Source organism: Uloborus diversus, chromosome 1 (genome assembly GCF_026930045.1).
Source record: "Uloborus diversus isolate 005 chromosome 1, Udiv.v.3.1, whole genome shotgun sequence".
In the NCBI taxonomy this organism is placed as follows: Eukaryota; Metazoa; Arthropoda; class Arachnida; order Araneae; family Uloboridae; genus Uloborus; species Uloborus diversus.
The window spans coordinates 49,515,247-49,622,346 of NC_072731.1; the positions used below are offsets into that span (position 1 = coordinate 49,515,247).

Sequence of the window (107,100 nt, forward strand, 5' to 3'; positions counted from 1 at the left end):
TAATATCACAATAAAGATTAAAGGGGACTCTAGTACGTGTTATTAAATTTGCGTTGCATTTTCCGACTGGAGCGTTACCTATTCAACAAATTTGCCACTTATAATAATCATAATAACACAATTAAGAGTATTACATTTAGTAGTTACTTTGCAAATGTGAACATGTTTAAATACAGAGACAAAATAGCTACATTCGGTTCACCTGATAGCCATTTTAAAAGTACAGTATAAACCAGATTTAATGATTGTCAAGGGACTGGAAAAAGCTATTGTTAAATCAAGGAGCATAGACATTCAATGCAGTCAAACCGGGATCAGTGAAATGTATCCCTAATTGAAGAAATCGTTGTAAACCCTTTCATCCTAAGCTTTTGTTTTGCCGAAGATGGTTCTCTTGCTGATCACTTTGGTTAACTAAAGATCTACTGGACAATTTTAGAAACAAAATTTTGGAGAAATCTTTTTCAGCTTTTGTAAAAATTCATAACAATACAAAAATTGTTGTTTCAGACAGCCTAGTGGCTTTGAAATTTTTTTTTTGCGAAAGAAGTTGCTTTTGAAGCTGTATTAGTACTAATGTGTTCTAGTTAAGGAAGAAATAAAATACGATAAACTCCCGATAATCTGCGGGGCGGATTATTAACAAACTTTCACACTAAAAAAAATAAATTGCCGATGATTAACTGAAAGTATATTGTGTGTACACATTTTAACTTAATGAGTGAAAAATTTATTTTTAGGCATTCCCTATTTCTTTCTTCTCCCTCGGAAATCAATGACATCAAACCTTCAAAGATCACCAAAATCTGACATGTTGAAAAATGATTTTTTTGATCTACACCAGTTACTGATGCATATCTACACTACTAACTGATTTTTTGATCTACCGTACTTGATATATGAAGTAAAAAAGGGGGCGCTTAAAATGAGCGCAAGCACCAAGACCACTTGTCTATTATACTGTCCCTGCTTTGACCACTATTAGAGACCAATAACCGAAACAAATTTCAGCAATTGCCTAATCGATATTTTAAGCAGTTCCCAGGAATCCACATACCGTAAAATCCCGAAAGTAACCCCCTATAGATCACAGCCCTCCCCCCAATTCAGTAACTTACCTTAGATTGGCTTGGCATTAAATAAAACACCATATTTTCTACTGTTTAGGTTTTAAAAGATGTAATATCTTTGAAAATTTCAAAAAAAAAAAATAAACAACCATTTTCTGCTGTGAAAAAATTCTTTGTTTAGATTTAGGGTGCAAAAAAAAAAAAAAAAAAATGTTTGGGTGTTTGGGTGGATGTTTCACAAAAAACGCACCAAATGCCGATCAATCAGCTGAAAATTACTTTTTTTAATGGTTGCACAAAATTATTTGATAGAATTTCAACATTTTAATGACATTTTGAAATTGATCTGCCTCTAATATCTCTAGAAACATGCAGCAAGGTAACGTTACAGTAACATTCCCAAATATGCTTTTTATGTTTTACAATGAGTTTATGACAACGGTTTTATACCATGGTAGTGGCGAGTTTTAAAAAATCATGTTGCCTTGGCCACTCTAAAATTTCCATTAATGTGTACTAATTCTAACAAAAAAAAAAAAAAAAAATCATAAAACCCACTAAGAGTTCAGTTAAAATTTAAAATATGTGATCAAAATAATAAATCATACAAGTCAATAAACAAAATTAAAAATTCGTCAAATTGTAAAATAATCCACATAATTCCATAACTTATCACTAATTTTGCTAAGCGATTATGTTATCATAATCCAAACAGATATTTGGCATTAAAAGTTTTCTTAAAATATAAAGCATTCCATCAAAACTACATGAAACAACCTTACATATATTTCCAATCTCGCCAAGCGACCCAACCAAAACATGTCATAAATAATTATTAAAGGCTGCATTAAATATGTAAAACAATTTGCCAACTAAATTAAACATCTATTTCCAATCTAACCAAGCGATCAAAAACTCAGCCAAAACAATTTAAATGCACAACAATTCACTATCTAAATAAATCGTTATTTTTTCGAATCTCGCCAAAAAGCCATATTTCCGTAACCCTGACAAATCTTAAATGAAATTATTAAAATCTAGTCACGAAATGAATTGTTGACATGATTACACATTTTGAACAAGTGGACTTTGGAAGCCTGAAGTAAAGCTTATTTTGGGCATTTCACCTGATTGCTGTTCACTCAACTACTTTCAATTGATTTTTATCATTAATTAACCGGTATCTTCTCTAAGTCTCTAATGAACATTTCCCAAATGCACCTTTATTCAGGCAGCATGCCAATGGTTGACCCCATCGCTAAATATGTTTACATTTGACGGGATTGGAAATAGTGAACTTCTATTAGTTATTGGATAACGTAAAAATCTGTCAAAAACATAATATAAGTTCATTATTTTTCAGCTCTTGATTAATCCGCATTTACGCTGTACAAAAAAAAAAAGACCCGGATGTGAGTAAGATTTTTCGTTTCTGTTGATTCTCTGCTAATGTTGTGCCTGCCGCTTACTGTTTCTCCCATGAAGCATGCCACACATACACACACACAAACATCTTACTTATATGTAAAAAATAAGGTGATCGGTACCTTTCAAATTGCCAGTTATTAAGTTGCATCATTATAAACATTGTGGCAAAGCAAAATAGAATATGAAAAAAACAATAGTTGTAGATCACTCCATCTTTCTCATTCCTTATCACTTTTTGTCCACCATCTTCAATCAGTCCAGAATCTAAAATTTGAATAGGCAAGATGTTAAATAAAACATTTTATTTCAATGTTACTTGACATTTATACTGCCTCAAAAGCAAGAGCTGGGCATAACAATTAATACTTTCCAATCCTCAATTTCTATGACATACACATTTTACATGACACAAAAAATTTAAATTATGAAAAAGCAAATTGATATTATTCACATGAAATAGTAATATTCAAAATACTCTAGTTCTAATAAAAAATGCTTATTAATTAATTAATTTATTTATTTTAACCTAAAGACTCTTTCTATGTGCATTAAAAAGTATGAAACAAAATTAGCATATGACTTCTTGTTTGCAGCACTTGAAAATAGCATTTAATCTTAATATCTTTATATTTGGGTTAATTAAAACGCAGACAATAAAATTCAAATTGAAAGAATCAAAGCAAGCTTCAAACAGCGGTAATATTTGAAACTAGTAAGCTCTGCCCCTGGAAGAGATAAGCTGCAGTCCCATAAAGATCGCAGCGCTCGCTCACTGGTCATTAAAGTTTTCAGTCCAGCCTCAATGACCGTTCTCAACTCAATAAAACAGGAATTATGAAATCGGATAGATGATTATCAAGTTAATCAATGGACCCTGAACAAAAGTATGTTACAGCTAATTAATAAAATTTAAATTTGTTGTAAAGAGGAAAAAATGTGAAATAAACAAACTAACATTTATACGTTTCTATCCTCTTATTTCTGCTCCGATCAAGCAATGTTCAATCAGTCTTTTTTTTTAACAATTAAAACATTGTGAAATTAAAAGTAATACATGAATTATGAAAGATACATTTACTTTTTAAAACTAAAATTTTAGATTTGATAGGTTTACTTTGAGGAAGTTATGTAGTGCACACATTAGACACATAAGAAGAGCAGTGAGGAATCATCTAAAATATTTATAACTGCTACAACAACCACTTTTCACTCACCTCACAGTTAGCACCAAATGAACAAATACATATTAGATTCTATCGATAAGCAAACAAAAATTAAATAATTGGACATACATTAACTTAGCGAACTTATTTCTCCTCTAATAGATATTCAGTAAGCAAAACTTATTTTCTGGTTTGACACATTTAGTCTTTATTCGGTTAGTATTCCTTGAGGCTACTTTGCACAGAGGCGCAAAAACCAATCCTACTCAAAACTCTTTAAACAATGTTATGCACAAGACAAGTTATACTGTGGCTAATATTACAAATACAAATGTGACGACCAGCAACAGGCTCTGGGCCCAGGTAGACTGGTCCTAGTCAATTTACAATCCCCAGCGAAGATCAATGGCCCTCTTAAAGCTATCTACTCCCTTGCTCATTACCACCTCTTCCGGTAAACTGTTCCACGGTTCCACTACCCTGCTATAATAATAATTATTCCTAATATCCATGATAGCCTGAGATTTAAATAGCTTAAAACAATGACCCCTTGTCCTGTTTTCAGTGCTAAACTTCAGCCCCGTAACATCTTTCATTTTAATAAATTTAAACAACTGAATCATGTCCCCTCCGTCTCTTCTTTGCTCAAGACTGTACATTTTTAACCTTCTAAGCCTGGAATCATCGTCTAAGTGAGAAAGTCCATTTATTAGCCTTATAGCTCGCCTTTGAACCCTTTCCAATACATTGTCTTTCTTAAGATAAGGAGACCAAAACTGAACAGCATACTCCAAATGAGGTCTTACCAAACTTCTATATAAGGGCAGAAGAACTTCTTTAGATTTGTTTGAAATAGATCTATTGATAAACCCAAGCATCTTATTGGCATTGTTACTAGCAATGCTGCACTGTTGGCTAAACTTTAAATCCTGACTTATTAAGACCCCCAGATCAGTGACTTTGTCTGCCTGACTAATGACTGAACCTTGCAAATAATAACTTGTACACTTATTTCCATGCCCTAAATGTAGCACTTGACATTTCCCAACATTAACAGCCATACCCCATTTATCAGCCCACTCCGTAATATGATCTAGATCCTCTTGCAGCTGTTTTGCTTGTTCTTCATTATCTACAGCTAACTTTGACATCATCAGCAAAACAATTCATGTTCCCAGAAATATTTTTGTGAATATCATTCATAAAAACAATGAACAAAACAGGCCCTAACACTGATCCTTGAGGAACCCCGCTTCAAACCTCACTCCAATTAGAATAATTTCCACTTACAACTACCCTTTGTTTCCTTCCGGTCAGCCATTTTTTTACCCAAATGAAAGTTTTCCCTCCTATTCCTATATCAGCTAATTTGCCAAGTAGAGCAACATGTGGTACCTTATCGAAAGCTTTTTGAAAATCAATGTAAACAACATCTACAGGCTTCTTATTGTCCAAAGCCATGGTAACTTTGTCATAGAAATGTAATAAATTAGCTGCACAAGATTTGCCTTTCCTGAAACCGCACTGAAAACTAGTCAATAGATTATTAGTTTCTAGAAAATTTACTATCTTAATTTTTATCAATGTTTCAAAAATTTTGCAAACCACCTAAGTTAGACTCACAGGTCTATAATTTCCCGCACTCCCTTTAGACCCTTTCTTGAAGAGCGGTGTAATGTTAGCCAGCTTCCAGTCCTCTGGCACTGTCCCCGAGTTATAAGAAGCATTGAAAATATTTACGATTACATCTGCTAATTCCTCCGCACATTCAACTAAAATTTTTGGATAAATATTATCAGGTCCCGGAGCCTTAGTCTCTTTAGTTTTTTTCAAATGAAGTAAAACGTCATCCCTGGAAAATACAAAGTCCTCAAGCTGAACTATAGCTTGTGTCTTGATGGTGTCAACTGTTGAGATATAGTTATCGTTAAAAACACTCGAAAAAACGTTATTAAGAACATTAGCAATATCACTATCGTCCTGAATTAAAATTTCATGCTCATCAACCAGTGGCTCAATATGACTATTTCGAACTTTCCCCGAATTAGCGTATGCAAAAAACCTCTTGGGATTCCTGTTTATGTTATCTGCCAGTCTTTGCTCCAACTCTCTTTTCTGAATCCGTACCAAATACTTAAATTTATGCCTTGCCTTACAATATTGGAGCCTATCTGCACTGTGACCAGTTTCTCTAAACATATGAAAAGCAGATTGCTTGTAATTCAGAGCGTCTTTAATTTCCCTGGAGAACCACATTGGCCATATTTTAGTGTTGACACCCTTTCTCCTAAAAAAAACATAATCCCCAACCGTTTTCGCTAGCTTTTCCTTAAACTCTGCCCACTGAAGATTCACATCGCTATTGTCCAATCCTGTACTCTGCTATTACTGCTTTCAAACTCTGCCTAAGTGCCACAAAATCAGTATTTCTGAAACTGGGCAAAAACCTAAAATTCTCTACTTTGTGTGTATCAAATTTAATCCTAAACCTAATACTGTTGTGGTCAGTCTCCAATGTGTTCCCCTACACATAACCCCTGAACAGAACCCTCCATATCACAGAAAACTAGATCCAAAATCACGTCCTGTCGAGTACCCTGAGTTACAATTTGATCTAAAAAACAGTCACCAATTACTTTCAAAAATTCCTCTTCTCTGCTATTACTATGATAAAAATTATTCCAATCAATTCCTGGAAAATTAAAATCTCCCATTATAACGACTGACCCCTTGCTTGAAATGTCACTAATAATATTAAACATCTGTTCATCTTGAACCTGGCTTAAGTTGGGTGGCCTATAAATGTTCCCTAAACATAGTTTATTTCCCTTATTGCTCATCAACTCCAGCCAAATCATATCAATCTCATTAGGTTTATCATTAATTACCAACTCATTGCAAGTTTAAGTGCCTCTGACATAAAATAAAACCCCACCACCTCTTTTACCTACTCTAGCTTGTCCAAACAAATTATACCTAGCAATAGATAATAAATCATCATCACTTTCAGTAGCTCATGTCTCGGTAACTCCAATAATATCCAACCTCTCATCTATAATTATGCTTTTCAATTCTTCCATCTTGTTCCTAATACTAGGAGCATTTATATGAAAAACCTTAAGTAAGCCCATCTTACTTTTATTTTATGCTGCACGATTATTTGAATCCCAACTGTTAAAATCTTTTCTCTTATTAGCCACCCTATTTCCGTTTCTACTAAAATCCAAATAGTTATTACCCTTTTGAATTCTGCTCCTTAAACCATGCCCCCCATTCCAACTTAGTTTTTTGATTCTGAAGCCTCTAAAACCAAACCCTAACCATTTTGACTCCTGTAGAGCTCAGATGCAGGCCATTCCTAACAATCCAATCGCATTTACATTTACTCCACACATCAATAAACCTGATACTACGCTTAACGCAAATTTCCTTGAGTACCAGGTTCATACACCTAGCCCGTTGGTTTAACCAACTCCTATGCACTCCATACCTGGGAAGCAAACCAACCACTTGGACATTTGCCGAACAGTTGGTTGCTTTGTCCAACAGGGAATCCCATTCCTTTGTAAACTCATCGTTGTTACTATGGCCTACATCGTTAGTTCCCACCCACAAAGTAACTACATCCTCTTTATTAAATATCCCCTTCTTTTCAGCAACCCTATTTACATCTCTCAAGCGAGCCCCTGACAAACAACATCTAGCCACCTTACGTCTAACTCTGCCTATTGAGTTTCCCACCTCACGCACCATTGAATCTCCCAAAATTATACCCTTAGTTTCCCGGTCTGTCACCTCAGCAATAGCTTTCCCCTTTACCTCTGGAATTTTCCCACTATCTAACACACAGCTAATGCCCACTTCCTTTTTACTAACTTCCTCCTTTACCTCTGGAATATTCCCACTATCTAACACACAGCTAATGCCCGCTCCTTTTTACTAACTTCCCTCTTTCCCTCTGGAGTGTTTACCCCATCTACACTCCTACAGCCTAATGCTAACGCACCCTCCAAAGTAAGCATTCTAACTCTGATTTCTGAGAGTTCAACACAGTTAGTGCAAATGAAATCCTTCTCAGACTCATCCTTCCCCTTAAACAAGCAGAACATCTGACATAGGTCACAAGAAATGCACTTGTCCCCTTTACCACTTTTAACCTCCTTCATTATGCATATAACCCCTATTCTAGCTCAAAATGATACACTTAAAAGTCAATACAAAAATGCAAAATTGAAGAAATAAAACTAATTATTAGAATTAGAAAGCATTGGAAGTAAAAGGTATAAAAATTACAAAATCCTAAGACAAGCAGTCAATTAAAATAAACAAGTTACACACTTAACAGAGCACTCATGCTTAACAACAAGAAATCAGCACATTTTAGGCTTAGCTACAAAGAATAGAAAAACACTTTAAGAAAGCAAGTAAATGAAAAATAAGACTTAAAAGCACAAAAATACTTAATTATATGATAAAATACAATGAAAATACTGAAATTAAAGCAGTAAAATAAACAATTACAGTAAAAAATCACTTGTCTCAGGAGCAGCAAAATATCACCCCAGCAACACTAGCGCCCTCTATCGGCAAAAAGCCTATTATCATATTATTATCACTTAAATATTAATATTATCACTTAAGATTGAAAAAAAAAATCACAGCAAATGTAATGCATAAAAATGTTTAGCAGGGCTAGAAAAATAGTTTTGAACACCGCCATTCAGTTAAACAATGAAATAAATAAAAGCAGGTTATACTTTTTTCCTTAAAATAGAACTTTAAATTTGAAACTGATCTCTTACCTTCTAAATTGCCACAACAATCCATACAATCCTAGAAGTAAAAAATAATAAGTTTTCAACTCAGAATTTTAATAAGCACTAATGACACAAAATACAGCTCTTTTAGCCAAATGAGGGGGGAAAAGCAAGGAATGAAATTTATGTCGAGTATATATTTCCACTTGGACAATTTTCATGGTGGAATTTTGTCATGAATCCAGCCCCTGCCTTGAATTTTAGCCTCTGTTCTGGCCAGGCTATGGTACTGGTGAGTGATTCATTGACATTGTAAGGAATGTTATTCTAAGTGATGTTGTTGTAAATGAGAGTAATTATTTTCAGTATCCTAAATCAGTTTTCATATGTTTACTTTTTTTCAATCATACTTAATAACACTTAGTCAAATAAAATATCTCATAATTATCTTAATATCACATAATCTTATTTACTAGTTACTTAAAACCATAATTTCTAAATCCTAAAACAACTGACATAAAAACATGAGCATTGTTCTGGCAATAAAAAGTACATTAAAGTCACTTCATGAGTATGTAACTGAAAGCAAAGATCTAATTCAAGAAAACTTACTGATGAAGGGGGTTTGAGGCCAATTTTATAAGCCGAATTTGAGGCAGAAAATCTAAAAGGTAAAAAAAATCACATCACACGAGTTGTAAACAACAGGACTTATTTACAAAGAAAATATAACAGATAGAATCTAACTCATTTGGTTTGCACTAGGGAACATTTAAAAAGAACCGACTTCAAGACGGCAGATCATTCTTTTCTAAAAAGTGAAAAATAATTGTCGTAAATGTATAATGTATGCAAGTAATATTAAAGCACCCATGTCAGTTAAAATTTATAATTGTAGCAGAACTATGTAACTAATAAATTTATCTATTGTTTTAGCACCAACTTCAAAAATTATGTTTTAAAAGTATTGTTACGTGTTCGAAGCAACTTCAAACTTTCTTTAAATGATGACACAGTTCTTGAGGAAACATGGGAGATTTATTTACAGCTATGTACAGGAAATGTAGTTACAACTGCTAAATCAATCATCAGCAATTAAGCAAATAACAATTAAACACCGTAAATTCAATGGTCACACACTTATTTACTTCAAAATACGCAAAAATACAGCGAAGGGCAAATATATGCTCTCAGAGCAACGGCTCAGACCAGTCTGATTTTTTATCACGCGCGGAGACTATTTATAAATCCTAGAGAATTTTCGACAAAATTCGAAATGCTTCTCATATTTTCTTTTTATACCCCTCACAAATCTTATCATTCAGAAATGTGGGGAATCGTATACTTCATTCGAATGTTAGGGGGTTGTACGTACATTACAAGAAACTATTTACAGGTTATGTTACTAAGATAATTTTAGATGAAAGATAATGGAATAGCCAAATTTAGCTAGATTACAACAAATTAATCATAAAAATAATTACTATTTACAGAATTTGTAACATTGCCCCCTTCCTAAGGACTGCATGTCCCGGCCAATACAACCCCGAAAAGGATGCCAAACTTAGTTTACAAATACACACATCAAAAAAAAATAACTAATCAGACACAGAAAACACAATAACAAGAAATCAGGGTTGGCCGGATTGGGCCCAATTGGGTTGGACCCAATGGGTTTTTTTTCGAAAAAATCAGTTTAAAAAAAGGCATTATTCAGCTCACTTTTGGGTTTTTTAAAATTTTCTGAGAAGTTTTTTAAAAAATTGATTAATTTAAATACTTTCACAATTTAAACTTATTTTTTATTTGTTCTTTTCCACAAACAATGGACATAAAAAATGAATTTTGAACTTTAATAGTATTTTTTAACTCTTGACGGCATTACAAAAATACTTCAAAGATTTTAAATAAATATATTTAACTTTTTTCTTTGACTGGCCAATCAATAACTGTTAGACAACCCTTCTCGATGCTTGATCTCCATATCATATTCCTGTGGCCGCTGTATCCACCTGGCTATCTGGCCTTCCGGATTTTTGAAGTTCAAAAGCCAAGTTAACGAGGTATGATCTGTCCGAAGCAGAAATTTTCGGCCGTAGTAATGATGGAAGTGTTCTACAGCTTTAACTATGGCCAGCAACTCCTTTCTGGTGACGCAGTAATTTCGCTCCGACTTTGATAAGCATTTGCTCCAGTAAGCTATGACATGTTCATTGCCACCTGTTTCTTGAAATAAAACAGTTTTGATGCCCTCGTGGCTTGCATCAGTATCGAGGATGAAAGATTTTCCAGGCTGAGGGTATGAGAGAATAGGCGTCCATGTTCAAGTCTCCTTCAGTTGTAGAAATGCGTCTTCGCATTCTTTGAACCATTCAAACTTTTGCTTGCTCTCTGTCAGCTTATGCAAAGGTTGTGCAATGTTGGAAAAACCCTTCACAAACTTCCTGTGGTTCATGCAGAGCTCCAGGAAACTTCGCAGCCTATGGACGTTTTGCAGACGACTCCAACTCTGGATCGCAGACACCTTTACATCCTTAAAAAGGTCCACAAGCGTAGATGCTACCAGCACTCCTTTTGGGTTACTGCTTAGGTTAGGGTATTCAATGAGGCCGAATCGAAAACTATTGCTTTCTTCAATGGAGCCAGGTATTAATGATTATTTTCTATAGGGATTCTTTTCTTCTCTCATCGAGTGCAACTCATTAGTCTTGAAGTCAAGGGTGATGTCATATTTATTTAAAAAGTCCAATCCGAGAATGAAGGGGTCTGTGATATCAGTTACGAATGACGTATGATGGCAGGTGGTATTCTCAAACACTATTTCCAAGTCCACTTTACCTTCAATCTCGATTTTGTCACCTGTCACAGTTTGGAGACTTACGCATGGCGATGTCACAACAGTTTCAATCCAAATTCACGAGCCACATCGGTGCTAATAATTGTCACATTGGCCCCTAAGATTATTTTAGATAAAAGATAATGGAATAACAACCAATTTTATCAAGATTACAAGAAATTAATCATAAAAATAATTACTACAGTCGAATCCCGATTTACGCAAGGGATGCGTTCCAAGACTCCACGCGTAAGTTGAAATTTCGCGTTGTGGAAAAGTGTTGTGTCATATGATTTTTTTATTAACATACCCAATCATTTTAGACATTCAAACATGTTTTAAACTGTTTTTGACCATTTTTTAACTATGTATTACCGTTTCTTACATAAAGAGCTGAATTTTACCGAATTATTTCAAAAGTTGCATTATTCAACATTAAATACTGTTACGATGCACAAAATCAGTGATCAATGGGAGAGAGATATATAAGAATAAAACAGTACGGAATGTACTGTATGTAGTAATAATAAAGCACCGCACTGTAATAATACTATACAGTAGATACAATAAGTTACATTTATAACTTAAAAATTGAAGATGATTTAATCTGCACAATCTGATCGTCATTCTAATAAATTTTTAAATACAGTAGCTTTGCAATTGCTTTTATAACATTGACATCTATGGTAATACCCCTCTCGGACCCCCTGGGCTTATACAGATTGCCTTCTCTTGACTTTTAATTATATGTGTGAAAGATTCACCTATCTACCTAATTGTCGTGCTACCTTCGACCAACTTTCTAGTTGTTCAAGCTTATCAAAAGCTTTACCTTCTCTTAAATTGTCGCTAATTTTTGGTTTTTGTTTCCATCTTCAAACTTTACGTGAAACAGCGTGCCTGGGTGCCACAATATTTCATCACCTTTCATATTTAGAATAAATAAATGAAAAATGAGGAGTGGTGATACATACACACTAACAATGCTATGTTTATAGTGTGGTATGTGGGAACTTGAGCAGTAAGTGATGCTGAAAGAATGAAAGTACATTCAGGAATTATTGTTTAGTAGTCAATAACAAAACCAAAACTTAGCATCACAACTCCTTTCCAAATATTTTCGAGTTGAGAGCTAAAAATTCGCTTTATCTCTAAAATTCGTTGCTCCGGAAAAACTCACGTTGTAGCCATTTCGCGTAAGTTGGATCGCGTTGTAGCGGAAGTCGACTTTATTTACAGAATTTGTAACAGTATTATTGATAACAGTATTATGGTGTTCAAAAAATAAAATAACTTTCACTTCAAGGCAACTTTGATCTGTAGTTTCGAAATCTTTTATTAGGGTTCTGGATTAAATTTGATATGAGCAAAGATGAAAATTTTAGGTTTGTGCCCAATTTCAGAAATACTGATTTTGTTACACTTTGGCAGAACTTCAAAGAGGTGTTTCTGTCAGTATTGGATAATAGCAATATAAATCTGCAGTGAACAGAATTTGAGAAAAACTAGCAAAAACGGTTGGGGATTATGTTCCTTTTAGGAGAAAATGTGTTAATACTAAAATTTGGCCTAAAGGGAGATTAAAGAAGTTCTAAATTAAAAGCAAGCCACTTTTCAGCAATTTAAAGAAACTGGTCAATGTGCAGCTAGGCTCCAGAATTGTAAGGCAATGCCTCAATTTAAGTACAGTAGACCCTTGTTTTACGCGGGGGTTATGTTCCACGGAAATGCCATGTAAATCAAAACCGCGTAAATTGAGACCTAATATTAGTGTTAAAATAGGGGTTAGATTCCGTAGATAAAAAAATACTTCATTCTAGTAATGATTTAATGTATAAGTTTAATGTGTACTTATATCGATTTCTATGCACAACATGCATAAAAAACACAAATTAATTTAGTGTTTATGAAAAAGAGCTGGCTATGATAGTCTTTTGGCAGTCAAGAAGTTTTCTCTGTAGCTCTTTGCAGAGCATTAACACATTCATGATCATTTCCATGGTAGAATCTTCCTTCCATGATAGAATCTTCCTTCACTAACAAATCAGAAAGATCATTTCTATTGTCAAGGAATGGCTCAAAACTTTCAATGTGAACGTTCTTGGTTGTGTGCCATCGATATTGGTATCCTCTCGTTGGGTTTGTCCTCCTTTATCACTCCTAAAAGTCCTTCTTCCAGTGAGTTCTGAACTATGTGAGCTTGAAACCTTTACTTCTGGAAAGAGCTCTGGAACCAACTGCATTAATATGTCTCCAGTGGCCCAAGCTCGATTATCAGCATGCCAAAATGCAGTTTATTATGTGTAATATATAATCTTGAGGAGTTTCGATTTTGAAAGAGGGGAAAATTTAATCTGTTTGCATTCGACTTTTGTCGGACGTCTTTTCATCCATAAGCTCATTACCTTTTGCATTGAAAAAGGCGTTCCCTGTAATGCCGAAAGACGTGTCTGCTGTAATTGGCAAATTTGTGCTTTTTTAACGTTGTTTTTCTTACTTTGCTGTTCAGCACAAAGGTATTTATTTATTACAATATTTTATTGTTCGTTGCAGTTCTTTTTTGTCTTTGACATTGGTAGTTTCATCAAGGCTCAAAGTATAATAGGATAAACATGCTTCTTTTAACATACATTCCCGAAAATAAGGAGCAAGTCCATCTGTAGAAGGGATAGAAAGACTGGTTCTGCTCATAGGGTGCAATTGCAAGCGATTAAAAAAATTCCCTGATTTCCCGGTAGCATAGCTATTTTTATTAAACAACAACAAGGGCATATTTAAGGCTATTTTTTAATTAATTTCACTGTTAAAGCTATCATTCAGATACTTTTCAAAGATTTAGTTTAAAAAAAAACACAAAGACGCGTTTCAAGAAAGGTGAGAAAGGTGACAAAAATTGCAAAAGGTGACTAAGAGTAACCAAATTTTCAAAAGGTGACTAAAGGTGAGAAACATGACTGACTCCTCAGCCTGTGCTTCTAAGTTAGACGCAAAAAAAAAAAAAATCTACAATTTTGAAAGAAAGAGTAATCACAAATTTCAGCAAGAGAAGATTTGTACCATATTTTCTGGGATATAATCTATAGACACCAAGTACTTGAATTTTTTTATTTAGCTTTTTTACCTTTTAAGCATTTCTAGGTGCTCATTTGAATTTTATGATCAATCTAATGGTTTACCTTGAAGACTATTTTTGATGTATTAAATTTGTCACAGAATGCTGAAAGAAATTCTGCAGTTGGGATAACATTACATGATTGATAAAGTGTGTCCAAGTTTTTCATTTAACTTTTTATGGAAATTTTTCTATAACCCAATGGAGATGCTAGTGACACACAGTGATAACTTTATTAACTTTATTGAGATTAACCAGCAATGCTCATGACATTGAAGTTGTTAAATGCTGGAACTTCTAAGCAACTAAGTTTTTCTCCCTTATATGAAAAGTATAAAGCAATACAGTAATCAATTTGCATCTTATTTGCACAAGCATAAAATGAAAAATAATGTTTCATATAAAGAAATTCAACTCTTACGTTTCTTTAATAACCGCCGCAAAGGCCATAAAGATACCAACATAACAGATAATAGCATTGTTTGATACAGTTGTACTAAGAGATGGACCACAATATTGCTCCACAACTTTATCATCAGAAGATCCATCATTAGCTAAAAATTATAAAACAATGTTTAAATTATTAATATTTTTCTAAATGGATTATATAAATAAGGGATGATACTGCATGCAATACAAAGGAATAACTAAATTGTGAAAGAATTGAATATTAAAAGAATTTATTCTCTTATGCTTCTTAAGTTCATTTTTATTCAAATAACTTTACATTCAACAATGAGTGCTCCACTACAATCATTTATTGCTTGCTCCCTTTAGGATGAAATTTCTCTTAACCACTAGTGCAGCTAGAATTTACCTTCAATTTGGTCAGGTCAAAATTAGGGGAGCACACCTTTTCATAGGGTAGATGTTCTGGTGCACGAATTCTGTTAAGCCATAAAAAGGTAAGTACAGATTACTTATGCCTGCTTTCATTCAAAATGTAGACGTTAATTTTAATTTAAAAACCTGGCTTAAAACCAAGTTACATAACAATTGCTTTTGTCATAATTATAAACCAAATGTGGCAGACCCCCCCCCCCCCCGCGCCTCCCAGGGGGCCGTCGAGGCTCTCGGTGGTCTTCCCTCAATGACCCAACTACAGCATTAGAACACTGATAAAGATCCTACTACATACCAAAAATTCTTACCTATGTATGAATATTCACTCGCAATGATAGACCATGTCTTATAACACACATAAGCTGACATAAGAGCGGTTTGAAATAACACAGCAGCTGGATGTTCTTCAACTCCTCTGTTGGCAGCTAGAATCATGAATGAAAAAATAAAGTGAATTTTTTTTAAAAATCACATCTAGAATATATTTTTTTTAAAACCTGCTAAAGTGACCTTCAAATAAATCCTTTATTAATGAATTTTTAAAATACAACTGTTTGTGAGTTTCAGTAACACATCACCAGTTATGAATGACCCACACAATCTCGCTAATACTTCTTGTACTGGCTATAACAATTTAGCACAATATTCTACATTTGGTGAACGGAATTCGAGAAAACTACTAATTCAAGTATCAATAGCAGTTCTTCTTAAAAAGCAGAACTTTTTCTATTTGGCATTAAAATCAAACTTTTTGAAGAATAAAGTCAATGCCGCTGGATCCTGGGATCCTGCAGAACTTGAAAAGCCTAGTTTTTTTATGATAATAATCATTCTGTATAATAGCAAACTGTTACCATATGCATTTTACACTAATATTCTAAAACTCTGATTTTAAATAAGAGATTTAAAAAACTAATAATAGTTTAGTTTTGCATCATGTGGTTTGCTGAAAACAATTTGGTGTATTTAAATTTAAAACAATATTCGATAATGTCATAGTATGCCGGGGACAAACTGTGTTTTTATCAGAAAGATTGGCCTTCAAATTTGGCGCGTTCCAATTAATATCTGTACCTCAAAGTCAGACTAAAATAAGTCACATTTTCACTACTTTTCAGGAGAGTGTAAAAACCTTTGTTTACTGTATATGAAGTTTGGGACTTGCACTCTTATAAATAAAGGTAACTCTGGTAAATAAATAAAGGGTTTTTTTTAAACAAAAAAACTTGTTATGGCTTTATGTAGATTTATAGTTAGTACAATACACTTCTGGTGGCAGAGTGCTACGCTCAACTGAGCCCTCCCTCCTTCTCCATCATTTCATTTCCTGTGGATTTATACAGTCTGACCACTGAGGAGATTGAAAGGGTAACATCTGGTTCACAGGCGGAAATGGGTGTATTTATTAGTCTTCAAGAATATTACTTTTTGAAATGAAATTACCAAATTTTAGGTGCGTCAACAAAGAAATAATGATTGTTTTGTACTAAGGTAGGGAGTGACAGACTTAAGTACTTCCATTTTATTGCAAGTTTCATTGTTGGTGACGTCAGAGTGTTACTTGATCAGTGATTTTTGCTATTATATGGATTGCTATTGGAAATAATGTTTAATTTCATGCGTAAAAAAATAAGTGATAAAATTCAACACCCGTAAAGTGCAGTACTGTAAAAACATTGCATATACGTAACTTCTTTTCTGATGCATGCAAAGTTTTAAGCCTATGATGACTAAGCAGCAATCACAAGAAAGGCTGCTTAGCAACAGAAGCTCAAAACATTTTCTGCATTAAATAAGATTTATCTTTTTACACTCTAAATCTTATGTATGCAATATTTTCGCAGTATCTTGTGTAATTTAAGGCTTTTTTTTCTTTCATTAAAGTGGTTTAATAAAAGAAATTTAGCGTCTCAATTATACATTTAAAAAATTCATGCGTCAATTAACAACAGCAATTTACTGGGGCATGCGACCAGGCCCTTAATTCCAAATTTTTTCACGAGGGCAAAGTGCCTGTTCTCATTGCAAACTATATGGAAAAATATAAAAAACCAGAGGTGCCCACCTGAGGGAGAGGTCATGGAGCAGTTTGCGCCATTGAAATTTTTAGGGGGTGTTCTCTTTTATGAGAAGCTTCCAATTTGGGGGGGGGGGTCTGCAGTATTGGGGGGCGATGCGCCCTTCTTCTTAGGTGGGGTGAACACCCTTGAAAAAACAATGCCTATTTTTGAGTAAATACACTGGCCTCAAAAAGTTAAGGTGCAACCAGTTGTTTGCGTCTAATTAGCAAGTGAATGAAAGTGGAAACAAAAAATTTGGAGGATATGTGCACTAAATAGTTTTTTACTAAATGTGTCATAGAAATTTGTATGAGTGTATTGCAAAAATGATTTATATATAACAAAAAAAAAATCTTGGCAGTCAAGTCCATTCTTGGAGAAAACAGCACATCACAATTTATATAGTAAAATGTCATAGAACCAATACAAAAACGGGTTCTAAGAAAGAATGTGTGTCCCTCTAACTTGAATGCATTGGCAGCATCAATTTTCCATGCTGTTGATTCATTTGTCGGTCACCGGAATAGGAAGTGAAGACCAGACACAGAGTAAGCCTTGTTCCAGCTCATGTAACAACCTTGGAAGAGGATTTAAAGCAACAACCTGTCTGCCAAGATAATCCCAAAGACGTTCTATCGGATCCTGGTCTGGAGATCAAGCTGGCCATTCTATTCTTTCCAAACCATGATCCTCAAGATACTCCTCAACAATCCGGGCTCGGTAAGGTCGGGCATTATCATCCATCAGAATGAAGTCATTACCAATAGCACCAGCATATGGGCAGACATATGGATCAAGGATCTCATGCTGACATCTCAAACCAGTCCAAGTTCTTCGATGAAACACATGCAGGTCAGTGTGACCACCGAGCAAGATCCCTGCCAAAACCATGTGTGTGATTCCACCATCTCTATAACTGTGTCTTTCAACAGTGTTGGATTGATGGTATCTAGTGCGCTATTCCCTCCAGATCAGTAGACGTCCTGAATCACTCTCCAATGTAAATCTGGACTCATCTGTGAGCAGCACAAAAGCTTCAAAAAACATGTCGTACTCGAACTTTTTGAGACCAATGTAAATTAATTTCTCAAAACGGGGGGAGTGGAAATGCTTCTTAAGCGCTCTAAAATGATGGGCGTGAATGCAGCATTCCACTAGAACATTAATAATGTGAGTGGCTCTTTACTGAAAAAGGTTGTGCACCACTGTACTAAGATACAAAGGATTTTTTTTTTAATGGCTAGTTTTTAGATTTCAGATTATATCCCCTTAACTGCTTAAAAACAGCTAAATTTTAAAAGAAGAATCACTTACTAATTGATACTATCACAAGAAAGAGGCATAAAACTCCATTGGCAATGATTACGGGCAGATTGTAAGAGCACCATTCATGCCTGTTGTAGTTTTCATACACAAACTTGAAACCAAAGCCAACAGCAATTAGGATACCAAGGGAAGTCAAAAACATAGCTAAAAATAAAAATAATAATAAAATCATACTAAAACACACACACACACACACATAGGGGAGAAAAAACTTTTGTAACCCAAACTAAAACTTTGACCAATAAAGCATGTTTGTTTGTAAAAACTTAGATTATAATACAGTTGAACTCGAAACTGAAATGGAAAAAATTTATGCTTTTTTTGTCTTAGCCTTTTTTGGTACAACAACTGTAAGACTATTTTTAACATGCTTTCATTAGCTTCAGCTATAAGTATGTATCGATCTATGTATGAAATGGAATCTTGCAATTCAATTTTCATTTATTTCATGTGATTGGATGCTTTTGAAATGTGGTATGTGGCCTCAGACCTGATGACAACGCAATATTCCATAGTCAAATTAATTAATTAACAATTAGTTATTAGTTTATTCTAGTTTTAAGTAACAATTTGCAAACGCACACAGTTTAGCATTATATACAGATTAGTGATGTTCCGGATATCTGTATCCGCGGATATCCAAGGGAAAATCAAGATCTGTATCCCTATCCGTAACTTTTTTGACGGATCTTAAATGGATCATTTCTATTCTAAAAACTTTTAGATATTTGAATAAAAGACCTTAAATTCCGTTTAAATTAGGTTTTATTCCCTATTTAAATTATAAGGTATCATTTCAAAAGGCAATTTGTACCCCCGCCCCCCTGTTGCAAAAAGGAAGGGGAAATAAGTTTTAAAAGTGTGTATCAGTGTGTCTTTTTGTATCATTGTAGCTCCTAAACAGATCAACCAATTTTGATAATTCATCTGAAATTCAAAAGGTGACTTGATCGAAAGTGCTCTTTGCTTGGCCTCGTTTTTGTAGAACTTTAATTACCGGAGATATTAATTAAAAACCGACCTAACGTTTTCACAATTATGGTAGTAAAAATTATTATACCCGTACGTTAAAAATGTTGGCCCTAATTGAAAGAACGAAGTTTTCTGCGTTTGATATTTATTTGAAACTTCCAATTTATGTACAGTAGGAACTATAATCTTATTAAGTACATTTTAAATTCAATTCTAAGCCTTCATACGCGTGATTGGTAACGATTTCATAGTCGGAAGATAAGGAGAAAAAGCTCAATGATTTAAAATTTTTACTTGCTGTCAGTTCATATTTGTTAACAAATGTGTGTTCTGATCCGCGAAATTCATCTTAATATGAAGTCAACTCTCTAAGACATTTTTTTTCTTTAAATTTTTAATTTAATATTAGTTTTTGTTATTGATTTGTGGTTTCTGTAATTCTACATTTTTGTTTTTCTCGGCATCCTTCAAAAAAAGTGAGACTAAACTCTCTATTTACTGTTTGTAATGGTGTTCCGTGTTATTCCGTTGGTCGGAGTAATTTGGGTGGAATGGGTCAGCGCTGCATTTATGCTGAAATAAAATGCGAAAAATGATTTCGAGCCTGTCCAGTAACAGCTTTACACTCTTGCTCCTGTATCCCACATCTATTGAGTAAGCTGGAAATAATTTCTCACATTCCATCTAAGCATTTATGCAGCGCTGGCCCATTCCTTCCAACTCTCCCTCAATTTTAACAGAGAATTCTTTAAAGAGAAAATCATAGTCTTGATTATATTTTTGCCGCAGTTGACATTTTTTGAAGAAATTGCCATTATTCTGACGGGAGTACCTTCCGTAACAAATTTTACACTTGGATAGTTAGTTGAATTGGGTAAAAAAAATTTTGAGATCCGTATCTGCGGATCTACTTTTTTAACGATCCGGCACATCACTAATATAGATAGAAATTCGATTTTTCTACTTCACATAACATTTGTTTGAATCTTCTAATGTAATTAGAACGTGAATTATAATTGTTTTTAACTAATTTCATGCTAAAATATAGTTGAGCCTTCAGTTGAAATTTCATTGTTGATGAGAAGTCCCCCCAATTTTGTTGCTTACACACATATTGATGACTGGAATGGACTAGCTGGACTAGAAAATTGCTCGACAGGCAATCTATTGGAGCAATTGAACATTTTTCAGAGCTCGACTGTTATATCTTAAGGAGTATAACTATTCTTTATGGAGTTCGAGAGTTCTCCATTTCGAATATTGCTCGAGTCCTTTAGTTGTTTTTTGGTAAATTTCATGAGCATAAAAATCTTGAATTATGTTGAAATAATTTTTTTCTTTTTCTTTTTTTTTTGCAAAACAAGTAAAACTAAAATAAGAAAAAGAAATTAATAATTTAAAAAATAAAAAAATCAGCCTTTGTAACAATATGAACTAAAAAGAAAGAACTATCTTTGAATGTTAAGTATGATAAAATAATTGACCAAACAATTAACTTCAATGTAAAAAAGCATGGAAGCTTCGTATCAGTTATGTTAAATTTCTTCCATTTGTTGTCCCAGCATGTAAATAGATAGCACCCCCACACATTTCTTTTTTACATTAAAGGTAACTGCTTGGTCAAATATTCCATTATCCCAATTTATCTAATCAATCACCATTTTATGATACCTTAACATCTGAAGATTGTTTTTACTTTTTACTTTATATTACCACAAAAGCGTGTTTTATTAGTTTTACAAACTATTGTTTATTTTTAAGGCATATTTTTATTATTTTTAATAATATACAAGAAAATCAAACTACTAGTAGTGGCCACTGCTTATTAAAATAACTCCTTCAGAAGACATTTGATTTTATAAAAAGGCCTGATTTCATAAGTAGGCATACTTACACTAAAAAAAAAACATTTTAAAGTTTAAATGCTCAAACAAAGAAATGTATTACTATTTACTATATTGTTGCCTCAGAGCAACACTAAGACATCTAATTCCAGAAATAACACTAAGATATCTACCGTAAAACGGTACAACTTTGTACCAAGGGGGCAACAATGGGCCACTGTTGCCATGGTGATGATTTTGCTCTCGGGTGGCCTCTTTTTCGAACTTATGAGCCCCCCAAAAAATCACCAGATAGTGTAACCATTTATTAGTTAAAGACGATATATCAGAGATTGCCATTGTTTTTGTGTGCCTTAGATAACTTAGTCGTTCTTAGAGCGTGTTTTGACTCAATCGTGGAAGAGCCAAAAGTCTCCTTTGGGCAGACAACTTCTACTGTTTTCCAAGGTCTGGTAAGTTCAGATTTGCTTTACTAATTTCTCAGTTATGAATTAAGCCGCTTGTTGACTCAAAATGTTTCATAGTTTTCAGAAGCTCTCAACATTTATTAAAAATGGAAATGTTGGGGAACAACAATGAGGCCACCTATTTTTCAAGGTTTTTAGTGGCTTGGAACTTCATTTCATTCTCTGCAGGGATGCTTTCGTCATATTTTGTGTTCTTTACTGTGAATGATGGCAAGAAAAGCCAGAAGAAAGCTTGGGGGTTTCTCTATCGCCCGTACTCATACAGGGTGGCGACAGGAACTGGAAAAAAAAGTTCCCTGACTTTTCCCTGATCAAGTTCACCAAATTCCCCTGATTTACCTTACCAATGATAATGGTTGAATAAAATGCAGTGTTTAAAACGGTTTAGTTTAAGCTGTTAATTAAAAATATATACTGAAAAGATGTTCCTTTTTTTTTTGGTAAAAATAGTATATTAAATAATCGACAAAGAAATATTGTAGGAAATCTAAAACAAATATTTGACTTCCAGGAACCAGTTAACATAAGAATCCTAAGAAATTATTAAAACCACTCTTAAAGACATATCTAATCATGATAAAACTAAAAAATTTAAATGGAAATAATATCTTGAACTGAATTTTCAAGCAGTATAATTGTTGCTGCAAGAATAACAAGTGATAGTTAAAGTTTTGAAGTAATGTAGTTTTACTTACGTAAAAAATACTGCCGTGTGCAGGTAAATGACAGTATCTGCAGAAATTAGTTTTCGAGACATTTGAAGAAATGTGTGTTGAATTAAGTACTAACAATAGGAAAATTTGGAATTAGACATTTTTTTCGCGCCTCTTTTTCAGCGTAAACCAAATAAGCAAGTATGTACAATAAAGATCAAGTACAATATGACAAAAATGCAAAAAAAAAAAAATAACAAATATGCAGTTACTGCCCTTTACCTGCACAGGGCAGAATAGACATATTTGTGAAAACAAATTAAAAACTTTCAACAACCAGTCTCATTGAGCTATTTATTCTCAAATCAAGATCTTAGGTTTTAATGAATGAATACAGCATTTTAACTATTAAAAAATAACAAAAATATTTAATTATGTACACAACTCAATTTCAAATGATTTCGTTAATTGTCGGAAAAAACATTCCCTTAGATTACCTTAGTAACAAACAACATTGAAATGCAAAAACAATTATTAATTTCAAACTGTATGTGTATATGGTTTTAAAATAAAAGAGTTTTAAAGTCTGAAAAAAAAACCCTTCATGTAATCTGAAATGACAGCGAATAATAACATAGCAAAAAAACAAATTTGATTTTCAGTCAAAATTCAATGTTAGTAATTAAATGAAAAACGCCAAAGTGATAACTTTAAAGATTTTTCAGCATTAATTTAAAAAGATTTTTCTTGAAACCGTGATAACAGTATGCTAATTACTTCAAGACAATGAGTAAAGGCAAGGAAGCAAAGTCATTAATGACAGCTTCCTCTTTGCCTGTAGGGTTGTTTATTTTACATAGCATGGAATGGGTGGAAGGAAAATTCAAGCTAGGTAAAATAAACAACTTCACAGACACAGAAGAAATCTTAGGAAGCTCATCCTAAGATTGAATACTTTGATCTTGAGGGAAAAAGATGCACAAATATGCGGCACTGTATAATCATACCTCATTAATTTTACTTTTTTAAAACAAATAATTGGCGGAAAATTTGCAGGGAATCAAAATACTTCATTATGCAAGGGAATTTTTTTTTTCTTCATTTGATCAATTTTCCCTGAATTTTTATTATTTTTTCAAAATTCCCAGATTTTTCCCTGAGTGATAAAGTTCCCTGACTTTTCCCTGATCTCCTTGATTTCTCTAATCTGTGGAAACCCTGTCATAGGAGTATTTGAAGAAGGTGCTGACTGAAATTCAAACCAAATAGAAACTGAGATAATTTTTAAAAATTATTTATTTTGATGAGATTTTGAATAAGAAATGTGATTTTGCATTTCAGTTTTCAAAACTTTTTTTGATCTCATTTAAAATTAGCCAGACCTACATATTTTCTGACCTAAGCATAGGTACCTTTTCTCCGCACACACTCCATCTCTTAGCTATCAGACTTAGCTTTAAGTATAGGTTCCTAGCCTTTAGTTGGTGAGATTTTTCTAGTTTTCAAATGTTTCTATGTGAAAACCTAGACAGATAATGAAGAACGTTACCTACGTTTACCATGTTGAACTTTATTAATCACTCAAGACGACAAGTGATGATTTAGTCTTAAAAATCTGAAGGAAAAAAAGGTAAATGATGGACTAAAAAAATTTTTTATGCAGTTTCAAGCATAGGACAACATGCAGTCTCAAACAACAACAGGCCAAATCAAGGGGTACAACTATGGCCCACGGGGAAAAAATTCCCCTTCCTCTTCTTTCGAACTTAGATTATTTTTTAACATTTCATTCGAAAGACGAGATGTATAGCTACCATTCCTAGAGTCCTCAAATTTCTAAATCAAAGATGTACACGAAATTTTCATTGAAAACATCGAAAAGTAGCCCATAGTTCAACCATTTTATGGTACTGTTGCTCTGAGGCAACAATATGCATTTTTAAGTTTCACAATACAGTTCACATTTTAAATACACACGATTTTACATTTTCATTAGCACAAAAGTCTAAAAAAATTGCTGTTTCATTAACAAAACTTAGAAGTGAAAATTCAATACTTTAAAAGTTTTAAAGTTCTTGCAATTTTGAACATTTGGGGGCTAACATTAAAGTCCATCGTGTGACATTAAATGCTTTTTTTCTGACATACACTCCTGTTTGTGAAAATTGCAACACCAGGAAGGAAGCCTCATAGTTGAATGAAATTTAATACACAGTTGAGTGGTAATGGTACAAATAAATGATTACATTTTCAAACCAAACAAACAATAAAAAGAGATAGAAATTAGTATTTTGTGTGGCCACCACGAGTCGCAATAAGAGCTGCTACAAGACTCGGCATGGAGTGAAACAAAGTTTGAATATCTGCCTGCGGAAGAGTATTCCATATTGTTTGTATGCACAATCAAAGTTTGTCTGTCAAAGCAACAGGACGAGGATTACAAGCAAGATGCCGCCCAATGAAATCCCACATATGTTCAATGGGTGACATATCCAGGAAATATGCAGGCCAAAGATGAAGCTGTACATGCTGCAAATCAAGGTAGGATTTAACAGTCCTGGCGACATGTGGACGGGCATTATCCTGCTGGAATACAGCCCCTGGCAATCCTTGCAGGAAAGGAATAGCTTGGGGCTGTAAAACTTAGTTTATGTATCGGGTACTGTTCAAATTGCCCACAATTTCTAGCAATTGTGATCGTTTATGATATGCTATGGCACCCAAGACCATAACTCTGGGTGTTCGTTATCTGTGGTGTTCGATAATGCACTCCGGAATGTGCCATTCACCGGCATAGCGCCTGACACGAATTCGGCCATCATGGTGCCACAAATTGAAGCAGGAGCCATCAGAAAAGACTGGCCAATGTGCCAGTTCCTATGCACATTGGCCCATTGTAGCCGCAGGCGGTGATGGTTTTGAGTGAGAATAATCCTGTATAAAGAAATACTTGCTCGCAGCCCACGCTGCAGCAGACGTCTCCGAATTGATGAAGCACACAATGAAACACCTGTAACTGTTGACCACTGTGCTGTCAATTTTCTAGAAGCTGTGCGATCCGTCAGCACCATACGCACCAGGTGTCTGTCATTGCGAGCTGACGTCACATTTCGGGGTCCACTCCCAGATTTCCGAGCAGTCCAACCCTCGTCCGCCCGCTGCTTTCAAACACGCATGATTGTGCTGCTGTTACGCTGCACACGAGCGGCTACTGCACGATAAGACAATCCAGTTTCACGAAGGCCGACGATTCTGCCCCGTTCAAACTCCGAAATTTGCTCAAATTTCGCTTTCTTTTGTCAAAGAGACATAGTAAAGATTCAGTTAACGTTTACCTCTAGCATATAACCACCAATAATCTTACACGCCTCGCAATTTTCACAAACAGAAGTGTATATTGAAAACGGCAAATTTGCCATTGACTTCATTTTCCGAGATACTTTTAGTAGAGGAGTCCATAATGCTAAATGAGGATTTACTCGAGCATCTTGGGGTGGGGACCTATTAGATTTCGTAGTTCAGATTATAAGAATAACTAGCTCCGTTGCCCGACTTTACACGGTCTACCTTGAAAAAAAGTTATGTCAAGTGACGCGTGTTCAACAATTCAGCTTGACCAAAATAAAATTTTATAAAAAAGTCAGTAAAATTTTGCGACAGATTGTGGAACAATAACCAGAAAGGAAACATTTTAAATCCCCTCATTACACAGAGTTGATTGTGAGTTCATCAAAAAATACCTGAAAGTTTCAAAGCGAGAACAGGGGGGGGGCAATCTTTGGGCCCTATTACTTAAGTGCACATTGTCATAGTTTTAAAAGTTCTGAGTCAAAATATTATGTGTACATTTAATTAAATTTTTAATTGATTACAAAGTTACTTTTGAGCTGCTGTTATACAAATTATCTTTACATTTGTCCATCTAATAATTCCGGTATTTTCGGACATGAAAATACAGGAAATACATCTGAAAATACCGGAAATTCGGTAAAATACAGGAACACAATCACCCCTGATTACAGGAAAAGCCTCAACACAAAATCCGGAATTTTATTTGTTCATATTCAAGAAAAAAAAGCGTCACAGATCTTTCTTCTTAATGATTTTCTTCATTGCTACAAATTTTAATAAAAGCCGTGTTACAGAAAGTTGAGTTGAAGCACTAAATAATAAACTGAATGGATGAAAGCCTTCGAAAATTAGGGTTTTTTTGTCGAAATCTAAGTATCATAGGGCCCTTACACTTCCTGTTTTATGATAAAAGATAATCTAAAGTGTGTATTTCGGACATCAACTTTGAACTTTGAAATCCCCATCTCATCCAATGTTTCCAAAAATAGCTTCAAGTTGGGTTTTTGAAACTTAAACTTCAGAAAAATTCTAAGGTAAGGACCCCAGAAGTGCATGAAATCACCTAACCTCATCACAGTTGGCTCCAAATTTTGTTTTTAGACATTTCTGAGGGGAGACTGTAAATCCTTTTCTTCTCAGTAGTGTAGAGCTTAAAATGAGCAACAGTTTCGAAAAAGACTTCGGGTGGGAAACCCCCCTCCGAACTGTTGGCATAAAATATTATTTTATTTTATTTATTCTCGGTCCACAGCCGATAATTTAAAGAAAAATATTTTAAAGTTAATTGTTACCTACTTTAAGCCCAGTCTGGTAAAAGTAGAATTCAACTAGTTGGTGCTAACACTTCAATCGACATTTCCCCCACGCCATAATTAATGGTGACTGTTTACTAAAACCATCGAAGTTTGCATGTCTCGATGTGTCGATTCAGAAAAAGTTCAGTTGTCACTTGATTGATTTGAATTAATTCCACTTGTTTAAGACCGCACATACCATGGAGGGAGTACAAAAATTCGCGGCAGTGGAATAAACAAATGAGTTGTAGTTAGTATTGTGACGTCATCGAAGCATGCAATCTCATTGGCTGATAGAATATATATATTGAGGTGAGTGGCAACAATCTCTCGCTCTTCTCATCAATCCCCAGTTTTGTTTTGATCGTGAGGCCTAGTTCGGCTCACGTGTGAGGGGTTTTTCCCCCGCTATGCTAGCGGGATTTAGTGGCGTGTAACCGGTGATGAATTAATCACCTCGCATTTCAAGTTTTGGAATTCCAAGTCCTGGAAATGAAATGAGTCCAGGTGAAGAAACACTTGTTTTGTGTCCGGCAAATTGATATTGCCGGGGAAGTGTGTTCCATAAATTCTGCTGGATATGTTCGCTGAATCTTTGAACTTTCCAATGTGGTCTACCTGTCAAGTGCGCTCCTGAAGTGTAATCCGAACGACTTTGTGTGCTCCTGGAATTGACTACTTCGGACTGGCCAGTGACTTTATCAACAGATTGGTGACATTTTATCCTTTATTTATTGGAACTTATTTTGTTGTGATATTTTGGGGGTGTTCTTTTTATGGGGATGTTTTACTATATTTACTAGTCATATTTAATAAATGAATTTTTTTTTCAGAAACATGCTTTTTGCTTGTCTCCAACTAGACATTTCACGGCCATTTAATGTTGGCTTAGTTTAAATTTCTGAAACAAAATATTGGATTTTTAAACTTAACTCTAATTATGCCAACACGAACTCTCTCTCATAACGTTGTCTGTCAAACAACAGCTGAAACCGCGTTTTTAGGACGTTAATTTCAAAACGTTTCAAGGGAAGGCGGAAAAACTATCTGACTTCCCAACATTTTTGGAAACATTTGGAAACCTATGTGGTCGCCTACAATTGCATTTTTGAAACTTCGGCATTGAAAAATTTCCAGAGAGCTCCTAAATGTTCCCTATTCTCTTCAACGTCATCAAAGATAGACTAAAATTGATTTCAACTTCGAAAATATTTCGGAAAATCTTTGTCTTTGTTGGAGTTAGGGGAAACCCTTATGTCACTAGATACAGCCTGCATATACAGTGGCTCCCAAAAGTGTTCGTACACTTTGAAATTTTTTAGTAAAACCAAAATAACTCGAAACTGAATTCGAATATAAAGTCCAATATTTTTTTACATCATTCCTATGTCATTCTAAATACCACCCATTGGTTTTTTCAAAATATTGACGGATCTTCTTTTTGAAATGGGTCAGAAAAGGAAGAGACAGAAATAACACGGCACAAAAGTCATCGTACACTCAAATATTTTCGAATAAATTCATGATTAAAATTATCATATGCCGTTTTATTCATATTTTTGCATTGTGTTGACCCTTATAAGTAATTTGGCTTTAATTTTTTGTTTATGTATTCCTTAATATTGTGCTTATTACTGTAAAATGGCTGGTATTCGTAAAAAACCGCAAATACAATCCAAATTTTAATTTTTTTCTCACAGTAGTTTTAAATTGGTTTGAAATGTTTCTAAATTAGTTAATTTATTTGTTTGTATAGTAAATTGCTTGATAAAATGCTTTAAAGAAAGGAATCGGACCGAAAACAAGGTAAGAAAAGGTCAACCGGCAAAGTTGACAAAACGTGATCGTAGATTTAAAGTTAAAAAATTTATGAAAAATACACATTTGAGTACTGTAAAAGTTTCTGCAGAGTTAAATGAAACATTTAACATTTAATTTTCACCTAAAATTGTTCGCCAAGTTCTCTGATTAGCTGTATTAAATGGGATCTCTTCCCGCAGAAATTTTCTTGGTCGTGCGAAAAACAGAAAGCTTCCGCTTTTCGTCGCAAAACCAATGATAAATAAGCTAAAAACGTTTTGGAATCACGTCTTACTTACAGATAAAAATTAATTCAAACTTTTTGGTTAAATTGTTGTATAACTGTAAGTAGAAGAAAAAAATAGGAACTTAATCTTAAGAACTTATTTATATCAGTTAATCAGGACGGTGGAGGTGTTTTAGTGTGAGGGTGCATATCAGCATCAGGACTTGGTAGTTTTTAATTTTTTGATGAAATAATAAATCATGCTGTTCCTTTAAATATTTTAAAAACCAATTTTGAACTCTTAGCCAAAAATTTGGTTATTGGAAACAACTTTGTTTTTTATCAAAATAACGATAAGAAGTACTCGGTTTTCAACGTTTGCGTCTAGTGCCTCGAAAATTGTCCTAAAAATCAGAAAATACCCCCTCAAACTTCAGATTTTAAATTAATGTGTAATGTATTTAGAGATATCTGGAGGCTAGATTACGAAAATAAGGCTTTAAAACAAAAATAGAGCTACAAACAGTAAGACTCGAAGTGTGGTAGAACACTTACTCAGAAATTACGCAAAAAAAAAGAAAGAAAAAGAATGAAATCTATTCCCAGACGTTTAAAAGGTGTTATGAATACTGTATGATATTCTACCAATTAATAACTTAATCAAAAGTTAAATTATTAAATAATATATATACATTTTAAAAAGTGTACGAAGACTTTTGTGAGATAAAATTTCCGGCACTTTTTGGTTTTTGATTTTTAAAAAATTAAGTTTTAATATTTTTTCAAAAAATTTCATGTAATTTTGTTAAAAATTGATCACAGATCTTATAATTAAATACCTATTCCGAAATATTAATTCTAACCAATGGATTGGGACCTATTTCGTTGAAAGTCGTAGGTGTACGAAGACTTTTGGGAGCCACTGTACGTGTTTTTCAATTTTGTTGAAAAGCTTTCCAGACAGCGCCCCCGAACCTTCCCCAATGTCTTCACACATCCAAAGATAGCCTAAAATTGCCTTTTTAACACTTCAGTTTCGGAAAATTTCCTTCAGAAGTCCCAACCCCTAACGTCACCAAAGAATGCATAAAACTAATTTTTAAAAAATAAAATGGAGGGAACTCCAAGCATTTTTTCTATAAGCGTTACTAGAAATTGCTTAAAATTCCGAATTTTGACCAACTATTGGAATGTTTTGGTAGGGCTTTGAATTATTTTTTTTTTCTTTCTGCAAGAAAAATAAGGAAAAAAAGTTTCTTTTCTTGTTTATTAAAATATCATTTAAATACATTTGACTCTTTAATGTGTCAACTATTTCCGATCAAAAAGGGCGGCAAATTGAGGTACCGCACCGGGCGGCAGAAAGTGTAGCTACGCCACGCCTTGGTTTCAAGTTAAAAAAACTTTTGTCTTTTTAAATTACGGGTTGGATCCATCTCGAATCTTGTTGCTAGAAACAGCATTGGGAAATTACTTACTTAAATTGCTTTTAAGAGCCATTACGTGATTAACTAAAACCGTTGATTGTGTTGACCTTTTTTAATAATACCATGCATTGTGATCTTTCACATTGTATTTGGATTTGAAACGAATTCTAGTTTTTTGATTACAAAAAAGCTGCTAGAACAACTACTGTGTTTGTCCACTGTGTTAATTCAACTAACCAAATGATCCCAAACAAAGTTCGAGTATGTGTTGGATATATTTAGATCTTATTGAGTTAGTAGCTTACAGCTAAGCTGAGAATTAGGCAACTCATTACCAACTGAATTTTGAGGAAGTGGTCTGCCCGAAGAAAATAAAACATGAATCATTTTAACATTGGAAAACATTTATTTAAACATGCATTAGTAAAAACAGTTACAACACAATAGTTTAGTCCTCAAAAATGTTAGGTATGCTAAGTCAAAAAAAAGTCTTACAGTAAGTCCAAGTTGAATCAAGATGAACACGCAGGATGTAAAAGTTCTATCGGCTTATTACCGTGAATTCCGCATAGGCAGAAGGACAACACCGCAATTCGTCATAATCGATCGGTAATCAGTTCATGCCTCGGACACCAATTCACCACATCCAGGTAAGCCATGTAGATAGACTCGCTCCTTCCCTTAGCACTGAAGACTAAACAACTGGCTTAACTTGAACAATAATAACTTTTCATTGTGATGAACATCACCACAGCACGCGCTTCCAAAGTGGGGGCAACAACGAGGAAGCAATCCAAATACTCGACCTCACCAGCGAGGCCGGCAGCCAAAACGTTATCAAAACATATGGACGAACACAAACACCAAACAGCACAAGCGAGAGGATGAGTGAGAGAGTGAGCTACGATCGGTCCGCATATTTATTGCCAGATCCAACTGTGCTCGTAGTAATGTGACGTTACCTCATTTGCATCTTGCAAGAGCAGCTCAACTCCGGAAACACACAGCTTGCAGGTTGCTCAATCCTTATCTTATTCAATATTCGGCACCTAACACCTCAACAGGTTATCTTACGTAATTAACACGTGCTCTGTCGGAAGTTTGCCGACTTCTGCCGAATGGCTGCAACCAATCATAGCGTGCCACTAATTTTCCCGATCACTTCCGATTCAAACTTAAACATTTGAGTGTCGGTGGCAGGTGGATGGGATTCCCCGTGCAAGGTTTTTCCGAAATGGCAAAAGGTAAATTACAAAACTTTTTTTTTTTCTCTTTTTAACAATATTGATGAAATCCTTCAAGAAACAAAAATAAAGGCATTTAGCCCAACCGGTTCCCTCCTCTTGAAGGAATTTCATCAAAAACCACATTATATACACTAAAAACACTTAACTACATTCACATCATATTTACAAAAATACATTTGAAAAACAGTTCAAAAATTTGATACGCCCCCCTTTTCTCTTAAGTTAATCCCAATTAAATATAATTTTACAAAGCTTGTTTAAACAATTCTTAGATAGGGGTTTAGTGAAAATGTCCGTGATGTTTACATTTGTCCTCGCATATTTAATCAAAAAAATCTTTTGCTCAATTAAATTTCTTAAAAAATGGTACCTTACATCAATGTGTTTTGTACGGGAATTCCCAATGGGAGACTTAGAAAAATCAATTGTTGCAGTGTTATCACAATAAATGACTAAGCTGGAGGTTTTCAATATTTAATTCACTTATTTCTGCAATTATCCTCTTCAGCCAGACCATTTCTTTTGCAGTTTCACCAAGTGAAATATATTCTGCTTCCATTGTAGATAATGCAACACATTTATGTTTAAATGTTCTCCAATTAATTGGGACCCAATCAATACACAAAATTGATCCCCCCATTGAGACTCTATCCTCTCGATTAGGGGCGTAATCAGAGTCGGAAAAACCCCGTAGGTCTACACTACTGATTGAGCTTAAATTTAGTTTGTATGATATTGTGTACTTTAAATATCCTAGCAATCTTAATAGAAAATCCCAATGCTTCCTTCCGGGATTTGCTTTAAATTGCGAAAAAATGTTCACCGCATAAGAGATGTCAGGCCGGGTCTTTCCTGCTATATATGCCAAACAACCCAACAAATTTCTGTATGGGAGCTTTTCTACTTCCCTTTTTTCCTCCTCAGTTTTCGGGCAGTCGTCTTTTGACAAAACTGTACCCTTTGAGATTGGGAGGGTTGAATATGGCACACATAGTAATCTGAGAATAACCCTAAGACCTTCGAAATGTAAGAGCTTTGGTGAATAAAAAGGTTATTTTTATCTTCCACAAATTTAATCCCCAGTAGCTTTCTGGTTTTCCCCATTTCTTTTATATCATACATACTTTAAATTTCATTAATTACCTTTTTAATTTAATTTTCATTTTTTGCTAGAATTATTATGTCATCTACATAAATAAGAAGAAAAGTCTCTTTGTCTCTGTGATATACACAATTACATCCTTTTCATTTTTGAAAACAAAAACCACGAAGAACACTGTCTATTTCAAAAAACCAGTTTCTTCCGGACTGGTGTAGTCCATAGAGAGACTTCTTCAATTTACAGACAAAATTAGGGTGACTTTTACTGACGAAACCCTCGTTGTCTCATGAAGATTTGTTCCTCTAAATCAGCATATAGGTAAGCATTTTTTACATCAATTTGTGAGTGACACCATTTTAAAAGACATAAATAAATAGAAAAGAAAACTCTCACAAGCAAAAACTCAATTACCGGGCTAAAAACTTCGGAACATGATTCAATTGACTGACGGTCCCCCCTCACAAACAACCTGACCTTGTATCAAACAATTTCATCCCTGTCATTTACCTTGAGGTCATAGACCCACCTATTTCCCAAAATTGGTTTCCCCTCTGGTGGAGGTACGAGGTCCCACACCTCTTTTTGCTGAATGACATCTAATTCAGATTCCATGGCCAGTTTCCAGTAGTTCACCTCGGGGGGGGGGGGGGGTCGATACATTGCCTATAAGAATTCGGTATAGAAATTTCCACTAAACTTGCTTCAGGAGCTTCTTCACCTTCTTCCAAATTTTCATTCTCGTCACAGAACTACTATTGGATTTTTAGTTGAAAAGTCAAAAAGTTTTGGTTTATATTCTATTTTATTTTCACTACAATATTTTAAAACCTGTTTTAGTGAATTTAATCTTACTTTATTTTTACCGGCGATTGTATAATAAATATCAGTCCTATCTCCTGTCTTTCTCTTTTTGGCTTCCCTAACCCATTTAATTTTCTCACAAGGAGTCTCCTCAATGCTCTCCTGGATTTCCTGTTCAAGTTGAACTTCACTCATAGGCCTGATAAAATTAAATTTTCTCTCATTTTTATTTTGAACTTTTAATTCCCCCCATTTTTCATTTTCATTGAAATTTACATTAATAGTCTCTGTGACTGTTCTGGTTTCAGGATTCCAGATTCTGTACCCTTTGGTACGTAAGGCGTATCCGACCATGATCCCCTTGGTAGCCCTCATATCTAACTTTTTTAGTTTAGACTTAGGCTGACCTACATAGGCAGTACACCCAAAAATACGTAGGTGTCTAACTGAAGGTTTACGACCAGAAAACAGTTCAAAAGGGGTTTTGTCCATATTTCCTATTACTGTCCGATTCCTTACATAATTAAAACAAAGAGCGGCTTCAGCCCAAAACTCATCCCCCAATCCAGAATCATTGAGCATAGACCTCACACCATTCATTATGGTTAAATTATATCTTTCTACAACCCTGTTCATTTGTGGGGTGTAGGGGTTGGTCCGCTCTATCTTTATTCCCTGATTGGTGAGATAGTCCTCAAAATATTTGTTAACAAATTCTTTTCCGTTATCGGAACAGATAGCCAAAATTTTTGAGTTCAGGAATCTTTCAGTTCTTTTTTGAAAATTGACAAAAACATTAAATGCCTCACTTTTTGCTTTTAAAAAGAAAACATATGATTTTCTAGAGAAATCATCTATAATTCTAAAAATATTTTCTTCCCCCCCAAGGACTCAGTCTGAAGGGGTCCCATGAGATCCATGTAGGGCAATTGAAGTGCAGAATTAGTACGCCTTTCTGGCATAGATTTACAAATACAAATACAAAAGTGACGACCATCAACAGGCTCTGGGCCCAGCTAGACTGGTCCTAGTCAATTTACAATCCCAGTGAAGATCAATGGCCCTCTTAAAACCGTCTACTCCTTTGCTCATTACCACCTCTTCCGGTAAGCTGTTCCAAGGTTCCACTACCCTGCTAAAATAATAATTTTTCCTAATATCCATGTTAGCCTGAGATTTAAATAGCTTAAAACAATGACCCCTTGTCCTGTTTTCAGTGCTAAACTTCAGCCCTGTAACATCTTTCGTTTTAATAAATTTAAACAGCTGAATCATGTCCCCTCGGTCTCTTCTTTGCTCAAGACTGTACATTTTTATCCTTCTAAGCCTGGAATCATAATCTAAGTGGGAAAGTCCACTTATTAGCCTTGTAGCCCGCCTTTGAACCCTTTCCAATACATTAATGTCTTTCTTAAGATAAGGAGACCAAAACTGAACAGCATACTCCAAATGGGGTCTTACCAAACTTCTATATAAGGGCAGAAGAACTTCTTTAGATTTATTTGAAATAGATCTATTGATAAACCCAAGTATCTTATTGGCTTTGTTGCTAGCAATGCTGCACTGTTGGCTAAACTTTAAATCCTGACTTATTAGGACCCCCAGATCAGTAACTTTGTCTGCCTGACTAATGACTGAACCTTACAAATAATAACTTGTACACTTATTTCCATGCCCTAAATGTAGCACTTGACATTTCCCAACATTAACAGCCATACCCCATTTATCAGTCCACTTCGTAATATGATCTAGATCCTCTTGCAGCTGATTTGCTTGTTCTTCATTTTCTACAGTCCCCATAACTTTGACATCATCAGCAAAACAATTCATGTTCCCAGAAATATTTTTGTGAATATCGTTCATAAAGACAATGAACAAAACAGGCCCTAACACTGATCCTTGAGGAACCCCGCTTAAGACCTCACTCCAATTAGAATAATTTCCCCTTACAACTACTCTTTGCTTCCTTCCGGTCTGCCAATTTTTTACCCAAATGAAAGTTTTCCCTCCTATTCCTATATCAGCTAATTTGCTAAGTAGAGCAACATGCGGTACCTTATCGAAAGCTTTTTGAAAATCAATGTAAACAACATCTACAGGCTTCTTATTGTCCAAAGCCATGGAAACTTTGTCATAGAAATGTAATAAATTAGTTGCACAAGATTTACCTTTCCTAAAACCGTACTGAAAACTAGTCTATAGATTATTCGTCTCTAGAAAATTTACTATCTTAATTTTCATCAATGTTTCAAAAATTTTGCAAACCACCGAAGTTAGACTCACAGGTCTATAATTTCCCGCACTCCCTTTACACCCTTTCTTGAAGAGCGGTGTAATGTTAGCCAGCTTCCAGTCCTCTGGCACTGTCCCCGAATTATAAGAAGCATTGAAAATGTTTGCGATTACATCTGCTAATTCCTCTGCACATTCAACTAAAATTTTCGGATAAATATTATCTGGCCCCGGAGCCTTGGTCTCTTTAATTTTTTTCAAATGAAGGAAAACGTCATCCCTGGAAAATACAAAGTCCTCAAGCTGTACTATAGCTTGTGTCTTGTTGGTGTCAACTGTTGAGATACAGTTATCGTTAAAAACACTCGAAAAAAAGTTATTAAGAACATTAGCAATATCACTATCATCCTGAATTAAAATTCCGTGCTCATCAACCAGTGGCCCAATATGACTATTTCGAACTTTCCCCGAATTAGCGTATGCAAAAAACCTCTTGGGATTCCTGTTTATGTTATCTGCCAGTCTTTGCTCCAACTCTCTTTTCTGAATCCGTACCAAATACTTAAATTTACGCCTTGCCTTACAATATTGGAGCCTATCTGCACTGTGACCTGTTTCTCTAAACCTATGAAAAGCAGCTCGCTTGTAATTTAGAGCGTCTTTAGTTTCCCTGGAGAACCACATTGGCCAAATTTTAGTGTTGACACCCTTTCTCCTAAAAGGAACATGATCCCTAACTGTATTCGCTAGCTTTTCCTTAAACTCTGCCCACTGAAGATTCACATCGCTATTGTCCAATCCAGGAGAAAAAACTGCTTTCAAACTCTGCCGAAGTGCCACAAAGTCAGTATTTCTGAAATTGGGCACAAACCTAAAATTCTCTACTTTGTGCATATCAAATTTAATCCCAAACCTGATACTGTTGTGGTCACTATCTCCAATGTGTTCCCCCACACATAACCCCTGAACAGAGCCTTCCATGTCGCAGAAAACTAGATCTAAAATCGCGTCCTGTTGAGTACCCTGAGTTACAATTTGATCTAAGAAACAGTCACCAATTACTTTCAAAAAATCCTCTTCTCTGCTATTACTATGGTAAAAATTATTCCAATCAATTCCTGGAAAATTAAAATCTCCCATTATGATGACTGACCCCTTGCTAGAAATGTCACTAATAATACTAAACATCTGTTCGTCTTGACCCTGGCTTAAGTTGGGTGGCCTATAAATATTCCCCAAACGTAGTTTTTTGCCCTTATTACTAATCAACTCCAGCCAAATCATATCAATCTCATTAGGTTTATCATTAATTACCAATTCATTGCAAATTAAAGTGTCTCTGACATAAAATAAAACCCCACCACCTCTTTTACCTACTCTATCTTGTCTAAACAAATTATACCCAGCAATAGATAATAAATCATCATCACTTTCGGTAGCCCATGTCTCGGTAACTGCAATAATATCCAACCTCTCGTCTATAATTATGCTTTTTAATTCTTCCATCTTGTTCCTAATACTACGAGCATTTGTATAAAAAACCTTAAGTAAGCCCATCTTACTTTTATTTAATGCTGCACGATTGTTTGAATCCCAAGTGTTAAAATCTTTTCTCTTATTAGCCACCCTATTTCCGTTTCTACTAAAATCTTGATAGTTAGTACCCTTTTGAATTCCTTAAACCATGCCCCCCATTCCAACTTAGTTTTTTGATTCTGAAGCCTCTAAAACCAAACCACTAACCATTTTGACCCCTGTAGAACTCAGATGTAGGCCATCCCTAGCAATCCAATCTCGTTTACATCTACTCCACACATCAATAAACCTGATACTACGCTTAACGCAAATTTCCTTGAGTACCAGGTTCATACACCTAGCCCGTTGGTTTAACCAACTCCTATGCACTCCATACCTGGGAAGCAAACCAACCACTAGGACATTTGCCGAACAGTTGGTTGCTTTGTCCAACAGGGGCATTTAAAAGAGCACTTCCTCATTTTTCCCAATTGAGAAGGGTCACAATTGGGTTTTTGCTCCTTCTTAATTTCTAGTCCCTGGCCTGCACCGAGTTTACTTGTCTCGGTGATACTCTCCATATTTATATGGCAAAACCTTCTATGCCATTTCTCCATGTCAACACTGACCATGTTGGCCCCTTCAGACGGGCCCTTGGTCTTAAAAACTTTTGTATGATTAACATTTTCACAATCAATATAAAAATTTGGTTTGACATGATAAAGTTTATTTATTAAATTAGGCTGTAAATAGTTTAACATTCTCTTGATTAAAAATGCAGTTCTTTCCGGGCAACCATTTAAGCTTATAGCCCTGTCTGTCGATACACAAACCAGAAATTAGGTTGCGTCGCAGTGTTGGAGCATAGAAAACATTATTGAGGGTGATGGTAACTAATTTTCCATCTGATTCAATTTTAAAAATTACTTTCCCAATGCCCTCTACCTGACTCTTCACGTTTCCTACAGCTACCTCCATTTGTGTGTTTTGAACAGGCTCTAATTCTGCAAACAATGACTTATCTCGACAAAAATGAGATGTACTGCCACTGTCCAATAGCCATGTATCCTCACATTTTGGGTAGGTAATATTTGCAGAAATTTCGTTTTCATTTACAGAACAAAACATTCCTGTCTGAGGGTCTTCTTTGGTTTTGAATTTAAAACTCTTAACCTGTTTTACTTTGCTTCGGCTCCAACACCTCGACGCAATATGCCCCTTCTTTTTACAAATGTAACAAAACTTTATTCTTAAAAAGGAATTTACTCCTACAATTTGCCATTCCGGAGTTTCCGGGTTTTGAAAACATTGCCGAATTTTCTACATTAGGCTCTTCGGCCAAATACCTAATACTGCCTTCCTCAGCCAGTAGTTCGTCTTTTACTTTAGAGAAAGTAAATCTCTCTTTTTCCCATCTGCAAATGGCTTGAACAATACTGCTGAAATTTGAAGGTAAATGTCGTATCAATTGGAAGGTTCTGATTTTTTCTTCCATGATATATCCATTTTCGACTAATTGGTTAAAAATTCCCCCCATCCTTGCAGCGAATAATCCCACCATTTAACCTTCTTGCATTTTGCAAGAGAAGTAGGATTCCCATAGCACGGCCACTCTGGCCAAAGATGGGGGTTCACAATTTGTCTTAAGGGCTTTCCAAGCTTCACTAGGATCTTCCAAATCATCAATTAGCCTTTTTAGGTCTTTTTCTAAATTTAAATAGAGATGATGGCTAAAGCTTGGCCACATCTTTTTCTGTCAGCACTAGTTAATTCCCCTTCTTGTTTCTTTTGGGTAACCTCCCATAAATCCCTTTCTATGAGCACCATTTTTATGTCTTTTGACCAGGTAGCCCAATTATGGAAACCCAACTTTTAGACATTTCGATAATCCTTCTCCATAATAAAAAAAAATGATTCAATTTTCTCCGGGCAGATCAACCACACGACTCTGCTACCACCTGTTGGATATATTTATATCTTATTGAGTTAGTAGCCTACAGCTAAGCTGAGAATTAGGCAACTCAGTGGTCTGCCCGAAGAAAATAAAACATGAATCATTTTAACAGTGGAAAACATTTATTTAAACATGCATTAGTAAAAACAGTTACAACACAATAGTTTAGGCCTCAAAAATGTTAGGTATGCTAAGTCAAAAAAAAGTCTTACAGTAAGTCCAAGTTGAATCAAGATGAACACGCAGGATGTAAAAGTTCTATCGGCTTATTACCGTGAATTCCGCATAGGCAGAAGGACAACACCAGTGGGGGCATCAACGAGGAAGCAATCCAAATACCTGACCTCACCAGAGAGGCCGGCAGCCAAAACGTTATCAAAACATATGGACGAACACAAACACCAAACAGCACAAGCGAGAGGATGAGTGAGAGAGTGAGCTACGATCGGTCCGCATATTTATTGCCAGATCCGACTGCGCTCGTAGTAATGTGACGTTACCTCATTTGCATCTTGCAAGAGCAGCTCAACTCCGGAAACACACAGCTTGCAGGTTGCTCAATCCTTATCTTATTCGATATTCGGCACCTAACACCTCAACAGGTTATCTCACGTAATTAACACGTGCTCTGTCGGAAGTTTGCTGACTTCTGCCGAATTACGGCAACCAATCATAGCGTGCCACTAATTTTCCCGATCACTTCCGATTCAAACTTAAACATTTGAGTGTCGGTGGCAGGTGGATGGGATTCCCCGTGCAAGGTTTTTCCGGAATGGCAAAAGGTAAGTTACAAATCTTTTTTTTTCTCTTTTTAACAATATTGATGAAATCCTTCAAGAAACAAAAATAAAGGCATTTAGCCCAACAGTATGAAAGGTTTGCTCATTAGCTGGTATTTATATTCTCCTGTTTCTGTTTTATTTTTAAGATTGATACTTCGTTCATTTTATGCATTCAAAGCAAATTTTCATGGAATAAATGAGCTTTGCTTCGCTCGAGTCACCAATCTATTTAATGATGCGTCTTCCCACATTGTCCGGTATCTTTCTTATATTTTTGTATGCAATGTCCCAAATTTCTTCCCATGTTTTGTGAAATTAAAAAAGGCGAATTCCATTTTAAATCCAAAGACCTTCTATTCATTTCAAAATAAACCAGTAACATAGGTGCAATACATTTATCAAACATTTTACATAAGTTCCATTACTTTCAATTAGTCATTATTTGATTTATTAAACAACTATCTATGCAAGGGACCAGCCAGACCCCATCCGTCTTTCTAAGGTTAATCCAGATAGACAAAAATCAGTAAATATTTTAACTGTTTAACATTATTATCGTATCTGACTTAAAGTATTTAATTTCATGCAGTTTAAAAACAAAAAATCTCACCCCAAGTCACACATTTCTTCGCTGCTTTTGATAAAGTCTTCAACCTAATATGGGGAGATAGATTTATTTTTAAACAGTAATAACAAGAAATTGTTTATATAAGAAGAAACATAAAGCAGATCGAACTTGGAAACAGTTTAAGATGCAATATTAATATGGTATTATGATTGATCAACAATATCGGATCCAGAGATCAAATTAGCAACTCAGCATTAACAAAATAACATCCCAATGAGACTCTGGTGTGGATCAACAGCAGTTTAAATAAGTTTTGAAATTTTTTTCAAAGTGTGAAAGGTGGTGGATAATCCGCCCTGCGAATAATCGGGACTTTACTGTATTACTTATTAACAAATCACTCTATACTTTTCACTGACAATCATGTAAAAGTGAAAAAACCTGATTCATGTTAACATATTTTAAAACTTAAAATGCAAAAAAAAAGACTTAAAAGGAATAAATTAAAAAATAATTATCACACCATTTGTAACACCACTCCCGAATCACTGCAATAATCAAAACCATCTTGATAATTATGAACGCCAAGGCTGCCAAGACAGCAACAAGAGTAACCACTAACAGGAAAAAAAAAGAAAAATAGGATTCATTGCTTTTTGCATAAAATTTCAAAACTATTAGAGATATTAGAAAAATAAAGGAAATTCTTTCAAATGAAAAAAGATGTACTTACCGAATATAGTCCGTGCATCGCTATTATTATCTCGGACTGGAATGAGAAATGTGGCCAAAAAAATTAGGCACAATGCACAGAATTTCAGGCCCCACATCCTAAATGAATAATAGACAACTGAAAAAAATTGGACACACATAAAAGTTGTTTTACAAATTAAAGTTATTTTTAAACCAATACCAGAAATTTGATTAATATTTTAGACAACAAATTGCAAGACAGAAACAATAGCCATCTGAAGTTAATTCATGAAAATGGCACAGTACTAAAGCACCCAACATTACAAGAAATTTTATCATTTTGTCAATTTTGTATTTTGTTCTAAAAAAGAATTTAATTTAGGACGATGTTTTTTTTTAAGCAGTACTTTTCCGCCTGTCCAGTCTAGTGGTTAGAGGAGTCTGAGTGCGATCGGGGAGGTCCCCAGTTCAAATGCCGGCTCAGGCATGGATGTACTTTCTCTCTCCTTCATTTACCACAAAGTGATACATAAAAAGTTCAAACAATGTATTAAAATACTTTGTGGCAGTTTTTGAAAAAAATCACATTCATTTTTGCAATGATTGAAACTATGTGCCCAAGTTCAAGGTTCTTCGCTGGTTGGTTGGTTTGGTTTGTTTATTTTTTATGGCACAAGAGCCCTTGAGGGCTATACTGTGCCAAACGATTTTTTGGAATAAATTATATAGATAAATATAAAAGTAAGCCTGTTTTCAGGTGAAAGGTACAACCTGGGTGGTTTAAAATAAGTAATAAAAAACATGTAGACATTAAAAACATTTAAATACTGTATGAAATAACATGTTGACAAAAAACCTTGAATAACAAGAAAAACACAAAATCACATTTTGACGGTACAAACACTAAATTAAAAGGGAGAATCCAATCTCCTGGAGGAAGGAGTATAAATTGCGATGGGGTGGGTCCCCAAGCAACTCCTTCAAAGAGGAGTTAAAATTAAAATATTTAAAACGTATTTAGTTAAAATTTGGGCAGTTACTTAAAATATGTAACACTGTCTAATTCACATTACATGTAATGCACGTTGGAGCTGGTTCGCGACATAAGAGGTATTTATGAGTGAACCTTGTATGACCAATGCGAAGTTGAGCTAATAATACTTGTTCTCTCCTGGTAAGTTGTAAAGATTTGAAACCTTTAGCCGAGGGCTGGATGAAATGCAATTTATTTTGTGTTTCAAGATTCCAGGTCTGCTGTCAATGCATGTTAAGACATTCAGAAATGACCTTTTTAACATCATCAAAATGGACAGTATCATCAACCAGGATACTTGCTGCTCTAGCAGCTGAATCGGCTGCTTCATTGCCTCAAGGTTCTTCGAGTTAAAGTGTCATTATTTGATTATTTTTCAAAAATTATGGAAATTCCATCATGATGAAATGAAATATCAGCTGGTCATCTGAGATATTTTTACAATCTTTTTTTTTTTTTTTTTTTTTTGTGGAAAACTAATTGAACTTTGTCGCTTAGTGAATTTTGTGATAATAAGTTTCAGGATAAAAGTTCTAGTTTTAGAGTAAAATTCAGCTATTTTTACCAATTATTATTCTTGTAAAAATCTAAAGGATTTTTTAAATTATTTATTTACTTATTTTTACAACCTAGAGTTTTATGCCTTCATCAAATGAGAATTTTTAGAGACTTGTCCTTACTGTGGTTCAAATTTTAAATGAGACTGTTGCCACTATTTAGGAATTTTTGTCAAACTTCTGATTAGAATTTCTAGGGAGTAGTTCCCACTCTAATGAGGATTTTTAGAAACTGAGCTTGAGTGAGAATTTTTAGGTTTTGATAATGCCATTTTTTAAAATTATTTTCACTTTAACAACTGTTTTAGCTATAATTCTTACTTGCTCAAGAAGGACATGCATTTCTGATGTGACTTTTACTTCTTCCTCTGTCAGGGAGCAATATAACAACTGAGAAAGGCCTCACATCTTAAGGCACAATCTGAGAGGAATTCAAATTTTTAAAGGAAATGTCGACATTTTTTAAGGACTGTTAACCTTATTCAAGTGATAATTTTCAGGATAGCCTGAGAAAACTCCTTTCCTACACCAACTCTTATACTTATTCCTGATTTATATTGGGTATTTTGGTTTTTTTTTTCCTTTGTAACTACCCCCTACCTGCATTGACCACCAACCAAATAAAATAATTTAACTGTTGTTACGTTAATGCTTCTCCATCGATCCATAACCTGAATTTATTGAAAAAATTTATATGAACACAAATGAAAATTGCAGATAAAAGGTAGTAAACGTATCATTTTAGCTTACCCGTTATGTACACTACCTCTCCAGCTTGAACTATTAGCTACCTTGACGGTTAGAACTGCTAATATGAAATGAAATGAAGACAAGGCTAAACATATCCTCAAAACCATTGTAATACCAACAATATATGAACATTCTCCAAATTTCTTCTCTTCTGCTACTTCACAAGTTTCGTCGAAATATGAAAACTGAAAAGATCGAGACTTGTCATTATGTTTTTTACTAACCCTGACAGTCAAAATTACAAAACATCACTATTGTATTCATATTACTTGAATTTGTATAATACACTTGACTAACTAAAATAATCTAATGAATTTTCGAACAATTCAAACTATGATTTCTTCAACCTACATCTCATAAATTTTAAAATCATAGTAACTAAAATGACAATAGCCACCAGTTAGATAAAAATTCAAATATTACTGTAATTTTTAAAAATCTTTTTAGAATTTCACAACTTGGTTTGGTTTCCCTTGACATTGCTCTGATCATAACATAACATAGTAATATTATTTTTAAATAAAAAAAATAATCTCTACAAGAAAAAAAAGGAAAGGTTGAAAGAAATTACATACTGAAAAAACCTCCCGTAAAAAACAAAGTTCGTCAATCAATTTACACAGTGCCATTTAATGGTGTTTTGGCACCATTTGATAATTTTAAGAATTATTGGAGCAACTCCTTGCGTTGCCAGCTAAAATGCACAGAACAATTATGCAGGGAGTATGAAAAGAGCAAATGATTGCTACACCTAAAGTGAAAAATCTTGAAAAGCATTTCCTAAGAATTAGGGGAACATGCGGCCATACACATGATGTCCAACTGTGAATGAAGCCCATGAAAATAAAAGAATTTCCAAGATAAAAGAAAGATAATAGGTGGGATTCTACCAGGAGACAGGGGCAGTACCTGGATAATCCGCCATCATTCCAGGAAGTACTTCTTTGAAACTCCTTCAAGTGGCATAGTATTTGAAAAAAAGAAACAAAGGAATGTTTAGCTACACTTAAAAACCTTTGTTTTCAATTCATTCAACAGAAAAATTAATACCATTCGGCTCTGGTTTAACTTTTAAGAATTTCAGAGGAAAATATCTGGAGATATACCGGAGACATAACGTAATGCAAATTGCAGTTAAAAACAATCTCCCCTTTTTTTTCGAAAACGAATAGAAATATTTAACTTTTTCGTAAGATAATGAAATTACTGTACTTGTTCTGTTTTCTGTTGACCGTTTGAAAAATCTGTTTATTTCTAAAAAAAATACCTTGTGTTTATTTGAGATTTGTGATTTGTTGGTTAGCAGAAAATAATTCACATGAAAGCCTTTTAACTAGATTCGTTTCCTCTGTACAATCTGCAAATATTGAGAAAATCAAACGCGACAGGACTTGGTCAAGATAATTTGAGTTATTTATTGACCAGTTAAAGAAAAAAGTTAAATACATTTATTTAAAATCTTTGAAGATTTTTTTTTTTTTTTTTTGATGCCGTTAAGAGTTAAGAAATACTATTAAAGTTCAAAATTCATTTTTTATGTTCATTGTCTGTGGTGAAGAACAAATAAAAAAGAAGTTTAAATTGTGAAAGTATTTAAATTAATTATTTTTTTTTAAACTTCTCAGAAAATTTAAAAAAATCCAAAAGTGGGCTAAATAATGGGTTTTTTAAATGGGTTTTTTCAAAAAAAAAAAAAAACACTGGGTCCAATTCGGCCAACCCTGGTTTCAGAACATTCCGTTTCTCCAAAATCTGATATAACTTTTCATTTCAGCTTAATTAACTTCAAAACACCATTCAAAAAATTCAGCGGAAAATGTGTTGGAAGAAAACAACATAATACAAATATAGCAAGAATTTCCAACATCAGGTGGAAAATATATAACGTCATTAAATCTGATGAAAATTGAATGACATTACATCATATTTGCCCCCTATTATTCTTCTACTTTATTATGTATACAATATGTTAGCTTTATCACCATTGTGACACACGATAGCTGTCTTTTTAACCATAATTTAATTTTTAAGCTCGCTTACTTTAAAAAACAGCGCCTTAAAATGCTGAAACATGTGCCTGCAACTCTTATTACTATTTTTGCATTTTTAATATTGTTATTGTGTTTCCCACTTATCGCACGAGTGTAAGCATTTTATTTATAATTGATGATTTTTGTTTTTCCTTATTCAGTTTCATTAGGAGTAAAAGCTAAAGTAAATATTTTCCAAAAACTTCTAGGTACCCAAAATACGTGAATTTTCATCATAACGTTTAAGGGGCAGATTCAACTGAAACATTTTTCGAACGTTTTCCCCTTTTCCATCGAACGTTTCGATCAAAAGCAGCGACTCCGGCTTCAACTGAAACGATTCGAACGTTTTGTACCACGTGACCCATCCGAGTGGTTGGATTCGAACGATTGGGAAGATTCGATTGATTTTTGTTTATCTTCCAGCAATGGCGTACAAAGTGTAGCGGCCAGAAATCGCTATCGCCGATGACAAATATTTTGCTATATTCGCATCCGCAGTTGATTTGCAGGTGAGTGTTACATTTTTATTACAAATAAATACTTTTATGACTTCTGTAACGATGATTGCTGCTTAAAATTAAGTTTTTATCTAGTTCGAACATTCATCTTTTTTTTAAACTTGATAACATCGTGACAAGCTTCCAAAATTAAATCAAAATTTGTTTGCCAAGAAGCTATTTTATAAAAGTTCCTCTAATTACGAAGTAATTGTAACATATGACAGCATTGAGTTTTGATTATTTTATGAAATTATTTAATGAATTATGAAATTATTGAATGAATATATCTACTTCCGAAAGTTCTTTTACTGCTTACATCTAAGGTTAATTAAAAGATATTGCTTATTACTGAAAATACTACTGTTTTTTTTTTAATTTATTTTAAATTTTATGAAAAACAACTATGTGTATAAAAACTTGCTTCTTGTAACTGATTAGATTTCAATAAACAAATTGAAGCATCTAGGTTCAGTTAAACTACTTGGGTTTTCAAGACAACAGTTTTGTATATTGCTCCTCCCTCCCCCCTCCCCTCTTCCAAGCGTTTAAATGCTTGTTATTTGTATAAATGAGTATAATATATATATATTTTAAGAAAATGAATAAAAAACTATTATTCTTCATTAAAAAGTACATTATTTTGAGAACTTTGAATCATATTATTCTTAGCAATTTCTTTGACATTCCAGATGCTGTCCACTTGCACCTTCTCAACGCTGGAATCTTCCAAGGGGGGCAGGAGAATGGAATTCTTCCAAAAGTTTCAGTTCCCAAGAAATTTGAAAATGACGGACGGAATGCAACTGATCAAACAAAGGTGCAAGTACCTACTGGGTTCCCTACTTGAACAGAAGAGGTAAATTTGCTGTGAATATCAAATTGTGAGTACAAAACATGATGTGTTACATATGCATGTAAAATTAATATAGTATATATAACGTACAGTGCATGTGCAGAGTCCGACAAAAATTGTGAACCCTTGGTAACCAGAAAAAAATTATAGACTACCAACAAATTATTTATCCGAGTTAATAGGAAAAATCTGAAAGATCTTCTGAAAGAGTCTTGCTCTAAAACAACTTGTCACCTAGATTTTTTTTTTCTTAAGTCACCTATGTGACATGTTGGAACAAATATATTTGTAGAACTGGTGCTTGACCTGTTACTTTGAGATTTCCAATGCTGAGGAGATCAATTTCAAAGCTGCTTTTTATTTGGCTTTTCTTTGATTAACCTTGTTGTACCAGAAATTGAGCAATCCTTGGTCCACACCATCAGAAGTATCATTTCACTTCGAGGACTTTGTGACCACAGCATATTTAACATGCCCCAGTCACCATCAGCGAACTCGGAAACCTCCAGTTACAAGTCCGAGGTTTTTCTGATCAGGCCAGCACTGAGCATATACTTTAAACAGGGGTGTCATAGCGCAGACTGCGCCATTAAATTTTAGGGGCCAGTGAGCATATCGTCACCTCAGAGCAACAGTAGTGTTATTTCTGGAATTAGATAGCTCACTGTTGCTCTGAGCAACAATATACTAAATACTGGGTACAGCACTAGGTATACGAATATATTAAGCTTAAAAGAAACTGTAGACAAATGAATATGAATTGTTTATAAGGTCACCCACTTCTAAGATCAGTTTCAAACAGTCCGGAAGGGTGACCTTATATCGAGATACAGCTCGATTATATCTATTATGATTCATTTTACGACACTATTTTTGAAATTATTGATTAATATATTCAAACTAATTCATATAACTTTCTGAAATATATATTTTTCACGGATAAGTTTGTTTTCTTTCTTCAGAGTCAAGTAATGAGGTTCGGTAGAAAAATCGAGTTAGCAGATAAAATGTTATACTTACTACAGTTGGGGCAAACCTAACTTGGCAGTATTGTGAAGGCTAGACAGATCCTATCTCAGTATTGCATCGTTGCCAGGTTAGGTTTGGCCGAACTATAGCTACCTGAAATACACCGCCAGCTCAGTCATTCCAGCCGAGGACTGCAGTTTCGTGCTTATTAGTACTCAACAGCCCGGCATAGGAAGGACTGAGCTGGAGGTGGAAAACCTCTTAAGGAAGCCAAGAGTGCCAAACAAATTGAGTGCTAATAAGCACAAAACTGCAGTCCTCGGCTGGAATGACGGAGCTGGCGGTGTATTTCATGTATTTCTGCCTTAGCCCTGGCAAATGGGCGGTAACTTACAGAAATTATAGCTACCTACTTGGCGATTCAGAAGAGATTGAAAATTGTTTTTGAGTTATTGGCTGGCACATTCCATTCTAACACATTTACTACAGACTGCTGCTTGTAAAATTGAAATCATTAATTAAAAAAATTATAGCAAAAAAAAAAACATGCAGCAGTTTGACAAATTAACTATGTATTTAAAGTAAAACGCGTAATATCTCTTCAAACCTCGACACAGTGCTTTGAACTGCTTATTTCGCTTGCTGTCAGCTTATTTTCCTGTTGCCAAGAAAAAATCTAGTCAAGTATCCTACCGTAGGTAATTTTTTTGTTTTGACGTGTATGTTTATGACGGGACTCCTGATAGTGTACTCAATAAAAAGTTTATTTGTTACCGGGAGTGTGCACAGGAGAGGGAAGGGACACCCGCGCCCGATAGGGGCCCAATATTTTCAAAACTAGGCTTGGAATATAGAAGTAAACAATATGAAGGGGAGGGGGGGGAGGGCGGAAAACTCATTTTGTGATGGGACCCAAAATCTCTGTGGACGGTCTTGTGTGTTACATATTTTTGATAATGCATTGATACTCTTATCCTTCTTTTGTAATTTAGGTCTCTGACAATAACTGCAAATAATTGGAGTTGTTGGAAGATGGTCAGGTTGTACCTACGATTATTACATTTGATCTCCAAGTATGAGTACCAAAGATACTGATGATGGCAGCAAAGGAAACTAATAATTCCGCATTTGTGAAAGCAAATAATGTTAAAAATTGTGTAGCACAAATCTGCAATAAATGAGTTTGTACTTGTAATAAATGTTTTGTTTTATTAAAAACAATGTTAACGATGCACAATTGATAAGTTTATATAATTTTGATAAATTTAAAATTAATGGTAGTTATTGTTTAATGAAACATTGCATGGCTCATTACAGGAACTTTTTTTTTTGGGAGGAAGGGGGAGGAGTGTAACTTCTGTGAAGATTGATTAAAAAAAAAATTGAATTTTGACATCTTGAATTCAAATTATGTTTTTCGCAATCACATATTTTTTACGTGTGTGCAGGCATGTGTGTGTGGGTATTTGTCTGTGTGCAGGCATGAGTGTGTGGGTATGCGTGTAAGTGTGTGTTGTGTAGGCATGCGTGTGTGTGTGTAGGATATGGACGCAACCTGGAGACGGTTTTTGCTGGAGGAGCAGCATCGTGAGGCCATTCGACGGTGGTGCTGGCAGAGGGAGGCGGTGGGAAGATAAAATCACAGCACGCCAAAAACAGTCAAGTGAGAACAAAAAGCAATCGTGATTGCTCAAAAAAAAAAAAAGTTGTAATGCTATTTACAAAAAAGCAGGAAATATTTCAAGGTTAAAATATTTTTTTATATTGTTTTGCCGTACTTGGTTATTGATTGCATCTTTCTTTCAATTATACTGCTACTCGTAAATTGCATTTTTTGTCATTTTCTTAACCAAACGTTCTCTCTTTTTTTTTTAAAGTAATGTTTCTTATAAAAAAAATAAATCAGTAAAAAGAAATTTAACAACATTAAATATCTACAGAATACTGAACACTTAACTGTAATTTGTTTCGTAAAAATATTAAATCCAATGATAAAATGAAGTTCTAATTATTTAAAAGGTTACTTTTATACAGAAAACATACATATCATAAGTGTAAAAATAAATCAATAATTTGCAATTAATAACTATTCATTAAATTTCAATATTTCAACTATGCTGTTGCTTTTAATGGATGTAATACACCACTGAACAATCAAAATATGATTGAAAAGATTTTTTGTTTCAAAGTTGATGTACAGGGTATCTGTAATATTCAGAGTTTTCAAGTCCATGATTTTCCGTTGACAAATTGTGCTTTGTGAAAATAAAATTGCATCTGAGCTGCGGTTACCCCCCCCCCTTCAATATACTTCTAAAAATTCAACTTAAAGCAAAATGTATTGAGCTAAGCTATTATTATAACTAAAAACCAATAAAAGCAACAATTGTTTGTGATTCAAGTTACATGGAAAAAGTAAGATCAATATATTTTTTTGCGATTTACAATGAACCATGAAAATTTAAAATTACAATATATTTTAACTTCATGAAATTAAAAAAATATTTTTTATTCTAAAAAGAAAAAGAACCACACAAATAAATGGTTATGGTTATAAAGTTTCGGTAGCTTTCTAGAAAAAAAAAATGTGTGTGTGTCTTTTTTCAGATTTGTATTTATCACTAAAAGATAACTTGCAGATATCCGGAAAAATAAACACACGAAACGAGAATGACATGACAAACGTAAACAAGGACAACAGCTGCAGTTACAGGTAACTTCATTCCCTCATTCAATTTTGTGATTGGCTGCCTCAAACTTCCGGCCATATGACGAAACGTCGAGCGAGGAAAACATTCGATTGCAACCCTACGCGTTTCGATCGAACGTCAAAAAGCAAGTTGAAGTGCAAAATTCGAACGATTCCGAAAACGTTCGAATTCGAAGGAGAATTTCGACCGTTCCTGATTCGATCGAACGCGTTTCAGTTGAATTCCCCGCTAAATTAAGGTTTATTTTGAATCAATAACTCCTATGCATTTTTCTCTTTATTAAATATTTGTTTTAGTATTTTTCTTTATTAGTGTTGTTTTGGGACCAAAATTGATTTTATTGGCGTACTTACTGTATTGGCAGAGTATTGATTAATAGTTAGTATTAATACAAATACAAATGTGACGACCAGCAACAGGCTCTGGGCCCAGCTAGGCTGGTCCTAGTCAATTAATTAGTCCCCAATGAAGATCAATGGCCCTCTTAAAGCTATCCACTCCCTTGCTCATTGCCGCCTCTTCCGGTAAGCTATTCCAAGTGCCCACGACCCTGCTAAAGTAGTAGTTTTTCCTGATTTCCAAGTTAGCCAGATACAGTTATCGTTAAACACACTGGAAAAAAAGTTATTCAGAACATTTGCAATATCCTTATCGTTTTGGATTAAATTTCCATACTCATCAACCAAAGGCCCAATTTGACTGTTTCGAGCTTTCCCAGAATTAGCATAAGCAAAAAACCTCTTAGGGTTCCCATCAATGTCATCTGCCAGCCTTTGCTCCAATTCCCTTTTCTGAATCCGTACCAAATACTTAAAATTTCGCCTTGCCTTACCATACTGGAGCCTCTCCGCACTCTGACCAGTTTCTTTAAACTTACGAAAAGTGGCTTGCTTATAATTAAGAGCTTCTTTAGTCTCCCTGGAGAACCACATGGGCCAAATTTTGGTATTAACACCTTTTCTCCTAAATGGAACATAGTCCCCAACGGTTTTAGCAAGTTTATCCTTAAATTCCGTCCACTGCTGATCTACGTCGCTATTTTCCAACCCTGACGAAAAAACCTCTTTCAAGCTCTGCCTAAGTGCAACAAAATCAGTGTTTCTGAAATTGGGCACAAACCTAAAATTATCATCTTTGCACACTTCAAATTTAACCCGGAACCTAATGCTGTTATGATCACTATCTCCAATATGCTCCCCTACACTCAACCCCTGAACAAAACTACCTATGTCACAAAAAACTAGATCCAAAATTGCCTCCTCTCGAGTTCCCTGAGTTAGAACTTGATCTAAGAAACAGTCACCAATTACTTTTAAAAATTCCTCTTCTTTGCCATTACCAGGATAAAAATTATTCCAATCAATACCCGGAAAATTGAAATCCCCCATTATGATAACGGATCCCTTACTGGACATGTCACTAATAATACGATACATCTGTTCATCTTGTCCGGTTTGAATTAGGTGGCCTATAAATGTTTCCAAAGCGTAGCTTTTTGCCCTTACTGCTCATCAACTCCAGCCAAACCATATCAATATCAGTAGGCTTATCATTTATGACCAATTCATTGCAAATAAAATTGTCTCTAACATAAAATAAAACCCCACCACCTCTTTTACCTACTCTATCCTGTCTGAACAAATTATACCCAGCAATATGTAATAACTCTGCATCAGATTCGGTAGCCCATGTCTCTGTAATTCCAATAACATCCAACTTCTCATCCATAACTATGCTTTTCAATTCATCCATCTTGTTCCTAATACTGCGAGCATTGGTATAGAAAACTTTAAGCATGCCTAAGTTGCTTTTATTTAACACCCTGAAATTTCCTAAATTACAATTGTTAACATTACTACTCTTGTTCGTCACTTTATTTCCATTTCTAGCAATACCCAAAAAAATTTCATTCTCTCGATACCTGATGCTTGAACCATGCCCCCCATTCCAACTTAGTTTTTTGACTCCGAAGCCCTTAAAATTAATCCACTAACCATTTTGACCCCTGTAGAGCTCAGATGCAGGCCATCCCTAGCAATCCAATCCCGTTTACAATGACTCCATACATCAATGAACCTGATACTGCGCTTTTCGCAAATTGACTTCAGTAGCAAGTTCATACACCTCGCACGTTGATTTAGCCAGCTCCTATGCACTCCATACCAGGGAAGCAAACCAACCACTTGGACATTCGTCGAAAAGCTGGTTGCTTTATCCAACAGGGATTCCCATTCCCTAGAAAACTCCTCATTTTTACTGTGGCCTACATCATTTGTTCCCACCCACAAAGTAACCATGTCCTCCTTATTCAATACTCCCTTCTTTTCAGCAACCATATTAACGTCTTTTACCCGAGCCCCTGGTAAACAACACCTAGCCACCTTACGCTTTACTCTCCCAACTGTGTTACCCACCTCCCTTACCATAGAGTCCCCCAAAATTACACCCTTAGTTTCCCAATCTAACTCCTCATTTGAAACTTCCCCCTGAATCTCTGGAACATTTATACCCTCTACAACTGGCCTACACCCTAATGCTAACTGGGCTTCCAAAACTAGCATCTTAAGTCTTAAGTCTGAGAGTTCAGCACATTTAGTGCAAATATAATCCTCCTCAAAAACAGACTCATTTTCCCCCTTATACAGGCAGAACATATGACATAAATCACAAGAGATCCACCTGTCCCCCTTCCCACTCTTTACCTCTTTCATAATGCATATAACACCCATTTCTACTCGGTGAATATGTTCCAAAAGGCAAAACAGAAAGATAAAAATGCAAAAAAACACAGAATAAATACTAAAAACAGCAGTAAATAAACAGAGTTGCTACACCCAATAAAGCACACAAGATCAAAAACCAGGAGATCACCACATGTTAGGCTTAGCTCCAAAAAATGCAAAAACACTTGAAGAATACAATAACAGCTAAAATGAGCCCCCAAAACACAATAAAACTAAATTACATGATAAAGTGAAGTAAAAAAACCTAAAACTAGTCAGTAATAATGAAAAATTATAGTAAGAAAACACTTATCAAATTAGCAGCAATAACACTCCCTGCATCACAGGCGCCCTCTAGTGGCCAGTCCAGTTTCCATTTAAGCTCATTTTGCCCACATTTTAGTAACTATATAATTTAAAAAATGAAATTAAAAAAGGTAGGGCATAAATAGGGTTTTGAAGGCCAGGAAACTAAAATACACAAAGCATTCTTGATAATTGCAGACGCTTTAGATATAATGTGAATGGTTACTCACATAACGATTTAGACAGTTTTTCTGATTATTTTGCATATACTAGCAAAGTATAAGGAATAAAGTTATAAGAGAACCGATATCAGGACAAGTATGATGTTTATATAGAGAAATCTCTTGAATTTTCAAGGCAACTATGAGGAGAAAAATCACTGAAAGTCAAATACTGGGAAGGTTTCTGAGTGCAACAAAAAAAACTTTCATTTGGTTTTTCAAACATAACTCTTGCAGATTGGCTTTTTGTCAACTGTTAAAGGTCACTCAAAGAAGTTAGTGTTTGAAAAAAAAAAAAGATTAAGCCATACTTTATGTCTAATTAAACACATTAAAGAACAAACGCCAGTTATATTGTAAAAACAAGACCTAATAGACAACAGATTAAAGCAATAGTTGTTCTGAAAACATAAGTATACAAATAATTAGAGGGTCATTCCATGTCAAATCAACCAAAAAAAAACATTATTTTCAAATTTACCATTTCAGATTTTCATGAAAATTTCAGAGATTATACTGTTTGACATTCTAAATTCAGATCTACTTTTTAAAAAATACCTATGTTTTTTGGTTAATGAGTTATTAATTTTTTTAATGTGTAAAAACTCACTTTTTTTTTACTCATGCTACAATGCTACAATTTTAGTTCTATGGGGTCAATCCCGTTGGTTAACAGCTCATTTTAAAGAGAATTGCATGCGATTTAATTTGAGCATATTTCTCTTGAATTTTTAATATTTTTTTAAATTTTAAAATTTAATTTTTTTTTAAGTTAGTGCCTTTTAAAAATTTTGAAAAAAAATATATGTTTTTTAATATGTTTTAATAAATACATCCTAAAAATTTCAGAGTGGGGACATGATGGGATCAGCAGTTATAGCAAATAATGCAATGGTGCTACTTAGCATTTTTGTTTAAAAATTAAAAAAACCATTAAATAAATAAAAAATACTTTTTTAAATGCACAAAACTATTTTTAACATATAGCTCACACATGTAACATCAGGAAGAAACTGCCAAAAACAAAAAAAAGCATAGAGTCATGTAAAAAAGGCAAGTTTTCTGAAGAAAACAAGTACAAGGGGTTGAAAGTTATCCCAGGATTGAGAAAGACTCAACTTTTAGTCGAATTACAATATTTATCTTATTAGCCAATCGGAATTTTGTCACGTAAGAATTCATTTCAAACATTTTCGTCACCCAACATATTTCTAAAGTCTTTTGACAGTTAAATGTCCTGCTAACCTATCAAGCAACAAGTACAGAACGCGGCAAAACGCGGAAACTAACCTTATTTGATACATGTAACCTTCTTACTTCGCTCCTAAACTCAAAGAATTGTTTGTAACTATGTCAACTTTTAGATCCTATTGCTATATGGCAAACATTTCAAAAAGATCTCTGTGAGGACGTATCGCAAGGAAAACATGAGCAGCAATACTATGATTGTCGTTCAATGTTAAATGACACACTGTTTAAAAAAAATCCGAAGCATTACTGATTATTTCCGTGGAACGCTTCGGGATTTCACAAGATTTTATTCTCTTCCTGAGAAAAATCAAGTATCTTTCTCAAAAAGCTTCCTGAATTTCTACAAGCTTTACAAATGCATACTTCTCACTGTTGTGAAAAATATTTTTAGCTACCAGTATGAAAGTTAATTGAACGTATTTAATAAGTGTATCGGCATCAGTTTGATTACGGCTAGTCCAGAATGACTAAGCTCCTAATAAGAGCAAATAGGACTAGCTCTGCAAGAGAGTTAGATTCATGGTATTTGCTTTCAATGTAGCTGTAGCCATGATTGTAAAAAAGCTTTTGGAGCTTTTCTAGTGAAGCTATTATATTAAACCTACTTAAGATTCCAGATAACATGACTGGCTTTAACCGGGAAGGTTACGGAATTCTTTAGAAATAATCCAGGATAATTTAAGGAAGGTTTCTGAATTTTAGCAGAAAACATTTTTTTTTCTGCAAGATATGTTCCTTGCAGAAATTGGGCACATCAACTTGTTGTTTATATTGATTTTCAAAAAGCTTTTGACAAGGTACTGCATGTTGCTCTTCTCAGCAAGTTAGCTGACATAGGAATAGGAGGAAAAACTTTACTTTGGGTTAGAAATTGGCTCACTGGTAGGAAGCAAAGAGCAGTTGTAAGAGGAAATCATTCTAATTGGAGTGATGTTTTAAGTGGGGTTCCTCAGGGATCAGTTTTAGGGCCTCTTTTGTTCATTGTATTTATGAATGACATCAATGAAAATATTTCTGGAAGCATGAATTGTTTTGCTGATGATGTAAAAGTCATGGGGATTGTCGAAAATGAAGAACAAGTAAATCAGCTTCAAGAGGATTTAGATCATATTACGAAGTGGGCAGATAAATGGGGTATGGTAGTTAATGTAGGGAAATGTCAAGTGCTACACTTAGGTCATGGAAATAAGCGTATGAGATATCATTTACAGAGTTCAGTCATAAATCATGCAGAAAATGTTATGGATCTGGGTATCTTAATAAATCAGGACTTCAAGTTTAGTCAACAGTGCAGTATTGCTAGTAACAAAGCCAACAAAATGCTTGGGTTTATCAATAGATCTATTTCAAACAAATCTAAGAAAGTTCTTCTGCCTTTATATAGGAGTTTAGTAAGACCTCATTTGGAGTACGCTGTTCAGTTTTGGTCGCCTTATCTGAAGAAAGATATTTTTGTATTGGAAAGGGTTCAAAGAAGGGTAACTAAATTAGTAAGAGGACTCTCAGATTTAGATTATGACACCAGACTTAATAGGCTTAACATGTATAGCCTGGATCAAAGGAGAGTCAGAGGGGATATGATTCAGTTATTTAAATTTATCAAAATGAAAGATGTAAATGGATTAAATTTTTGCGGGGAAAGCAGGACAAGGGGTCATTGTTTTAAGCTATTTAAATCTCAGGCTAACTTGGAAATCAGGAAAAACTACTACTTTAGCAGGGTCGTGGGCACTTGGAATAGCTTACTGGAAGAGACGGTAATGAGCAAGGGGGTGGATAGCTTTAAGAGGGCCATTGATCTTCATTGGGGACTAATTAATTGACTAGGACCAGCCTAGCTGGGCCCAGAGCCTGTTGCTGGTCGTCACATTTGTATTTGTATTTGTATTATTTGCTAGGAATGTTTCTGTTTTTTTTTTACAGTGTATAAACGAAAGTCTTATTTAAATAAAGACAAAATTTGTCAATGAAGCTGAAACTCAATGGGGGAACTTTTGTTTGCCATTGCCGAAGAGAATCAACGAATACAATTCTATAAAAACAAAAAAGGGCAATCATCAGAACTTCTTTAAGAGGATGTCTCATGTAGGACAAATATTTGATGAGCCACCGTTTGGCTATAGCAAGCATAGATAGAACCCTAAAAAACCAAAAAGGTTCAGACTAAATTGTGAAAGGCGTCACCTTTCTATTTAACGGTGTCTTTTATCAAACTTTTCATGTGGTGCCCTAGAGAAATGCGTGTAGATATACTTCAACCTGATTTAAGTCGTCTCCTCTTATGAGCTTTTTACATTGCCTGTATCTTAAAAACTAAAAGAGCCCGTTTAAGAGATGGTTGTAAGCATTACTAGAAACTTTTACTGCAAGAAAGTAACCGGTAAACACATGGAACAGGATATCTTGTAAAAATAGATGAATTGGGAAATTCTCTTAAATGATTTGATCCTGAATGTTTATCGGGAAACCAAGACTCTTTATCAAAAAAATTACACATGGATGTGCAAGAGGACGATGGTCTTTGCCAACTATGCTTTTCATCATGTAAATGAATTTCTTAACTCCCTTAACTCCTCAGGACTTCTCTTCATACTATTAAATTTAAAGGCGACAGCCAAATAAATTTTATTGCGCAACTTTAATTTGAATAATCAATGCAATGGAATTGAACTCCAATTGAAATAACTATGGAATATTATGATTGAGATTATTGGTCTTACATCACCAGCAGCATATCAGTTGGATCATTTTCCTTGCATCCTCATTGTCCCTGCATAATTATTTTTCCAATTTAAGTGATCACAATTTCGAATGAAAATTCCTTATCACCATTATCAAATCTGAAGTGCAAACGTACAACTATACGATTTGTGGTACACCATTATATATGGGAAGATTGTATTGTTTACTGGGGACCACGTTAAAACTACTCTATACTAACTATCGATCTCTCTTGATCAGGAAATGAAATAAATGAATTTGTTTCAACTATCATAAAAATGAAATAAAAAAATTTGTTTATTATTAAATTTTAAATTAAAAAGTACTTGCATAATTTTTTTTTTTTTGGATAGATAGGTTTTTTTTTGGCCAAACAAGGTCGTAACAGGCTGCTAGCTTTTTATAAATTTAAACAACTGAATCATGTTCCCTCTGACTCTCTTTTGCTCCAGGCTGTACATATAAAAGCCTTTTCAGTTTGGTGTCATAATCTAAATCTGAAAGTTCACTATCTAACTTGCCTAGTAGCCCTTCTTTGAACTCTTAATAAAGAAATATCATCCTTGAGATAAGGAGACCAAAACTGAACAGCATACTCCAAATGAGGCATACTCCGAACTTCTATATAAAGGCAAAATAACCTACGAAGGTCTGTTTGAAATAGATCTATTGATAAACCAAAGCATTATATTCATTGGAAAGAAAAACTTAAAAATTATTCAACAATATGTTAGATTTAGAGCAAAATAAATTTAATTTACCTCTCTTATCATGCTTTCTTGAATACTTTGGACAAGCATTACATTCATAAAGACAAATCCAAGAAATAAAAGTATTGTGTACATCAAAGATGTAGACAGTGATTCTGGGATTGGTGGCAAAAACCTGCAGCAAAGTCTTGCAGGCTGTCTCCCGCAACAACATCCAATCTATATGAAAAAGTGATACGTTTTATTTAATCATACTCATTAAATTGTGCTGCCTAATGAGCATAAAAGTTTCAATTTCAATAAAAAAAAAATTGTTCATAAAACTGCATTCAAAACGTATTGAATCCATTTATTTTCCACTATATAGATTACTTATTTTCTGTCATGTTACTTTCGCTAAATAACACTGTGCAGCATTGAAAAATGCTCTTGTTGAAAAACCAGCTGACTCTTATGGGGGATTCCACAGTATTTGTAGCCTGATACATTATTTTTTTTCTCCATAACAATTCATACTAAAGGTAATTATATGTAGTTTATTAATATATGAAAAACAAGATTTTCAAGTTTTTGGACACAATGGTAAAATCCGTGGTATTTACTGTGCTGTCCAAAACTATATTTTTTAGAGAAATTGTGTTTTGTGAGAAAATATCAAAAACAGAATTTAAAAAATCAAAGTAATGTTTTATATTGAACATTTATTCAATGTGAATATTCAAGTATATACTCTTTATAACTTGTTTATGCAGCTGATTTTAATCTAGTTACATAGAAGTTGAAATCTTGAATGAATTTTTTAATATGTATGCAGAGCAAAATTTTATTATATCGTATGCATGTGTGCAAATGAAAGTTTCAAAATATAAATCGACTTAAATGCAGTAAATGGGACAATTTTCAACTAAAGGAAAAATATATGGTTGAGACTTGTTTATAGTTTTGTGTAGATTTTTTTTTCTTGACAACAATGGCACAGTCAGAAAAGTTTTCTGGGTGGGATTTTCAAAATTGAAAATTGTTACTTTTTGGGAATTCATTTATAATTTGAAAATATTCAATATATTATTTAGTCAAAGAGATTGTATGGATTAGTAACTAGTTATTTGTAACACTTGCTGAAAAATAATTAATAATTCATAGATCAGGGTTGGTACGTAAGAACCTTTTTTTTTTTCGGAAAAAAAAAAAACTGGTTTTTTTTTGGTTTTTATTACTTTTTGTAAGAAAAACAGTTTTATTTTAGGAAAATCATGAAGATTTTATGAATTAATTGTCAAAGGATGTTTAATATTCATATTTGTACCTAATTTCTTCATAATGAATTAAATAATTAAGAATAAACTGTTGTAATTTCATTTCCTCATACTTAGAGATTTCTATTGGAGAATATTGTTTGAAAATCTTTAACTATTATAAAAAATACAATACGTAAATGGGTCTTGGTATAAATAATCAAAGAAATAATTTATTGTGATGAAGTAAGTGAAAAGAGGGGCGCTTGGAACGAGTGTGGGCATCAAAGAAATAATTCATTGTGATAGTTCAATCATTATTAATTACAAACAACCAAGAATAAATTCTTGCAAATTAATTTTCTCATAATCCTAGCTATCTACTATAAAAAAAAAAATAACAAAATTAAAATCACACATTCTAAAACATGGAAAGTATTTTGCAGTATCAACAAGTGAATCATATGTCTGATGTGCATTACAGAACGTTAAAAATCAAAAGATCAACGCATATTTTGTTTAACGAATTTTTTAAAAAATGTCACAAATCATGTAGTTTATTTACCTAATGTATGAGTGACAATTATAGAAACAGTGTAAGTAGGTTTTAAGAAAATCATTATGTTTTCCATTGTAATATTTATCCGAAAATTTTAGTTGAATGTGCAGAGGAATTAGCAGATGTAATCGCAAACATTTTCAATGCTTCTTATAATTCGGGGACAGTGCCAGAGGACTGGAAGCTGGCTAACATTACACCGCTCTTCAAGAAAGGGTCTAAAGGGAGTGCGGGAAATTATAGACCTGTGAGTCTAACTTCGGTGGTTTGCAAAATTTTTGAAACATTGATGAAAATTAAGATAGTAAATTTTCTAGAGACTAATAATCTATTGCCTAGTTTTCAGTACGGTTTCAGGAAAGGTAAATCTTGTGCAACTAATTTATTACAATTCTATGACAAAGTTACCATGGCTTTGGACAATAAGAAGCCTGTAGATGTTGTTTACATTGATTTTCAAAAAGCTTTCGATAAGGTACCGCATGTTGCTCTACTTAGCAAATTAGCTGATATAGGAATAGGAGGGAAAACTTTCATTTGGGTAAAAAATTGGCTGACCGGAAGGAAACAAAGAGTAGTTGTAAGGGGAAATTATTCTAATTGGAGTGAGGTCTTAAGCGGGGTTCCTCAAGGATCAGTGTTAGGGCCTGTTTTGTTCATTGTCTTTATGAACGATATTCACAAAAATATTTCTGGGAACATGAATTGTTTTGCTGATGATGTCAAAGTTAGCTGTAGATAATGAAGAACAAGCAAAACAGCTGCAAGAGGATCTAGATCATATTACGGAGTGGGCTGATAAATGGGGTATGGCTGTTAATGTTGGGAAATGTCAAGTGCTACATTTAGGGCATGGAAATAAGTGTACAAGTTATTATTTGTAAGGTTCAGTCATTAGTCAGGCAGACAAAGTTACTGATCTGGGGGTCCTAATAAGTCAGGATTTAAAGTTTAGCCAACAGTGCAGCATTGCTAGCAACAAAGCCAATAAGATGCTTAGGTTTATCAATAGATCTATTTCAAATAAATCTAAAGAAGTTCTTCTGCCCTTATATAGAAGTTTGGTAAGACCCCATTTGGAGTATGCTGTTCAGTTTTGGTCTCCTTATCTTAAGAAAGACATTAATGTATTGGAAAGGGTTCAAAGGCGGGCTACAAGGCTAATAAGTGGACTTTCCCACTTAGATTATGATTCCAGGCTTAGAAGGCTAAAAATGTACAGTCTTGAGCAAAGAAGAGACCGAGGGGACATGATTCAGCTGTTTAAATTTATTAAAACGAAAGATGTTACGGGGCTAAAGTTTAGCACTGAAAACAGGACAAGGGGTCATTGTTTTAAGCTATTTAAATCACAGGCTAACATGGATATTAGGAAAAATTATTATTTTAGCAGGGTAGTGGAACCTTGGAACAGCTTACCGGAAGAGGTGGTAATGAGCAAAGGAGTAGACAGTTTTAAGAGGGCCATTGATCTTCACTGGGGATTGTAAATTGACTAGGACCAGTCTAGCTGGGCCCAGAGCCTGTTGCTGGTCGTCACTTTTGTATTTGTATTTGTATTTGTAGACATTATTTCTCCTGATTTAATGCATTTAGGAATACTTTATTTTTATCAAAGAAAAATAAATCATTTTATTAAAGGCCTCAGTACAAACTTAAGATATTTTTACAGTATCCATTGCTTCAATGTACATACTATCTCTTTAAATCTGAAGTAATCAAGCAAATTAGGTAGCATATGAAGTTTTGGTTGAAATATGCTTTTTCGACTATGCAAAAGGCTGAAAAATAATGATAATTAAAAAATTATAAAAGAGCTGGATACTTGGATTTTCAAAATTCTTGGATTAAGTTTCGAAAAACTTAGTTAGTCTGCTTTGTATTTTTATTTACCGTATATACTCGCGTATAGGTCGATCTCGCGTATAAGTCGACCCCCCCTTTTTCAGAGAAAAAATCCAGAAAAAATCTAAAACCCGCGTATAAGTCGACCCCCACACTTTCCAAAAACATCGCGAATTATTTTCAAAGAAATTTCAAAATAATGAACACATTTATTTACAAATAAAATAGGAATTAAATAGGAAAACATTTCTAAAAGCCTTCCAACTCGGATTCCGAGTCGGACGCAAAAAAAAAAGTTCATTAAAGTCCGCTTCCGTCATCACCGCGTCGTCGTATACATCGGCGGCTGCAGAATCGTCAATGACATCATAGGTTGCGTTCGACGAACCTCACCGGTAAACCGGTAAGTAACCAGTTACTAACCGCGGCGTTCTAGGATCAACCGGTTACCGCAGCGGTTACTATTCTAAGCAGTTGATTGGTTGATTTGAGCACGTGATCATTAGCTGTCACGTGATTCACTAACCGGTCGCTCCCGGTCGTGCTCGTCGAACGCACTCTCAGTCTGAATGGCGTGACTGTTGACGATAAATATTTTCATACGTTTCATGATATTTGTTAATTGCTGATTTGATCCTTAATAAAGAAGAATGATCAACTTATCAGCAACTACCTGTAACCGCACATCGGCATTTCTCGTAGCTTCCCAGCTCTCGTTGATCGGAAATTTTTTTTCGGAAAATTTGACCCGCGTATAAGTCGACCCCCCTTCCTTTGATCTCATTTTTTGGACAAAATTTCTCGACTTATACGCGAGTATATACGGTACCTATAATAGGAAAGCTGCATAGATTAAAAAATAAATAAATAAATAAAAACTATTTAGCAAGTTTACAATATCTTAAAAAATATAAGTTTCTTAATTTATTAAGTCTGTAACTAATCCATAAAGCTTTTCTAGTTACTTTGTATAAATTAGAGTTTACTCTTTGCAATAATATGTAACATTTATGAGAATATTCGGGGGAAAACAATGAAATTTTTCAAAAAAAAAAAAAAAAAACCTACATGGTTTTAAGAAAAAAAAATGGTTTAAACCAAACAACCCTGTCATAGATAGGCCCGATGATAGCTCCATAGTTCATTAATTTATCGGACTCAAAAAGCAATAATGTGATTCTGATCCGTCAACACTGTGCGAAAATCCAGTCCAGCAATCAAGGAAAAATCAGATGTTTGAAAATGCACCCTCATAGAGAAATGGTCCAAATAGTCATTGTCTGTTTCAAATTACTCAAGTTTCTTACTTAAAATATAAATTTTAATGATTGGATGTAAATTTTTGTACAAAGGTACTTTGGTTCCTATATTTTCCAAGAAACAAAAACAAAAAACTTGTCTGCTTACACAAAATCAGGCAAACGTCCAAATCGGTTAAGACGAAATATTTTGCGTCCCCATCGAGTCTGTGTCAACAAGGTTTGATTGTATCTCTGAACAATCTGGCCCATAACAAATTTAACCTCTTTATAGCTATTTTCATTGATTCACCCAAACTTTCAGGATCCTGACTCAGAGGAATTTTAACTATATATTTCCCAGTATTATCTTTAAAATGTGTTTTCTGAAAATGTTCTTCCGCAATTTTAACCTTCTTAGTTTTATAACTCATAACCTTAACACCCTGTAATTCCCAAATTTTTCTCATTGTAAAATTAAGATCATCCTTAATAATAACTCCGCAGTAAACTTTTGAATCACTCGCCTCAGTTATTGATCCACTAACCACATAGACAAACACTACATTTTGAAAAAAGAGTTTTAGGAGAATAAGTCTGACTTGGCCTCAATAATTGATAAAATAAATTCACAAAACGAAGAAAATCAACTCTTTTGAGGAATCATGAAATTATCAGTTTTCTCAATATTATTTGAAATTTGACCCTCAACTTCCAAATATTTAAAAGGAGTTCTGGTACGGATAAATATGTAATATAACGGTAAATCTATTATTTTTTCAAGAAGTAGCATATTTATTCCTTTTTTTAAACTTCCATCTTTGTTCTGAATTCCTGCATTAACGGAACTGTGCACTGTCATTGAGTCATTATTTAAACAGGATACTAATACATCTGTTTTTTCTCCCTTCAAATTTTAAATTTAATTTTTGGTGCATTGCTTAGTCACCAGCGAAGACATCCATCCAGGATCTAATAAAACACCTGATGATTGCAAAACATTCTTAGCATCTCTAATCAAGCATATGGCAGTGCTTAAAAGAATGGTTTTACTTTTCCTATTGTTTATGACACTTGTAGCAGAAATCAAACTTACATTTACATTAGAATCGGTAAATTGGGAGTGGGGGAAAAGGATTCTTTGCGTCTGCTCTAATTGATGACCTTGTATTTTGATCCTCTGTTGGCATTTGAGTATAGCCAGAACCATTATTTATGTCTTTATTTTTATAATCGGAAGGATTGTTTTCTGTAGTAAAATGAATTAAATTAGGATGAGGTCTTTTGTAAGCAATTTTTTGTGTTGCATTTCTTAACATTACAGGAAGGTAAAAAACATTCGAAACCCAATTTATGTTTTTCCAGTTTCAACTCTATCTTCAACAGAAAGTTTTCTGAAATTAGGACACACATCAAGGAAAAGATTGTTCCAATTACAAATAACATTTTAATTTATTTACATCGGACACAAATAGTCTTACATTTTTAGGACTCCGCTTTTCAAAATTACTTTTGCACGCTCTATTTGGTTTTGAAAATGCACCTAGCTCATTTTTATTCCCAGTTTTTGTGAAGCCATATACAAGTCTAGCTCACTTAATTACTACTGTTTTGGCTTAAACCACGTGTTGCCTTGTTTTATACTAATATGAATTGTTATTAACCCGTTCGGGACGAACGACGCATCTTTGCGTCAGCGCTAGGTGGTTCTTCAGAGACGGAAAAATGCATCTGTGCGTTACAGTAAGTAGTACGCAGGAGACCTAACCACGCTTTTCTGCGTTTTGGATTTTGAACGAAATGTTTACTATTAGATGGCGTTACTTATCCATGTTCCGTTTAAATGAATGCTCTCCTGCATTAGTATTTCTCTGTCTGACGTCAGAATGGGGTCTATCAAGTGTTTGTGATTTATTGGATTTCGTGAAAGAAAATATAAACATGTGCTCGCAAGTGAGAAGGGAAATGTATAATCATTTTGAAGTGGCTCTTTCTAGTTTCGGTTCCATTTATAATGGGATTGGAGGGGAGATATTCTAGCAAGGGGTTTTACTTTTATGTTCATTTGGCAGCCATGGTGAACACGTTTTATCTTTCCGAGAAGGAAATATCTTAATTTATGACTGATCCCTCTATGGATCTTTTGGGTCACATTGAAACAACCATAAATTATTTTTGTTGGAGTTCTTCATACAGTAGTTACTTTCTAAAATGATACGCTGAAAAAGAAGGCAAAGAACTTAGACGGATAAGTGTAATTTGCTAAAAGCAGAATGAAAGACGTAAACCTACGTATGAGTGTAAAATTCTCAATGCGCATTTATCTGTGCTTTGGAATTTTTCCTGTGGCTTTAAAATATTAATTGTTACAATATTCTTCAAGTATTTCACAATTCGCAACTCCAAGGAACTATAGGGGGCACTGAAGTCACTGTCTAATGGCGGACTTAAAAACTAAAACAAACGCATATGGTAACGAAGAAAATGCTAAAAGTGTTGTGATTTTTGTTCGTACGTATGATTTTTTCACTTTATTCTTTTTAAATTAATTTTCAAAATCTTGTGGATATTCTGGCCCACGTAGAAAGAAATGAGAATTCAAGAAGCATTACTAAACGTCAAAGATCAATGCAAACTACGTAGTTCGTAGTTCTAAGCAGCTATTTCCACGATGTTGAATTCGATATTTATCAATTCTTGATAAAACTAAATAATAATTGTGGCCTGACAAGAATAACAATTAATGCTAGAAAATTCAATATGACATTACAAATTGTTATCGAAAGAAGATACTTTTTTGCCTTGCTTGGCTAGCGATTATTGTTTTCCATTTGTAGCTGAGTTATTGCTCTCGAATTCCCGAATCGGTTAATTTAAAAATTTTCTGTTTCGATTTTTCTAATTTCTGAGCTACGATTTAATTGTGTCATGTTATGCAAATCATCAACAAAATTCTCACGGATATATGGTGGTAGTTTTCTTTTCAGTTGATTGACCATTATTTCTTTTCACTTATCGAATTCTGTAATCTTACTACCATTTTATTCCACTCATGATAAAAATTAAAAATGGTTTAACTAAAAACGCGAAATCTCGCCAAGGCTACTTTGCTCGCACTATACTAAAACTATAACCCTAAACAAATTTGGCGAAACCTTTCAGCTGAGAATAAAAGGAATAAAGTAAATTCTTTCTCGGTAATTCATTTTGTTCTACGATAATATATTCAAGAAAATATTTTGCATACCGTCCATTCCAACTAAATACTGCTGTAAAATATGGTAAGTTTAATTAATTTAAGATTAAAAAATACCCCATATTCTTACAAATTCATACAAAACAATAAAAAATTTTACCTTGTATAACGTTATCCAAGTTTGTTAATCCAGAATTTTTGCTTTCACCAATTATTAAGGAAATAATGAAAACTAACATTATTTTGAGAAGCTCGAGAATACTACTAAGGGACGAATTAATTTCTGTAGCTGAAAGCAAACTAAGACACATCGATTGCGTTAATAAATACTCAGAACAAACTGCCTGTGTTTACGTCAACAGACACGCGTGGAACGCAACGTGGCAATGTTTTAGTTTCATTTGCAGTTTTGTAAATCACCGCAAGGTAGCGTATTCGAGCCCTGGAGTTCCAAATATTAAACACAAATATTTTCCCTGTTTTGTAGAAAATATATTGTTTAATTTTGGTACTTTTATTTATTGTAAAAAACAATATATTTTGCATTTTTATTGTTAAATATCAATTATTTTCATCCAATTTTTTGTTATGATTGAAATTTTGATAAATTTTATCATATATTTAAAAATGGTTTCATTTCTGCTTTAAGTATACATTTTATCCATTATCACGTATGCGTACTTTCCGAAACTGCGTATTAGGCTTAGCAGGAGAAATTGACCCAGCCTGTGCGCACAGTCTGCGTGTAACAGCTGCTGTCCTGAGGGAGCGCTATCTTATACAAATACAAATACAAAAGTGACGACCAGCAACAGGCTCTGGGCCCAGCTAGACTGGTCCTAGTCAATTTACAATCCCCAGTGAAGATCAATGGCCCTCTTAAAACTGTCTACTCCTTTGCTCATTACCACCTCTTCCAGTAAGCTGTTCCAAGGTTCCACTACCCTGCTAAAATAATAATTTTTCCAAATATCCATGTTAGCCTGAGATTTAAATAGCTTAAAACAATGACCCCTTGTCCTGTTTTCAGTGCTAAACTTTAGCCCCGTAACATCTTTCGTTTTAATAAATTTAAACAGCTGAATCATGTCCCCTCGGTCTCTTCTTTGCTCAAGACTGTACATTTTTAGCCTTCTAAGCCTGGAATCATAATCTAAGTGGGAAAGTCCACTTATTAGCCTTGTAGCCCGCCTTTGAACCCTTTCCAAAACATTAATGTCTTTCTTAAGATAAGGAGACCAAAACTGAACAGCATACTCCAAATGGGGTCTTACCAAACTTCTATATAAGGGCAGAAGAACTTCTTTAGATTTATTTGAAATAGATCTATTGATAAACACAAGCATCTTATTGGCTTTGTTGCTAGCAATGCTGCACTGTTGGCTAAACTTTAAATCCTGACTTATTAGGACCCCCAGATCAGTAACTTTGTCTGCCTGACTAATGACTGAACCTTGCAAATAATAACTTGTACACTTATTTCCATGCCCTAAATGTAGCACTTGACATTTCCCAACATTAACAGTCATACCCCATTTATCAGCCCACTCCGTAATATGATCTAGATCCTCTTGCAGCTGATTTGCTTGTTCTTCATTTTCTACAGTCCCCATAACTTTGACATCATCAGCAAAACAGTTCATGTTCCCAGAAATATTTTTGTGAATATCGTTCATAAAGACAATGAACAAAACAGGCCCTAACACTGATCCTTGAGGAACCCCGCTTAAGACCTCACTCCAATTAGAATAATTTCCCCTTACAACTACTCTTTGTTTCCTTCCGGTCAGCCAATTTTTTACCCAAATGAAAGTTTTCCCTCCTATTCCTATATGAGCTAATTTGCTAAGTAGAGCAACATGCGGTACCTTATCAAAAGCTTTTTGAAAATCAATGTAAACAACATCTACAGGCTTCTTATTGTCCATCTTCTGCGAACTGCCGTCCCGAACGGTTTAAATCCTGATTAAGAGAATTGAAAATTTGGTCAGATATCATTAATTCACATAATCTTTAAATTCAGAAACATTTCTCAACTGACAATAATATTCAAAATTTGAACTCACTCAGAAGCAAACCGTAGATAATTTTCAGAAAGCAATTTTTGTGATTTGCAGAACTGATTCAAACACTCTTGGGGTCTTGGTTGAAATTCAGTACCAAACTCTTAACTTTCTCATAATTACACAGATCTTCCTTTTTAAGATACATCATTAAATTACCAATCTTTTTGAAAAAAAAAATTTGAAAAATCTTTGCTTATAAATCCTCTGGCACATCTTTAGTTTTAAACGCTTTTTCAATGATTGAAAAATGATAAGATTAAAGGATTCTACTTTTGTTGGTAAAGGAATCGTTAAGATTTTCACTTTGAATAAGACTCTCTAAATCACAAGTCATCGACTGTTGCTTAAGCTCTACTCTAGTATCTAACTGATAATGAAGATTTTCATTTCACAATCTATCAAGTTCTCTTTCTCAAGTCAAGCTATGGCTATTTACTCTAACTTTTGCTCAATTGCTAATTTTTCCCTTTCCGCACACTTTCAATTTTATTGTTTTTATTCTCGAAAATATTTGAAATAATATTTTACACACACTCAATGTCATTTTTATGATATTCACTTTCCTCAAATGTTTTAAATCAACTATCCTCGCCCCTGCAGGAATAGTTAAACCCAATTCATTACCTACCAATTTTAGCTCATCTTTTTTTAAATCTTTGATAGACATTTTAAATTTATTTGAGAAATTTGTCACACACCCAATAAATTGCAAATCCTAACTTCAAGTTAGTAAACACAGGGAATATAAAGGAAGAGGCAGGGCTGTCCGAAAGAAGAGGCAGCGCCCAGGGTGAACATTTCTTGGCACCCCCCCCCCCTCATACACACAGAAAAATCAAGTTATGACATCAATGCATAATACAAATGAGCAGGTCAAACTTGATTTTTTTTACATATTAATAAACAGAACAATCAGAGGACTATGCATAATGCAAATTAAAACACAAGCAAAGAATCTGTTTCTAATATTTGTGAAACATTAATACCCAAAAACTTTTCAAAAAATGGAAATTTTAAAAAATCCAAATATTTATTTAGTAAAATGTTATTTCACTAGATAAAAAACAAACAATTAAAACTGAATTAGTTACTCATATTGATCAAACTAAGAACACAAATAAATAATTTGCTGATTATAAAAAGGAAATGTATTTATCAAAGTAAATTACATCAAAATTAAATTTTGATCTGGACTCATCCAATGATTATTTTCAAGGATTTTTAGGTTTTACTTGTACCAAATTAATACCTTAGCGATGCTTTTTTAGCGCCAACAGGAAAAAATCAGATAAAAAAACATGATCAAAGCACTTCAGAACACAATATATATAAAAACAACATAAAAGCACAACAAAAAACATCACGAATATATGCTTCAAAAATGTACAGGGCCAGGGTTTTTTGTAAACATATTAAAATACAATGAAATAAATTATTGTATTAATTACCAGTCGAAATTAATGCATTAATTTTTTTTTCATCATTTCTCCGGGATACGAGCCCTTGGTCTCATAGTACTTTCGTAATGAGACCTCGGCTCGCCGGCCTTGCCTCGGTCTCATTACGAAAGTACTATGAGACCTCTGGCTCGCTAGGACCTCGCTCCGCTCGGTCCGTTATCCCTCCGACTGTTAATATACATTACAGTCGGAGTATGGTCACAGTTATGTATATTTTCATGGAGACACCCAAGGGTGGCTCCTTCCGTTCAGTGTACAATAATGACACAGTTTTAAGTGTGAAATATGCACCATTATTGTGCAGATTTATTAATAAAATTCAGCATTTTTAAGAGTACAACCGAAAGAACTTTCAATTGTTAACATAAAATTCAGTACCTAAAGGAGGCATGTTAATAGAATGTCTAAATAATTCGTGGCATCGATAAGAATTAACTTTTAGAACAAAATAACCGTACTATTTCTGTAAAATTAATTTACATACAGTAAAAATAAAGTTAAAAACTACAAGAACCCCTCAAGGATTTGTAAAAACAAAGAATTTTGGAAGTGAGAGGTTTTTTTTGAATTCTAAAATAAAGAACTTACCTTTTTATATGGTATAAATATTCACACTCAGTCTAAAACAATACATCATATGACAATGGCACTTTACAGATACACACCACGTGGGAGTTAACTTTTAATTAACCTTCAAGATTGAAGAAACTGGCATTTTCTAATGTTTTTACTTCAAAACACAACTACTGAATTCAAACTAACACAAAATAAGCATTCCTGTAAGGTATATTGCACGAAACAACACCACGTATCTCTCCTGCATGAAACCCAAACAACCCAAGTAAACAAGTTTGAACAGATCTGTAAGATTGCCTTCGGGTTGCTAAACACAGGTTAGTTTGGCCAGGGATGCCATGCATAAAAAATTATCGCCTCATTGGCGAGAAAAATATTTTAATTTTGTGCAAAAAAATAGATTGTCGCCAAATGGGGGGGTATATCACATCTGTACCAGATTTAAATTTTAGCATGTTACAAAAATTGCTAACAATGCGATTTTTTTAAACATAGCATCCCTCGCTATACTAACATATACATGAAATACACCGCCAGCTCAGTCAATTCCAGCCGAGGACTGCAGTTTCGTGCTTATTAGCACTCATCAGCCCGGCATAGGAGTGACTGAGCTGGAGGTGGAAAACCTCTTAAGGAAGCCTAGAGTGCCAAACAAACTGGTAGCTAATACAGAATTAGCACTGACCAGACGAGTGACCGAAACAATGGTTCGGTTCAACTCGAATTGTTTGGCAGCCCGATGGCAACATAGATCTGTTCAAACTTGTTAATCCTATGCACATTTGCGAGTGGTTAATGTTATTTTTGTTTTGTGAAATGTATCTCATAGGAAAGTTTAATTTGTGTTTTTTCACACTCAGTAGTTGTGTTTTGTTGTGTCCCTGACATTTTTGACTATATTATTTTCCCTGACAATTCCAGGTTTTTCCGGAGCGTACGAACCCTGTTTTCGTATATCGAAATTAGAAAAACTTTCTAGTTTCTGATATTTTTGAAGCGTATATTTGTGATGTTTTTTTGCTGTGGTTTCATGTTGTTGAAACGTACATTGTGTTCTAAAGTGTTTTGATCATATATTTTTATATGATTTTTTCCCATTGGCGCTTACATTAGTTCCCATCAAATATTTGTAAGTTTTAGGGGAAAACCCGCAAATACTGAACAACATCGAAATTGCTCAGAATTGTGCTTTTAGAGCTCTAATTTTGAAAAATTACTGGCCCTAATGTTACAAAATCTGACCTTACATTTGTGTTTTAAGACTTGAGTTTAAGAAAATATTCGTGCAAGGGTCCCCATAACCCCTTTCTTTAATATCAGAAGCAATGGTTCTTTTTTAAAGACACTTAAACATTTAAGTGGAATAGCTCAGAATGTAATTGCTTAAAATTTTTTGGACCATAATTTAAAAAATTTTACCAGGTAAATGGCTACAGATTCTCCTATCCATAAAATTTTCAAAGTTTGTCTCAAGTTGCATTTTTGAAACTTCAATTTTGAAAACTTGCAGATGGGACAAGGAATTGATTACAATTTAATTTTAAAAATAATCTCTGAACTCCCTCCCACAGGGTTGGCAAAAATCCGGGTTTTTTAAAAAAAGCCAATGGACCCAGGGTTTTTTTAAATAAAACCCAAAAAACCCCAACTAAAGCTGGGTTTTTAAAAAGAAATGTGGGTTTTTTGTCTTTTTTTAGGGAAAATGTGGGGTACTTGTAGCATATTGTAGCGTAAGTATATGGACAAAGCAAAAAAATTATCTTGGGTTTAAAAAAAAAGCTGGAAAATTCAGCGTTTTCTGAAGAAAAGTAAAAAAGACGACAAAATCCAAGAATGCTGAAGTTTCAGATTTTTTAGTTTCTATGATTACCAACTGTTAAGGCAAAGTTACTTCTTGAGTGATAACATCTATTGTTCATTTGTAATTACTTCTTTTTTTTTGCATTTTAATTTATTGTATTTCGTTTTGTTATGCAAAACTACTGTAGAACCTCAAGTAGTTTAAATCTGTTTTTACTGAATTCCAGTTTAATCAAGACATTTCTTTGAATTTTATGTTGCCTGGTTTTCTATTTCTTTGTACAGAGTAAAGCGGCGTTCAAACAACGGTCTTAACCAGCGTTACTTGTGTAAGTAGCGCAAACTACGTAGCTGTGTTGTTCACACGACTGGGGGCATTTAAAGAAGCCCAGTTACGTTCAGCCAATCAGCGCTGCAAGATTGATGCGCTAAATATATTTGGCAGGACAGCTTGTCATTGTCAAACATGGATTCCATCAGGCGTCAGCGTAGAAAAGATCTGCTGCATCAGCGATATGCATTAATATGCCAGGTCATTATGATGAATATGCGTTTCCGCGGAGAGTGGACGAGAAAAAATTTTCAGGACAAAGGCAAATATGGTCATCAAAATGTTTTGATTCCGCAGATGAGAGCACAATATCCCGAGATGTTTCACTACTACACTCGGAAAAAAAAACAATTAGATTTAGTTTCAAATCTCATATATTTAATCGGCTACTAATAATGATTTAAACATGACTATGAATTGAGGATACAGAGTAAAATTTTAATCTTACATCCAAGTTTCTCTAGGTATTCATTTATTAATAATTAATAAATGATATTCTCCACTAAAAATTAAAACGATGGAAAATTATTACCGCAATAGTTTTAACTGCTTTCTCAAGAATCAAATGCCTTTTAAACTCACCTCCCAAGATATGATTTAAATTCCACTTTTGTTTCCAATTTTGTTTTGGTATTGTAACAGAAGAGACCAGAAATGGTCACAGGGACTGCATAACAGTTTTGTTTTTGGAAACTTCATAATATCAAACACCTTGTTTGTGTGCAGGAAATAAGAACTGCATTAAAGATTACGAAAAAAGTAACCCTATAAAATATCCCTATTAGATTATTTTGGAATAATGGAGAATTTTTTTATAGAATTTGTGTTATAGATATCCAATCAACATATGAAGAAACACTTGAAAATAGGTCTCATCATATAATGAAAAATTTTAATGTAAGTGTACAAAACTAATAGAATACTTAAACGAGATGGAAATGCTGTTGAAAACACAAAATTTATGTGAACAAATTTTTATATCCCCCACTGAATTATTTTGTGATTTTGTGGGTGGTACGTTAGGCTTCTTCATCAGTTGTAATTGCAAATCTCTTCTGAAAAATGCAATTTGTATTTAAAATAAGATTTTAAAATTAGAGGTGATAAAAACATCATACAAATAAAAGGAACTAAAAGCATATGTGTCAGAAGTTGAATAAACTTAATTTTATGTGCCAATTTAACACATAGTTTTTTTTTCTGGAATAAAAGAAAAAAAAGTTTGTAGTCGCCACTAGCCAGTGGTGACTACAAACTGCTGGCAACCACTAATCTTCACCTTTGATGTTAAGTAATTGAAAATATTACGTACTGTTTGGCCACAGTTGCTATGAAATTGGCAAACCTCTAGTTAAGGCAAGTCAACTTCAGTGAGGGGAAATATTTTAATTAGGTGTGCATGTTCCATTAATTTCAATGTGACTCAGCTTAATTTTGACACTAATACACATCTGCAACTGCTGGCATCCCTGAAAGCTAATAGATGCATCCATATCTGCCTGTAAACCTGAGTTTAGCCATTCCATCTTATTGGTGGTTAGACAGAGTTTATGTTCCATATTTTCATTGTAAAATAATAACTTTGTTTCTATTTCAAGGAAAGTCAATTTGATTTCTTGTTGAATCTGTTGGGGGCCAGAATTCAAAAGCAAGATACAAACATGCGAGCATCAAATCCAGCTTCAGACAGGCTTTTAATTTGTTTAAGGTAAGGTTACAAGATTTTAATAGCACAAAATTATAAAATAATGCATACATGTGTTTTGGTGTTATAAAAATTGTGGAAAAAGTAAAAATTGCAATATTTTTGGATGACAATCATTGATAAATAACTTTTATACAAATACAATACAAATACAAAAGTGACGACCAGCAACAAGCTCTGGGCCCAGCTACACTGGTCCTAGTCAATTTACAATCCCCAGTGAAGATCAATGGCCCTCTTAAAACTGTCAATGAGCAAAGGAGTACACGTAGACAGTTTTAAGAGGGCCATTGATCTTCACTGGGGATTGTAAATTGACTAGGACCAGTCTAGCTGGGCCCAGAGCCTGTTGCTGGTCGTCACTTTTGTATTTGTATTTGTCTACTCCTTTGCTCATTACCACCTCTTCCGGTAAGCTGTTCCAAGGTTCCACTACCCTGCTAAAATAATAATTTTTCCTAATATCCATGTTAGCCTGAGATTTAAATAGCTTAAAACAATGACCCCTTGTCCTGTTTTCAGTGCTAAACTTTAGCCCTGTAACATCTTTCGTTTTAATAAATTTCAACAGCTGAATCATGTCCCCTCGGTCTCTTCTTTGCTCAAGACTGTACATTTTTAGCCTTCTAAGCCTGGAATCATAATCTAAGTGGGAAAGTCCACTTATTAGCCTTGTAACCCGCCTTTGAACCCTTTCCAATACATTGTCTTTCTTAAGATAAGGAGACCAAAACTGAACAGCATACTCCAAATGGGGTCTTACCAAACTTCTATATAAGGGCAGAAGAACTTTAGATTTATTTGAAATAGATCTATTGATAAACCCAAGCATCTTATTGGCTTTGTTGCTAGCAATGCTGCACTGTTGGCTAAACTTTAAATCCTGACTTATTAAGACCCCCAGATCAGTAACTTTGTCTGCCTGACTAATGACTGGACCTTGCAAATAATAACTTGTACACTTATTTCTATGCCCTAAATGTAGCACTTGACATTTCCCAACATTAACAGCCATACCCCATTTATCAGCCCACTCCGTAATATGATCTAGATCCTCTTGCAGCTGATTTGCTTGTTCTTCATTTTCCACAGTCCCCATTACTTTGACATCATCAGCAAAACAATTCATGTTCCCAGAAATATTTTTGTGAATATCGTTCATAAAGACAATGAACAAAACAGGCCCTAACACTGATCCTTGAGGAACCCCGCTTAAGACCTCATTCCAATTAGAATAATTTCCCCTTACAACTACTCTTTGTTTCCTTCCGGTCAGCCAATTTTTTACCCAAATGAAAGTTTTCCCTCCTATTCCTATATGAGCTAATTTGCTAAGTAGAGCAACATGCGGTACCTTATCGAAAGCTTTTTGAAAATCAATGTAAACAACATCTACAGGCTTCTTATTATCCAAAGCCATGGTAACTTTGTCATAGCAATGTAATAAATTAGTTGCACAAGATTTACCTTTCCTGAAACCGTACTGAAAACTAGTCAATAGATTATTAGTCTCTAGAAAATTTACTATCTTAATTTTCATCAATGTTTCAAAAATTTTGCAAACCACCGAAGTTAGACTCACAGGTCTATAATTTCCCGCACTCCCTTTAGACCCTTTCTTGAAGAGCGGTGTAATGTTAGCCAGCTTCCAGTCCTCTGGTACTCTCCCCGAATTATAAGAAGCATTGAAAATGTTTGCGATTACAACTGCTAATTCCTCTGCACATTCAACTAAAATTCTCGGATAAATATTATCTGGCCCCGGAGCCTTAGTCTTTTTAATTTTTTTCAAATGAAGTAAAACGTCATCCCTGGAAAATACAAAGTCCTCAAGCTGTACTATAGCTTGTGTCTTGTTGGTGTCAACTGTTGAGATACAGTTATCATCAAAAACACTCGAAAAAAAGTTATTTAGAACATTAGCAATATCACTATCATCCTGAATTAAAATTCCGTGCTCATCAACCAGTGCCCAATATGACTATTTCGAACTTTCCCCGAATTAGTGTATGCAAAAAACCTCTTGGGATTGCTGTTTATGTTATCTGCCAGTCTTTGCTCCAACTCTCTTTTCTGAATCCGTACCAAATACTTAAATTTACGCCTTGCCTTACAATATTGGAGCCTATCTGCACTGTGACCTGTTTCTCTAAATCTATGAAAAGCAGCTTGCTTGAAATTTAGAGCGTCTTTAGTTTCCCTGGAGAACCACATTGGCCAAATTTTAGTGTTAACACCCTTTCTCCTAAAAGGAACATGATCCCTAACCGTATTCGCTAGATTTTCCTTAAACTCTGCTCACTGAAGATTCACATCGCTATTGTCCAATCCAGAAGAAAAAACTGCTTTCAAACTCTGCCGAAGTGCCACAAAGTCAGTATTTCTGAAATTGGGCACAAACCTAAAATTCTCTACTTTGTGCATATCAAATTTAATCCCAAACCTAATACTGTTGTGGTCACTGTCTCCAATGTGTTCCCCTACACATAACCCCTGAACAGAGCCTTCCATGTCGCAGAAAACTAGATCTAAAACGCGTCCTGTCGAGTACCCTGAGTTACAATTTGATCTAAGAAACAGTCACCAATTACTTTCAAAAATTCCTCTTCTCTGCTATTACTATGGTAAAAATTATTCCAATCAATTCCTGGAAAATTAAAATCTCCCATTATGACGACTGACCCCTTGCTAGAAATGTCACTAATAATACTAAACATCTGTTCGTCTTGACCCTGGCTTAAGTTGGGTGGCCTATAAATATTCCCCAAACGTAGTTTTTTGCCCTTATTACTAATCAACTCCAGCCAGATCATATCATCTTATCTTCAAAAGTATGCATAAACTTGCTAGAGATGTATTATTAAAATTAGTAAAAATATTCTCACAACCCTGTCATCATGCTGTAAAATGTATGCAAGCTCAATGCAATGCTCAAGCAAAACAACTTAATTCTACGACTTTGTTCCAATTGCTTATTTTCGAACCTTTATTGAAACTTCTGTCTGCCTTCAAACTGGCTGGTGGCTTGATGGTAACGCGCTCGCCTTTTAAGCCAGGTTCAGAGCTCAGGTGGCCAGCCGGTGGATTTTTGAGAAGCAGAAAATCATCAGTGTCCATGTCATATGATTATGCGGCATGTAAAAGATCCCTTGGGTATTCATTTGGCTTTGAATTATCTCGGCAAAATTATATTCCTAGTGCAGTTTTGCATCAAAGAGAGCCCAGGTGCCTCCTTCTAGTGGAAACTGGGCATCCAAAACTACTTGTGTCATGCATCATTCCTTAATGGTGGCGCATCAAAGACTGATACCTTGTCGGGTAGCACAATAGGTCTGGTTATGGCTGAATGGCCTTTTACACAGCCCCACTGAAAACAAAAAAAAAAACCCTCTGTATGTCAAATTTTTCTTCTATCCCTTGAATTTCAAGATTAGTTTGACTGTAGTTGATGATGTGTAATGTATCCGACGCGAGTCCATGTCTAGTCGGAAACAATGGACCTGGCTCAGTGCTGGTGGAGTACTTTACATTTTATGGGGGGGTGGGCTTGAATGAACAAACTGTTGAGGGCTGCCTTGATTCTCAGTAGCCCTTTCTGTGTCTATACACAGCACAATTTTGGCTTTTAGGCTGCTTCTAGCCCTAAAACCAGAACTAGGCACAGATACAGAACGAGAAGGGCAGTCATGACCACTTTTAGACTGACCAAAGATAGCTTAATTCTGCATTTTTTTTAAATTATGTTCTGAAAATTTCGTCTTAGAACTTGATTTATGCCCAAAAATGACTTATGATCCCTACTCACTCGTTTCCTGAAATGAATTCCTCCAAAACACAATGAACTAATATGTCCTTGAACTAACATGTTTCCTTTGATTATGTTGATTTGTTTAGTTTTATTCTTTCTTCTAAATTTTGCTCCTATTTATCTTGAAAGTTTTTTTTGTATATTTTCCAACCCTTATGATGATGACACCTACTGTACAACAGGCAGTTCTAACAGGGGAAAAAATGTTTGGGGTAACGCACCTTGAGGGTTTAGCAGGGCTGTCAGAAGAAAAGTGGGTTGGGGTATCATTTTTGGAAAGTCGGGTATTTGAATCCTATTTTCTTTTTTAACATCTTGTGTATACTCATTATGTGTTTCTTTTTTAAATTCTTGTATATACTCATTATATACAGGGGTTTGTCCAGGATTTTTCACAAGGTCCGTTTTTTGTGAAAAATCAAATAATTTTGTGAAAAACAGGGCTGGCAAGTTTCTGCCGAGGCGGTTAAAACCACTGGTAGAAACCTGTTAAAAACGGCATGGCAAAAACCACTTTCTGCCACATTTGCAGCAGAAACTGGCAAAAACTCACAAAATGAAAAAAAATTAAATTATTGACATGCAATAGGAAGTGCATGGAAAAAATAATTATTAACCAAAGCACAATTTAATTAAGATATTACCACAATTTAAAATCAAATGTTACATTGTTTGGACCCCGCAGTTGCTTCTTAGTAAAGGTGGTTTCTAAAATCTAAACAGTTTCTCAATCTAATACGTACAAATGAGAAACTTTAGAATATTCCTTCAACAGAAGAGCTAGCAGGCAATGCATGAAGGAACAAGCAATGTTCGTGAAACTTTCATCGATTGTATATATTTTTTTAACTGGTTCACCATGTAGTAACTGGGGTAGTGAGAGAAATTTAACTGGAAAAATAAGTTTCGAGAAATAGGGCCAATATTTTTTTGCAAAACTGTGACATTAGGTACAAAATCTATCTTAATATTTATTGGCAAGTAAAATTCTGGCATTTTCTTCTTGAAGCACGTGATAATTTCGATCACAAACAATTTAGATGAAGCATATGAGTGAGCAAATTAAAATCAGAAATGCCTTTTCATTTTGTATGTCGCTCCTCTTTCCTGAGCACCTGCATGATTTTTCGTCCTTTGTTAGATTAATCCAAACATTACGAGCATCTGCAATTGAAAAGTTCCCTTCTCAAACTAAATCAAGGGCATTAGCATAGGATTTTATTTTTTTAAATGATGAAATGAAGCTTAATTTTTTAGTTTACTTAAATGAATATCATTTAGCAATCACTTAAGTAATTAAAAATGCTTTTAAGTTTTTGCCAGTTTCTACCGGTTATAACCAGTTTCTGCCACTGGCACGGCAAAAACTAGTTTCTGCCGGCAGAAAGCCAACTCTGGTGAAAAATCAAATACTTTTGTGAAAAATCAAATAATTTTGCAAAAAAAAAAAATTTTTTTTTTGCAAAAACGAAAGTTTAGACTCTTGAGATGGTGGAAACTGCATCATTGACACTTAAAGTTGAGTGTTTTCCCTCTTTTCTGTTGAGAATATCATTCTTTAGTGCTTTTCTAGTATTTAAGGGGGGGGGGGGGGGAGAGGCATCGCTCACTGGGAGATGGGCACCCCTCAAGTATCAATATTGTAACGGATTCGGTGCGACTTCCACTTTCTTGAAATGAAGACACAGTTCTTGATAAAAACACAGTAAATTTATTTACACTATGTACAGGAAAGATCGTCAACAACTGCTAAATTATTCATCAGCAATTAAGCAATTATCACACAACACCGTAAACTCAACGTTTACACACGTATTTACTTCCAAATACGAAAACAACACAGCGAAATGCCTCGCAATAAACAGAGATAATACACACTCTCAGTACAAATTCTCAATCGAAACTCAAACTCCCTATCCAGCGTAACCGTTTATATACACACCGAAAAGAGAGATCTCAAATATTCCAGAAAATGCTACAACGTTCTACAACTACACTTTCATTGATAAAATCAGTGAATGAAATAAGAAAAAAAGAATAGGGGGTTGTATACTTTAGCCATATGTTAAGGGGTTGTATATTCATTACAGGAAATTATTTACAGGTTACGTTACTACAATAATTACTATTTATAGAATTTGTAACATTGCCCCCTTCCTAAGGACTGCACGTCCTGGGCAGTACAATCCCCAGAAAGGGTGCCAAACTTCTATCACAAGTTTACAAATATACACATTAATTAATAACTAACAGATACAGAAAACACAATAATAACAAGAAATATTACTAAACATTAAAAGCAAAAATTATCTACAACTTTTATGTTATCAACCATGGTTGCTTACGTAACACTCATGAACTATGGCCATAGTATGGGGCTAACCGATCATAATGTACAACCCTAGGTTTTGCATTAGGTGATTTTTGGATCCTCACTACGACGTCATTTAGTCGGTTAAGGACTTTGTAGGGTCCATCCCAATGCGACTGCAATTTGGGTGACAGACCTTTCCGTCGGACGGAATTCCATAACCAAACCTTGTCGCCTTCGTTGAATTCATGTCCAGTAGACCTTGTGTCGTATCGGGTCTTCATCTTCTCCGCCGCGATGTTGATTCGCTCTCGTGCGAAGTTATGAACATCTTCCAACCGGGCCTGCAGATCCTGGATGTATTCCTCAGGCGATGCAGGCTCATCCGGAGGACGACCGAAGACGAGATCACAAGGTAGCCGAAGCTCTCGTCCGAAGAGCATCTGAGATGGGGCATATCCGGTAGTCTCGCGGACAGCACTGCGGTAGGCCAGCAGGAACAAAGGTAGCTTCTTGTCCCAATCCTGTTGATTTCTGGATACCAAAAGCGAGAGATTATTCAGGATTGTGCGGTTAAATCTCTCCACCATGCCGTCCGATTGTGGGTGTAGTGGTGTTGTCCTAGTTTTCTCAATTCCGAAAATCCGACATAGGCCCTTAAACACAGCAGAGATGAAATTCCTCCCTTGATCGGAATGAATCTGCAAAGGTGTTCCGTATCTCGAGATCCAATGTTGGACTAGAGTCTCTGCTACGGTGGTAGCCTCTTGATCTGGAATGGGATATGCTTCCGGCCATTTGGTGAAGTAGTCGATGGAAACAAGAACGTATTTTTTCTCATCAGCAGTTCTTGGTAGAGGACCCAGGATATCGATCCCAATTCGTTCGAAAGGAGCTCCAACGTTGTACAGATGTAGCTTCCCTCTGCTTCTTTTCTTCGGTCCTTTACGAGCAGAACAGGCGTCACAAGAATGGCACCACTTCTCCACGTCATCCTTCGCCTTGCTCCAGAAGAAGCGCTCCCGAACTTTATTGAGGGTTTTCAAGACACCAAAATGTCTTCCAGTCGCACTACTATGTATTTCTTTCAGAACATCTGAAATCCTTGATCGGGGAAGTAGTAACTGCCACCTAGATGTTTTGCCGTCGTCAGATTCCCATTTTCGGTGTAGCACGCCGGTTTTATGTCGGGGTCCTCAAGTTGATCTTTTCGAACTTGGTCATCACTCCATGGATCAGGTTCTGATGATATTGGAGTCACAGTCACCTGATAGGCAGTAGGGTTAGTCGTTTCATACTGTTTCTCGATTCGGGAACAATAATTGCAGTTCTCAGGACAGGGTCTCCTTGATAAAGCGTCTGCATTACCGTGAGACAACCCTTTTCGGTGCTTGATCTCCATGTCATATTCCTGGAGCCGCTGTAACCACCTGGCTATCTGGCCTTCTGGATTCCTGAAGTTCAAAAGCCAAGTTAACGAGGCATGATCTGTCCGAAGTAGAAACTTTCGGCCGTAGAGGTAATGATGGAAGTGTTCTACAGCTTTCACTATGGCCAGTAACTCCTTTCTGGTGACGCAGTAATTTCGCTCCGACTTTGATAAGCATTTGCTCCAGTAAGCGATGACATGTTCATTGCCGTCAATTTCTTGGGATAAAACAGCTCCGATGCCCTCGTGGCTCGCATCAGTGTCCAGGATGAAGGATTTTTCAGGCTGAGGATAGGCGAGGATAGGCGTTGATGTTAAAGCCTCCTTCAGTCGTAGAAATGCATCTTCGCATTCTTTGGACCATTCAAACTTTTGCTTGCTCTCTGTCAGCTTATGCAAAGGTCGTGCAATGTTGGAAAAACCCTTCACAAACTTCCTGTAGTACGTGCAGAGCCCCAGGAAACTTCGCAGCTGATGGATGTTTTCGGGACGACTCCAACTCTTGACCGCGGATACCTTTTCTGGATCGGTTTGTACACCCTCAGAAGAGATGTGACCAAGATAGTTCACTTCCCGGCGGAACAAATTACATTTGGACGGGCTTAACTTCAGATTGGCTTCCTTAAGCTTTTGCAGCACCTTCCTAAGATTTGCCAGATGTTCTTCGAAACTGCGTCCCACTATGATGATATCGTCTAAGTAGACCAGACAGGATTCGTAGGAAAATCCTCTTAACACTGTCTCCATAAGACGCTCGAACGTAGCTGGTGCATTGCAGAGGCCGAAGGGCATCACTTTAAACTGCCATAAGCCTTGTCCAGTTGTAAACGCTGTCTTCTCTCGGTCATCAGGGTGTATCTCAACCTGCCAGTAGCCGCTCTTCAAGTCCAGGGTCGAAAACCACTTGTGTCCGGAAAGAGTGTCCAAGGTGTCGTCTATCCGTGGAAGAGGGTAACTGTCTTTCTTGGTGATTTCATTCAGCCATCGGTAATCGACACAAAATCTGGTGGAGCCATCTTTCTTTCGGACCAAGACGATGGGAGACGCCCAAGGACTGGATGACGGTTCGATTACATCGTTCTCCTTCATCTCTTTCAGGAGGGTCTCAACCTCTTCCTTCTTGGCGAACGGTAGTCGTCTTGGATGCTGTTTAATAGGGAGGTGTTCTTCAGTGTAGATCCTATGCTGCGTCAAATTCGTCCTGCCCACATCCTCCGATGTAGATGAAAACAGATGCTTGAAGTCCTCCACCAATTGTTCCGCAGCAGTTCTTTGATCATTCGATAACGGCGCACTCCCAATTAACTTCGATGTCAAGGACTCGGAAGACACAGTCTCAGGAGAATTGATTCTTCTAATGATGCAGTTTACTGGAGTACAAGTTGCTAACACTTCACCTTTCCGGATATTCCTTGGCCTTTCACTCACGTTGGCGATTCTCACAGGAATTACATCCTTAGAAAGGTCCACAAGCGTAGATGCTACCAGCACTCCTTTTAGATTATTGTTTAGGTTAGGGTATTCAACGAGTCCAAATCGAAAACTATTGCTTTCTTCAATGGAGCCAGATATTAATGATTCTGACTTTGAGGGAATCGATAAATCTGTTTGGGCTATTATTTGATGAGCGGATTTTACATCACTTTCTGCGGGGAAAACGTCTATGTCTTCTCTCATCAAGTGCAGCTCATTAGTCTTGAAGTCGAGGTTGAAGTCATACTTCTTTAAAAAGTCCAATCCGAGAGTGAAGGGGTCCGTGATAGCAGCAACGAATGCCGTATGATGGTAAGTGGCATTTCCAAACACAATTTCTAAGTTTACTTTACCTTCAATCTCGATCTTGTCACCTGTCACAGTTTGGAGGGTAACGCAGGGCGGCGTCCATAGAATTTTGAGTCCAAATTGACGAGCCACATCTGTTCTAATGATTGTAACATTGGCTCCAGTGTCAATAATCAGTTCGCAGGGAAACCCGTTTACGTATGCGTAAACAATCAGTCCATTACTGCTGCCACTCGTCGATGAAATCTGGAAAACTTTAAGATGGGGCTCATTCCAATTTGGCGACCTCCGCCCCGCGAGATTGCCATGGCTTAGTTTTCCTGGACCTGCGAGGGAGAGGTGCTCTTCCCTCTGGTTTCTTGGCGAGCTTCACAGTTTCTTCGTAAGTGACCCTCGCCGCCACATTTCCAGCACTTAAGTGATTGTCCATTTTGGTACTTGGGAGCCGAAGTCCTTTTGAGGATTCCTGCAATTTCTTTTATTTGCTTTTCCAGTTCAGCAAAGCGTGACGAAACCGGATCAGGCTCATCAGTTTTCACGCCGCGGATTGAATGGCGATCCTTGCGGGTTGCTTGCTGGGCGGCCTCCAACTTCACCGCATACACAACAGCAGAATTCAGGTCTTTGACATCCGCCATCCGTAGAGCTTTCTGGATTTCCGGATCTCGAGCCCCGTCGATGTAGTAGTTGAGTGCCAGGTTGTCTCGAACATCCGCAAGACAGTCGCAAAAAGCAAGATGAGACAGTCTCTCGACATCCGCCGCTAGCTCTTGCAGGGTTTCCCCTGTTTTCTGGAAACGGGACTTCAACTGGATTCGGCTGAAATCTTTCTGGCACTTCTCACCGAAGCGAAGCTCCAACGCAGATGTGAGGACAGCGAAATCCAGGCGCTGGCTGTCCAGAAGGGTCTGAAGAATGTCCGCTGCGTCACCTCTCAGAGATGCTGCAAGATGGCAGGCCTTGGTAGCAGCGTCCCATCTGTTCGCTTCCGCCACTATCATGAATTGAGTTTTGTAAACCTGCCACGAAGTTTTCCCATCAAATGTAGCAAGTTTAATGGACGGTCGAACAACCGATGTGGGAGCGCCAAACTGTACAGAGCTGCTTTCCGCAGTCGCCAATCTCCTTTCCACGTCCTTAAAGATCTCTTCTTTAAGTAGATGAAATCTTCTATCTTCTTCTTCAAATTTATTTTCTACAGCATTGAATCGGCTTTCAACGGTATCAAATTTTTCTTCAATAGCATCAACTCGATGCTCTATGTCATTAAATTTATTTTCCATCACAGTCTTTACCGAAATAAGGTCGTTTTTAATTTCTTCTTGGTTAGACGTTAAGTCCTTTTTCAGCACCGTTAAATCGCTTTTTAACTGGTCTTGATTTGCCAACATACTTGCAGTCAGATCACTTTTTAATTGTTCCTGATTAGCCGCCATATCATTTTTTAATCGTTCTTGATTAGCCGCCATATCATTTTTTAATTGTTCTTGATTAGCCGCCATATCACCCTTCACAGAGTTGATTGTGTCAAGAAGTTGTTTTAATTGTTCATCCATTGCGCGAGTAATCACCATAAAAATGAAGTCCAAATTCAAAAAGCTTTATGAAAAAAATGTCCAAAGTCACACTTACTCCAAGAAAGTCCAGAAGAAGCCCCACGTTGGGCGCCAAATTGTAACGGATTCGGTGTGACTTCCACTTTCTTGAAATGAAGACACAGTTCTTGATAAAAACACAGTAAATTTATTTACACTATGTACAGGAAAGATCGTCAACAACTGCTAAATTATTCATCAGCAATTAAGCAATTATCACACAACACCGTAAACTCATATACTTTAGCCATATGTTAAGGGGTTGTATATTCATTACGGGAAATTATTTACAGGTTACGTTACTACAATAATTACTATTTACAGAATTTGTAACAATATTTATCTACCATTCTACACCATGTTAAATTATAATAGAAATGTTATTTGTATAGTATTTAAAACAACTGTAAGAAAAAGAAATTCAGGCAGGGGTTCAACTTTTAACTTTTTATTAACCCAAGACACTGTTTAAGAGCAGTTTCGTTTAAAACTTATAAACTCCGTGATTTTTACAAAAATAAAAAAATATTTTATTTGTTTACTTCTTAACTAAGCGTACTAAACATCGAAAATGCGAAAAATCAGATTTCCATAGCGGATGCAAAGAGATTGCAATCCTCAAAGTGAAGGCAACAAAAGTATAAAAACGGCTTATAAAATAAATATTTTGGATAAAATTATTTTAGAATTGCATTTTAGAGCTCTATGATAAACATATCATTAATATCTGGACACAGTTGAAGCAAAATAATAAATAAATAAAATAAAAAATAAACAATCGAATCAGCATTTTAATTATTGACTCATAAAAGAAAATGGAATTCCGCTTTAAAAACCTGAAATAAGCTTTGTTACAAAAATAAAGAACCCTCTTCATTTATTTGCATCCTAATAAAGCGAAGTTAGCTTGAAAAAAGAATGAAATATGATTCTCATATCGGATGTAAAAAGATTTCGTTTTTCAAAATGTAGGCATCTATAGAAAAAAAAAACGGTAAATAAAAGAGTTCCTTTTTAGCATCGAAAAATCAAACCCATACAACTTTCTCCCAAAATAACAGTTTAACATCGCACCGCCAGACGCTAAGTGGCGATAAACAGTTAAACATTGCACCACTAGACGCTGATGTTAAGTGATGATTAGTTTGAATTTGGTAACCCTATCTGAAGCGATCACATCCCCCCCCTACTACCCTTTGCAGTTCTAAGTTCATTTCGCTGTATATTATTGATTATTAAATCATGAGTGGGGAGAAAAGTGCTTACTACGCCTATTCAGAGAATGTTGACGCTTTTTCAAAGTAGTTTACAACAACATCGCTGCATAAAACAAACAAGCAAAATTATAAACCAAACTGACTTTCAACTGTTAATTTCTTTCAAAGAAACCAACAACAGGCATTATATTTATTTGGCAATAGTAATTATTTATGGTTTGCAGGAGCATCACAAGAGTGCCGATTTTTTTTTTCTTTTGCGAAATTAGCTGATTTTGTATAAGTTGATTCCTCTAATTTAACTTTAAAAAAGGTTCCAACCATTATCGTTTTCAAAAAGGAAATATGCTGTATTATTTTAATCTGAGATTTGCTCTTTCAGTAAACAATTTGTGAAAGATCCGTTTTTGTTTATCAGAATTTTGTGAAGGGTCCGTTTTGGTTGATCCGGATTTTGTGAAAGGTCCGTTTTGGTTGATTGGATTTTTGTGAAAGGTCCGTTTTGATTAATCGGATTTTTGCGAAGGGTCCGTTAACGAACCCAAATTTGCTCCGTCCAGACCCCTAATATATTTAATCCTTTCAGATTTCTAGCAACTGGAATGGGCTACCAAGATCTCGGATTGGCATTCCGTGTTGGAAAATCAACTGTGCCACTCATCATTGATGAAGTGTGCAGCGAAATATTTAATATTCTGGGGCCCATGCACATGCATGTCAAGCTGCCAACATCTGCTAATGAGTGGAAACGAATTTCATATGGGTTCCAGCATAAGTGAAATTTTCCCCATTGTGTTGGTGCAATTGACGATAAGTTATTCCAAGTACACAGTGTCATATATACTGTCAGCCCAATCTAAATGAACAGTGTTAGTTCCAATGTTTCGTATTCGCTAAAGCAGGATTGTTTGATCATGTGTGGAAAAGTTTTTTACCTTACTAATTTGACGACACTTGTTTAAAAACAGAGCTATTTGAAAGAAGTAAGGTAGTGGTTATGAGTTTTTGAAAAAAGCTCAATAAACAATTATTAAATACATGTTGGTGGCGTAAATACAACAAAATTTTTAAAGTGCAAGTGTCTTCGAACTTAATTTCCAAAATCTTTGTCTTGGTACGCCTTTCCCAACATTACTTTTTGGAGAAGTCAATAATTATGGCTTGCTTACTCAAAAGTGTTCTGGGAAGTTTTTTGTATTGTAAAGAACCTCACTTATATCTTCAAATGTCTAGTATTCCCTGGCCAAGGTGCTACATTTTGACAGTTTTGTTTGCTTGGGGAAATATTCAGTTCCGAAAGATTTTTCTTATAAGCGGGACTGACAGTATTTCTGAATGTTATTTCTTTTTTCTGATTTTTCTCTTTTTTGCAGGGAAACATGTTGCTATTAATGCTCCTCCAAACTCTGGCTCATCATACATAAATTATAAAGGCTACTTCAGCATTGTCTTAATGGCTGCTGTTGATGCTAACTATAATTTTATGTATGTTGATGTTGGAGATTTTGGGAGAAATAGCGATGGTGGTGTGTTTGCCAACTGAACATTAGGAAAGGAGTTTGAAACCCTTCCTTTCTTCCCTGCTGATGAAAAAATCAGCTCAAATAGCTCTTCCATACATTTTTGTGGCTGATGAAGCTTTTCCGTTGAAGAGGAAACTTATGAAGCCCTACTCTGGACGTGGCTTGCCTAAAGATATGAGAATCTTCAACTACCGACTGTCCAGGAGTAGAAGATGCGTTGAAAACGCATTTGGTATATTGTGTGCCAGATGGCGAGTTTTGCCAAATACAGTGGCGCTACAGCCTGATATGGCAACAAAAGTTGTTTTGGCTTGTTGCTGTCTGCATAACTATCTAATGCAAAACGAAGCTGGTGCCTCCAATCGGAAGTATTGCCCCCCTACCTTTGGTGATGTTGCTGGCAGGATGGTTCCATCACTGAAGGTGCATGGCGCAAGGAGAAATTTTCTTTTTATCCGTTAGAAGACCAGGAAGAGCCAATGGTCTTGCATGCTTATGAAGTCGGGAATCAATTTCGTGACTATTTCAACAATGAAGGAACTGTTCCGTGGCAAAATAATGTGTAAAAAATTTTGTGATCATAATTTTCTTGTTTAAAATATTTTTTCTTATATATATGAGGCAGTGAGAAGCAAAGGGATGTAAGTGGACATTTTCAAGTTTTTAGTAAAACATGTTTAAAGATAACATCCTAGGTGGGCTTTCATTGAATTTTTTTTTTCAAAATCATGCTATACAGCAGCACCTACCAGGGCTATTAGTACCATCTCTTGCCCCTAGACAGAGGAGAGGTACCCCTACCATTTGTACTGGCTATTTCCAAATTTTTAATTTTGCCACTTAGATCCCTTTATTTCTCACTGCCTCATATTTATATTTTAATATCAACTTTCTATGATCGGATTCCTTTGAAATTTTGTTGGTAACCTTAGAACTGAAGACTGAAGTATTCTATAATGAAATCAATTGTTTAACAATTATAAGTTTATTCTAATTTTTAATCTACGTTTTTGCATAATGCCTCTAATATGAGGTTGTAAAAATACAAATTAAAATTTAATATCAGTAGGAAACCGTGATTTTCCTGCATCAAACGAAATGTTTTCCAATATTCCTAACTAATTAGAATGTGAATTATAAATGTTTTTAGCTAATTTAATGCTAAAACGTAGGCTAGGTTTGAATTGAAAATTCATTGTGGATCAATGTTAAACAATGCTTTCATTAAAATATTTAAAGCAAAACACATAATTATAGCAATTTTTGTATGCAAGAGATACTTCAAGATTACGGTGAACTCTCAGTGTAAATTCTGGAAATTGTAATAATGAAATAATTTTACATTTATTATTAGTTATTATCATTTAACTCATAAAAAAAAGTCAAATATTAGGTTGAACTGCAACTTTTTAGCAGATATATGTTTTTACTTCTGCTTACCTCATCTCTTTTTTTTTTTTCTTCTTTTGTACTCATCTATGTGTGTCCAGTTCATCCGTAGAGAAATTAATGTATGATATATAATTATAAGTGAAAGGTTATTAATGGGGGGGGGGGGGCTTACACATCCTTTTATGCTACTTGCAGAGCTTCAAAATTGTTAGTTCAATTATAAATGCCTCATTTGTCTGTTGCATGTGTCCCATATTTTTCCTTTTAAAGCTTACAAGTATTTTAATAGCTATTTAAAACTCACAATGTTAAATTTTCCAAACAATCTGTAAGAAATTCTGAATCTGTATGGAACTTTAACTCAACATGAAGTTTAGAGAAATTATTTTACACTTTTTTATTTTATTTTAAAAAGATTGTACTTAAAAACTTTTTTACTTAACTAATTATTTCCCCTGAAATCTAAATTTTTCAACAGTTTTGTGCATTGATCCATATATTTTTATTCACTGTCTACTATCATTTTATATATTTTTGCGAAATAAATTTCTTTAAAAGAGAAAAGTGTTTGTTATTACACAACATGCATAACATTTTTTTAAAAAAAACCTGCTACATACAATAAAAAAATAATTATCATAACTGTTGATATGGTACATAACAACCAAGGCTAATTTTTAATGACAGAACGAAGCTGGTTTTCTTCAGTATTATTTTTGCTGCTTTGTGAGTTATTACGAATATTTTTTACTTTAATACTGATATACATACGTGTTACCGTGATAGATCGAAACAGGAGATATATTTATGTACTGCAAAAAAAAAAAAAACTTCTATAGTCTAGTGAATGTTGACTGGGCCGAAGAGAGGTCATGTCTGAAACTAGGTGCTCGCCATGACTGTTGGTGATCCTGAATATTGCACCAAACTTGAACTTACTCAAAATGTTAAATGATTCTCAATTCAATAATCATGGCAATATGTCTTAATTGAAAGCAAAATAAATTAATATATTGACAAGAATAATTAAATAGAAGCACAATTTTTTTTTTAAATGTGTGTGGTAAAAAGAATTTCAATGAAACAAGCAAATCATCAACAAGTTAACTTCCTTTTTATTCCAAAAACCCTGAGATCAAGGTCATCATCTCAATTTTTAGGTTAAGTTTCCTTGACTCAGGTACTTTTTTTAAGTACTGATGCAAGCTCAACAGGAACATTTCGTCCCTGTCGGGCTTGTCATCGACTTTGAGCAGCTTGGCATTCTGCTCAATGGCCTGGAGCAAACAGGCATTGTTTACTCTTCCTTTACCACCCTTCTGTTGTGGAGTTTTTACAGAAGGTGGGGGTTCTGCAGAATTTTCTGCTACTGCAGTCTGTGTCTGGGAGAAGTCGGAGAGGGAAAAGTCGAGCCCAGTCTCAATAAAAGTTGGAACTTCTTGCGATAGGCTTATGGTTTCAGCATCCATATGCTCTTCTGCTCCATATCTTTGTGCTGGTTGGGATGAAGCAATATTGCTGCTTACTGTCCTATAAAGAAATCGGTAAAACAAAAGAACACTTTAGTTACTACCTCATAGATGTAACAACAATTATTAATTTTGAAACTAAACATTTATGCAGAATTAATTTATGGAACAAAAATTTTGAAAAAACAACAACATTTGGGACAAAAATTGAAGGAATGCAGTATGAATTCTGCAAATTGCTTTTAGAAGTGTATATTTTTTTTCAGAAAATAAATATTTACAGACACACATGAATATTTATTCTCGCATTGTTCTCTCTAGATGTGAATGCACCCGACATTGGCAAAAGCACATGAGTTTCTGCTTTATTACTTCTAATTTTTCATATTTTTGTAAGGGCAGAGGGGTCAAAAGGTAAATATTCAAAGAATATAGCATTGTTTACACGACAAAAACCACTTGCATGAAAGGAGAAATATTGCCTTCTTTTTGCCATGAGGAGCTTTGGATGAAAGGGGGGGGGGGGAGAGAAAATTCTCAATTCACTGATTAAACCTTCAAATTTTACCAAATGCTAAAAAATGAGCTTGCGTATAGTACCTACATCTGATGAGAAGAGATGTTAGGTATTGTTTAAAAAATTAGTTCAAGATTCCAAGTTTTTAGAATTGTCACTCAAAATTTGCAAATAAGTAAACTTTTCAGGAGGTCACAGTGATTTCCCATCAGTTGAGCCTTGCTCCCAGTGTTGTAAGAGTTTCGACCAGTGGTGGTTTTAACCATGGATAAAACCATTCAAAACCTTCCTAATGAAATAGTGTGCTTTGTCTTAGTGTGGAACAACTTTTAATGTTAGTGTAAGAAAAGTTGAATTTAAATCAATTTTGAAAATAATTTTAAAGATTACAAATACACATCTTATTTATTTTAATCATGCATTAAATTGTACAAGGTTATGCATATGAATTATGTGTGTTCACATATTAATGTCCTTTTTCAGTCAGCTCTACAATGGTTAATTCCAATTTTTGGTCAGTTATATCCAGCAGCATGATTAAAATCACATAAATCTACAAATCCCATACAATGAGAATTAAATACTTGAGAAACTTCTTTTGAAAGTCAGGGGCGCTCCCTCCCACCCATTTTTTTTTTGACATTTTCACAGTTTTAAAATATTTACCTTTTAACGTATTTCTGTTTCTGTGAACTAGATGCATTTTTGCTAACAAAGATGTATGAATGCTAATATATGTTAGAATGAAGGCTTTCACTGCTAGTGTCAATAATGTTGTAAGATTCCGGGCTGTTGTGCCGTGGTCTGAGTGCGGTTACTCCTGGTGTAACAACACTCAGACCAGGGAACAACAGCCTGGAATCTAACATTACTAAAATATGTTGATCCTGTAGTTGGAAGTTCAGTGGTACAGTGCTAAAAACTAAGATGTGCTTGCATAACAGGCCCAGGTCGGGTTGGTTTAGCCTGAAACTAGGGCTAATACAATAAAAATACAAAAATCTGGGACACATATAGCAACAGAAGTCAGAAATGGAAATGTAACACCATTTCAAACATATATTAATACCCAGTAGCAGAATTTCTTTTAGCACTCAGCAGAGCAAATACAAAAAATATATATAATCCGCAACATATATGGAGATTACGTTGATAAATCCTAAAATCTAAAATGACAAAAAAAGCTTAACAATAAAATGCTGATACAAGTACAAGCTACCTGTGAATTATATCCCAAAAATACAGTCAAAACCTTCATTAGCTGGAGTTATAGATTTTTCCCCCCTTTATAAGCCATTGCCCCCAACTAAGAAATAGTCTTCCAACATTTTCAAGATGCTGCTACACATGTTCCAGCATCCGACTGTTTTTGCTATCGGTGAATTATATTTTAAGACTAATGTATTCTTTTTCGTCAACAGCATAAAGGTTATATAAATACTAGAGATGTACCGAGTAACACTTTGGTCGAGTAATGAGTAATCGGCCGAGCACCGAGTTCCAATTATGTTTTAATGAAGAACCACCATCAAATACGTGATGAATTTTGAACTGCATCATCCGCCCCATCAATTTTTTTTTTCGTTTACAAATGCTTTGTCCCTAAGATACTTTTGTTCTACATACAAAATTAATAATTTGTGTGAAATTTTTCCCACTTTGAACAATATCTATGTGTGCCACCTGACAATTGAAAGTTATGAAAACTCAGAAAAATAACACATTCAGCAATTTTTTGCATTTATTTAATTGTTGATAAATATTATTTGATTTATTGAAGTCAATTTATTGTATATTTCATAATATTACATTGAGTTCTGAATCTAACTTCAAAATTAAAAATAAAAACCAGGAATCAATGCCAACAAAATCAGACAGTGTTGGTGAAAAATGAATTTCTGTTGGAAACTGGTTTTCCAAATCCCATACCAAATCTGTGTTTTGTATTAGAAAGGATAGCTGGTCTAATGGCTAATATACTTTCAGCAAGAGCACGTCGGTCTGCTTCAGGCACTTTATCATTCCATAGTGCAAGAGGTACAATTTATTCTGTCAGGTGATTTTTAAAAGCATTAATTGCACTTTCAGAAATTTCTGAATTAATAATACTATATTTTATAAGTAAATGAAAGAATTGCGAGTCATTCCACGGTGCATCGAAGACAAAAGTGCACATCATCCACCATGAACTATATACCAAAGTGACAAAATTAACAAAATTTCTAAATTTTAAAACTTGTTGATGCGTAGCTATTGTTCCAGTTGGTAGTGTAGTTCTTGGATTTGGTGTTGAAATAAGCAAATTTTGATTGAATAAATTAATTTTGCCATCTGCTTTATATAAAGCTGCTGGACATTTAAAGTCTGCTGCAGTTATCTCATTTGGATTGTTTACTGAGAAGAAAAAGCAAAGTTGAACAAATTCTAAGTAGTCACCTCTGCAAAACACAACATTTGATTTAGCTAATTTGATAACATTGTTTTTGCACTCGTCAATTCTTGCGGACTCGCTGAATGAACTGTCATCAAATTTGAATAAATTTATAGGTATAGCAGCGTCACTCTCTTCCACAAACTGCAGTAATGTATAATGTTTGCGAAATCTTTTAAACAAATATGTCTGGTGACTTCGATGCTTCAATTTTTAAATCGTCAAACACATGTGACAATATAATTTCTCCAATGTGGTGAGGGCTAGCTGACCACAGGAGAGCTTTACCCAAACGCTGTTGAATAGCTACACATGCTGCAATTATATGTCCTGTATTAGAAGCAGTTGTGACAAACGACATATTAACTATTGAGTCAGAACAGTTCCATGAATTTAGCAAATTAGTTGTTAAATTAGCAATGAAAACTCCGTTTTTTTTTTTTTTTTGTCTGTTCCTATTGGATATACTGGTACACCAAGAAGATTAACTTCATATGAATTACCCACTATAACTGCAAGCCTTTCTTCTGCAATATTTTGATTTGTTAAAGTTGGTAAGAGTCAAGAATCCCAGTGCAAAGTTGCAAAATCAAAACCATTCCATTGCTCCTTACAAGCTTTGACTATGTCTCTGACACTTGATTGTCTTGCTCTGTCTGTTGTTGCATATGATGCTGAAATTTTGGATGATTCACCACCAGCTTCTGCTATTAAAATTTTAGTGTATGAAGCTTGCTGCGCTGGTGTCATTTTAAACGTGTTGCTAATGATATAACATCAGGTCGTTTTATAGTATCATGCGGAATAAAAGCATATGAACCAGTTCGTGTTGTACGATGATGATTTCTGGTATTATGAGCATTATAAATCTGTCTCATCACTTGTATCACTATTTTCATCTTTTTCAATTTCATCAATAATAGCTGAATTAAAACTTGTATTGAAGTTCCTTGTTTCCTTGGCTATTTTTTCACAAAATGCTGCTTTTGATATTTCACGCGTTTCCTGACACTTAAGGTTTTGGTGTAATATTTTATCGAGTGAGCCAAAGGTTGTTAGATGATCACTTTTCATAGATTGAAGAAAAGCTAAATCTTCTGGATTTTTTATAAGGTATTCTACATTTTTAGGCCATAATGAAAATGTTTTAGCTAATTCTTCTTCATTTTCTTTACTTTATTAATGGAATTTGCTGTATTTCTTCTTTGAAGAGGAATTGCTGTGTTGTTTTCATGAAGTTTTAGTATTTTCTCACAGGATTTACGTTTAGTAGTCATTGGAATGTTTGCTTTTGCATAGAAATCAGATATTTTTGACAAGACAAGTTTTGAAGACTCCCATTTGGTAAGATTCTGATCGGCACCTTTCTCAGATACATCAAGCAGCGAAGCACTTGCAAGCTAGTGGGTAAACGTGAGCCCTTAAATTCCGAGTCCTCTTGAGTTGTTCCAAGTCCAAATACCATTGAAGATTGTCTGGTTTTGACTTTTATCTTTTGTACAGATGAACAAAGCTTTGTTTGGGGAGAAAATGTCACTGATTCAACAACAGCTGATTTACTCATGTTTATTGAAAGATTTCAAAATATGTTACTTTCAAAAATTCATGGATCTTATGAATTAAAACAGAATAGATCAACTTATTTAAGTGGTTTACAACACATATGCATAGAATAACAAGAAGAAAACGTGAAGAACTAGCATTAGCAGTTGTATGATAGAAGAAAATGGTAGAAAGTTGAAAACAAATAGTGAACCTAAACTTACAGTTACAAAAGATGTTATAGAAAGTTACTGAAAAAATGGTAACAGTTGAGAAGTTAACACAAGTACAATGTAAATTAAATAATTTAAAAATGATTTCCCATTATTACACTTTGAGTCACTTTTGATGTTCTAATTGTTCATTTACCTTAAAAAAGAAACTTCTTGCTTGAGGTGGAATACCTAAATCAATTTTGATTTTCATAAAAATTCACATTAATACTATCTAGTGGTATGAGAACATTTTTAAATTAGGGACAAAACAATTTTAGACTAGTTGGGCAAATGAAGCACCCTAACCTCCATGTCCAAATAACAGTTTTTAAAACAAAATTCCAGCTGGAATTTAATTATGCATTATTGAAAAGATTTTGTTTGTGTGTCCATAATTTTACAAATAAGTTATTTTTTAAATTAAAAAACATAAAAGGTAGGATTAATCAAGTTAGAATTAAAACAAATTATATCAATCTATACTTCGAGTCCACCAAACGTAAATAATTTTTAAAAACAAATGGAACAACGTTAAAAGCACAAATGTGCAGAAGCACGGCTGACAAGTGTTTCTGCATTACAAGGAACATCTTTTTCAGTGCATAAAATGTGAGCTAATGAAAGAAAAAAAATCTGACTTTTGTTGGATGTTTTTTAAATTTTAATCCATAAGCTCACATTTTGCGCATTGAAAAAAGCATTTCTTGTAAAATGCTAAAACACGTGTCTGCAGTGTTTCTGTACATTTGTGCTTTTAAAGTTGTTTTATTTTTTAAGAAAATGTATTTTTATGCTTCAAAAAACCATTTAATAATAATATCAATTTCATAATTTCTGTTCTTACCCTTTTGCCCCATTTTTATTAAATAAGTTTTAGTAACTTTGGGGCATTAAAATATAAGATTTACTCCATTGAAGTGAAGCATAACAAACTTCATTTTCCTCAAAATTTGAATTTGTCTTTTAAATTTAAATTGTAAATGATTACACTATATCATATGCTTTTTTATTAATTGTAAAATCTGCTTCGAACTATATTCAATTTTTTACAATTACTCGGTATTGGCTGAGTACGTGATCAAAATTTGGCCGAGTACCGAGTACTTGGTACTCTCTAATAAATACTTCAGTGTGTGCCCCTTTATTTACAAAACAGAAACTAGTGTCAACATGAGGAGATACTAGTGGTAAAAATGTTATCTCCATGGCTAATACAAGCATCGTTTTATTTATTTTTTTTTTTTTTGTAACCTCTCTCATTACTTATGCCTCAAGTTTGGCATGAGGAAATGCCACAAAACTTTAAAAAACTTACTTTCTGTGCCTTATTGTTGGGGCCAAAAAGCTTATCGTATCCATCAGAGGCCATTGAGTTGAGCAACTTGGTGCCTCGTCCCCGCTCTTCCCCACGTCCTTCTTCTTACGAACATATGTGTTGCGAAGGGTTCGCCACCTGTTTTTCTTAAGAAAAAAATTATATATGCATTTACATTGCTTCCCAGGAACATAACACAAAAAACAATTGTAGTAATGAAAATTTTCTCATTAAAAATAATTAACTGAGATCAAGCAAATCTAAAGAGAGAAATGAATTTTTATAGCTAAATAAATGCATGCATTGGCCTCATGGATACTCCACAGAAATTTTCATTGATTTAAAAAGTTAATTGATTTTTTCATGCCATGTATTTGTATTTTTTTGCATAGAATGCAATTATTTTACTGATCTATAACTAAAGATCTTTTGACCTTTTAATATCAAGCATTCTCAGAGTATCTTATTTTTATTGAACATGTACAGAAACTACTTACCACTTTTATTCATCCTTTCTGAAATGAGCATCCAGATCGCATCATGCCCTCTTTTATTTTTGTATTCTTGTAATCGGTTGTCCCACAAGACTGGAAAATTTTGAACTTCGTCTATAAGCCGTTCGTCGGACATGATGAAGATGAAAAAAATGTAAACAAAGGAAAAAGCGAAGTGAAAACAAAAATCGTTGCTCTAATCACCCAAACCAATTTAAATGCCCGCCTTCACGGTGTTGGAAGAATGAAGAAAAATATTTGCAAGGTTCTGATTGGTCAGTTCTTAAGCAAGCTGCAGCAGTTGCGTTGAGTATGACTGCTTTAAGGAAGGAGAAAAAACAGGTTTTTCCTTACGTCGCTACGGATCTTGCGAAAGTTACACATGTAACGCCAGTTACGACGGTCGTCTGAATGGGCCTTAAGAAATATTAAACTTTTTCATAAAAATGAAAATACTGTACATTCTATTCTGTTTTCTGCCCGACCGTTTGTGAAACCTGTTAATTTCTAAAAAATATACCTTGTTTATTCGAGATTTGTGACTTGTTGGTTTGCAGAAAATAATTCACATGAAAGCCTTTTAGCTAGAGTAGTTTCCTCTGTACAATCTACAAATATTGAGAAAATAAGATGTGACAGGGCTAATTTGAGTTATTTATTGACCAGTTATAGAAAAAAGTTAAATATATTAATTTAAAATCTTTGAAGTATTTTTTTAATGCTGTTAAGAATTAAGAAATACTATTAAAGTTCAAAATTCATTTTTTATGTCCATGGGCTGTGGTGAAGAACAAATGAAAAAGAAGTTTTTAAATTAATTTTTTTAAAAACTTCTCAGAAAATTGTAAAAACCCAAAAGTGGGTTAAATAATGGGTTTGTTTACATGGGTTTTTTCAAAAAAAAAACCATTGGGTCCAATTCGGCCCTCCCATATCCTAACGTTAATAAACGTGGCCTATAATCTTGTTTTTATGGCAAGAACTGTGTTTTTAAAATTAAAAGTTTCAAAATTTTGACCGGACCCCCCTTCCCCCTTTTTATTTGATCAAAAAATATTTTTTTGTTTTTTCAATGTACCCCCCCCCCCCAAAAAAAAAAAAAAAAAAAAAACTTTTTTCTGGTAACGTCAGGGTCAGAATTCAAGCAAATTTGGTAGGAATTAGACAAAGGCTGCTTCAATGATACAAAGGAAACAAATGTTTTGGAGACTTAGAGAAAGAAATATTTTCGTGCCATAGGAAAAAAATAGAGAATCATTGCAATAACTCTCTATTTTGTGTGTCTATGACTGTGTATCTATGATACATGAAATGAGAGGGCGCTGCAAGGCGCCCCTATTTTATACAATCTGATCCGGGCATCTTATACGATCGGCACCTCCCATTTCGGGGAATATTCAATAAAGGTGCTTTTTAAAATGTCGCCAAATTTTGGCGATAAATCTCTCTCTTATGGCAACCAAGCGCCACTGACGCAATACTACGGGAACCCTACTATTTCCCCCTTCTCTGGCGATAAACTGCTCTCATAGCAAACCGGCGCCACTACGGGGATACTACGGCAACCCCTTTATTTCTCTGACCCTACTACCCACTCTACGGAGCGGACCTGCCTTTCCCCCCACCCCCGCTTTTCGCATTTCGGATGGGAGTGCAGTGGTGAATTCATCTCGTGGCCAAATTTCTTTTTAATTAATTTAAGTTGCGCGTTTAAGGATCTTATTGAAAACCTGCAAGCAGTGAGTACAACTTTTTGCTTTTTTTTAAATTTAAATCTGTAAAATAGTTTTTATAAAACGGCATGGGATGCAGTGATTTCATTGTTACATAACCAGAACCACCCCCTCTTTTGTAGTGCTTAATTTTACAAAAATAATTAATTTCTTGGAGTCTAATATTTATTTTAATCCTAAATTTAACCTTTCCAATCGTTTTTTAATTTTTTTCAGCCCAGTTGTATTTAGATTTTGCTCTAATCAGGCTAAACCTATTTGCAACCATGCCGTTTTTTTTGTGTGTGATTTTATGTGTTTTTTTTTTCAACTGTTGATAAATTTTTTGGCCTCCATTTCCAGACGCTACTTTTTTCGCTCTGCAAATGAAAAAGAAAGGCTGAAAATATTTTTTTTTTCTATCCTACTTCCGTGGAAAATGAATGAATTTCTCGTGTTTCATAGGATTTATTTTTTAATTGAGTTTTTAAGGGTTTATTTTTTTAGATTAGTTAAATAATAGTGTTTTTGAGGATATTTCCCAAATTATTTTTTGATTTGATGTTTGTTTTAATGTTTTTATAACCGTTTTATTAAAATTCATTTGTCTGGTTATAGTAGTATTTTACTGTATTTTTTGGGGTTTATTTATTTTGATTAATTTATACTTAGTGTTTTTGAGGGGTAAATTATTCAGATTAATTTCTGTTTTGCTGTGTTAAGTTTGTTTTAATGTTCTTTTACAGTTTTACTAAAAATATATCTATCTAGTTTTCGCAGCATTTTATTGTATTGTTTAAGGTTTATTTATTTAGATTAGTTTATAATTAGTGTTTTTGTGCATTAAATTATTCAAATTAATTTGTTTTTTGACACGTTAATTATTTGTTTTAATGCTTTTTACCTTTTTTTTAAAGAATTTTTTTTGCCTAGTTCTCGTTGCATTTCAACATAATTTTGAGAGTTTATTTGCTTAGATTAGTTCATATTTAGTGTTTTTAAGCAGTTGAGTTTTTTAGTATTTATTTCTCGAGATTTAGTTGTTTTTGAACCTTTTGTTTACATTTTGATGTTCCAATTTCTTGTATTTCTGATGCAAAAACTCCATTTCATTCATTTTCCGGTAGATTAGTAAAAAAAACATACGTTTCTCCCCCCTTTTTTTCATTGGCAGAGAGGGAAAAATAGCGTCTAGACATTGGCACCAAAAAATTTGGCGAACTTTAAAAAAGTCGCCAAGATGCACCTTTATCGAAAACTTCCCCTCATTTTGTATGAATGTCGTCATGTTTCGCTGAAACAGGGGGCGTCTTATGGTGCCTGGGCAATTGCCCCACTCGCTCCCAGCCCCCTCTTCGGACAGCCCTGGGAAGAGGATGGGACACCGAGGCACAATTCACTCGCACATGAATTATGCTCAGAAATTCACAAAACTCAGATAATGAGCCGACTTGTCTCTGGCTTGACAGACTATAGATGGGGGCCCGACGATAGCTCCCTAGTTCATCAATTTATCAGACTTAAAAAACAAGGCACAATTTCACTGTGGACTGTATTCACTCTCTATTATTGCTCCACTCCTGTTAATGCTACGCATGTACTCTCACTCAAGTGATGGCGACAGCAGCATCATTCTTTATAACACACATTAGGTGTAGGCATTCTACTCAAGAATTCATGTATATCTCTACGATTTCAAAATGAAAAAAGTGGGAAAATGCACAATATATATATCATTAATTTTACTTTAATCTTATAATTCCTTTTTTTTTTTTTTTTTTTTTTGCGAGCTCATTTAAAACATTCAGTTCAAATACATCATTGTCTTTTTGAATATCAAATGCTTAGTGGTATGGGAGATATGAATGTGTTCAAGTTCTGGGAGGGGTTTAAACCCCAAAACCCTTCCGTGGTTGCGCCATGACTAAGTGCTATTTTATGATCTAAGTTACCAACAATGAAAATTCCAATAATTTGTTTCTAAAAATTTTCAACGAAAATTATTCTATTCAAAATAGCAGAGATTTCGGTTGCTCTTCCAACATGTGCTTCAACCCAAAAGGAATTTTTGCAGTCAACAGCCGCTCACACCGTCACAGATCAAAACAAAATGAAAATAACATGAACAAAAAAAGGTTATAGCTTATAATGTAACTATAAATTAAATTGTAAAATTTTTGTAAACAAATTTAAATGTACATTTCAAAGTAGACAGAGTATATAAACTAACTTGACTCCTGTAAGAGCTTTTGAAACAAGAAACTGTTGTCTCAGGATTCTGTAATAAGATGCTCGGGGTTTGCTTGCAATCTTCTATTCTACCAAGAGGCAAAATTTTACTACAGTTGGGATCCGGTTCCATTTTTCGGAGCGAACAAATTTTAGCGTAGACTACGATTTTAGGGATTTCACTACCACTAGAGGTCGCACCAGAGGAAAGGGTTAAAGGGAAAAAAAGCAGAACCGGAAGCGGGCAGGAAGGCATATTGACCGATCCCAAGCGGTAATTCTGTAATCCACGCTATGGCTTGATTTCTTCCATGCTCAATAGATGGCGCCACTACTTTTTCATGATTTTTTTTTGCTTGCTTTTCAAAAATGTCTTGTGTCTTTTAAAGTTTTAACCATGGATAGCTTACCATCCGGCTTTACTTATTCAAATATTAATATTACAAACGATCAAAACGAAAATTTAACTTACAGAGTAAAAGAAATCACTGATGAAAATGCTGCAAATGTGGGTTTTAAAATTTTTTTTCTTAATTTAATTGCGGATAGTCCCGAAAAAAAAAGATGTTATTAAAGGGACAGAACAGCCGATTTAAATTATTGGAAATTAAAAAAAATGTGAAAATTCATGTGCCTAAAGGTTTAACGTTGTAATTAATAATTTAATCAACGGTCTAATTGATACAACTATATCAATTAGATAACTTTATATGCAGTATTCGGGGGGGGGGAGTACATATATATAGTGTGAAATGTAAGTCAGAACATCTCTTTTACAAAAGTACTCCAATAGGCTTTCTAGTTTTTTATTTATTTATTTATTTTTTTTGAAAAACACAAAGACACACACATATATATATATATATGGCAATGATTTTTTTTTTGGTGGTGGGGGTGTGATCGCTTCCTTTTTTTTGGGGGGGGGGAACACATTCACCTTTAGTTTTATTTACCCATGTTTTGTAGCATTTTTTAAAATTAATTTTCTGTTTAGTTTGTTCTTTAACTTTTGTTGTTTTTTCCACCAGTACTTACATGTTCTTTACTTAATTGCTATGTTGGGCCTTTTTTGGTTAAAGATTTTTTAGATTGTATTTGTGTTTCAATAAAAATTGAATTAATTTCTCTTTTGAATGGCTTATACAGATTTAACTTAAATATGCATGTTAATTTTATACACAGAACCCCAAGTAACATAAATCACGTTACATCACGTTGCTCTGAATCGTTGACATCACGTTACTGGTAACGTTGATAGAGCGAAAATATGTCTCGTTGCAAAACGCAAATGCAACGGTTTTAGTAACGTTACATCAACGGTTTCAGTAACGTTACATCAACGATTTTTGAAACGTTACATCAACCTTTATTTATCACGTTACATCACGTCGCTTTTAAACGTTGTATTAAGCTTTTTTTTTTTTTCACAGCTTGAATAAAGTTTTTTTTTCTTGGTAACAAGGAAGGTTGGTTCATTGAACCCTTAATTTTTGATACAGTAAGTATTCTGCATTTTTTGTTAATGCAATTACTGTTAATATACTTTTATAAAATCTTTACATTTTTTTTAACTTATAAAATGTCTCATGCCGTTCAAAGGTGTTCAAGTATTCTCACACTGTTGCTTTGTTTACACTATTTTGTAAGAGCATTCCTGATATTTAAAAATAAACAGATCATAACATAGCATAGCCGAATTTACATCAAGTGGAGCTCTATTAATAGTCAAAATTAACGATATTACTACAAATTAAATAAAAAATTCTTTCATAAATAAATCCTTGAAAAAATAATTATTATTATTACTAAAGAACTCCAGAAATATTTTTCGAAAGGCGTGAAAGTTTTGAAAAAATCCTCTTACATCAGTGCTTTAACAAAAATTTGCATAAAGATAATTTCAGTTACATGACAAAAATTTTTTCAAAAAATTGCTACAATTATTTCGTCAAAATCATTCTGCAAAAAGCCGATTAAATGAGTAAAAAATGGTATCATTTATCGCTTTTATAGCTTATTAATGGAACATATCCCCAAGCTTCAGCATCTTTTTAAGAAATCAATGAATAAATAATCAAATAGAAACATCTAACATTATTCTTTCAAACAATATTATAAATAAAAGTACGGTGGGAAAAATACTCAAACTCCGACCAACGGCGGTTCATTAACTTCATAAAAATATGTGATAACATTTTTTTTAAAAATTAAATAAGTATATCAACAATAATACACTAACAATAATACAAAGTACTTACCGCTAAAAGTGATGAGAGATCGCGTTTGCGAAGCTGCAAAATACCCTGTTCGCACTGCAACATTTGATCCGGGTTACCGCTGATCCGAGTTAAAGTTAACCCATTTTCTTATTCTCACTGTTCGCATTAGCTACCGCTGATCCGGGTTAAAAATACTCTAGAACCAGTTTTAAGTGAGAAAACTGACTGGTGTTGAGAGTATTCTAAAGTTTGTTTTGGTTTTGCTTCTCGAAGTTTGCTGCTTAATATGATGCACTCGCTTAATTTGAGAAGTGTTAATTCTTTGGGCAAAAACGACAGTTCGTGGAATGTCTGATGAAGAATTTTTGCATTGGGAAAAACTTGATGCTTCCTTGTGCGAAAAAATTATGTTTATTGGCCGCCAGGATACAAATTTTAAATCCTGCATACCAGTTGAAAAAAAGATAGCGTTATACTCTATTATTTTTCCCAATAAAGATGTGGAGTTAAGGAGTGGACATTTAAGGCTTTAAAAAATGGAAATGTAACAGTTTTTTACTCATACACTGAATATACACTTTCTGTTTTCTTAACACCGGTAAGATATTTTAATATGGACCTGAAACAGTGTGATCATCAAGCATAGCTGCAAGAATTGCATTCATTTGAAATCAATACAAAAGACTTAAAAAAATTATGTGAACTACAGAAAAAATGGGAAAAATAAATTCCTCATTTTCATGTAATTTCTTTTTTTTTTTTCCATTGATAATAAAAAACTAGTTCGAATAAGCGTTTTTGTGTTATGCAGGAACAAAAACAAAGAATTAAATAATTAGTAGCCCAATTCTTGGCGAAAAATAATAAAAAATAACTAAATGCAAAAGTAAGATTTCCATACATGTTTCATCGTTTTAAATGTGCAAAATAAAGTAGTAGTGTAATTGGTAGCCTAAATTTAAAAAAAAGTTTATTTCTCCTCAATTACGCACGATTATTTGCATCGCACAAAAGAGAGAAAAAAACAAAAATCACAGTCATATTATAATGATTTATTAATGCATGTGATTTAATAAATTAACACATAAGAAACACAGATAAAAAACAAATATTGACACAAACCTGGTAGAGTTTCATCAAGTTTTCAATTTTTGTTTTGATTTCCTCCACACTGCGGATGATAACAAGCGACATTTCTTTGCTAATTTTTTCAAAAATCAACCGATTTCTTTTTGACTTATTCAAATTGGTTAAGTTTTCTTTCCACATTTGGATCAGGAGCCTTTGTCCATTAACAAATGAAATTACTTGATTTTTTGTTGCATGCTTTGCTGTTTAAAGTTGATAGAATTTGTTGAAATCAGAAATAATGGTACGACTGCAGCCAGGCTCTTGATAAAATTTAAAACTGTCTATCAATTCAAACTAGGTATCTTTTAAAAACATTTTGCAAAACCCCGCTGCACTTCTCCCAAGTCTCATATTGTGGCCAACAGCAAAAATGTCAGTGAGTTAAGAGTACCACAATGGTACTAGCATGTTTTTTAAATTATATTTGTTCCTTTTTCAACATAATTAGTTGGGAGAATCTCAAAATTTGCGAACAACGTTTGTTGCTCGACCAGAAGCTATATCCGCCTAGTCGAGAACTAGGGCCCCAGTTTGGAATCTGAGAAATTATTGAAGTTTTATTGGGACCTCGCGACCAAACTGACAAGGGCCCGCCTTGGCTCTCTGCGGCCATGCACTTGCCAAAAAAGTAGCTATACAGAATTAGTTTCAATAATGTAAAACATTTTGCAAATTTAGAAAATTTCCTGTGAATGGCATTTGCCTCTTCGTATGTATTATCCAGAGCTGGCTAATTTCGCTGTATTCTAACCAAGTCCATTTTCCTTGAATTTTACTTCCTAGTTTAATGTTTAGCTTAAATTACTTAATTTTGCATACATTAAGATAATGCAGCATCAATCGTTAAATATTTAATATTTCAGTTCCTGTATTCTATCTTAGAGGCATATTCAACTAGATTGTGTTTGAATTGATCAAATTCTGTCGACCAGTAGTAGCCAGCAATTTACTTTTATGTGGGGAAAAATAAATTTCTGGCTGTGCTATTGGTAGGTACAATTGATCGTATTTGATTTCATCTAATTCTGTTACAGTTGAGTATGCCCCTTAATCTAACATTTGAAAAATCGTTATCGATTTCGTTCATTGTGCCTTGTTTCGTTAGACATTAAGGATAATAAGAACTAGAGATGTACCGAGTACTCTGTAACTACTCGGTACTCGGCCAATTTGCCAAGTACTCGGTACGCGGCCAAATTCTGATCAGATACTCGGCCAATACCGAGTAGTTGCAAAAAATTTAATATTGTCCAAGACAGATACTAAAATTTATAAAAAAAGAGCAAACATTATATTCTTCAATCATTTACAATTAAAATTTATATAAGTCAAATTTAAATTTTGAGAATAATGAAGTTTGTAATGCTTCAATGGAATAAATCTTTATTTTAATGTCCCCAAAGTTAATAAAACTTATTTATTAAAAATTATGAAAAAAAGGTAAGTATAGAAAATGTGGAGTTTATATATTAAAAATTGATTTTCGCTGCAAACAAAAATTAGTTATAAAAAATGTAAAAATACCTTTGCTTAAAAAGTAAAAGGAAATAAAACAAGTTAAAAGCATAGTGCAGGAACTCTGCAGACACCTGTTTTGGCGTTACAAGGAATTCTTTTTTCAATGCACAAAATGGGAGCTCGTAGATTTAAAGGCATCCGACAGGAGTCGGATTTTTTTGTCGAATGTCTTTACATTCTTTAGCTCACATGTTATGCACTGAAAAAGACGTTCCTTGTAACGGGTGGGGGGGGGGGGGGGGGGGGGGGGGGGGGGGGGGGGGGGGGGCAGAAACACGTGTCTGCAGTGTTCCTGCACATTTGTTTTATCTGCTTTTAAAAATTATTTATGTTTGGCAGACTAGAACTATAATTGATTGGTATACAGTGAAATCCCTC

The 107,100-nt window shown here is 34.5% G+C and overlaps 1 protein-coding gene across 1 annotated transcript; it reads right to left on the reverse strand.

The window, feature by feature from the left end:
- Positions 1 to 14,783: 14,783 nt before the first annotated feature.
- LOC129220637 (serine incorporator 5-like) lies at positions 14,784 to 101,977 on the reverse strand. Its single transcript, XM_054855101.1, has 8 exons — positions 101,856 to 101,977; positions 58,914 to 59,081; positions 43,865 to 44,049; positions 41,565 to 41,662; positions 41,355 to 41,448; positions 40,874 to 40,917; positions 18,584 to 18,739; positions 14,784 to 14,920 (listed from the first exon to the last, which is right to left on the reverse strand). The coding sequence occupies exons 2-8, from the start codon at positions 58,995 to 58,997 to the stop codon at positions 14,784 to 14,786; spliced, it is 798 nt and encodes a 265-aa protein (XP_054711076.1). The 5' UTR covers positions 58,998 to 59,081; positions 101,856 to 101,977.
- Between the last annotated feature and the right edge of the window lie 5,123 nt (positions 101,978 to 107,100).

Excerpts from the sequence above, each read along its gene's own strand:
- LOC129220637 (XM_054855101.1), bottom strand. The coding sequence starts at position 58,997 with ATGTACACAATACTTTTATTTCTTGGATTTGTCTTTATGAATGTAATG. Across the intron at positions 41,663-43,864 it reads AGAGGTAGTGTACATAACGG|GATGTGGGGCCTGAAATTCT; the intron begins GTAAGCTAAAAT and ends TTATTCATTTAG. Across the intron at positions 14,921-18,583 it reads TCTTGTGATAGTATCAATTA|CTAATGATGGATCTTCTGAT; the intron begins GTAAGTGATTCT and ends TATAATTTTTAG.